Source organism: Oryctolagus cuniculus, chromosome 19 (assembly GCF_051225735.1).
Source record: "Oryctolagus cuniculus isolate XC-2025 breed Fujian yellow rabbit chromosome 19, ASM5122573v1, whole genome shotgun sequence".
In the NCBI taxonomy this organism is placed as follows: domain Eukaryota; kingdom Metazoa; phylum Chordata; class Mammalia; order Lagomorpha; family Leporidae; genus Oryctolagus; species Oryctolagus cuniculus.
Genome location: NC_142885.1, coordinates 46,416,088 through 46,528,072, shown reverse-complemented (window position 1 = coordinate 46,528,072; position 111,985 = coordinate 46,416,088). Strand labels below are relative to the sequence as shown.

The 111,985-nt window shown below is 49.4% G+C and overlaps 1 protein-coding gene, 2 long non-coding RNA genes and 1 pseudogene across 6 annotated transcripts; 1 reads left to right on the top strand and 3 right to left on the bottom strand.

Moving 5' to 3' along the window:
• Positions 1-26,349: 26,349 nt before the first annotated feature.
• Positions 26,350-49,175, bottom strand: LOC149120551 (exportin-6-like). Its single transcript, XM_089320822.1, is given in 12 exon segments — positions 26,350-28,441; positions 28,444-28,606; positions 28,693-28,791; positions 30,818-30,979; positions 32,449-32,620; positions 32,760-32,874; positions 33,899-34,054; positions 38,377-38,566; positions 39,676-39,822; positions 40,549-40,749; positions 48,242-48,399; positions 49,157-49,175. Coding segments are annotated over 12 exon segments (1,653 nt in total). The 3' UTR covers positions 26,350-28,370.
• A 4,476-nt stretch (positions 49,176-53,651) lies between these two features.
• Positions 53,652-55,443, bottom strand: LOC138846920 (kelch-like protein 26 pseudogene; annotated as a pseudogene).
• Positions 55,444-57,902: 2,459 nt separating this feature from the next.
• Positions 57,903-75,369, bottom strand: LOC149120550 (uncharacterized). Of its 2 annotated transcripts, none has more exons than XR_016226177.1 (4): positions 75,230-75,369; positions 74,585-74,680; positions 62,667-63,398; positions 57,903-59,833 (listed from the first exon to the last, which is right to left on the bottom strand). It is a non-coding gene; the product is annotated as an uncharacterized LOC149120550 (long non-coding RNA). The 2 variants fall into 2 exon arrangements; XR_016226178.1 differs by having other exon boundaries at positions 74,655-74,680.
• Positions 75,370-75,439: 70 nt separating this feature from the next.
• Positions 75,440-90,061, top strand: LOC149120549 (uncharacterized). Of its 3 annotated transcripts, none has more exons than XR_016226174.1 (4): positions 75,440-75,578; positions 77,269-77,403; positions 80,771-80,834; positions 89,783-90,059. It is a non-coding gene; the product is annotated as an uncharacterized LOC149120549 (long non-coding RNA). The 3 variants fall into 3 exon arrangements; XR_016226175.1 differs by lacking the exon at positions 89,783-90,059 and adding an exon at positions 80,919-82,652; XR_016226176.1 differs by lacking the exon at positions 80,771-80,834 and having other exon boundaries at positions 89,783-90,061.
• Positions 90,062-111,985: the final 21,924 nt, after the last annotated feature.

The window sequence follows — 111,985 nt, the reverse complement described above, 5'->3', positions numbered from 1 at the left end:
GCAGCAGCTTAACCCGCTGCACCACAGCACCAGCCCCAGAAAAATACCTTTGAAAGTCCTAATGTGGACCCAGCAGGTGCTCCTAACACAGAGCCCACCTGGTATGTTATCAGGATCTTCCCAAGCACCAGGAATCTCCTGGGTGGGGCATGCATGGGTCCTCAGATTCCTGAAATGTAACAGTGTACCTTAGGGGACTGGCAGGATAGCTCAGATTTTCTGCAGAAAAGCAGAGAAAGAAAGAAAAACGTGGGGTGATGAGCTGGCAGCCTCTGCCTCCCAGGGTGTGCACAAGAAGGGAAGGGGTCACCCCATCACCCCCTGCCTCCCTGGGCCTCATAAGAAGAAACCTCCCCCTTAGAGGGAAGAACTGCACACCAAGAGCAATGGCAGGAACCACAGCCAGCATTCGTCCCACAAATGTTCACTGAGCACCTACTATGTGCCTGGATTCTAAGCACTGGGGAGCCAGCGGCAAATAACACAGACAAAAATCCCCCCCTGCCTCCCTGGGCAACACAACAAAACAAGTGATGTGGAGGGAAGGCCATGGGGCTAAGTGCTGGACAAAAAAAAAAAAAAAAAAAAAAAAAAAGGCAGGAAACCTGGGTGGGGGTGGGGAGGTGTTTGACTCAGGTGGTCCGAGAGAGCTAAACACAGATGAAAAGAAATGGCAGGAGACGGGTTTGGGTGCATCTAGGGGAAACAGCCAGTGCCAAGGCCCTGAGGTCAGCATGTGCCTGGTGTGCTCCTGGAGCCCAGTGTGGCAGAAGTGTGGGGACCAAGGGAGCAGCAGGTGAGGAGTTCAGTGGGGTGACGTGGCCAGGGAAGGCTGAAGAATTCCCTAGTAGGATCTTGGCTATCATGCTGAGTGCCAGGAGGGTCACGGGGGAACGGCATTTAGCCTGGTGACTACGATGCCCTGGGTACCACCACAGCGTGCCTGGGCTCAGTTCCCAGCGCCAGCTCCCGACTCCAGCTTCCCGCTAATGCAGAGCCCGGGAGGCAGCAGCGATGGCTCAAGTAGTAGGGCCTCTGAACACACACAGAAAACCTGGCTGAAGCTCCCAACTCCCAGCTCCGACCCAGCCCAGCCCCAACTGCCGTGGGCATCTCGGGAGTAACTCAGCCTCTTTCCTAATAAATGAAAAATGATTTTAAAAAGGATAGGTCCTGGCCAGCGCTGCGGCTCACTAGGCTAATCCTCCACCTTGCGGCGCCGGCACACCAGGTTCTAGTCCCGGTCGGGGCGCCGGATTCTGCCCCGGTTGCCCCTCTTCCAGGCCAGCTCTCTGCTGTGGCCAGGGAGTGCAGTGGAGGATGGCCCAAGTGCTTGGGCCCTGCACCCCATGGGAGACCAGGATAAGTACCTGGCTCCTGCCATTGGATCAGCGTGGTGCGCCGACCGCAGCACACCGGCCACGGTGGCCATTGGAGGGTGAACCAACGGCAAAGGAAGACCTTTCTCTCTGTCTCTCTCTCTCTCACTGTCCATTCTGCCTGTCAAAAAAAAAAAAAAGGATAGGTCCTGACAATGACTGGGCTGGGGCGGGGCAGGGAGAGCAGAGGCAGAGGGGCCACGGCCGGTGCCCCAGAGAGATGTGGGTGGCCGCAGGTGGCTCCCAAGAGTGGGGGGTGAGGTGCACGGACACAGCCAGGGGCCTCGGCACTCCCGGCACTGTCTCCCTGCATCCTCACACCCTGAGCAGGTGCTGGCTGCCTCATCCCCAGCTACAGAGCAGCAAACTGAGGTTGTGTCGGGAGCCACATGGCCACCAGGAGGCAGATCCCCCACCAAGGACATCCATCTGCCCATCTTCCAAGACAGAGAGCGGTTCCAACCAGCAGCCAAACGCACCTTTCCCACTGCTCTGCCGGGCACGCTGGCTCCCAGTCTTGGGTCCACAGAAGCTATCTGGCCTGGCTGCCCACACCCACCCGCTGCCATCTCTCTGCAACTCCACCTCCCTCAGTCCGCCAGGCCTCAGCTCTGCTAACCCCCAGCACACTGGCCTATGCCCACAGCCAGATCCTCACGAGCACCTAAAGCAGAAGAGAAAGCCAGCGTGTGCCCATGGCCAGGGTAAGTCTGCATGGGCCGAGGCCACGCCCCCCGCTGTTCCTGCAAGGACCCAGGGTTCCCACTCGGGTGGAAAGAGAAAAGATCTCTTTGTGCCCGGGCTGGTGAAAGTGCGTCTGTTTAGAGCAGACTGCAAAGGGGGGGTGATCAGACTTGGCTGCGGCTGCCCCCAGGGGAGGAGAGAGGTTTTGGGGAAGCACAGAGGGGAAGCACCCAGAGCAGTTGCTGCTTCCCCGAGAGGTGAGGCTATCTGGGTGACGTTTGCAGGGACAGGGGAGGAGGGGGGCGCTTTGCTCGGTGTTTGGCGGAGTGGTTGGGGGGAGAGGGGAGCAAGTCTGCCCTTGATGTTCGGGATCAGGGGAGGGAGCAGAGGGCAGGATTTTGCTCAGGAGTTCTGGGGGGAGTATTTTTTTCCTCTTGGAGGAAAAAAAAATAAAACAAAATGATTACAGAACCCAGAAGAAAGGTTGTCATGGCAACAAAAGTTTGCGGCCAGGTACTTGCCGATGTCGTTTTCAGGACCACAGCCGTGGGGGAGGAGAAGGTGAGAGGGGAAATGGGGTATCAGCAGCACAGCCCCGCCCCCCCACACTAGTTCACACCTGCCCAGCCCCGCCCCCCCACGTTGGTTCACACCTGCCCAGCCCCGCCCCCCCAGCACCTGCTCACACACCCCTGGCCCCACCCCCATGCTGGTTCACACCTGCCCAGCCCCGCCCACACCTGCCCCTTTCTCACTGACAAGCAGCTGATAACTATCGCCCAAGTTCCCAGGAAGGAGAGCAGTGATTTTCTTCAAGAGCTGATCTCTCACCAACACTGGCCAAGAGAAAACTCTGGATTTGTTTTACTTACTTAACAAACCCACAATTCATGTTCCTACTTAACACAGGGCTGGGGGTGAGGGTCTTCTCCTTTCTCCAGCCTTCCCCTCCCCCACCGCACCCTTGTCGCCCCCCCCATCCCTTCCCTCCCATGTCTTTCCATACCCTCATGCACACACAGCCCAACACTCCTTACAAAACCATTCTGGCCAAAACCTCTCTGAGCCTGATATGCGCTCCCCCCTAGAAAAGTCCCCCCACCCGAAGTGCCTGTCTCAAATGCGGTGGCCAGGATGTAACAAGACTTGACATAGAGGCAGGCAGGAAATTGTTACAGGGCCTGGGAAGCCCTGTTCCATGAAAGCCAGCACTGTGTTTAAGTGTTCCTCAATCAGTAAGGTCCTCCTCTTAAATAAATAAATAAATAAATATCCCAGGTCAAGCCTTAGTGTACTGCAAGGAAACACTCATAAACACTGGGGTCATGACCCTCAGGGAGCGGTCACGAGACACCCGGAAGGACGGGGAGGCTCAGCCGAGGCACCCCCATAGGGCTGCGAGCAGGTGTGCGTGGGGGCTCTGTGCAAAGGACGTGCCTGCGCGTCGCAGACAGGGGTGTCCTGGGAGCAGGGTCTCCTGAACCCTGGAAACATCACCGTGAACTTGCAGGATAGGCTGTGGAGACCACCACCCCGAAGGATGTCCATGTCTGTCCCAGCCAGGTGTTAACCAGGCTTCTGCGTGGGAGGTGAGGGTCGGGCGGATTTGGGCCAAGACGCCTTCTGGGGGCTCTTTAAGTATGTGTGCTTATTATTGCACTCCAAATTCAAACTGTCGGCCCCGGGTGCACACCAGCAGCGAGTTGGATGTGGAGAAGCCAGTCAGGGGCAGGGCGCCACTCAAATGCCCCCGCCTCTGACTCACGGCAGGCCTGGCTCAGACGGACACTCGGAAAACTTTGTCCCAGGGATCGCCCCCCCCCCAGGTGAGAGAGAGAGAGATCGAGCGAGCAGGCAACACCCCGGGACACCCCCGCCGCATTGTCTCAAGGCCACACCCCAGCACAGATCCTGCAAATACTCAATGAAGACCTATTACGCGCGAGACACTCTCCAGAGATGGGAAATGAAGCCATCAACCAGAACCACCCAGGCCAGCTCTCACCAAGTGACATTGGGGAGGGCGGAGGAAGGCAAAGTCAGGTGTGGGGGAGAGGCAGGTGGTGCCCAGTGTGATGAGGGAGAGACAGGCAGTGCAGAGACCCAAAGACCAAAAGGCCCTGCCTGCCAAGGCGCGTTTGCAGGGGGGCGCCAGGCCTCACAGTCTTGTCCACAGCCTCCTGTGAGGTCAGAAGGTGGGTGGGAGGGTCCCGCTGGGGCTGAGGAGGAGCCGGCCAGGCAAAGAGGTGAGCCAGGGTTTCGGTGGCTTCATTTTACACCTCTGCCCCTTCCCCGACGCGCGCGTGCGCACACACACGTCCTTTAAACCAGTTAGGCTACTGGTTCACGCAGGGCAAAGCAGGGACCAGCGTCCACTCCCCCCTCTCCCCTGGAGTGCCCACGGAGCAGCCAGCACATGCCAAGAGCCATGCATGCACGCTCCCCCGTTAACCTTGGGCAAAGGGGCTAATGCACTCACAAGGGGGTCCCACAGCCGGCCCCTGAGCAACAACATCCCCACCGCCCTGGTCCTGCGGGCCAGCACCACATGCTGTCTCTCTGGCCCCAGCAGCCGTCAGAGGCGGCTGTCCCCTGGGCCTCGCCACCAACCTGGGGGACAGCGACTCCAGCCGCGGCTATCGGCAGAGGGCAGAGGAAGGGGCAGCGAGCCCCTCTTCTGAGCCCCTGAGCTGCCCCACAGCCCCGCGTGCGCGAAGCCAAGCCTCCCGGACTCGGAGTTCCCCGCACGCCCCTTCCCCGCCGAGGGGCCAGGACGCCAAGGCAGGAGAGACCCCCCGCGGGACTCCCCCACTCCACCCCCGGCTGCCGCGTCCTGAGCTTCCCCAGCTCCGTCTGGGAGGTTTCTGCGGGCTGGCTTTGAGGGGCTGAGGAGCCCCCGGGGCTCGGGGCTCCCCGCCCCCCACCCCCACCAAGGCGCGACAGGGCAGGTGCTCCTGGACACCGAGCGCCCCACGGAAAGGACGAGGAGCTGGCGGGCGCCGGGCTGAGTACGGGCGCGGCCAGGAGCGCGCGCGCTCCGATCCGCCGCTGAGGTGGGCACCGGGAGCCGCGCCCCCTGAGGCTCGCCCGCGTCCCCACAGCCGCCCGGGGGTTCGTCTTGGGGTGGGGGCGGCGGGACGTCCCGCACGCCCCGCGTCGCGGTCTCGGACCTTCCCCTCGCGCGCCCCCGCCCGCCGCCGGCGTCCCCAACCCCGCGAGCACCGACCCCAGTCGCGGCATCGGCGGCGGCGGCGCGGGGGGCCCCTGCCCTGCCGGGAGCTGAGGGAGCCGCCGGGGCCGCGCAGCCCGGGAGCCGGAGCCCGAGAGCCCAGCCCGCCGCGGCGGCGCCGCCGCTCACTCACCGCGTCCGCCGAGCTGCTCCTCGCACGAGTACCAGATGCCGGTGTGGAAATTCCTCAGGAGAAAGCGGTCGTCGCCCGTCTCCCAGCTGTAGAGCGCGCCGCCCGGGGGACCGGGGCCGGGGCCGGCGGCGGGGGCGGCCGTGGCGTTGGCCGTGGCGTTGGCGCCCGAGTTGGGGCAGTTGGCGCTCCCGCCCTGGCCGCAGCCGGGCTTGGGCACTCGCTGCGTGCCCTGGCACCAGTGCGTCGTGAGGAAGGCGGTGGTGGCGAAGAGCAGCGCCAGCAGGTTCAGGGCCACGGCCAGGAGCGCTCGGCCGCGGCGGCTCGTCTTCATGCCGCCCGCGCCGCCGGGACCGCGCCGCCGGGCAGCTCCGAGCGCGAAGTTGGCAGCTGGCGCCCCGCGTCAGCGGCCGCTGCCCGCCGCGCCGCGGGGCTCGGGCGCCTGCGATCGGCGGCGGCGGCGGCGGCGGCGGACGCGGCGCGGGCCCATGCCCTCCCCCGCCAGCCCACCCCGGGCGGGGGCGCGGCGGACGCGGGGGGTGCGGCGGGCTCTGGGGGCGCCGGGACGGGAGGAGGGTGGCGGGGAGGAGGGAGGCGGGCGCGGCGCACGAGGAGCGGCTCCGGCGCGCCCGGAGCCAGGAGCGCGAGTGCACCTCGGCGAGGAGCCTCTGGCGCCTGGCAGCGGCCGCAGCGCAGGGACGCGCGCCCCTCCGTGGGGAGACACCTGCAGGCGGCCCGCGACACTGTTCCGGCGCCCGCCCGCCCGGGAAAGAGAGGGCGCCCCTCGCCGGGCGCGGGCGGGGGACTGGCAGAGGAGGGGACGCCCCCGACAGGGACCCCCGCACCAGAGCGCGGAGTCGGAGGAGCTCAGGGTATCCCAGGCTAACTGGGAAGGGGCGCGCCCCAGGCGGGGAGGAGGCGGCGCACACCAGAAACACGGGCAGATCCTGCTGAGGCTCCCCAGCCGACGAGGGGCGTGGGCCAGCAGCACCCTCCCCGTACAAGGGGCGCAGTCAGGGTCCCCAGAAAGTTCCCCAGGGGGTGTGAACCACAGGGCTTCCCCCACGGGCAGGAGCTGGGAGGCCGGCCCGAAAGGGACTGGGGCTGCAGAAGGGGCTCTAGGAGGATGGCATAGTTGTGGTTTGGAAGAGGTACCCACCCCCAGCTTCTAGGAAGAGCTCCCCCTCCCAAGGTCGAACAGCCCGCCTGTCAGCTCCCGGTCAGAGCTTGGAACAGCAGCAAGGTGCCCCATACCCGGTGCTAGGCGTTGGGAGTAACAGCCAGAACTTCTCCCTGCAGGCTGTGCCCCACCCCCTCAACCCCCACAGCACGACCCAAGGGGTCCCGTTCCTCACCAGTACGAGGGCTGGCCACCTGGAATCATCAAGGCAGCCACAGGAGCAGAGTTCTCTAGCACGCTGACCTAGGCTTGAGCAGCTGTGTGGCTTTGAACAAGTCACTTGCCCTCTCTGAGCCTGAGTTTCCATGTCCAATAGCTGGGCAGGAATTTACTTCACAGGGACATCACCTTGGTCTATTCTGGTGAGATCACGTCTATCAACAGCGTTTTGTACACAGTAGGCACTCAATAAATGCCTGCCCCCATCAGTAACGTCTGAACCAACTCAGATGTGAGGAACCTTGGGTTGGCCCCCTGTGGGCACCCTCGCCCCTGCTTCTGCTCTCAGGCGAACGAGCCGGGTTCCCTGAATGCGCCTCCCACCACACAGCCCACGGGGCTCAGATGCCCAGGGCGTGCAACCATTAATTGCATGCTGATTGCAAGAGCTCATTTGAATTCTGCCCAGGCTGAGAATTGCTCCAGCAATCCCTGGCTTGCCGAGTGGCGGGCCTCGCAGGCTTCAAGGTTATGGATTAGGAGTTGCCTTACTGCCGTGGGTGGGTTTGTGTGTGCAGTCGGCGGCGGCTGCTGTGTAGCCAGAAGGCAGGTGAGGGTAGGGCGCCATGGGCCCTGTGCTTGTGGGAGGAGCCAGCATGAAGGATAGTGTGGGTCCCCCACCCCTGCTTCTCAGAGTCCTTTTGGGGGATCCCGGGATAAAGAATCCCCAGGTGTTCTGAGTGAGGGCCTCCATGCAGTCACGGTGATGGTGAGAGAACTGGCTGTCAGGTAAGATGCATTTTGACTAAGCTGCTACAAGGAAGGAAGGCAGCACTTTGAAAGATCAGCCCTGCGGGTTAAGCCGCTGCCTGCAGTGCTGGCATCCCATATGGGTGCAGGTTCGAGTCCCGGCTGCTCCACTTCTGATCCAGCTCCCTGATAATGCACTTGGGAAAGCAGCAGAAGACGGCATGAGTGTTTGGGCCCCTGCACCCATGTGGGAGAGACCTGGAAGAAGCTCCTGGCTCCTGGCTTTTCTGGCTTTGGCCTGGCCCAGCCCCAGCCATTGCAGCCATTTGGTGAGTGAACCATCCATGGATGGAACATCGCTCTCTCTCCCTCTCTCTAATTCCGACTTTCAAAAAAATAAATCAATCTTAAAACACACACACACACAGAGTCCCTCTGCTGTGTGTTTGTGGGCTGAAGTCCATGGCTGGTGTGCATGTGGGCAGGGCGCTGTGAGCCACAGGCTGGGCATCTGAAGCCACGTGGTCCCAGGGGCCACGTGTCTCAGGGACCAGTCTCTTAAGGAATATCCCAGGGGAGTTCCGAGGGGGCCGACATTTCCACCTACAATACACCCATCCGCTCACTGAGCTCTCGTCTGCAGGCAGCAGGAGCCAGCGAGGGGCATTAGGCAGGGAGGGACAGAGCAGGAGAGCTCCCTGAGAAGGTGACCTTGACAGAGACTTGAAGCAAGGGAAGGAGCTGGCCCTGGGGACTACCACCAGGGAAAGCGAGTTCCCAGCACAGGTTCAGCCCATGCAAAGGCCCTGGGGTAGGAGCCTGGGATAACAGACAAGTCTGGAGGAAGAATGACGGGCGAGAGGCATCGGGCACTGCCTGAGCGAGGCAGAAGCCTGAGGGTGGTGGGCAGACAAACCAGAGTAGAAGCAGAGCTAGCGAGTGACGCAGGGTCTCACCAGACTCCAATGGCTGTGGAGCATCTGCACTGGTTTTCAAGGCAGATCCAGTAGGATTTGTTAAAGGACACAGCATGGGGCGTGAGAGAAAGGGGAGTCCCCACCAGGATGGGGTTGCGGTTGGCTGATCTGAGGGTGTGGGGAGATCAGAACTCTGCAAGACTGTGTGCTGGACCTGCTGCGGGAGCTGCAGTAGGAGGAGCTGCTCTGGGTGCAGACGACAAGAGCGCACGCTGTGCGTCTACACATCCTGAAGTGAATCAGAACTCATGTGCACGTCTACACATCCTGAAGTGAATCAGGACTCACCTGCAAGCTGCTTGGAGAAGCTGCACAGTTGGAATGACCTTGGCTGCAGACAGAGGTTGGTGCAGGCTAGCATTTGTTTAGGAGGCCAGAAATTGGAGCCCAAAGCCTTGGATCCTTCCTCTTTAGCCCAAGCCATGGGCCAGGGCCTCCCAGCGGCCTCCTGTCTGCCTGCTGCAGCCCCCGTCAGCTGCACCTGCTGCAGGGAAACCTGCCACAGCATGCCGCCGCTTCGCCTGCCACTGCTCCCGGTGCCCACATGCCTGGGGACGCCCTCCAGGTCAGAGACACTGGCTTGGGCTCCCATCTCCAGCCCCGCTGTGCACCAGTCATCTCAGCCATGATGCGTGGCTTTGGCCCGCCCTCCCCCTCGCTCAACTGGGTGTCCTTTCTGGGTGCTTGGGAACAGGCCCTGGGGTCAGTTCCACTGGCAGCCTGCAGGCCAGATTCAGCCCCGGGAGCCTATTTGGTTTGGCCTGGGTTGGAGGCAGCATCCACAAGCCTGTTCCATTTTCGCACGCAGCCAACATCCAAGAATCATGAGATGTCACATCAAAACCTAGACTTCCTGCCAACCCGGGGCCTGTGTTGTTCCTGGGAATCTTGGGCAAATGTCCTTGTATGGGGGCAAAGGGAACGCAGGCCCACTGAGCACTGACCACAACTGCCAGGCCCCTGGGGGTATTTGAACTTGAGAACCTGGAATGAAGGCCCCCAAACATTTTTCGGTAAAACCTATCTAGGATGCAAATGGGATGTGTGTGACTCGGGGGAGGCCAACTTGGCGGGGCCACGAGGGGGGCTTCAGGGGGCTGCTCACACATGCGTGTGCTGGTCACACACGTGTGTTTGGTTCATGAGAACTCCTGAAGTCATACAGTTGGAAATTGTGCACATATACATATATATTCAACCAAAACTCCCAGGAAATCAATTGCCGCTCTGAGTCACCCAGTTAACACTTTTTGGGGAATGTGAACACACTTTGAAGGGTCACATTGCAGATGCATTTCCCTAGCGGCTTTTCTTCCCAGTCGGAGCCACGAAGACATTGGCCAGTTTCCGGGTTGCCTATGTCACTTTCTGTTTCTGGAACTGTCAAAATAGGGCTCGGGAAAGCAGAGTGTAGCAAGAGATTGGCAGAGGAATGGGCACTGGAGCAACGGCTAAGACTCCTGCATTGGAGTTCCTGGATTTCAGCCCCACTTCGGAGTCCAGCTTCCTGCCAGTGCACACCCCGGGGGCAGCAGGTGACAGCTGGAGCTGGGTTGAGGGCCAAGATTGTGGCCTCGGCCTGACCCAGCTCCGGCTGTTGCCGGCATTGTGGAGTGAGCCAGCAGACGGCTGATATCTCTCTAACAGGCTGCCTCTCTGCTTCTCTGTCTTGAAGACACAGAGGCCCTCTAAAAAGGGAGTGATAAACCATGTTCCAGTGATCAGGGAGCCTGGCTAAATGCTCACTCCCAGGAAATCTCAGGCTGGGAGTGCTGCTAGGGGGCCAGGGCTCCCCAGGGAGGGAGGAGCCCGGAGCTCTGTGCAATCAAAGGCATCCCAGGGGGCAGATTCTCCCGGGGAGAAGCAGGCGGTCTCATTAGAACGTGCTCAGCCGGAACTCCCCAGCCTGTTCTTTGAAACTGTCTGAGCTGCAGGGGCGCCTTAGGAAGTAGTTCTGGGCCCCTACCCCCCGTGGCTCCACTCTGCGCCATGCGCTGGGTGAGCGAGACAGGCCAGGTCCGCGGCGTCCTGGCGCTGTCTACAGGGGGAGCAGCTCATCAATTCTGTGATTGCAGAAGGCGATATATGCAGTGGGGGTGGGGGGGACTATCCAGACCCGGAGGAGCCAGAACATTGGGGACAGGGATGAAGACGCGCCCAGGGATGTGCACACCCCATCACTGGAGTTCGTGGGTTTGAATCCCAGCTCTGCTCCAGATTTCAGCTGCTGGGAAGCAGCAGGTGACGGTGCAAGTACCTGAGTCTGTGCCACCCGCGGGAGACCTGGATGGAGTTCCCAAGTCCAGGCTTCAGCCTGGCCCCGCCCCAGCTACCGCGGACATTTGGGAAGTGGAAGAGCTCCCTGTGCCTCTGTGTGGGTGTGAGTGTGGGTGTGCGCGCGCGCCTTTCAAATAAATAAATGTAAATCTTTAAAAAAAAAAAACAACAACACAGTGGGAAGTTCCAAATTTCAATCTTGGCTCCGCCACACGGGGGCTCCGCGTCTTTGGAGGTCCCTTAACCTCTCTGTCAGCCTCAGTCTTCCCATCTGTAAAATAGAAGTGGGCGGGGGCAATCAGCATGTGGGGACTGCCCTCACCAGGGGCGGGCTGCCACACATCCTCTCGCTTCTCCTGCCCCTCTCTCGGGATGCGTGGGTCCATCTTACAGATCAGGAAACTGAGGCTGCCCGGAGGCCTTCCAGCAAAGGGAAGTGCCTGGGGTTCCGGGGACTGAGGGAGGCTCTTACTCCAGGGCCCAGGAGCTTTGATTCTGCCCTCAGAGATGGGAATCCAGCCAGGGCTCTGGAGCAGGAGCATGGCGCGTCCAGGGCTGCATATCTGGAAGGCAGCAGGTGTGTGTGTTGGGGGGAGGCGAGGGTGATGTCTGGGAGAGGGGCTAGGAAGCTCAGGACGACCCTGCGGACCACGCCAGGGACCGAGGCCAGCTCTGCGCGAGGAGAAACCTCAGCCTCGCCACCCAGCCTCGTTCACAGGGAACCGGGCCGAGCCCCGCCGGGCAGGCGCTCCAGTCTCTCCGCGGCAAAGCGGCGGCTCGCGCGTGCACCCTGACCCCAGGTGCGCGCAGGAGGGAAACGGCGGCAGGTCCGGCTGGGGTGGAGCTGCTGGCAGCCACGAGGAGAGCCAGAGCCGCAGCTGCCGCCACGCCGTGCCTGGTCAGAGGGCGGCACGTGAGCCCTTCTGGAAGTCTTGGCGGACCTCCAGTGGAGAAGCTGAAGAGCCGGAAGTAGCAGGGCAGGGGCCGGAGCCCCCGCACTCCCCGAGCCTCCTGGACCTCGCATCGCCAGGGCTCAGCTCGGAGCCCCGCAGGCTGCAGTCCCTGGGCTGTTCTCGGCCCTCGTGGTTTTGGGCCAGGAAGGCTGGACAGAAAACAGACATCTGCAGGTCTCTGACCGGACCACCCCTCTTTGAGCTTCCGTTTCTGGTTCTTGGCAAAGCTTTGGTTTGCTTCCCTCTGCTGCCCCCTAGGGGCCAAGAGCGGGGTCGCCTGCATTGTCAACCGGACAGCGGAGAAAACCTGCTGTCTCGCCGCCCGCCCACCCAGCACCAAGAAGCCGAAACTGCCGAGGACCCTGGAGTTAATTAAGTGATGAAAAGGTTCCCAAATTGCATAGAGATGACAAAGATACAATAAACGGTATATAAAGTATATGTAAAACCTAGGAATGGGGGCAGGCCTATGATGCAGTGGTTAAGATGCCCCTGGGGACACCCACATCCCATATCACAGCGCCTGGGTGCAGGACCCAGCACCACTCCAGTTCCAATTCCCTGCCAGTGAGCATCCTGGGAGGTCCCTGCCACCCAGGTGAGAGACCTGGCCCCTGCTGTTGCCAGCACTTGGTGGGTGAACCAGCAGACCGAAGATCTCTATTTCTCTACCTTCCAAATAAAAAAAAAGTAATTTTTCAAAAAGTTGTATAAGAGAACATAAAGATTAAATAAGCACTTCTTTAAAGTGCTTTTTTTTCTCTCATTGACTCAGTACAACACGGAGTTCCTGGATTTCATTTAAACAGTCTTATTTGTTTCTGGACAGCACTGCAATCGGGTGGGCTTGTTCACATCCTGAGAAGTGTGGGCTACCGCTTCGCATTGTGGCAACACCGTGGTCTCCTCTGTCATTTCCAGGCTTGGTCTGCACAGGTGATAGGACTGAAAACCGTGCTGCACTTTCTAAATACTCTGTTTATTTTTTAAAAAATATTTATTTGCATATCCACTTGGAAGTCAAAGTGACAGAGAGAGAGAGAGAGAGAGGTTCTGTCCACAGGTTCACTCCCCCAGATGGCCACACCCGCCAGCGCTGGGACAGACCAAATCCAGGAGCCAGGAGCTCCACCCGGGCCTCCCATGTGGGCTGCAGCGCCTCAGCCATCTCTCACTGCCCTCCCAGGCACATCAGCAGGAAGCTGAGTTGAAGCCAGGGCAGCTGGGATGCAGTTCCACTATGAGGTGCAGGCATCCCAGAAGGCGGCTTAGCCCAATGCACCCCAACCCCCGCTCCTAGTACTCACATTTTAATCCCACTCACCAAATAAGAGCTATGCTGGTAATATTTGCTTCACGTACAATCAACCTTCCCCTGCTGTCCATGGTAGGTGGTCTAGCAAGTAAATCAAGAGATCAGCATTGTGTATTTTTAACAAATGGACTTAAAACTCCCTGGAAGTTTTTTTGGGGGGAAGATTTTTTAAATGGCTAAAATTTTCTATTTCCTGGTTCTTAAAGTGCACAGATTTGGAGAATTTTCTAAAGGAAACACATTTTCATTGCTTTTTGGCAAAAGAAAGCTCGTAACAATGGAAACATTTCCAAACATCTGCTTTCAAACGCTCTCTCCAAAACGTGAGCTCCTCAAGAAGCACTTGCATTCCGGTTCCTCGTGTGAAAATCACCTTCCTCTCACAGGGGCAGGTGCGGAGCTGCATCGGACCAAGACAGAACACTGGCAGGTGTGTACCATGCCACAAGAGGACGGCAAGGCTGGGCACTTGTCTTCTTCACAGGGAAAACCCAGAGATCCATCTCAAGGCTCAGGGGCATGTGAGCCACCCCCTGGGTCTCCTCACCACCTAACAAGGCAGCCTCGAAGCACTCCACCACTGAAACAGCTGCGGTAGCTGATTTCATACAGAGAACAGCTTTATTCAGCTCTCAGTTGGGGAGCTTCGAACCCAAGACTGGCTGGCCCCGTTGGTAGACATGGATAAGAACAATGGAAGCGATGGTGGAGCATGGGAGGCAGCGGGAACACATGGCAAGCCAGGCAGGAGAGAGTGGCTGTGCCCAAACTCAGGCTTTCACGACCTTCCCAGGACCACCTTCTGAGGGTACACCCCAGTGACCCAAGGACCCCCCACTAGGCACCCTCCTAAAGCTCCCCCCCATAGCATGGGCCTTTGGGAGACATTCAACATTCAATCTCATATCCAAACTGTGGCAAGAATCTTGTATGAAAAGGTCTTTTTCTTTTCAGATTCATTTTATTTATTTGAAAGGCAGAGTTACATAGAGGAGGGAGAGACATAGAGAGAGAGTTATCTTCCATCCACTGGTTCGCTCCCCAAATGCCCACAACCACCCAGGGCAAAGCCAGGGACCAGGAGCTTCTTCCTGGTCTCCGATGTGGGTGCAGGGGCCCAAGCACTTGGGCCATCTTCTACTGCTTTCCCAGGCCACAGCAGAGAGCTGGATCAGAAGTGGAGCCACCGGGACTTGAACTGGTGCCCATATGGGATGCTGGCACTGCAGGTGGCAGCTGTACCCACCATGCCACAGCACCAGCATAACAGTCTAAGTCCTGAACACAATAAAATGACTGGCTCTGTGTCAGGCGCCCTCGAAAGCAGGTTCACAGGTGACAACTCATTATATCCACAAAGAGCCCCCGGGGAGCTCCACAAAGACTCCCAGCAGGAGTCAGTGCTCTGAGTTAGTCTGGTTCTCATTACAGCAATAAAGGACTTGAAGGGGCTGCTGGGCCGAGAAGAGGGGCTTATTCTGCTACACTTCTGGAAGTTCACCTGCCTGGCCCTGGTGGGTGTGCTTGCAACAGAGAAAGATCCCGTCTCCAGACAGGGAGCTTATGAGTGATTCAGGGTCAGGCTGCCTCTTAGCAAAACTCACCCTTGCAAGAGCTCAGGGATCCCACAATCCCTTGCAAGGGAAGCTCCCCCATGACCTAACCCTCCCACTAAACCCCACCTCTTAAAGGCTCCACCACCACTGAGTGGACGCCAGGCTTTGACAGACGAGGAAACTGAGGCACAGGCGTGGCAGAAGGGGTTGGGGGGCACCTGGAAAGCATTTTTAGGACATCGCTGCTGTGACAGTGACGGATGACCCTGCCAAAGAGGAGACTGCAGGCAGGGCAGATGGGAGGATCCCAGCCTGGGAGCCAGAGCCTCTGCCCACCCAGGAGACTCCAGAAGTGTCTAGAAGTTTCTGTGGTTGTGGGACAGGCCACTGGGGAGGAGTGAGGCCTGGAGCTCAGCAGGAACAGGGGAATTCTTGCGTTCCCTGAGCACAGCCCAGGCTTAGGGTCCAGATGTCCAATACAGAACCTGCAGTCTTGCCCACACAGGCCTTCTGACCCAGAGCAGATGTCCACACACACACACGTCTGCCCAGCACATGTTGGTTTAAGAGGAAGTGGACACGTGGAACATCCGCATGGTGCCATGTGGTACGTGTCACACACTCGCCCTCAGTTCCTCCTATCAGGCACGTGCCCTGATCTCCCCATTCCACAGATGGAAAACTGAGGCCGAAGGGGAAGAGACCTGTCCAAGACAAGTGGTGCACTAGGGTTCACCCCAGGAGCGTGACTCCAGCTCCAGCGGCCCAGGGTGCCTGGACCTGACAGCCATCACCTCCAGATGGCGCCTGCCCAGCACTGTGTATTCAGAGTTCTTGACCAGAAGAGAACTTCATTAAGTACGGAGCAGGAGCCCTGGCATCAGGTGAAGTGGAGACACAGGGACAGGAGTGGGCTGTCACCATTCCACCTGCCTACAGAGCAGAGCGAGCCAGGCGCCCTGCTGAGTGCAACCGGGGGCAGGGCTGGCGCCCCCTGGTGGACGGAGGGTGTGGTGGATGTTATCCAATGCCCTGACCAGTACCACCACCACCACCACCACCCCCCACCAGGAGGCGATCTAGGTAGGAGCTTGGCCGGGGTGTGCAGGAGCAGCAGATCTGGCAGTGCATCCTTGGGAACATACTAAATCTTGGAGCTCAGCATGCCTTGGGGGCTGCTTGCCTTCGTCACCTCCCTCTATGGGGCCATAATCAGTACGAAGTCTCATTCTTTTCTCCTTCCAGCTCCAAGCCCTCTCCCTGGAATGCCCATGGGGTGCCCCCCAAGAAGCCAGGTGGGGATGACCGGTGGCCCCCAGCAGGCAGGGGCTGTAGCCCGGAGTCTCTCACGAGGTACAGGCTGCAAGACTCACTGCCGGCTGTTGACATCCGATCCCTGCCACAGAGCCCACGGGGACCACAGGGCCCTCTCCCCAGGCTGTGTGGGCAGCCTCACCGGGTGGCTCTCCGAGGCTAAGGGACTGTACAGAAAGCATGGTGGGTGTGGCAGAGTCTTTGTGATCCAGCCTTGATGTCACAAACTGCCATTCCTGATATTCTAGGGCTTGGGAAAGGACACTGGTGTGGTGGGTAAGGTCCAGCCTGCTTGGGGCACCCAGTCCCGTATCTCAGAGCCTGGCTGTGATCCTGTTCTGCCTCCCATTCCTCACCCTGTGAGGCAGCAGCTGGTGGCTCAAGTGGCTGGGTCCCTGCCACCCATGTGGAAGACCTGCATTGGGTTCTGGGTTCTGGGTGCTTGGCTTCAGTCTGTTGTGGGATATTTGGGAAAGAAACCAGCAGCTGGAAGATTTCTCACGTCTCTCTGTTCCTCTCAGTCACTCTGCTTTTCAAATCTAACAAAATGCGTGATTCTTAAAAATAAATAACGAACCAGTCTAGTTCTTTGAACAACAGCCTCTGTGGTTCACAGAGTTGAGTTTTCTCTGCATGGGAGGGACTGATGCCGAGGGGTGGCAGCAGGAGGCGGCACTGCTGGGCGCCAGGTGGCAGGCTGCTCGTCGCACCTGGCCTACGACTGGCTCCGGGCTTCTCTGCACAGCACCTCTGGCAGGCTGTCTTTATTGCACAAGAGCCCCCTCCCCACTCCCTGCAGCTCTGTCTCTCAAATAATTTTTTAAAAATATTTATTTTATTGATTTGAAAGGCAGAGAGAGAGAGATGAATCTTTTGTCTGCTGGTTCACTCTCCAATTGGCTGCAATGGCCGGAACTGCGTCGGTCCGAAGCAGGAGCCAGGAGCTTTTTCTGGGTCTCTCATGTGAGTGCAGGGGCCCAAGCACTCAGGACATCGTCCGCTGCTTTCCCAAGTGCATTATCAGGGAGCTGGATTAGAAGTGGAGCAGCCGGGTCTGGAACTGGAGCCCATATGTGTTGCCGGCACTGCAGGTGGCAGCCTAACTTCCTACAGCACAAGGCCAACCCCTAGGCTTCCCGTCTGAGCATAAAGGTACTGTGTAGCAGAACTCTGCACGAATGCAAGATAGTATAAAGAATTCTTCAGTTGTCTGCAATTTCACAATGATTTTAAATTCATTCCCGTGGGTAATCTGATGTCTCAATGCAAAATTGTATGCACATTTTATACAATTTTCATTGCACTATACACCCAGTTCTGTGTCTGGTTTTTACACTTGGACTCATAGCACAACCACCGTTCGACATCATCAGATGTCAGTAACAACAGGAACCATTAATTAACCATCTGGGAATGGTCCAGGCCCTTTATCAAGCTCCCTACATACTTCATTTAAGTCTCATGGAAGTCCTGCAAGTGTGTGCTGCTAGGGTACCAATTTCACAGGTGAAGAAACTGAGGCCTGGGGTCTCATAGGGAAGAAGAGACACAGTCAAGACCCAACCTGGGGCCAGCACTGTGGCGCAGCAGGTAAAGCCGCTGCCTGCAGTGCCGGCATCCCATATGGGTGCCTGTTCAAGTCCCGGCTGCTCCACTTCCAATGCAGCTCTCTGCTGTGGCCTGGGAAAGCAGTAGAAGATGGTCCCAGTCCTTGGGTCCCTGCAACTGTGTGGGAGACCCGGAAGAAGCTCCTGGCTCCTGGCTTCAGATCAGCTCAGCTCCAGCCATTGCAGCCATTTGGGAAGTGAACCGGTGGATGGAAGACCTCTCCCTCTCTCCCTCTCTCCCCCCCTCTCTCTCTCTTCTCCTCCCCTCTCCCCCTCTCCTCTCTCTAACTCTTTCAAGTAAATAAATAAAATCTTAAAAAAAAAAAAAAAGATGCAGTGTGGTGGCTTCTGTTGGGTCGGAATGGCCGCAGCATGGATCTCTTGAAGCTGACACTGGAGGTCTCTTGAGCAATCTGGTTTCATCCAGTTTTTCAGCAGACACAGCTGGAAAGCCCAGCGCTCACACGGGCTCCAGCGTCTATAATAATGTCACAGATGCATCCCTGCAATATGCTTGTCCCTCGGGGAGGGCGGTCGTTAGCAGGGGTGGGAGGCGAGCTGGCTTTAAGGATGGCTTGTTCCAGCAGCCCACAGACATCAAGGGCTTGCTTCCCTACCAACCTGCTGGCTGATTTCTCAGGCTAGCTTCGTTTCTCTGTCTCTTGTTCCTCCAACCACCCATGGAAGTCCCATGTGCAACAAAATGGCTGCCTTGGTTCCAGACCTCACACCCTTACCCCACAGCATCTTTATCAGGCAGCAGAGAAGTTTCTCTTTCTTGGAAGCCCCAGCAAATGGTTCTTGACCTCACTCCAGGCAGGGGGAGAACATGATGTACTGATTGGCTTATACCAGTCAAGACCCACCCCTCCAAGCTGTCATGGGGTCAGTCCCCTTCAACAGTCCCGGCTGAGACTGTGACGGAGGTGGCTGTGACAGCAGTCTCGCTGCAGGACAAGCTGCCAAGACTCCACAGCTGAGTCTCGAGGCTGTGTGAGCTGCACTCCACGCGCAGCCTGTTATGAAAATGAAGCCCCTGAGGCTGGGGGACTTGCACACAAGAGGTTCTGGAGCTCCCAGACTTGGAGGCTGAAAAGCCCCACAGCATGGCCTGGCTCTTCCCAGGGTGCCCCTGGCTGAGCCGCCTCATGGCAGCTGGCACCACAGACACGGGAGGTTGGGACGCCAGATGCCGTGGGGAGCTGGGAACAGGGGCAAGGGGCAGGCTCGTGGGGAGCTGGGAACGGGGGCAGAGGGCAGGCTCCTGGGGAGCTGGGAACTGGGGCAGGGGGCAGACTCGCACTTCCATCACAAGGGCCCACTCCCTTCCAAGTGGCAGCCCCTTAATGACCCAATGACTTCCCTCTGAGCCACACCTCTTAAAGGGCCACCACCTCCCAATACCTCCACACCAAGGGCCCAAGGAAACTGTGTCTCAGCCTGAGCAGCCGTCCACTCCCTCTCTTCTGGGATGGGTCCTGGGTTGCCACCTCTCAGATGGCATGGCCAGGGTTACAGGGGCAATGGCGATCTTGGCCTTGGGCTGCGAGGCCTCAGCACTCGTCTGGCTGAGCCTCTGTTTTGCACGGTCCCTCCGCCTCTCCTGGGTGCTCAGACTGGGCCCCTGCACCTTGTTTTATTGGGCAAAGCCACTCAGCTTGGTGTGAAGGGGAGCTGGGAGGGGTGCCTGAGGGTGACCCTGTGGCAACCTCCTAGAGGTGCTCGGGGAGATCTGGGTGGCCCAGGTGACAAGTGACCACCACAAGGGGGTGGAGGGAGGCAGCGGCACCCGGGCCTTCCTGGAGTGGGGGTGGGGGCCCCTTCTGCAAAGCCCAGTGGGCAGTGATCTGAGGACAGCGTGTGAATGTTCTGGGCCCAATCCCAGAAATGACGTTTGAGAGCAGGGCGGGAGGAGCCGGGGAGCTGGGATTACCTGTCCCTACTGCGCTAAATTGAGCCATGAAACTTTGATTACAGGGATACGGTCTGTCAGCGCCAAGAGACAAGGCCAGTCTGGACAGGCTCATTAAGAGCACACGCTGCTGATGGGATGAGGGAGTGAGGCTGGAGGCAGAGGGCACCAGCGGGAGGGGCTGCCAATCCCAAGGGCACACAAAATGCCTTCCAGGGCTTCCCTTCCCCTGGGCCCAGGTTCCTCTGCAAACAGGAGTGACAGCCGCTCCCACATGGTGGGGGGCGGGAGGAGTGGTCCACGCCACTTCTCCACCCACCAAGCAGAGTGCAGTGTAGCCTTGTCCCCTCTGTTGCCTTCCTGCCCCCATGAGCAAAGGTGAGGTGACAGAGACCCCTCAGCTCTCCTGGCTGGAGGTCCAGGGTTGTCTGCCGGCTGGCCAGGCCGGGTCAGAGGGGGTGAGCAGAGGCGCAGGCTGGTGGAGTCGTACTGCTTAGGGCTGGGTGGGAGCTGGTGTGGATGGGAGGGAGCCCTGGGGTTGGTGGGAGCAGCTGGGTTAGAACCACAACCAGAACACTGCCACTGCACTCCCAGAGGGGGCAGCATCGTCATCAATGAGTTCCAGAGAGAGGAGGCGAGACAGAGAGAGAGGGGAGAGGGAGAATCCGTGAGGACGGCCCTCACAGACCTACAGCCCAGCACGTGTTCCAGTGCATGTGCGCGCGCACACACACACACACACACACACCTGCACCGTGTCTCCCCGGTGGCCAAGAACACAGCTCAGAACCCAGGTCTACTGTGGCTCCTGGGAGTCTAGTTTGCAAGGGGCTGGTCCCAGGCTTGGGGCTGCTTGACCCAGGGCCTCTGACTGCTGCCTCACGTGTCCCCTCTACCCTGCAACAAGCGCCACGGACCTCGGATGCCACCCCTGCCAGTCCCGTCCCCCACCCTCCCCATGGAGAACGCTGTCTGTGCTTGTAAGTGATTGAGAAAAGTCAGAATCAGACTTGGAGGTGGTGGTGTAGGCATTGTGCCCAGCAGTGAAGTCGCCTACATCCGCTACAATCCCGGCTCCCATTCCTGACTCCAGCTCTCTGCTAGTGCAGACCCTGGGAGGCAGTGGTGATGGCCGTCCCTGGGCCCCTGCACCTGCATGGGACACCTGGATGAAGCTCCTGGCTCCTGGCTTTGGCCTGGCCCAGCTCCAACCATTGCAGCCATTTGGGGAGTGAAGCAGTGGATGAAAGATCTCTCTCTCTCTCGAATAAATTAATACATCTTTAAGAAGCAGGGGCCCACGTTGTGGCACAGTAGGTTAAGCCACTGCTTACAGTGCCAGTTCAAGTCCCAGCTGTTCTGCTTTCCATTCAACTCCCTGCTCATGTGCCTGGGAAGCTTGGACAAACCCAAATCCTCGTCCCCTGCCACCCACGTGGTGGGAAACCCGGAAGGAGCTCCTGGCTTCTGCCTGGCCCAGCCCTGGCTGTTGCAGCCATCTGGGGAGTGGACCAGCAGCAGATGGAAGAGCTGTGTGTGTGTGTGTGTGTGTGTGTGTGTGTGTGTGTCTTTCTCTCTCCTCTATCACTCTGCTTTTCAAATAAATAAATCTTTGAAAGAAAGAAACGCAGCACTCGACCTCTGCCCCAGGGCAACACCAGCGAGTGTTTTGCTCCCTGTTCACCCCGTGAGCCCAGTTCCTACACAGAACCCCTAAACTCCTTGGAAGTCCCCAAGTGACAAAAGCATCTCTTGTTCCACAAGGAGAACTCCCGTTCAGGCTCGGGAGGGGTCTGGTTGCCAGGGGAGCCAGCCCCCACCCCCGGGGAAGAGCAGGCCTGAGGGTTAAGTTCATCACCAGGGGCAAAGCCGGCATCAGCCATGCCCACCTGAGGACGCTTCTAGAAAAACCCAGAAGACGAAGGCCAGCAGAGCGGCGCCCCGGGCCCTTCGCCCCTGTCCTCTGTGGTAGCCCAAGCCCCGCCCGGCCCTGGTCCTGGCCCTCAAACTCATCAAATCCCAGGGGGAGTTTGCACGAGGACTGTGAGTGCCTTGGACAGCAAGACAGCACCAATCCTCACGGAGACTGAGGCACCACAGCGCTGGGCCCCAGATATTTTTGGCCTTATTATTTGATAAGGAAATGTAGGTAAGTGGGCACAGGAGTGGGCACACAGAGGGGATCTCTCCACAGGACCCCCAACGGCTCCATCCAGGGCTTTCTGGAGATGGAGAGGAAGCCAGAGGGAGATGAGTGGCCTGGGCTGAACGAACAAGCTCACAGCCGCAGCAGGCTCCATGTTCAAGGTCCAGTATCCCAGAAAACAGACCTGCGCTGCCAGGAGCCCCGGCGGGTGCGCACAGCCCTGGCCAGGCGACCACCGCCACAGGCACCCTCTGCGCCCCCTGCCCGGGGCTTTAGGCTGTCTGAGTTTGGGGCAGCCACAGGACCAGCTGAGACCTCTTCAGAGCACTGGCCCTGGCGGCCTAGGCTGTGCTGGGGAGCGGGGGTGGGCTGGGGCAATGCTGTTTGTTTTTTTGTTATTGACTAAAAATTTACATTGCACATGTACAATGTAAATAACATCCAGGGCCCCGCACTCTCCCGATCCCAGCCATATAGGCCTCATGTTCTCCGGCCCGTGCGGCTGGCTCCTGCCCCGGGCCTTTGCACTGCTGCGGGAGGAGCGGTCGTGCGGAGGTGGGCGCCCGTCCCTGTCCCCGTGTCCCCTATCCCTTTCCCGATACACAACCGGAAACAGCCATCGATGGTTGGTTTGGCCTGCCTCGCTGGGGACCAGGCCCGGCGTCCGCACCGCCGAGGCCTGCAGGACAGAGTCGAGACTCACCGTGTGACGACGGCAGGATGAGGAAGGAGGACAGGGCAGGCAGCGAGCCCATGAGGGCCATGCGCCGCCCGCTGCACCAGCCCGGCTGAGGGGATCAGCACCACGCCGCGAGGCCGCGGGGACAGAGCACACAGGGTGACGTCACAGAGAGCGCTGGAGTGCATGGGCTGATGTCACATAGAGCGACAGAGCACGTGGGCGGGCAGCACACACAGCGTCCTGTGCAATGCCGGAGTGCTCACAGCCTCAGGCAGGTCGCCTGCTACGCGTGAAGTTCCAGTTCCCCGTCTGTAAGGTGGGGGTGACCTTGCAGACAGCGCAGAGGCCGAAGCTGGACATCCGGGCTAACCAGTCCCCCGGCAGTCCCCTACGGGGCGTGGAGGGGGGATAGGGCTCCTGACCGAAGACAGAGGCCCGGGGGCAGGCGCCGCTTAGGGGGTTGCGACCCGCACCAGGGTCCCTGGGACCCATGCCCTCCTGTGCTTCCCACCGAACGTCCGGCTAACACGCAGTCTGGGAGGCGACACTTGACCTGGTGGCTCAAGTGCTGGGTCCCCTCAGCCACAGGGGAGCCCGGGGGGAGCTCCTAGCTCCTGGCTTTGGCTGCGACAGGCATCTGGGGACTGGACCAGTGGATGGAATCTGGCTAATTTTTCGTGTGCCCCTAAGTCCAATCAGAATCCATTTTGCCAGTCACCCTGTCGTCACACTCGTGGGCTCGTGGACACGCACGCGTAGGCTGTCGTGCAGAACCCGACACCAGCTCAGGCCTCCTCTTGCTCCCTGCCTTGCCCTTGACCCAGGACGTGACCTCCCCCCCAGCCCAGCCCCGCCTGTGCCACCCTCGAGCAAACGTCCGAGCCTAGGTGTGCGCAGACCCTGCCAGGGACGGAGCCCTGCTGCGCACAAGGAAGCCAGCCCCCACCCCCACCCCGCCCCGGGAGGGACCCAGGTCCCGGGCTCGTGGGTCCCGTTCCTGCAGCAGCCAGGAAGGTGCGGCTCAGCCCAGGCTAGGCGGGGAGATGGGCAGAGTGGCCGCCCCGCCCCTGGCTGGGACCAAGACCATGTGTGACCAGGGTCCTGTCTGGCAGGCAGTGACAGATGTCCTGCGTCCCTGACTCAAAGCGTGAGGTTTATGAGTGACGCGGGCACACGGTGGCCAAAGCAGACCAGCGCTGGGTCTCAGTTGTGGCTGTGTGGCCTTGGGCCAGCCACGCCCCCTCTCTGAGCCCCCATGTCCTCCTGGCATTTGTGCTGGGCGGCATAGATAATTCCGGGAACAGGCCCAGAGCTTCCGCCGGGCTCCGGCCACTGCCCCGGGTGGCTCAGGCTCACCAGGACGATTAACATGCTGCGCACACGCAATCCAGAATGGGAAGTGCCGCTCCCCGCGCACCCTTCCAGGCTGACAGCAAGGTCACTGCGACTCCCCAGCCTCCACGTGGCCGCCCGCGGAGTTTGCCTCTGCAGTGGGGACAGCACCCTCCTGGAGCGGGGTGGGGGCTGATGAGGACATGCGTCTGTCTCCAGTTCCCCCCACCATTGTCCGCAGGGCTCTCAGAAGCTCAGGGCCGGCCCCTGCCATGCCCACACCACCACCGAAGGCCAGGTGTTTGGAGATAAATGCACAGGCAGGCAGGCTATCCCGGAGATGGTACGGACTGGGGGAGGAGGGGAGGGAGTGCCAGGTCACATCAGGCCTGTGGTGGCCCAGGCAGGTGAGCGGCCAGCAAGGACACGGCGTCCTGCTTGGATGCTGCATAAGCCACCACGGCGCACTCAGCCTTTCGGGGGGCCCTGCTCCAGATCAAGCCTTCTGCAGGGTGCTGGAGACACAGACTGGGCCCTGCAGGCTCTCAACGTCGGGACCGGGCAGTGGCTTCCTTTGAGAGGAGTCCAAGGGGTCAAACCAGTGCCTGGGCCCGCCTTCCAAAGAGGAAGGGTTGCCGCCCCTCCCACCGCGCAGTGAGCCTGGCTGCCTCGGGTGGGACTACAGGACCTGGTCTGTTTGCACCTGCTGTGCCAGCACTGTCACTGACAAGCTCTCTCATTGCTGAACATGTCCTGGTTGGGGGTTCAGCTGTGGTAATCCCCCTCCCCATGATCTCATGCAGGCTTCCCGGGGCCCAAGTGCTTGGGCTCCTGCCACCCACGTGGGAGACCAGGATGGATCTCCTGCCTGCTGCCTGGCCCAACCTGGCCCATTGTGGCCATTTGGGGAGGGAACCAGCACCTCTCTCTCTCCCTGACTTCCAAATAAATAAAGCTTAAAAAAAAAGTCATGTTCTCGTAGGCAGTTGTCACCACATAGTGGATAAAAAGGAGGCTACAAAAAAGCAGGAGCTCAATTTAAAAACAAAATGGGGGGAGCAAAATGATCTCACACTCCAATCTGCACACGTGCAGGGAAATGTGGGAAACGACACATCAGCACTGGTTTTCTGTGGGCACACAGGGTTGATGACTACTTTAGAGAGTTTTCTGGGGCTGCTGCTGTGGCATAGCGGGTAAAGCTGCCACCTGCAGTGCCAGCATCCCATATGGGCACCGGTTCAAATCCCGGCTGCTCCACTTCCCATCTAGCTCTCTGCTATGGCCTGGGAAAGCAGTAGAAGATGGCCCAGTTGCTTGTGCCTCTGAACCCACATGGGAGACCCAGAAGAAGCTCCTGGTTACAGATCAGTGCAGCTCCAGCCATTGCAGCCAGTTGGGGAGTGAACCAGCAGAAGACCTTTCTCTCTGTCTCTCCCTCTCTGTCTGTAGCTCTGCCTCTCAAACAAATAAATAAAAATTTAAAAAAGGAACCTCTAGCCCTCCACCGCCATGAGGCTAGTGGTCAAGAAAGACCCCAGAAAAGATGGTATTATACAGAGGCATCATCAGTTCCCGCGGCCAGCAGCTGTGCCAGTGATAGATGTGGGCCACAAAACCTCCGTGGAGACAGACAGCCCCCTCACCCTCCAAGGCGGCAGGGGGAGCAGTGCCCCTTGTTCAGTAGCCCCCACCTGAGACTGCTCAAAAGGCTCACTGTTGTCAATCTCTGTCCCCTCTATCACCACCCGATTCCCGTGCTCGCCCAGGACCCGAGAACAAATCCAAGTCCAGGCACATGTCCTAAGGCCTGCTCTGGGCCAGGCCCCAGAGCACTGAGGGCAAGAAACAGTTCAGAGGCCTTTGTGACCTCCCCACCGCCCGGCCCTGGGTCACCCAGCCTCTGCTTGCACACAGCCAAGCAATGGGAGTCCCTCCACCCCACACAGAAGCAAAGGCCTCCCCAAGTCCTGCTGGAGTTTCCTGCCCATGGGTGGGGTTCACAGGCAGCCACTGGGCCAGACCATGCCCTTAGCCCTCATCCCCAGCAGGTGTAGGAATGCATGAGAGCCCCTGCACCTCCCTCCCTCCTGAACCGTGGAGCGAGCTCTGACCTGGATCAAGTGGCTGTGGCACACTCACATGTGTGCACGTGCACACGCACACACACCCCTCTGCTGCTCACACCTGCCCAGCACCCCCACAGCGATAGAAGCCATCAGCCCACACTCTCTCCCTGCCTACAATGACTCCTCCTCTTTCTCAGGAACCACACCCCCAACTCCTCCAGGGAGCCCCGCCCATCACACCTACCACAGGAAGTGCTGCAAACTCTAGGATGGGTACCTACCATGCACGTGGACAGCTGGGCAAGGCTCTGGCGCTGAGACCTGTCAGGGAGCTCTCCACCCCTGCCCTCACTCGCCCTCCCGCCATCCCCACTCCACCCTCTACCCCTGGGTGCTCCATCAAGAGGCCTCCCCTCCCGCCCCCGCAGAACCCTCAGCTCTGGCCGGGCATCCTGGGAAGGGAAGGAGCGGGCCTGGATGCCAGTGCTACCTCCCCCATGGGCCGGCTGTCCAGGCTGCCACTCCTGCCCTCACTAGAACTGGGGTCCTGGTCTGCCCATGGCTCCGAGTGGCCCGCCATGGAGGCCTCAAGCCTCGCCACCCTGCTCCCCGGCAGGATGCTGGCCAGGCAGAGGCCCGAGTGGAAAGAAGCTCTGCACCAGGGTTTATAACAACATAAGCCTTTTATTGCTCATTAAGCCTCTTGGTCTCTTAGTATCACAATGGAATGCTGAGAAAACAAGAACAAAAACACGAGTCTGTGAATCTCCGACAAAGAGCCGAGATTTCAAGGCAATCAGGGGAGGGGCTGGCAGAGGAGTCCCACAGCAGGGCCCATGGCGTCTCTCCCGGGCTGAGGGGTGGAATGGTGAGAAAGCGGCACTGTCCTCGGCTGTCCTTGGCAGTTCTGCTCCTGACTGCTAAGTGCACCCTCTGCACGGACCCCCAGGGGATCCCAGTGCCTCCCGGGCACCCGCCACGTGACCCTCCGCCTCTTCCAAGCACACTGCAAGCCCATCTTCCCAGCAAGACTGGGTGAAGGCAGGAGCTTGTGGACCCAGACTCCAGGCAGCGGCTTCAAACTCACAGTGAATTCACGAACAGAAGGGGCAATGCCTTTTTATCTGAGAGGAAGGGAGCGAGCTTCCATTCACTGGTTTACTCCCCAAAAGGCCACAATGGCTGGAGTTGGGCTCACCCAAAACCAGGAACTGGGAGCTCCTTCCGGGTCTGCCACACGGGTGCAGGGACCCAAGACTTGGGCCATCTTCTTCTGCTTTCCAAGACCATATCAGAGAGCTGAATCGGAAGTGGAGCAGCCGGGACTAGAACCAGCACCATGGGGGTTGCTTTTTAAACAGCAAATCAGAAGTTCCAGAGTGGAACCTGAGTGTGCTTCCCTATTTTTTCATACACACCCAAGTGCTTCCGATGTGTAAGTAGAAGCAGAAGCCAAGTTTTAAAATCAACAAGTTGACTGAAATTCATGTCGTTAGAAACTGATAATACAGAATCCAGCCTCTGATGAAAGGGAGGCGGGGCAGGGTTGTGGCACGGCAGGTTAAGCCACAGCTTGCAATGCTGGCCTCCCATATGGGAACACTGATTTGAGTCCCGGCTGCTCCATTTCTGACCCAGCTCCCTGCTAATGCACGTGGGGATGCAGCAGAAGGTGGCCTAACACTTGGGTCCCTGCGGAGACCCAGATGGAGTTCCTGGTTCCTGGCTTTCGCCTGCCTCAGACTTGGCTGTTGTGGCCATCTAGAAAGTGAACCAGCAAACAGAATATCCCTCTGTTACTCACCTTTTAAATAAATTAAATAAATTGATAATCTTTAAAAAATATACAAGGAAGGAAAAATACCCAAGTAGCTGAAGTGAACTTCCAGAAGCTCAGGAGAGGACCAGACAAACCCAAGTAAAAGCCGATCCAAGACAAAAGTAAGTAGGATGTGAGAAGAAACCGCCCTGCTGCACATCACAAAGCAGAGAGTCGTTACGGCTGCTCCCCTGGAGCAGCTGCGGCTCTCCACGCTGACGCGCAGGCACGAACATGCCATCAGGACCTCCCCTGACCTGACCCAGGATCAGGCAGATAAAGAGGAACATTGCTTATTTCACAAGGGAAGCTCCCCGAGCAGCCTGCTGGGCCCAGAGACTGGGGCACCTGCGGCAGGAGGAGGAGGCAGCGCCCAGGAAGGAGGCCACAGCAGATGCCGGGCACCGTGCAGCGGCACAGCACGCATCACCAGCGATGCTTGCTGTCAGGTGGAGACGGCCCAGGTGCGTGCTGTGAGGGCCACTCCCAGGACTGGTGGCCGCAGGTCAGCCCCAGCTCTAACCCCGGCCCCCCGGGCACAGCTGCCGGGCACCAATCTTCTCCACCTGTCTGCAAGTTTGGGCAAGAGTACCCGGCGCGGCTTCTACCACACCAGTGCTGGCTCGGAGGAGCACCTCCCCATGAGGAGACGAGGGCAGGGCGACGGCACAGGTCAGGACAAAGGAGCTGAGTGCTAGGCCCAGGAGGTGGGCACACGTGGCTGAGACGACAATGCAGAAGCCGAGACTGGGGAAGAGCGTGTGCCCCTCCACCGAAAGGCAGCCCAGCCCCGGGGCATCCACTGGACAAACTGTGGCCAACCTCCAGAATGTGCACAACCAGGCCCGGGCCCTGATGAGCCCCCGCCCCTGGCCCACATTGGCCCTACTCTCAGCCCTCTCACCTCACCGGATCCATCTTGAAACTCTGCCCCAACACGTTTTTCTGGTTGGCATCCACACCGTCACAGTCAGGAACTCTGGCAGGAAGGCTGCAAAGAAGCCGTCGAAGTCCACAGAGGCCATGTTGTAAATGGCGATGCCGAGCTCCTCCTGCAGGAGGTCATGGGACTTGTGAACGAGGACCTGGAGCAGCACGTTCACGAACTGGAACAGCATAGTGGTCTGGAAGGTCTTCTGTGGGCAGAGAGAGACCAGTGAGTGGGGGCCACGGCAGGTCCCAGTGCCCGACCCGAGGCTGAAGAAGGAGACACAGCATTTACCTTGTGGTACAGCTTCTGCTTGGCGTTGAGTGTCTCCAAGTAGAAGAGATTTTGCTTCAAAAGGTGGATGTCAGGCTGGAGAAAGGACTGTCCAAAAGCCTCGGAAATAAGCCCACCATTTTATAAGTAGCATTTAAACCCCTCAGACTGGGGCCGGCACTGTGATGTAGTGGGTAAAGCCGCCACCTGCAGTTCCAGCATCCCATATGGGTGCCGGTTCAAATCCCGGCTGCTCCACTTCCGATCCAGGTCTCTGCTATGGCCTAGGAAAGCAGCAGAAGATGGCCCAAGTCCCTGGGCCCATGCATGCACATGGGAGACATGGAAGTAGCTCCTGGCTCCTGCCTGCAGATCAGTGCAGCTCCAGCCATTGTGGCCAATTGGGGAGGGAACCAGTGGATGAAGACCTCTCTCTCTCTCTCTGCCTTTGCTTCTAAGTCTGCCTTTCAAATAAATACATAAATCTTAAGCCCCTCAGACCAAGTCTTTCCAGGCCCTCGACCCTAAGCACAAGCCTGCCCTTATGTGGAGGGCCACGGCGAGCGCACCTGCTGCCCCAGGCCTCCCGACCTTCGGTCAGACCTGAGGAGTGCTCCTCACAAGGCTCAGCCTGAGTCTTCCCCACTGGGTCCTGCTTCTTCTTTCTACCTCATCTCACCCCCCCCTACAAAGCTCTGAGTCCCTGTCTTTGGGAACCTGCTGCTTTCACATGGGGTGAAAGATCTGAAATCCATCTTTGGTGTTATCTGTACCAGCCATGTGTTTTTTCCCATGGCTGAGTTAGTACATGACACGGATGTGCCCGTTTGTACATCCATTCACCAGCAGATGGGCATCTGCACTTTCCCAGTTTGGGGCAATCAGGAAACAAGCCTTTATAAACACCTGTGTTCAGGTTGTATTAATGTTTGTCTGTGTTCATCTCGGGTAAAATACTCAGAAGTAGAACTGCCCACCAAACCATAGCTACACATAAGCAACTGCCAAACTGTGACGCTATGAGCAGCCCTGAGCCAGGGAAGTGCTGGAGAGGTAGGGGGTGGGGAACAAGTACCTGGCTATTCCAACCCAAGCTCTCCAGGCAGGAATTCCCACATGTGTGTTGTATGTGTGTGTGTGCACACTGTACATGCATGCCCACACGCATGGTGTGTGTTGGCTGAAGGGAGGAGGGGTAGGAATTCCTCTGGCTTCCCCATGAGGAAAAGCACAGTGAAAAAACAAAGACAAGCCCCCCTCCAAGCCCCCATTAGTCTGGGTCTCAGAATACAGAAGCCTGGGCCCCGGCAGGGTAAACTGCTCCCTGCGACACCAGCAATCCATATGAGCACCTGTTTGAGTCCCGGCTGCTCCACTTCCAACCCAGCTCCCTGCTAATGCACCTGGGAAGGCAGGGGACGATGGCCCAAGTGCTTGGGCTCCTGCACCCATGTGAGAAACCCAGATGGAGTTTCTGGCTCCTGGCTTTGGCCTGGCCCAGCCCCAACCATTACAGCCATTTGGGGTGCAAACCAGTGGATGGCAGACCACACCCTTTCTGTCTCCTTCTAACTGCCTTTCAGATGAACAAATAAATCTTTAAAATCAGTCTTCAGAAAAACAATACAAAAGCCTGACAGCTGAGTGCAAAAGGTAGGGAGCATCTGACAGCAGCTCCCAGAAGCCCAGTGTTGCCCACAGGGGCCACCACTGCCAGGAGCACGGGACCCACACAGCTCACTTTTCTACCAGACAGAACCATCACCACTGCTCGCTCCCAGGGCAGCACCTCTGCTGATGGCCGCTCCCCACCCCCTCAGTGTGAGTTAGTGCCGGGGGTGGGTGCAGGGGGGCAGGAGACAGGCAGTAAGGAAGTGACACTTGTCAAACACCTGTAAGCACCAAACACTTTGTAAATGTGATCTTATTTAGCCCCCCACCCCCACCCCAAGCAGGCAGGATCAGCCCTGTTTACAGAAGAGAGAGAGGCTCCCTACATAGTGAGAAGCTGGGCTGGGCTTCAAAGACAGGACATGCTGCAATGGCCAGGTGGGAGGAGGTGGGACCATGCGCCAGGAAGTCAGCCAAGGAACAGGCGGGCCAATGGACCATGGTGGGGCACGCCTGTTCTCGGCCCTTCCCTCACCTGCATGATGGCACTGAACTGGGGCTCGTTCTCCCTCTGCTCCTAGGCTAGCCCCCGCTGCACGCTGGTCAGCACAGTGGACTTGAAGAAGTACCTCCAGTTGTGATGGAGGGTCCGGAAAAGGAGCTCAAATAACTTGGCCTTCACATCCGCGGCGGGCCGCTGTGGAGACACACACATGGACGCTCAGCCCTTCCCTTCCTGCAGCCTTGGCCCTGTGACAGAGGCCAGAGAGATGCCTGCTGCCAGCAAGCAGGGCACCAGCTTCCCACACACACTCTGTGCAGAAAACCAAAGCCCACAGTGTCACCGTGCACATCAGGATCACTCGGCAGAGATGGCCCACGCTGGAGACAGACACCCCCGTCAGGGCTGAGGGGCCCTTTTTCTGAAGGAAGCATTCAACTCTACACACCAGACAAAAAGGCAGCTGAGTGAGGGGCCAATTAGGACCACAGATTCTCTGTTCTGAAAAATGCCAATATGACCGTCCCATCTTGGTTGTGTCGTTCACTTTCCTAGGGCAAAAACTCAATTCCAGCTAATGTGCTGGTGTTAGGCAACCTCTCAGGCTAACGAAAAACAAGATGTCTTAAAAGCAGCTAGGAAAGCGAAGTTTACAGAGCATTCAGGAACCACCAAGAAGCCGTCAGGAGGACCTCCTGGGGGAGCCGCACACCGCGCTGCTCGCTCTCTGGACCCGGCTCGCTCTTCCTGGCCTCAAAGATTCTGAGCGCAGCAGGAGAGGGGGAGGCAGCTCAGCAGGGTTTCCCAGCTTAGCCCCAAACCTCCAAATCAGTGGGCAACAGGCACTTCACATTATTCCAGAGGTCTTTGTAGAACTCTAAGTTATAAAGCCCAGATATATTAAAATGAAACCAACACCAGAGGCCACAGGCTTCCGTGGCAGGAAGCCATACAGGGCTCCCGTGTGCTTCCTGAGGCGAAGCAAACATTGTGGCCGCTACGGGGCTGGTCTGCCCTAAACTCGTGCAGCCACTGAAACTCCGATGTCTCCGTGTGAATGGTGGATGGACTGAGAGAGGAGATTCGAGCTAACTGTGGCACCTGAGAGTGGCTATCACACACCTGATTACTAAGTACACCCTCTGCACTATAACCCCCGAACCATGGCCTCAATAAGCCTTTCCTTTCCCAAAGACACTCCTCTAAGGCATCTCAAAGTAACAAGAAGCAGACTAACACAACAACTGAACTTACTTTGTTCTTAGAACAGACAGTTGGAAATGTTAACTCACAACTGAAGTTCCATCTGTAGGACCATGGCAGGTACCACACCGAGGGACTGAGGGCACAGAGCTCGCCCGTGACACGGAAGCTGCCTCACACCCTACAGGCTGTGAACACTCTTATGAGGGAAGCATACTTGGTGATATGTGTTGACCGATCTTACCGACCTAACCTGTGATGGTCAACCTGGCACACGCACACCACACCGCTCTAATGGATTTAATCAATACAGAGAGACTGTACAAAGCTAAATGCCATCTTTCTTGGAAAAACTACTTCACAAGAATATTAAAATGACTTGAAAACACAACGCCTTTTCCTATTTCAATACTCCCCAATCTCGAGACGGGAGTGGCACACAGCACCGCCGGCCCTCCTACCTCCGCGATGATGGGGTACACCTGCCCCATGCACAGGGCAATGATGCTGGGGAGGAAGGGCTTGAACACCTGGCCAGGCTCCTGCACCACCACCTGCAGGATCTTCAGGAACTTCTCCACCACGCGGCAGCCGGTGCTGCCCTTGTGCAGGATGCTCTCCGCCAGCTGCTCTCTGCAGACAAGAGGACGGCACACAGTCACCAAAGCCATGCTTCCCTGCCAACCAGCAGGTGACAAAATGCAGCCGATGGCCCCAGGCCCCACTGCTTCTCCCTAGAACCCAAAATCCTCAGGCAGCGGCCGGTAGTTACCTGGTAAACATGTTGAGGAAAGTCTGTATGATCTGCTCAGTGAAAGGCACGCCCATCTGGACTCGAAGGCCTCGAAACAGGGTGAGGAAGAAGCTCAGCATCTCATCAGTCACATCTAAGGGAAAGAGCAAGGCAGGAGGTCACAGCGAGGCTCCGAGGGGTACACAGCCCACGCTCAGTGGACTCTTCCACAATCTACACTCTCTCTTCAAGGCTTCCTGCACCACCAGAGCCAGTGACAGAAAGCAGGAATGATAAAGCACATGCAGAGAACAAGGCTCTGGTGCATGGGACCTCTGCTCCCCGGGTCCCCACAGGAAACAAACATCAAGCCGAAGCCCTCACAGGCCGGCCTCCAGCACAATGGATCACTCTGTGTGCACGCTGACCACTGTCCAGTGGGATCAACGCCTGGGGCTTCAGCCACTTCTCTCCATGACCACAGCCCCTGCGCCTGGGCCAGGGGGCAAGTGGCTCAAAGTGGATAATGAGGGTATACACCAGCTGCACAGCTCTGCTCCATTAAATGGATTAACTGCAGAAAACACTGGATACATGTAGTGCAATTCCAATCCCACATCTCAAACTGCACAGAATGAGCTTGTAAGCGGCCATCAGTGAGTGTGTGCTGACAGTGAAGCCCCTGGTCCCCTCCTGGGAGCCCGACAAGACCACGGTAAGTGCTCTCATGATGCTGGCCAATGGCCCCAGGGCAGGAGTGAGCCTCTGTCGGTGACCGTGACCAGGTAGGACAGGCCACACGATCTCAGTCAAACTGCCCCACTGAAGAGCTGAGCAGCTCTAAGCTGAAGACATTCTCTCGCTGCTGTCGTGGAAGGTCCTGTGACTCCCATGTCCGCTCACGTTCCAGAGTGGCCAAGGCAGACTCAAAAAAGCCAACCAGGCCAGGGGCCTCAGCGACTCTGAGCCACACGACAGTACTGCCAAGGCCACACTGACGGCTCTGCTCCCTTCCCCAAGGGGTCCAGCTGCGCCTATGCACACCACGGTGCCCACCCTGAGCACAGCTCCCCCTCCCTTAATCACTGAGCAGCTGCCGTGAGTGCTACCCCCTCTGACCAACTGCTCTGGCTCTTGGGAGTGCCATCCACCAGTGAGGCCTCTGGGCCAGCTCCTACCTGACTGATGGATAAAAGCTGGAAAGAGGGCCCGGGAGACCTGAACGGATTCCTGCAGCGAGTGGTGGCAGATCTGGAGGAACTTGGTGGACTCCCCAGAGATATTCTCCACGATGTCTTCTAAGACACTAAGTGTCTGGTGGATGATCACTTTGGCTGCAAATTGAGATCAGGGTGCCGATTATGATGCGGTTGAGGAAAGCAGGATGCGAGGGAGCATGGGGGAGGGGAGGGAACTTGCAGAGGCATCCAGAAGACGACCAGGAAGTCCGGCCAAGGGAGCAGGGCCTCTGCAGGCCAGGGTGCCAGGGTTTCTCTCTGTAGCCTGCTCTCTAGGTACTGGTTTATCTTACTTCTCTCTCTGATGCCAGGACTCCAGCTGCCCACCTGCTTGCTCAGGTTTTTGCCCCTACCCCCCAGCAACAAGTCCACAGGAAAAAATAAATAAAACAAAATGATCCCAGGTCAGGTGCTTGAGATTCAATCGCAACTCCACACTGCCAAATGGGCCAGTGAGCGAATCACCACAGGCAAGAATGGACACGTGCAGTCAGCCTGCTCCTCCAGTGTGCTCATGCACACAGACGGCTTGTCCAGTCCTCAGCCTAGCAGCCTGCGGCCTGATGACACGGATCATCCTGAGTGACACAATCTGACATTGCCCCAGTGCATGAGTGCACTTTCTGAAACCATGCAGCATGCAGGGAACACTGAAGCAGTGGCAGCAATGGGCAGCGAGAAACACCTGGCTGTGAGCCACACGCAGTCCCCAGACAGCTCCATACGCTGGGCTGGATGCCTGGCACTCCCACCTTTGCCGGGGTGCAGCTCAGACATGAAGTTGGGACAAGGTAAACAATGTGCCTGGCGAGGAGAAGACCCAGGACAGGGAAGCTGTCACTGCTCCGAGCACATGTGGAGTGGAGCTTCCCACCAGCCTCCCCAGGGGACCCCATGGCTCAGCCTGAGCCTGGTGCACCTAACCTCGCAACCTCCAGAGGCTGACCCAAAGCCGGCTGAGAGCCTGCTTCCGCCTGGCAGCACGCTCTGAATGTCCCTACACCCCACAGCCCAGCCACCTCTGTGGGGGTTGACGCAGCTGCAGGGAGTGGGGAGCAGAAAGTCATGCTCAGGAGGTAAGAGATTTGGGTCTGGCCCCCAGCTCTGCTCGATCCTGAGTGCCAGTTTCCTCCTCTGAAAACGTGGACAGCACCACCTCACCTGGAAGGCCGAAGATGGACAAAGACAGCGGCCCACAGTAAGCCTGGGCCAGCACGCTGGCCAGCGGCACTGGGCAGTGAACACTGCTAACTGAGGAGCCACCCACAACAACTCCAAGCATGTGAACTCTTCCCACTCCAGGAAACCACAGTTCCAGGGGGAGAGACCTCTGCCCCCGAAGACAATTCAAACAAAAACAAACATTTATTTAGAAATCTCAGAAAGCACTGCGGGTCTGTGTAAGAGGAGTGTGGGAAGTGAACTGGGCTCCACCTCCACAGGACAGGCAAGGGAGCCCCTCAGACCCAGCAGTGAGCCCTGGGCCCGCCACTTTCTCTAGGAGCCTAGGCAACTTCCACTTGCCAGGCCACAGCAAGACAGCGCCTCTCTGATGGTCAGATTTACAGACACTGCCGAAGCAGGTACACTGACCACTGTCAATCATGTGGCAAGTACATGTCACTGCACCGGAAACTGCTCCAAACAATCAGAACAGACCATGGAACGTGCAGAAAGAAACACGCCTAGACTCTCCAAACATTCCATGGTCATGAAAGCGAAGAGATGAGGGTGCTTTCCTACATGAAAGGAGACTAGAGATGCGACCCTGGAATACAGCCTTGGTTTTTCAAAAGCAAAAAAAAAAAAAAGTATTTTGGTAATAACTACTGGAGAAAATTTTAATGTGGTGTATATGTTAAATGCCATTACTTCAACACCGTCCCACATCTAGACTGCATTGATGGTGTTTGCTTACAGTGCAGACAGCACCTCGTTCTGTAGAAAGGCAACACTTTCACCACGGAAGTGGTGACGTCTGTCCTTCTCTAAAAAGGTGTGTGTTGGTGGGAAGAAAGCACCACCGTGGCAAAACAACACCTGGTAAAAGCTGGGTGAAAGATACACAGAACACCCAGACTGAACAGATGAAGCCATTCACCTTACTTTTCCAACTATTACATAGGTGTGAAGCTACTTCTAATTATAAAGCTGGGACAGGAAAAAGGATAAGATACATCTCACAGGATCACAGGGAAGACCAAATGAAATAATGTACACAAAGTTTTCAACCCATTCAACAAATGTTAACCATGCTCTTAGCTACATTCTCCCAGCAAACCATCACTGTCACTCAGCTGACATGACACTTTCCAACCCTCTGAAATGGTCTTAAGGCTTGCTCTGGACAATAAGCTGTAAGAACCACTGCTCCTGGTGTAGGCACACATTGAAATGGGCCCTTCACCAAGCTGGATCCTTAAGCCCCAAGTTTAATGTATAGAAATGTTTTCTTGTGGCCAGCACTATGGCACAGCATGTAAAGCCATCGCCTGTAGTGCTGGCATCCTATATGGGCGCCAGTTCAACTCCTGGCTGCTCCACTTCCAATGTTGCTCTCTGCTGTGGCCTGGGAAAGCAGTAAAAGATGGCCCAAATCCTTGGGCCCCTGCACACATGAGGGAGACCCTGAAGAAGCTCCTGGCTCCTGTCTTCGGTTCAGCGCGGCTCCAGCATTGCAGCCAATTGGGGAGTGAACCAGTGGATAGAAGACCTCTCTCTCTGTCTCTGTCCCCCCACCCCCCCCACGTGTAACTCTGACTTTCAAGTAAATAAATGAATCTTTAAAAAAAAGAAATGTTTTCTTGCACTAAAGCCACTAAGCTGTTGGGTTGCTTGTGACCACAGAGCTCACCCTAGCCTATGCTGACTGAAATAATTACCAAGCACGGTAAAGTGAGAAAAGGAGAGCCTTCAGCTTCGTAAAGCATGACTCCACAACAGCTGCACAGGTAATGCCCACACTGTTTAATCTTCCTATACCTTAGTTTCCTCGCGAACAAACTAAGACAATTAACAGTCCCTAACTCATAAACTGATGGGAGAATTCAAAGAATTACTCAGTTTTTGAAAAAAACTAGAAAGCAGGATCACAGAGCAGAGTCTGAAGTCGGGTGCTGGCACAGCCAGAGATTGGATGTGGATGCAAATCTGCCATGGGGGACCGGTCCCAGGACCCCCTAGAGCCATGTGTGGATGCTTGGGTCCCTTACACAGAATGGTGCAGTGCCTGCAGAGCACCCAGGCCCATTCCCTACCCACAGGCCCCAGGGAAGCATCTCCAGATTACTTAACACCTAACGATGCTAAGTCGTTTTAGGGAAGCATGACAAGAAACAACCCTGTACATGTTCAGTCCAAATGCAGCATTCTTCCCAAATATTTTCAACCTGTACCTGGATGAACCCTGGCATGTGGAAGCCATGGACAGAGACCTGAGTGCCCAGAGTGTTTACCTCAGTAGGTAAGCTAGGGGCAGGCGCTGTACAGTAGTGGGTGCAGGCAGCTTGGGAAACCCGCACTCCACGTCACAGTGCCTGGATTCAAATCCCGCCTCTGTGCCCAATTCCAGCTTCCTGCAAACGTACAACCTGGGAGGCAGCAGAGGTGGCTCAAGTACTTGGGTCTCTACCAACATGTGGGAGACTCAGACTGACCTGGCTCCCAGCTTTGGGATGGCACAGCCCTGGCTATTGCAGGCACCAGGGGAGTGAACCAGCAGAGGAGAGGTGTCTCATCTTTGTTTCTCTCTCTCTTTCCCCCTCTCCCTCTCTCTCTGCCTTTCAAATAAAAAGAATGTAATTTTTAAAAACATAGGTAAGCTACTATTATCCAACTATAAGCATATAACATAAGATACATTTAAAAATAAAAAAGAAAGAATAACAAGGCATAGTTATAATGGTTATTTTCTAAAATATTAAAATTGACAAATTCAGGAATGTTCCTTTTCCTTCTTTATACTATTCTAATATTTTTGTACAATGAGCACATATTAATCTTCCTGATTATAAAAGTAATGTTCTTAAAAATATAGAGTATTCTTTATTATATCTACTAATTCATGAAGCATTCTACAAATGACATCATCTAAAAATATTTCAACCTTTTCTTACTGTGAAAACAAACTGTATTTTTGCAAACATGTTTTACTATCTGCTATTTCAGGAAGACTTTCCAGAAAACCTGACACCACATACTTGAACAAGAGTTCTGGTTCTTTTTCCCCCCCTCTTTAATATAAACAATCAAACTTCAGGTGCTGTGTGTAAAGATCCCAGGCGCTTTCAAAACCTCTGAATTATTTGGAAAAAGATCAGAGTCAATCTTGAAAGACAGTAATTCTTTTTCCCAGTGTGTAGAGGTGAATTGCTTTGTTTGTTTTTACAAGTATCAGAAATGGGTCAACAGTCACTTACTGTCATCCAGTGGCACCTTTCTCTGTGGAGTGACGTCACTGGGTTTCAGGTCGCGATAGTCCCGGGAGAGCGCGGAGATGAGGCTGGGGTGGTTGATGGAGCACACAGGCCACTGCTGCTCATTCTCTGGAAGGTTCAGCCACGGAAGCAGTAAGATGTTAGAGAGGGGCCGGCGCCGCGGCTCACTAGGCTAATCCTCCGCCTTGCGGCGCCGGCACACCGGGTTCTAGTCCTGGTCGGGGCGCCGGATTCTGTCCCGGTTGCCCCTCTTCCAGGCCAGCTCTCTGCTGTGGCCAGGGAGTGCAGTGGAGGATGGCCCAAGTGCTTGGGCCCTGCACCCCATGGGAGACCAGGATAAGTACCTGGCTCCTGCCATCGGATCAGCACATTGCGCCAGCCGCGGCGGCCATTGGAGGGTGAACCAACGGCAAAAAGGAAGACCTTTTTCTCTGTCTCTCTCTCTCATTGTCCACTCCACCTGTCAAAAAAAAAAAAAAAAAGATGTTAGAGAGGGCTCGGCACACCAACACCCATGCCTAAAAGAGACCCCAAAGGCATCCATCGGAGGTCAAAGAGCAACAGCAAGCCCGGCCGCCGGTGACCACTGCACACTCTGCGCCCAGAGCCCCAGCCGGGGACTCCGGCAGCTCTGTGGTCCAACTCTAAGGCAAGCCGGTGAGGACAGAGAAATGCAGCAGTAAGACCAAGTCTGGGACTAGCGCACCCCAGTGCCAGTCCTGGCCCTCTTCCTTCCCGTCTCCTCTGGCACTGGAAGCTCTACAGGGGAGCAGCCCCTCAGCGGCTGGTTGCCCACACTCTCAGAAGCTGCTGAGAGCAGAGCCGGCTGGCATCTCTCCCCACCCACAGAGCCGCAGTGCAAGGAAAGCAAAGCACTCCCACCCCGGCGCTCCCCTCCTATTCCACTCCTCTCTGTTCATTCGAACCTGAACCTCCTAGAAGGGGTCTAAGACACTGCCTGAAGCTTTTCAAAAACCACACACAGGAACAACAAACAAAACCTAGACTGGTTTGGACCAAAAAACCATAGAGAACCCTCAGACCACAGAGCAAATTACCAGGTGTCGAGGCAGCGAAAGCCGTCTGCCTGTCAAGGGCGCCTTCTCACCCACTACAGGCCTGCACCCTGACTACACTGGAAAGGGCGCTGCGAGGATCGCTGAGGACCACCTGCCAGTGCCGCCCAGGTAAGAACTCTGTGGACACAAGCTGCCCGCTGAGTGCAAAGAGGCCACACTCTTCTTCCTCTGCTTTCCTGCAGCTGGGGAGACCAGACCTCACCTTATCGACCAGCCGCTGGGCAGAGGCATCGGTGATTCTGTTGAACACTTTCTGCACTGCAGGGATGCTGATCAGAAAGACAGGCCGCACAGTGGTGGCCAGTGAGACCAGTAGGTGGCACGCAGACAGCAGCAACTTGTCCTGGACCTGGAAAGGGAAGAGGGCGTGTCAGCTCAGCCCCACCCTTGGGAGACAGGGACTGGCAGAACTACACGGAGGCAGCCATGAGCTGAACCTGGCTCCCAGCTGCCAATCATTTCACCCAGGCCAGACTCTGTGACGATTCCTGGGATGACTTCAGGCCTGAAGCTTCTGCCCCGAGCCAGGGTCCCTTCCTCCAGCTCCTTCACCGTCTCTGCGACTCTGAACTCTGTCACCCTAAGCTCTCTTGGTCTGTAACTCTACTTCTCAAATAAATAAATAAATCTTTATAAAAAAAAAGATTCTTAAACTTGAACTTCCATCATGCCATATGTTCTATCTGGTTGGACGATAACTGAGGCGCAGGCTGTCTGACTTCTGTGATCCGTGCACTAAGACAGACATTAAGAAGACTCACTGTTCATCAGAGACAATAAACAGGTCTGTAACAAAGAGAAGAGCTGTCTCAGAGTTTCCAACCCACCTACAATGGAATTACTCCCTTGCAGTTACAGCAGTGAGGCCACTGGGGGGCACTCTGAGACGATGTAATATACTGTTCCTGCTGTCTGGCTCCAGATCCCTGCCTCCAACACTGCTACTCTGGGGGCTGCATCTGGTCTTTCTCCGACTTTCCTCTTCTCTTCCCTGGCTGGCATTCCCCTAAGAAGAGCCTCCCTTCCCCGCATTTTCTGCTAACCCACTATGGATGCACGGATTCTTTTCACTGACCACGGTGTAACCCACTATTATCCTGCTAAACCCTTCCAAGCGTTCTTTTCTCATGGCTGGGCATTTCCTCCCTTCCTGACTCAACACATTCCCAGGAACTCCTGCTGCAGACTGGGCGCCTTTCTCCTTCCAGGGGAGCCTGTGAGTCAAGTCCGAGGCCAGGCCCGGGGCAGCACTGTTGCAGACTGCCACGCCGCGGAGCTGGGACACAGGCGACACCACTGTAAAACCAAACTCAGCACCAACAACTACATGGCAAATCCACATTAGGCACCTCCTGCTAGGATGAGAGACACCAGCAACTATCTAGTAACAATGTTTAACTTCATCTAACACAGTGGACACTGGACAAACCCAGGCTACAGAATGCTCCTTAAAAACAATTTTGTAGGTCTGACTCTCTACAAGGTCAGTCATTAGTCTTCTCTCCTACATGTGCACACACATGCACAGATGGGAAACTGCTCAAGGTTACCGGCGACATGCTTCATGTGTGCTTCATTAGTAAAGTTTGGATTAAAAAAGATAGGAAGATATTCCTGGTAACACTGGGGAAAACTGAGCTCAGACTATACTCCATACAGTACATAATATTATGGCATCCGTTACATTTTTTTGAATGTTGATTATGGTATAATGGTCACATAGGAGAATTATATTATTCCTAGGGTATATGCACATACACTCGAGGATTTATGGACAAGGTGATATGTCTACAATTCTTTTTTTTTCTTTTAAAGCTATCTTTGTGGGACTGGTGCTGTGGCACAGCAGGTTAAGCTGCCATCTGCAGTGCTAGTATCCCATGAGCACTGGTCCCAGCTGCTCCACTTCCATTCCAGCTCACTGCTAATGCCCCTGGGGAATCAGTGAAAGATGGCCCAAGTACTTGGACCCTTGCACCCACATGGGAGACCCAAAAGAAGCTCCTAGCTTCTGGCTTCAGCCTGCCCCAGCCCTGGCTGTTACAGCCATTTGGGGAATGAACCAGAGAATAGAAGAGTGGGCTGCTCTGAAGGCAGGAGCCTGGAATTTCTTCTGGGTCTCCCATGTGGGTGCAGGGGCCCAAAGACTTGGGCCATCTTCAATGGTTTTCCCAGGCCATAGCAGAGAGCTGGATCAGAAGCGGAGCAGCCAGGACTCAAACCAGCACCCATATAGGATGCTGGCACTGCAAAGTGACAGCTTTACTCATTATGCCACAGCATCAGCCCCAGAATAAAATAAATCTTAAAAAAATTAGGGCAATAAAAATATTTTTGTACTGTATTTCAATAAAATGCTTAAAGATACATACATATCTTCTGTTAAAATGTTGGCCTTTAGTCCTTAGGTCCAGCCAAGTTTCCGAGGTGGCACAGAGATGGTCTCCATTACTTATGGCAGGCCCTTTCAGGCACACCTCCAGAGCCCATGTGAACATGAAGCATTTCTGGGGAAGCCCCCAGTAACCACAGGACGGGAACTCGTCCAGGAGAACCAGCCTTAAGACCAGAGGGTTGGACCCTCCAGCCCTACCTCTCCAGCAGGCCTACATATGCAGCTTCTACACAAACCCAAAGACCTTGTTTCAGCAAACTTCCGGATAACCCTTCCCCCAAAACCACACAGCCCTATTTTATCTCATTACAATCAACCAGATGCCCCTGCAGGTGGGCTCAGTGACATTCCCAGAATGTCTTGGAAATTCAATGAATCTGTATGACTTCCCTGAACGAGAAAATGTGTGAGGACTATGCCTTATGTGGAAGCCTGGTTTTCAGTCATGAAACAACCTTGCTCTGTCTTGCACAGCCCAAGAAACCCATTTCTACTTAAATGAGTGCCTTCTGGGGCCAGTGCTGTGGCATAGAGGGTAAAGCCGCCTCCTGCAGTGCCAGCATCCCATATGGGTGGCCGGTTCAAGTCCCGGCTGCTCCACTTCTGAACCAGTTCTCTGCTGTGGCCTGGGAAAGCAATGGAGGATGGCCCAAGTCCTTGGGCCCCTGCACTCATGTGGGAGACCCAGAGGAAGCTCCTGGCTTTGGATCAGCCCACCTCTGGCCATTGCATCCATTTGGGGAGTGAACCAGTGGGTAGAAGACCTCTCTTTCTCCCTCTTTGCCTCTGTCTCTCTGTAACTCTGCCTTTCAAGTAAATAAGTCTTTTAAATAAATAAATAAATAAATAGTCATTGCCTTCACACTTCCATTGGCAAACACAGGAGACAAGAACCCATGGGTATTTCTCCCAACTGCAGAGGATCCTGGGGGAGTGGGGAGGAAGACCCCTTCTTTCACACCTTGCCCTTTCCACCTGCTGCCTGCTGGTACCCTCTGTAACAACCTTTATAAGACAGCAGTAAACACAAGTAAGTGCTTCCCTGAGTTCTGTGAGCCTCTCTAGCAAACTAATTGACCCTGAGGAGGGGGCTGTGGGAACCCCAATTTATAACCAGCTGGTTAGACACTCAGATAACCTGGGATTTGTGACTGGTGGAGAAGCATGGGAGGGCAGTCATGCCAACGGATCCCTTAATTTATGGAACCTGAAGAACAGAACTGAGAGAACACCAGCTGGTGTCCACTACAGAATTAACTGCTTGCCTGCTAGACACACACACACACACACACACACCTGTGAGTGTGAAACTGTCTTTTCCACATACCACAGTTTCAGTCTCTTGCCTGAGACTCACAGCACACAGGTGTTTCCACACCATTCCCCATGCACTGATCCTGCTTCGGTTCCCACCACACCACTTGCTTACCACCTCCCAGCCGCAGGCCCTGTCTCAGCTTGGACAGTCTCTGCTCCCACAAGCTCTGCTCTATACAATCTACCCCAGCTCTCTTCTGCCTGACAAATCCCAGTCACCTTTGCCCAAGACACAGAGCACAACCATCGTTCTCTGTCTGGGAGTGTTCCCCTTCACAGCAGCCGCTACTGTCCCTGTGAAAGAGGGTAGGTATGGTCTCTCCGGAGAACGGGCAAACATCCAACTTTATACTTACATGGCAATGAGGTCTGGTTTCAATACTGGTGGCACGGCAGTTTCAGTGTTGCACTATTTGATCTGAGGTCCATACAGAGTGACTTTGACCAACCTGTTGGCAAAGAAATAGGCAAGACAAATATTCAGCTTATGGCCTGTAGCAGACAAAGTGGACAAGATACCAACAGAAAGGTCCCAAGGACAGCTTTTCCCTCATACAAAAAGGAATCAAGATCAGACCTCAATTATATCCTGAAAATAATCTGAGATGTGTATGAAGACTGACAGACAAGGACACTTACACTAAGCACTACTTATAGAAATTTCCAAAACAATATAAATATCCAGAGAATGCAATTAATATATGTAATAAAATGATGCTTGAATATTTAATGACAAATATAGAGGTCTTAGAAACATGAAAATGCTGTAACAAAATATACACAGAGCATATTCTAACTTAGGTTTTTTTAAAAGATTTATTTATTTGAAAGTCAGAGTTACAGAGAGAAAAGAGAGGCGGCAGGGGGGTCTTCCACCCGCTGGTTCACAGCCTAACTGGCCACAACAGTCAGAGCCGCACCAATCCAAAGCCAGGAGCCAGAAGCTTCCTCCAGGTCTCCCACGTGGGTGCAGGGACCCAAGGGCTTGGGCCATTTTCTACTGCTTTCCCAGGCCATAGCAGAGAACTGGTTTGGAAGTGGAGCAGCCTGGTCTCTAACTGGCACTCATATGGGATGCCAGCACTGCAGGCAGAGGCTTTACCCACTACACCAATGCACCAGCCCCCTAACTTTGTTTTTTAAGGGTCTTCTCCTAACAGAAGAAAGACTGGAAGAATTTTCACCGGAACAGGCTCATTGGTGCCATTTGCTCTGGGGATGGGATGGAAGAGGTAGATGATGGATTACCTTTTTCCTCTACTGCCCTTTATTTCCAAATCATCTACAATGAACACAAAACAAGAATAAAAAAAATGTTTTTAAAAAGCAGATATGCTCTTTGGATGGTTTATCTAAATAGGCTGACATGGATCTTTCTATAAATACATATAATGATAAAACCATCTTAGCTTTCATTTAAAGATCATTTTTAAAAGGAAATGTTTCAAGTAGACAGATACATAAGAAAGAAAATGTGCACTGCAGAATATGAGAATACTTCAGTTAAGTATGTGGATAAATGGAATTAAAAGTATGAGTTTGTTTTGGCACAGAAAGTTTTTTTCAACATACATGGGAAATGCATATGATGAAAACAACTATGCAAGGAATTCAAAGTTGCTTTTGCACCAAAATAAACTCATACTTTTCATTTAACTTTCCATGAAGTTTTTGAAGTATCCTTGTTTGGTGCTGGGTATTTCTTGTATAATACTTTGAACTTTTCTGAAGATTTGAGAACTCTGGAGTGGGTGCTGTGGCACAGCAGGTTAAGATGCCGCTTGAGGGGCTGGTTCCATGGTGCAGTAGGTTAATCCTCCGCCCGTAGTGCTGGCATCCCATATGGGCACCAGTTCCAGTCCTGGCTGCTCCTCTTCCAATCCAGCTCTCTGCTGTGGCCTGAGAAAGCAGAAGATGGCCCAAGTGCTTGGGCCCCTGCACCCACATGGGAGTCTGGGAAGAAGCACCTGGCTCCTGGCTTCAGATCAGCGCAGCTCTGGCCATTGTGGCCACCTGGGGAGTGAGCCAATGGAAGGAAGACCTTTCTCTCTGTCTCTCCCTCTAATTGTCTGTAACTGTACATCTCAAACAAATACGGAAAAAGCTTCAAAAAAAAAAAAGATGCCACTTGAGACTCTGCATTGTGTATCAGAGTGCCTCTTCAAGTTCCAGCTATTCCACTTTCAATCTGGCTTCCTATTAATGCAACCCAAAGGCAGCAGGTGGTGGTTCAAGTGCTTGGGCCCCTGCCACCCATGTGGGGCATGTGGATGGAGTTCCTGGCTCCTGGCTTCAGCCTGGAATACTGTACACATTTGGGGAGTGGACCAATAGATGAAAGATTTGTCTGTGTGTGTGTCCCTTTCTCCCTGTCACTCTAACCTTCAACTAAATAAATAAAAACCTTAAAAAGAAAATGTTTATGATCAAACTTTAGAAGAGGGAGAAACAAATGTTTCTAGAATAAACTGAAGTGTTTTTAAGTCCAATTCTCTTAGGATCAAGTTGTTGAGCTGACTGGTTGCCAAAAAATACAGTACAATATAACCAGCACTGTTCAGGAAACTGGAAGAGCCCCTCTTGCTGGAGACAGACATCTCTTTCCTAAGTAAAGGGGGAAAAAACCCAAGACCTGGCTACATTATCTCTGTGCTTCCCCTATGGAAACCTGGGAATGTAGCCACCAACTTGGGAACTTGCTAGAGGCAAACTGCCCAATCCTCCCCTCCGGCTGACTGTGCAGGTACAAAGAGAGAACTGGAAGTTGGCACCTCTGAAAAGCGACCACACTCTGAAAAATGCTCCTCTCTGAAAGGAGAAAGCAGGATTTTACTCCAAATAGAAATATTACAGGTTGGGGCCAGCATGGTAGCACAGCAGGTTAAGCTCCACCTGCAACACTCGCATCCCATGTGACCACAGGTTCAAGTCCCAGCTGCTCCACTTATGATCCAGCTCCCCGCTAATGTACCTGAGAAAGCAGCAGTGCCTGGCCCCTGTCATCTATGTGGAAGACTCAAATAGGCTTCCAGGCTCCTGGCTTTGGCCTGGCCCAACCCCAGCTGTTGCAGCCACTTGAGGAGTGAACCAGCAATGGAAGATCTCTCTTCCTCTCTGCCACTCTGCCTTTCAAATAAATATATACATCTTTGGAGAAAAAACAAGAAAAACCACAGATTGTTTGGGGTTGGAGAGCTGTCAGAAAGGACACTTGCAATCAACAAAGCGAGAGTTAATAAAAGCCAAGGTTCATGTGAAGTTCTAGGAAACCATGGTGCTAACTAGGGTTACACAAATGTGCATTTGGTGTAACTCTTCAAAGCCTGTTTGACTGTTGAAATCCTTACTTAATGTATACTAAGCTGATCTTCTGTATATTAAGATAATCAAAAATGAATCTTGATGTGAATGGAAGGGGAGAGGGAGTGGGAAAGGGGAGGGTAGTGGGTGGGAGGGACGGTATGTGGGGGAAGCCATTGTAATCCATAAATCGTACTTTGGAAATTTATATTCATTAAATAAAAGTTAAAAAAAAAGCCTGTTTGACATTAAAGACAGATTTCTAAATGTCTTTTAGTACCTCTATGGTAAACAGTCTTTTTTTTTTTTTTTAACAGATAGAGTTAGACAGTGAGAGAGAGGGAGAGAAAGAGAGAGGTCTTCCTTCCATTGGTTCACCCCCTAAATGGCCTCTACAGCCAGAGCTGCTCCGATCCGAAACCGGGAGCCAGGTGCTTCCTCCTGGTCTCCCATGTGGGTGGAGGCACTCAAGCACTTGGGCCATCCTCCACTGCCCTCGCGAGCCACAGCAGAGAGCTGGACTGAAAGAGGAGCAACCAGGGCTAGAACCTGGCGCCCATATGGGATGCCAGTGCCACAGGTGGAGGATTAAACAAGTGAGCCATGGCGCCAACCCCTGGTAAAGCACTCTTAATATTAGGTCTGCCTCACAGACAGCGCAGACCCTGCTGATCACGTGGGCTATGGAGAAGGCGCAGCTCCTGACACTTCATTCAAATAAGGTCAAACAGCAAGTGTCTCCCGTCAAATAACTCTAGGGGCTGGCACTGTGGCACTGGCCTGAAGCACTGGCATCCCATGTGGGTTTGAGACCCAGCTGCTCCACTTCCGATCCAGCTCTGCTATGGCCTGCACCTACACGGGAGACCTCGAAGAAGCTCCTGGCTTCAGATCGTCACAGCTCCGGCCATTGCAGCCAACTGGGGAGTGAACCAGTGGATGGAAGACCTTTCTCTCTGTGTAACTCTGACTTTCAAATGTATAAACAAATATTTTTTAACATGGGAGACCAGGATAAGCACCTGGCTCCTGCCTTCGGATCAGCATGGTGCGCCAGCCGCGGCGGTCATTGGAGGGTGAACCAACGGCAAAGGAAGACCTTTCTCTCTGTCTCTCTCTCTCACTGTCCACTCTGCCTGTCAAAAAAAAAAAAAGATAACTCTGGCTCTCTCCTACATCACCTCACTGTATACATGAGGTGAAGATGACTGACAGTAAACATGGGTAATGGGCCTATCCCCGGGGGACACCAGCGCCTCTGCGCCCCATGCAGGAAGAGGAGGAAAGCAGACTCTGGATGTAGCTTGGGAAGTGTGCAGCATTCGGACTCAGGAAGCTGCCTACCATCCCGGTGCGCCCTCTTGTGAATTATGGGACCTGAGCAGGGTCTTTGCCATCTCTGAATCATAACCTGTTCAACGATAAAATGGAGCTATCTGTATCTCAAAGAATATGAAGGTAATTAAAGTTTTTTGAAATTTTGTGCAGTTTTTCATAACATGCACTTTCCATGAACTCTTTGAATACCCCTGTATGCATGCATTTCAAAAATTTTTATACCAAAACATATTTTTTATTCCATTTTCCTGGAACTTTTTAAGCACCTTGTAGGATGAAATGAGATAAAATGTGCAAAGCCACTTTTGAGAACAGTTTCTGACTGTACGCTGCTTTTCCTGTTACTGTGAAAGGGGCACACACAAGGTGCCCCAGAGCTGAAGAAGGAATGGCCCCTTCCCACAGCTTGCCAGCCTACCTGTCCACGACTGTGAGGACGTCCTTGAAACTCGCGGCAAACATCCCCGATAAAGTACTTGGCCAGGCGGCCTGCAGCCTGCAGCAGGGAGCTCAAGTCTCTGAGGGAGCAGTGCAGCCACTGACAGTCGTTCTCCGCCGTGATGTTCAGCCTGTGTCCTGGAACACAGCAGCCCACAGGTGTTCACGGGAAGAACAAGCTTCTGTTACACAAGACAACAGCCTGCGGCAGCAAGACCAACTGCAAAAACAAAGCAAGCCACTAAGTACTTCCCAGGTCCAATGCCACCCCCTGGCTGCTCTAGTGGCTGGACAGGGACAGATAGCTGGCTGTGGTAATGGGGACCAGGGGTCTCATCTGGTTCCTCTTCATCCAGGAAGGTACAGACCTGGGGAGGACCAGGGATCTTGCCCAACATGAGTCTTATCTCTGGGGCTAAAGCTAAATCTATGACTCCAAACCTGCTGCCATCTGCACATGGCCCTGTCTCAGATGGAAATCTGTGGGCCCACAGGCAGGATAGGCCTGGCTAAGAAAACAGGGGTACAGTCATCACCCCAACCAGGAGGACCTTATGTAGTACAGTATGTACTTAAGGGCACAGAAGCTGGGTGCAGAAGACCCGATTCTCTGCCACTTTCTGGCTCAGTGCCTCATCAAACTCTTCTCAGTTTCCTCATCTTTAAAATGGGGATGTGGGGGTAGGGGTGCTATCTACTATTCCAAGGGCAGGAATGCATTTAAGAGCCTGTAAACTAGGTTTGGATGACTACAGACACCACAAAGCTGGTGGAATCGAAGGCCCCCAGCTTCATTCCTCATCAATGTAACTTCTGAGCAAGGGAGAGGCTTAGAGGAAGGCTAAGGGCATCCTTGTTCGGTCACTTCCTTGCACAGTGCGCTCCCTCTCCTCACCAGTGTCCACAGTGAGCATGACCAGGCCAGGGGAGCCCTCCTGAAACCTGCTGCCCAGGGCATCTGCAGCCTCTTGGCTCCCTCAGTGTGCTTCCCACCTGCTCTCCACCACCGCTTCTGTCTTCACCCTGTTAGGAAGCCAGAACCAGCCACCCTCCTTTGGGGCTCCTCCACCACCTTCCCAGAGCCCAGACAGAGCACACAGTTCCCTTCAGCAAGCAGCCAGAGCCCAGAGGCTCTCCCCTGCTAAGAGCCGGGGGCCCAGACTCCCCAGTATCAACCCTGTGGGACGTGGCCTCCTCCCTCTATTCCATCAGCAGGGCCCACAGAACGTCCCATGCCTCACATCTCTTCCCCTGCATGAACTGTCTTCTCTGCCTTGACTGCACATCATTTCACTCTCTGCCCCACCAGGGCCGGCTACGTCTTACGTATGCTTCATGCTCAGCAGGCACCATCTGTTCCAGAGGCCTCCTACCCCCTCCTGCATTCTTCATGACACCCCACGCCCATAAGGAGGTAAGCTAATGACTCCTGAGTCCCCAGCAGTACTGGCGATGCCCAGCGGCCAGCACAGCCCTGGTACAGACCAAGTGGACCACAGATGACTCAGGTGACCTAGAGCAGGGTGGGTCTCAGGGCTTCACTTGCTCGTGCTGTCCTTGTGAGCATCCACTCCCACCATTCCGTTCCCAACTGTAAGGGCTGTCAGAATGCACACAGCACCCTGGGACTGGCACTGTTTGTAACTGTCAGGAATGAGAGCTGGCAGATGAGGAAGCAACTTAATGCTGCCTCAGATCCTACATTAACTTGCAAGTGACAGGGCTGGCAATAGGGGCTGGGATAGCCCCCACAGAGACAGGAGCCTGGAAAGGGGGATACTCTGGCCAGGGCACCGTTACAAGGGATCACATTTCAAAAAGCAGGCAAACAAAAACAAGGGGGCAATACAAGGAAGGAACTAACAAGAAGAGACACAAAGGCCAGCTTTGACCTGCTCCAAATCACCTGCTCTCTCCTTCTCCAATGAACACATACAGGAGCGCCTCAGTCCAGGAGGCCAGCCTCTCAGCCCACAAGCAGCCCTACACAGGCGGGGGGGCCAGCCCTCCACAGGATGAGCCAAGAGGGAGTTTTGGCCATGCTTGTCATATGAGAGGGTCACTGCCTTTGTGGACCACAGAATGACACAGCCCTAATCCCTCAGTTGGGAAAAATACCACAATCACACACCTACTGAATAACACACATGCCCACATGCTCACACACACACACACACACACACACACACACGGGAGGCAGATCCATGCCCACATCTCCAGGCTGACCCTGCTTTGGACATAAGCAAGTTCTTGGAGTTCTAGAAAGAGGAAGCACTCCATGTCCCACGGTTTGAGCCTGTGCCTCCATTCCTCTAGCCCTCCTATCTCCCACTCCCTAAAGACCCAAGGCAAATCACTCGCCCAGAGATGGCCCACCCAGACCAGATCCCCCCAGTGCCTCCACACATGGGCTCTGAGCAGATGCAGATGGCTTCTCACGTAATAGGCAACTCACTTATTTCTGTTCATTTATTCTTCCCTCTTTGGCTTCCTACTAAGAAATGTTCTCAGGGGATAGGAGGTACGAGGGAAGGGGGCAGCAGCAGGGAGAATGGAGGAAGGGCAGCTCTTCCAGGGCACGGGGGCCCCAGTGTTCTCTCCTCATCTGAGACTGTCTTTCTCAGTAAACTTGGCTTTGAACTTCACTTTGAAGATCCCAGAGTGGGAGAGAGGAGAGACAGTGATGGTAGGAAAGAGTGAGGGTGCTGTCCTGCAGCCTTTCCTTCAGAACCACCCCAGGGTTCCAATGCAGAGCCATTCTTCATCCCACCTGGCCCGTGGTGTTGATATGCTCATCCTTGACCTACACTGACCCAGCCCCCGCTGTGTGCATGACCCTGAGTGGCCATCACTGATGCCCCACTCAGTATGCATCCGCACCTGCACTGTGTACAGCAGAGCCTCTCATGAGACTCAGTAGAGTCCAGGTCACAGAAGTCACTGTGATGCAGAGGGGATACACAGCCAGGCCCTCAGACCCCCAGACTCTCTCCTGCACTGGGATGTGTGCAGGATCCCAGCACTGCTACCCCAAGACAAATCACAGAGCACAGTCCACGGTCCGGCCTACAGGACCCCTCCCAGTGGCCTGGCAAGGGGAGGAGGCCTCATCAGCATTGGGTGGGCCATCATTCCGGCCATCTGTCATGCCACAGGAGAAAAACCATGCCTTTGGGCTGTGCTCCCCATGTTCCTGCCATCACCCAAGGCCAGCAGCAGCAGCAGGAGCATGGGCGGCCTGCTGGAGGTTGTTTGAGCCTGTCCCTGCCCAGCCTCCCCCTCAGCAGCCTACATCAGCCCAACTCCCACACAGCCACCGCTCTTGGATCAGGTGGGACTTTGTGCTCGTTCGCAGCAGGCTAACTGGAGAGGTCTGGGGTCTCCTTCCCTGTGGCATCCCCAAGGACTCTGACATGTCCTGGGCAAATCCCCGCCACACTCAGTGCCCTACAGTCCCCTCCATGGCCTCTCCCCTGGCTTGCTCCCTGGCCACTCTGTCCACTCACGTTGTATGCTGTGCTCCTCCTGGGATGGGAAACAAAGCAAGGATAACTTATTTTGTACCTGTGTTCTGAAGATAGAACATTCTATGTATCCATGACGTGCTTACTCCTGCAGTGCAATGTCCTTACTCATGATAATACAGCACACTTAATCCTTTGGTTAAAAAAAAAAGGCAGCCCTACACAGGCCACCAGGAGGGGGAGCCAGCCCTCCACAGGATGAGAGCCAGGAGGGAGTTTTGGCCATGCTTGTCATGTGAGAGGGTCACTGCCTTTGTGGACCACAGAATGACACAGCCCTAATCCCTCAGTTGGGAAAAATACCAGGATCACACACCTTCTGAATGTCCATGGGACTTCCAGAGTTACAGCTAGGCAACTGACTCCTGGGGTCGATTTCTACAACCTGGTGCTTTACTGCAACCAAACAGGGCTCTGTGGGAAACAAGTCCTCAGGGAGAAAATCCCCCCCGGTATAGGGGTAGGACAGGCCCCCAGGGAGATGAGGTCCGCTTTTCTTTCAGCAAACAATGTGGGAAGGCTGCTGACTCAGCAGCAGGAGCCCCTCGCTCTCACTAGAGGCAGCCATCTTCACCTGCGACGCCCTCTCCCACCAGCCTCCACCGGCACCACTAGCTCTCAACTTACTCATTGTACTTCAGACCTTGAGCCCAGGACCCTCAGCAGTATCTAAACATGTTTTTAAATATTTTTAAGCATATAAGGGAGGCATTCTATGCTTCTCTTAAAAGTAAAACCAAAGCACCTCCCCAAATCAAGTCTCCATTTGAGAATGGTCCTTAACAGTTATCAAAAAGCTTAAAAATTTCCCTGAGCTAGCTTCCCCCTTCCGCCTATCCCAGCACTTCCCTCTACCACTTGCCCATTCTTCAGTCTCGACTGCATGCTAGGTAGCTCAGTGCCTCCAGAGGGAGCCATCCACCTTGGCATAACTTGGCAAATGGGGCAAACCTGCTGCCTCACTGTCTCCCTCCCACTCCTTGAGGGCATAATGCAAAGCAAGCCAAAGTTGGCTGAGCCATGACACCCACGGGGTGAAGGCAGGGGTGACATTCTTCCAAAGCTCCTCCTGACTCACCTGCAGCCCTGGGTTCCTTTCTTTTTTTTTTCTTTCACCATAGCATTTTTATTAAATAAACGGGAAGTGCTCGGTGGCGCCGTCCGCTGAGGCCAGAAGTTAATTCGCTACACGGCCAGTGGGGTCAAGAGGCGCGGCATCCATCGTCCACGAGCCACGAGAGTACAAAACCCGTTCGGAAGATGGCGGCTGCTGGCCTCTTAAAAAGGAAAAAAAAAAAAAAGGAGAACATCACAAAAAAGCCAAGGTTCCAAGGCTCAGACCTCAGACAAAGGGGGCTGCAGCTGTCCCCGGCGGGGTGGGGGCCGGGACAGGGAGGTCAGCCAGGGAACTGCGGTGCGGGTCGCCCTCCCAGCAAGGAAGGCCCAGCAGGGCTGCCGGGGCCCCTGCCGCGGGGTGCACGCAGGGATTCATGCTGGTTGGCTGGGGTGGGGGGGCTGCATCCTAGGGATCCGGGCTCAGCTTCAGCACGCTCAGGTGCGAGCCGGGGTGGAGGCGGGGAGAGGAGCGAGGCCAAGCCGCGCAAAGCCACCACCAGGCACCGCGTGCCCGCCCTCCAGCCGGGGCCCCGCAGGGCAGGCAGGGGGAAAATCCTCCCTTCGGGAAGGGAGGAGGAAGGCCAGAGAGAACCCTGCCTAGGAGGGACCCCACCCCCACCCCGAGCCAGCAGGGGAGGCGGAGCTCTCATTGCGCATGCGCTGGCCAAGCTGCCCGCCTGAGGCACCCTCTGAGGGGCCAGGCAGGTGGGCGTCCAGAGGGGGTGGGTGAGGGAGGTCCGGACCTGGGGGCTACCTCCTGGCGCCGGTCCGCGGCAGCAGCACCAGGGCACAGGCGATCCCTGCTAAGGACTCTGGGAAGTGAAGGTCGCGCTCCCACTCGTCCGTGTCGGTGTTGTAGACCTGCACGATGCCCGTGATGTTGTTCAGGTGCCAGTTGTAGCCGCCCACGATGAAGATCTTGCGCTCCAGCAGGCAGCAGCCGGCCTCTGACTGGCCGGCGCGCATGGGGCTCACGCTGGCCCACTGGTCCGTCTCGGGCACGTAGTACTGGATGGCCAGCTCGTTGAAGCAGCAGTCCACGTGGACCATGCGGCAGCCCAGGGCGTAGATGAGGCCGCCGGCGCCCACCGTGGTGTGCAGCACGCGCGGCTCGCTCATGCGCGCCTTGAACTCTCACTGGTCGGCCACGGGGTCGTAGCAGTGCGACGCCTTCTTGTCCTCCATCGAGACGCTGTAGCCGCCCGAGATGTAGAGGCGGCCCCCGGCGGCAGCGGCGCCTGCGTGGCCCCAGGTGCGGCGCTTGAGCGAGCACGCGTAGTCCCACTCGTTGGGCGCGGGCAGTACCTCCCGACCCAGGCCAGGCTGCCGGCGCAGTTGCGGCCGCCCGTGGCGTACACCATGCCGCATAGCAGGTTCAGCTGGAACCGGATGCGGCTCTCCTGCATGGCCTGCAGGCGCAGCCAGCAGTTGCGCTGCAGCTCGTAGCGGTAGCAGGCGTCCACGGTGCCCTCGCCGCTGCAGTACTGCAGGTGCTGGCCGCCGGCCACATACACGAAGTTGTCGAGCACGACCACACACGTGTGGCTGCAGGCCAGCTCTATCCCTTTGAGATCGCGGAAGTGGCGTGCACCGGGCTCCGCCAGCTGATACACCTTGCCGCTGACAGCGCTGTCGCTGCAGGTGTAGGGCGTGCTGCCGAAGGCTACGAGCGAGGGCACATCGGAGGGCACGGCCATGCGCGGCGACTGCATCTCGTGCTGCAGGAAGGGCAGCACCTGGTAGTTGAGGGCCTCGAGCAGGTAGTGGTGGCACAGCGCGTCCTCTACCATGGTGTCCAGAGTTTGCACGCTGTCCACCAGCTCCGCCGCCTGCATGAGCGGGAAGCGGATGTGGCGCAGCATGTGGCTGGCGCGCGGGGTTGTGCTGCAGCCAGCGCACGGCATTGCGGAACAGGTCGACCTCGTTACAGAAGACCAGGCTCTCGAGCGGTAGGTGCAGGAAGTCGTCCTGCCGCGCGATCTGCAGGAAGTGGCGGAACGTGAAGGCGTCCACAGACTCGCACAGTGACGCCAGGCTGAAGGCCGTGGCCATCTGGCCGATGTGCAGGCACGTCTCCACGCTCATGACCACCTTGAGGAACTCCTTGCACAGCTCCACCACGGGCAGCATCTGCAGGAACACGGCGGCGCCCAGCACGTCCTGCACACAGTCCAGGTCCAACGTCACTTTGGTGCTGTAGGCAAAGTTGATGATGTGGCGCAGGCCGCGGGCCAACACACCCTTAAGCTCGATGACGTCCTGGCTCACCTCCCGCATGCCGCCCGTGAACATGGCCCTGAAGTAGTCGCTGCAGGCCATCAGCACCACCTTGTGCGCGTGGAAAGCCTCTCTGTTGACGGTGAGGGCCACGTCCAGCAGCTGGCCCTGCGCGTGAAGGGCGGCCAGGCCCTGCAGGAGGCTGCTGCTGTGGCCTGGCGCCGAGAAGCTGCACTTAGGGGCCCTGTTCTTGTCGGCCATGCTGCGGGGAGAGCAGAGCGGGGCTCGCGACTGCCCTGGACCGTGCGAGCCGGCCACGCGTGGGGCTCCCTGGGCGGGAAGTGTCCAGAACAGGCAAGTCTAGGGAGCGAGGGGCTGCCAGGGGGCGGGGCTCCTTTGGGGGTTGGGGGGTGAGAGTATTCTGGAACCAGAGGTGACAGTGGCCGGACACCATGACGTACAGAATACCACTCCACAGTACACTTTAAACATCGTCAGATCTATGTTAAGTGAATTGCATCTTAGAACCCTCCGCCAGGTCCCCCAGACACACCAGGCCCTCCCTTGGCCCCACCCCCACCCCTCAGCACCACTGCTGCTTCGTCTGTCAGCTCTGATAGAGAAATCAAAGAATGAGGAGCTGAGGAGGCCTGCAGGCCGCCCAGGGCCCCGGAACGCAGGAGGAGGGGCCCCAGCCCCTGCCCCGCTGGCCCCCTGCACCCCGGCACTTGCTCTCCCTCTGCCCTGGTCCAGCGCCTGCCCACAGACCTGGGCCAGGAACGCGGGAAAGCCCCAAAGCCACACGGGCTGTTACAGCGCTGATGGTGCACAGGGCACACAGTAGGTCTTCACCCTACTTAGCTGCACTCACACTGGCTGCCACCCTGGAGGCTAATGGGAATGCATGGGCACAGGGGTGGTAGGGCAGGGCGTGGCCTTACCTATGCCAGGGTCCCGGAGGTGGGGCGTGGAGTGCAGGCCGCAGCCCGGGCCGGGTGGGGAGCCCCAGAGGAGGTCGTCTGGGCTGGTGCCATGCGTGTCGGAGGCCGGGGAGGGTGGGCACACAGCCCTCCTGGAGGTCAAGGAGCAGAGGAAAGAAAGGGGTCCCAGCAGATGCCGAGACCCCCCCCCCTCCAGGAGCCAGGAGCTTCCTCCAGGTCTCCCACACGGGTGCAGGGACCCAAGCACTTGGGCCATCCTCTACTGCCCTCCCGGGCCACAGCAGAGAGCTGGATTGGAAGTGGAGCAGCTGGGACAGGAACTGGAGCCCATATGGGATGCCGGCACTGCAGGCCAGGGTGTTAACCCGCTGAGCCACAGGGCGGCCCCTTGGCCCTGTCTCACAAACGCCTCACCTCCTCACCAGCACAAAGCTGCGTCCGGAACACTCTGGGAGGCAGCAGCGACACTCAAGCACCTGGGCCCCGGATGGAGCTCCCGGCTCCCGGCCTCCGCCTGGCCCAGCCCTGGCTGCTGCGGGCATCTGGAGAGTGACCTGGCAGAAGGGAGCTCACTCCTCTCCTCTGCCTTTAAATAAACTAAAAATGAGATGAACTCCTTTGAAAAATATACAGGAACTCCCAGCGGGGCACAGACATGACCCCTGCGCCCTCCTGGGGCAGAAAGGACAGGAGTGGGGGCCCCAGGGCATGTTCGGCCCGGGACAGCCTGGTGCGATCCTCCAGCCCAGCCCAGACACACAGGGCCGGTGGGAGTCCAGGGCCACTCCAGCCACCAGGTCTCAGCTGCAGAACTGGGGCAGGGCAGGGCGGGACCGGGCCCCTGGGTGAGGACCGAGTGCACTGTGCACAGAAAGCCCAGCCTCGACCCCGTGCCCCTGGCCATGACAGTCGGGGCCCGAGAGCTGAGCTGCTCCAAGTAGGGTCAGGATGCCCTGGGCCCCAGCAATGCCCCCGGCGCCCCTACAGCCGCTTTCCTATCTTAAGGTGTGCCAGCTAACATTCCCATTCATGAAACCTGCAGCTGGTTCTTTCCCAAATCAAATCCTGCACCCCCGTCCACTGCAGCCTAGAGCTCTAACCATTACCACCAGAAAATCATACTAGGAACCGACGAAAGTTGAGGAGGTGGGCCAGTGTCCCACTGTCAAGTTGTTCAGATCTACCTGCATTTTCCATTTGGCCAATAGAAACAGATTCCACCCCCTACCCCCCAAAAATCACAGATCATCTGCCGAGTAGAAGCTTCAGATGCGAATATTGCAACACAGAGAGCTTTAGAGGGATAAAATGTCAAGGCCGCACAAAAGTTTTATCTCCCATCCATAAAGCAAACCATCCTGAAGCTGCCTGGATGTGCCCTGAGCCACATCCAAAGAATAGCTCCTTGGCAAACCATTCTTGAGAAAAAAGAAAAATCTTAATGTTAAACATAATTTAGTCTTCTCTTTTTTTTGGGTGGGGGGGTTAAGGGTGAGGAAGGGAGAGGTATGAAAACTAACATTTGAAGTATTCTACTCTGAAAGAACCAAAAAAATCATAAACCATCCAGGTCTCCCCCATGGATGACAGGCTGTCCCATGGGGGACAGGGTGACAGGGTATCTTCAAGCCATCACCCGCTGCCTCCCAGGGAACACATTAGCAGACATTGGGTGCACAGACAAGACTCAGACCCAGGCACTTCAATGTGGGCTGCAAGTATCCCAAGAGGTGACTTGAATGCTGTGCCAAAGCCCAGCCCAGTAAGAGGGTTTCTTAACCAACAGCAGGTAAGGCAGAGAGGAAAGGATGCCCTGCTGAGGGTAGAGAGGTGCACCATGGTGTGCCACAGCCATACGATGCACTCTGTCTTGGGCTACCGAGGAAGTGGAAGTAGAGGAAATACTAAACAGCACATGGGCCTTCTGAATTTGAATGTTCTAACGAAAGATGGGGGACTTCCTGCTAGGCTGGGGAACATCCCTGTAGGCTTTGCTGCTGGCCAAAATGTATACCCAATTGTCACGAAAGATCACAGCAGCAGAAGAGGGCAAGAACTGTGATTTGGCTGCCATCCACACGGTTCCACCATGAGTTCAAGGCTGGGGTAGAATATAAATGCAGGCTAAAGGAGGGGCTGTAACCCACTGGGGGAAAGATGGCTTTGTTTCTGTTGAGAGGCAATGAGCCTGACGAATATAGCGTGGAGGCTGTCTGGGGGGGGAGGGGGCGGGCAAACGGCCATGGGAACCAGGGAACAAACTGTCCTCAGTTTCAATGTTTTAATAGCTTTCGCATTGGAAACTTGGCTTCTGAGCCACCACGGGACAGGGCAATGCTTCATCATGCATCAGAAAGCTCATTTTCCAACAGGAAGTAAGTATTCCTCTGGCCTGCAAAGTGTTCGCCACTGGAGTGTGCAGCAAGGATCCATGCTGAGGGTGAGATTTATAATTGACCTGGAGGAGTGAGCACTCTGTGAAACTGCCGGCTAATGGGCTCCAATGATGGCAGGTATGTGCCATTTGGTTTAGGGGAAGATAAATGAGATGATCGTTCTAGGAGGAGAACCTCTGAGTCATCAGTCACTTCCCAGGAAAAGGACTGAAGACTCACTGCAGATTTTCTTCTCACGACGGACTCTACATGATGCTCAACAGCCCATTATAACAGCCCACAAGCAGCCCAGGGGCCCTCTTTTCTTTAATAGATCAAGAATATATTTAGGGCCCTGAATACAATCTAATTTGAATAGTGGCCCTGAGGGAGATACTACCTGGGCACAATTATGTCCAGAAATGGATTCTAGAAACATAGGCAGCATTTGTGCATGGTCAAATGATTTTCATGAGTGCGGCCAGTGTACTTTAAAGGCATGTTTCTTTTGAAAGTGCCTTTTACAAAACACTGTGTATGCTGTCCTGACCCCTCTACAAAACCAGAGCCTACACTTGGGACATGTTGAGTCCCATCACCCTCAAACATCATCTTGGGAGTAGCATTAACCAGCTATGTGACCCATGAGAAATGAACGTCTCTGAAGAGCAATTTCCTCTTCTCTGAAACAGAAGTATCTACTAAGTACACCTAACACCTCACAAGGCAGCTGAGAGACTTCAACAACCTAAGTAAGTAACACAGCACCTGGCACTTAAAGAGTCATCAATGAAAAACTAAAACACGCTAATCCCGCACTCCGCATGGCGAGGCCTGGAACCTGCAGCCAAAGCCTTCCCAGCCAGCCCCAGTCAGGGCCTCCCCTGCCACTCACAACAGGAGAGCCAGAGAGCACTGCTGCCCAGGGCATACCACACTCAGCCCGCTTGGAGGCAGCTCCCAAGTCCCCTGATTCTAGCACCCAGGCCAGCCAGAGTACAGCAAAGTCCAAAGTCACCTTCTTCCATACTTGTTGACTCAAAGGACCTAAGGAAATACCCCAGGATATTAAAAGTCTTACCTCTTTGCTCCAAATGAGCTTCCATCCCAAACTCTGCTAGGAAACACTGTTATAACCTGTTTCACCTGTCCACAGCTGAGTGTGGGTTTTTAGTTTTCCCTGTCTAGAAGTGGGGGGAGATTTTGTGCAGGGATGAGGGTGGAGCTGCAGTGGACAAATCACAGTCTGACAGCACAGGTGGCAGGAACTACTATCAGTCCAGTTTTCTTTTTTAGTTTTATGAAATTAGAAAATAAAATCTAGTTTACCTGACCCTGAAGTAACTATAAATTGCTGTAATCCCAAATAGACTTCTAAATTGTCGTGAAGAACTGGGAACTGAAAACAGAAAAAAATTTTTTTTAAATACTCATAAATCCAAGTTTTAAGAGCATTCTAATATTAAAACATCACAAGTACTTATGGGAGACAGGAGCAATTTTCCTGTAACTTTCTATTCAGCCAGGAGCAGCATGCTCCCCTTAGGTGCCCCTGCCCCAACAATTTCTTAACAAGATTTACTTATTTGAAAAGCAGAGCGACTGGTGCGGGGGGTAGGGGGTTGGATAAACAGTGCTTCCTTCTGCAGGTTGAATCCCCAAATGGCTACACCTGCTAGGACTGGGCCAGGCCAAATCCAGGACCCTGGAACTCCACACATCTCCCACATGGGTGGCAGAGGCCCAAGCACTTGGGCTGTCCTCCTCTGCTTTCCCAGGTGCACTAGCAGGGAGCTGGATCACAAGTGGAGCAGCCAGGACTCAAACTCGTGCTCTAGTATGGGATGCTGGCACCCCAAGCAGTACTTCACCAGCTGCACCACAAAACCAGCCCCATTTTCTACAATTAAAACCACCAATTAACATATAGAATAAAAAACAACAATATATCAGTTCAACACTTTTTTATTCAAAAAGGCAGAGAAACAGAGATCTGTATCATCTGCTGCTTTACTCTCCTAAAATGATGAACTAGGCAAAACCCAGGGCCCAGAAATTCCATACAGGTCTCCCAGGTGGATGGGCAGGGGTCAAGCAGTTGGGCTACAATCTGCAACCTCCCAGGGTGTGCACTAGCAGGAAGCTGGGATGGAAAGCAGAGCTGGGACTTGAACCCAGGCACTCTGATCTGGGTGAACCAAGCAGCAGTTTAACCACTGTAACAAACACCTGGCTCTTTTTCTTTTCTTTTCTTTTTCTCTCCTCTCTTCTCCTCTCCTCTCCTCTCCTCTCCTCTCCTCTCCTCTCCCCTCCCCTCCCCTCCCCTCCCCTCCTCTCCTTTTTTTCCTCCCTCCCTTCCTCCCTTCCTTCCTTTTTTAAGCAAAGGATGTTGGGTATTGACTATAACATTCCCACCAGGGGACATCAGGCCCCCAAATGACCTATACCTTCTAAGACTCTGAGACAAGACCATATCTATCTACAAATAAATCCAAGACCCCATGCTTGAAAGAAATCTGAGACATGACTTATTAAAGTGCATGGCAAAGTGAAAAAAATGGGCTAAAGCATTTGGAAGTCCATTTGCTCATATAGCAGATAGGACTGTGTAAGCTCAATCTTTCTAAGGCCGCTACACTCACCACACTAAGATTAAAAAAAAAAAAAATGACAGGCCCCTACTGAGGGCAGATGGCACAGTAAAATGACATTCCACTATTCAGAACCCAAGACACACCTAGATTGTTCAGCACCAAAGCTGACCCCCAAAAGCAATCTCGCCTTTGAGGAAGAAATGAATTAAATAAAATCTCTCCCAATAATAAGCACCATTTAGAGAATGACAGATGATTCCAGCACATAAATACAGGAAGAGAAAGCCAGCAACTTGCCAAGAGAGAGCTCTGAAGAGGTGAGCGTTGTAGCAATCTAACTTTTCTTTTTTGACAGGCAGAGTTAGACAGTGAGAGAGACAGAGAGAAAGGTCTTCCTTCTGTTGGTTCACCCCCAAATGGCCACCACAGCCGGCGCTCTGTGTCAATCTGAAGCCAGGAGCCAGATGCTTCCTCCTGGTCTCCCATGTGGATGCAAGGCCCAAGCACTTGGGCCATCCCCCACTGCCCTCCCAGGCCACAGCAGAGAGCTGGCCTGGAAAAGGAGCAACTGGGACAGAACCGGTGCCCCAACCGGGACTAGAACCTGGAGTGCCGGCGTTGCAGGTAGAGGATTAGCCTATTGAGCCGCGATGCCGGCTGCAATCTAACTTTTATAAATAACATCTCTTTTGCATGTCTGGCCACCTCTGACCTATTGAGGAAGGTGTTAGGCATTAAGGCATTGCAAAAATTCCTGTTACAGCAAGACTAAATAGAGCTCCCAAAAGTTGACTTATTGTGTATAGATGTTAGTATTTGTTAAGTTTGAGAGTCAATTATGGTAATTATTTTTCTCTGTCCAAAAAAAAATATAGATACTACATAGACACAGAGTGAGGGAGAGGGTGAGGGAGGTATACAGGTGAGTGCAACAGCCATGCCACATGAGCAAGCGAATAACCAGACTCTCCATTCTGCTTCCAAGGTGAGTTACCAGTGTGGAAAAGGCATGCGTGGGAAGGAGCTCCATCACTTTGGCCACCACCTCCAAGCTCTGGCGCAAGTACCACTGCCACTCTGTCTGCTGCTGCGGGGACACACAAAGTCATCAGCTTTCCCAAAGAGGCAGAACCTAGTCACTTTCCCTGCCAATCTCTCTGCTGCCTCAAGTCCACTCTCCCACATCACATTCTGAAGGAATGTAAACTGACAGAACCAGGTTATTTGGTACCATAAAAAAACAAGCCTGTAGTGCCAGCACCCCATATGGGGGCCGGTTCAAGTCCTGGCTGCTCCACTTCCTATCCAGCTCTCTGCTGTGGCCTGGGAAAGCAGCAGCAGAAGGCCCAAGTCCTTGAGCCCCTGCACTTGCATGTGAGACCCGGAAGAAGCTCCTGGTTCCTGGCTTCGGATCAGTGCAGCTACAACCGTTGTGGCCAATTAGGGAGTGAATAAGTGGATGGAAGACCTCTCTCTCTGCCTCTCATTCTCTCTCTGTGTAACTCTGACTTTCAAGTAAAATAAATAAATCTTTAAAAAAAAGAAATCAATCAAAAGACTAAACACTGTTCTACTGTATGAATCCAATTATACAGACACGTAAGAAAAGGCAAATCTCTTAAGAAAAGTTTAAATCACCAGTTGTCTGTGTTGGTGGAGAATGAGGAATCTCATAAAATATCTTTTCATCAATGCAAATATGCTGACTTTATTCTGTGGTGATCACATAACTCTCCAAAGCATGTAATAAACATTAAAACACGTGACATTTACAGCTGGGCAGATACTCCTGGGTACACCATTTCTGAGAGGAGCCTGAAAACTGCAAATTTATTGTGGATGAGTATAGTTATTTTTAAATTTGATTACTCTTTATTGTCCTTGCATATATTCTTCCTTTGTAACTCTACTGTGTTTTTGTGGAACATTAAGCCTTTAAGTATACGATAAATTAAAAATATGTATCTTCAAAATAAAATATCAAATTTAAGAAAAAAATTCATTACTTTTTAAGATTTTTGGAGTGTATGTTAAGAATTGTGTACATCAGCCAGCGCCGCAGCTCAATAGGCTAAGCCTCCACCTGTGGTGCTGGCACACCGGCTTTAGTCCTGATTGGGGTGCCGGATTCTGTCCCGGTTGCTCCTCTTGCAGTCCAGCTCTCTGCTGTGGCCAGGGAGTGCAGTGGAGGATGGCCCAAGTCCTTGGGCCCTGCACCCGCATGGGAGACCAGGAGAAGCACTTGGCTCCTGGCTTCAGATCAGCACAGTGCGCTGCCAGTAGCGCGCCAGCCGCAGCGGCCATTTGGGGGTGACCCAACAGAAAAGGAAGGCCTTTCTCTCTGTCTCTCTGTCTCACTGTCCACTCTGCCTGTCAAAACAAAAAAAAAGAATTGTGTACACATCAACATGTCTGTGTATTGATTCTCTACACCAGTAAAATCTCAATTTTTAAAAAACAGTCTATCACTTGGTTTCACATTTTTGTATTGCTCTAATTCCATTTTTCTTAACTGAAGGGAACAATCTAAAATAAATTTTCACCACCAACTTAAAATAAACCACGGTAGCCTTTCCACTCGGCTTGGTAAGACCAATTACTTCCAGATTATGTTTGTCTCGATATTAATGAAATGTTTCTAAATAGTGCAATATTAGTTGTGATATTAAACATTTTAACACCCCTTAACTTTATACACCAAATAAAATGTTGATATTTTCATTTTTATTAGCATCTGTAATATTTATGGGCTTCAGCGTGACATTTCAATACACATATACAAATTGAACTGATCAAATACACATTTATCTTGTGACTCTATTTTATGGTTGGAACCCTGAGCTCCTTTCTTCCATTTTCTCATAAAATACATAATGGATTACTGTGAACAATAGTCACCCAATCATATTGTGTGACACCAGGGAATCTAATTGATCTAACTGATAGGGCACCAATTGTCCATAATATTTTCCCATAGTTTCAAAGAGTTTTATGTCTCTCAAAGGTGAAATATATATATAGAAAGAGAGACTGAGCTGAGTGGAAGGGGGAGAGAACCAGAGCCACAAAGAGATACCCAAACACCCAGTAGTCCATTCCTCACATACCAACAACACCTAGGGCTGACCTGAGCCAGGAAGAAGCTGGATTCAATACTGGTCTCCAATGTGGTAGCAGGAAACCAACTACTTAAGCCATCAGCTTCTGCTGCTGCTGTATCAAATATTATAATTGCAAGATTGGAAAAATAACCCAAGTGTCTGTTGACAGATGCTTAAGAAACATGTGATTAACACACAGTGGCACCCTTTCCAAATCTTAAAAAGAAATGAAATCCTGATATTAATTACAACATGGAACCAAAAGTGTGGAACTGGAAGATATTTCACTGGGTGAAATAAGACACAAAACAAGAACTACTACACAAACACACTTAGATGCGGAATGCATTGAAGTCAAACAAACTGGACTGAGGAGAGAAGGACGGTGTTTGTCGTGGGCTGGGAGCAAGGAAATGAGGAGATGTTAGTCAAACAATACATATCTACTGTTATGAGATAAAATTTAGAACATCTAATATATACAGTACAGAAACCACAGTTGACATACTATATTGTATACGTGGGATCTGCTAAGAACGGTGGTCTTTTAAAAACACCAGGAAAGTGATAGATTAATTAGCTTTATTATGCTTATCCTTTTATAGTGTATTATAAGTGCAAGGAGACTCCAAAAAGTTTGTGTAGAAATGCAATGAAGGTAATGTGAAATTTCAGTGAATTTTTAAGTAACTTCATATCAAAACACACACTGCGATATAATAATAAACAATTTATGTTAGTTATACTGCAATAAGCCTGGAAAATAAAACAAGCATAGATATCCCTCTTTGGAGATGATATGAGTCTTTATTTAGTGGATCCAAAGAACTCTTCTAAGAGACTATTGGAACTCATAGAAGAGTTTGGAAAAGTAGCAGGATATAAAATCAATGCACAAAAATCAACAGCCTTTGTATACACAGGCAATGCCACAGCTGAGAAAGAACTGCTAAGATCAATCCCATTCACAATAGTTACAAAAATAATCAAATACCTTGGAATAAACTTAACCAAGGACGTTAAGGATCTCTATGATGAGAATTACAAAACCTTAAAGAAAGAAATAGAAGAGGATACCAAAAAATGGAAAAAATCTTCCATGCTCATGGATTGGAAGAATCAATATCATCAAAATGTCTATTCTCCCAAAAGCAGTTTATAGATTCAATGCGATACCAATCAAAATACTAAAGACATTCTTCTTAGATGTGGAAAAAATGATGCTGAAATTCATATGGAGACACAGGAGACCTCGAATAGCTAAAGCAATCTTGTACAACAACAACAACAAAAAGATGGAGGCATCACAATACCAGATTTCAGGACATACTACAGGGCAGTTGTAATCAAAACAGCATGGTACTGGTACAGAAACAGATGGATAGACCAATGGAACAGAATTGAAACACCAGAAATCAACCCAAACATCTACAGCCAACTTATATTTGATCAAGGTTCCAAAAGCAATCCCTGGAGTAAGGACAGTCTATTAAATAAATAGGAAAATTGGATTTCCATGTGAAGAAGCATGAAGCAAGACCCCTACCTTTCACCTTACACAAAAATCCTATCCTTAAAATATAAATCAAAATTAAAGAAATTAGGTTTATGTTTTGGGGACCTGAGTGTTTTCATGGGAAGAAATAATTTTTTTTATTTATTTTTTTGACAGGCAGAGTGGACAGTGAGAGAGAGAGACAGAGAGAAAGGTCTTCCTTTGCCGTTGGTTCACCCTCCAATGGCCGCCGTGGCCGGCGTGCTGCGGCCGGCGCACCGCACTGATCTGATGGCAGGAGCCAGGAGCCAGGTGCTTTTCCTGGTCTCCCATGGGGTGCACGGCCCAAGCACCTGGGCCATCCTCCAATGCACTCCCTGGCCACAGCAGAGAGCTGGCCTGGAAGAGGGGCAACCGGGACAGAATCCGGCGCCCCAACCGGGACTAGAACCCGGAGTGCCGGCGCCGCTAGGCGGAGGATTAGCCTAGTGAGCCTCGGCGCCGGCGGGAAGAAATAATTTTTTAAAAATTCATAAACTTGGCCGGCACTGCAGCGCAAAGGCTAATCCTCCACCTGCGGCGCCAGCACACCAGGTTCTAGTCCAGGTCGGGGCGCTGGATTCTGTCCCGGTTGCCCCTCTTCCAGTCCAGCTCTAAACTATGGCCCGGGAATGCAGTGGAGGATGGCCCAAGTCCTTGGGCCCTGCACCTGCATGGGAGACCAGGAGAAGCACCTGGCTCCCGTCTTCAGATCAGATAGGTGCACCGGCCACAGTGGCCACTGGAGGAAAAAGGAAGACCTTTCTCTCTCTCTCTCACTGTCCACTCTGCCTGTCAAAAATAATAAAAATTTTAAAAAATTCATAAACTTTACTAACCTAAAATTTCAAAAGTTTTGTATCCCGAAAGTTTAGACAGTGGGGCCGGCGCCGTGGCTCACTAGGTTAATCCTCCGCCTTGTGGCACCGGCACACTGGGTTCTAGTCCCGGTTGGGGCGCCGGATTCTGTCCTGGTTGCCCCTCTTCCAGGCCAGCTCTCTGCTGTGGCCAGGGAGTGCAGTGGAGGATGGCCCAACTGCTTGGGCCCTGCATCTCACGGGAGACCAGGATAAGTACCTGTCTCCTGCCATCGGATCAGCACGGTGCGCCGGCTGCAGTACGCTGGCCGCGGCGGTCATTGGAGGGTGAACCAACGGCAAAGGAAGACCTTTCTCTCTGTCTCTCTCTCTCACTGTCCACTCTGCCTGTCAAAAAAAAAATTAGACAGTGGGAAGCCTATTTAGAGAATATGTAAGACAATATCCAAGAAACAAATTACATGGTTACCCTGCCCTGATCAAACTCACTGCTCAGAAATAGAAAATGAAAGGATGTGCATTTGACGGAAACCAGGAAATGAAAATGGAAATGAGAATTATAAACTAGTACATGCTATACTGCCATCACCATGCATACACTCCATTGTGCATATACATAGTATATTGTAGGTAAGTGCAGAATTCGCCCATTTACACTATGGAACTGAAAATGCAGGGCCTGCTTCATGAGTATGTGACCAGTACAGTTGTTCCTGTTCTAAACTCAGGAGAGCAGCCTCATGGTTGAGGATTAACACCCTGTTTGCTGTTGACATTCTTAGCAAATTAACTAGAATTTGTGTCTTTTAAGTAAAGTCAAACAGGATGGTGGGGTAAGTGCTTGGAACCAAGGCTCAGGCATAGTGGGATCTTGCACAGTTTCACTGGGACAGGCTATGGCCACTGTGCTCAGTATCCTGGTCCAGAAAAGCCTTCCCTTTCCCAAGCTTGTCTGGTGACCACTGTGGCCCTTGGCTCAAAACGATAGCTGGGTGTGAGCACACGTTTGGAGAATACATGTTGGGTGGACACCATGGAAGTTTCTCACCTAAGCTCAATCTGAATTCCTAGGGTTTCCATATTTAAATGCTTAAAAAGTTTTAAACAAGCCACATGCCATACTACACTTTCATCAGTGGACAGATCAACCAAAGAAACAACAGAGCTAATCTACATTACTGACTAACCAAATGGACCTAAATGATGCTGACAGAACATGTCATCTCAAAGCTGCAGAACCCACATTTTTTTTATCAGCGCATGGTCTAGGATAGACCAAACCATAGGCCACAAAACAATCTCATAAATCAGAGATGAAAATTGAGATGTTACAATGGACACCTTGTAGCTGTCAGGAATTCATATGCCAACAAATTGGAAGAATCTAGAAAAATGGATAAAGTTCTGGACACTTAAAATTTACCAAATTTGAGTCATAAATATATAGAAAACTTAAATGACCCAATAACCAAGACAGAGATTCAATCAGTAATAATGACCCTCCCAACAAACAAAGCCAACAAAGAAAAGATGACTGCACTGCTGAATTCTACCAAAAAGAACTAATCCCCATATTTCTTTAACTACTTCAAATAACTGCAATAGAGGGAATCCTCTCAAACTTCTTCTATGAGGTCAGCATCACATTAATTCCAAAACCAGAAAATGATACAACAAAGAACCACAGACCAATATCCCTGATGAACACAGATACAAAAATCCTCAGCAAAATCCTAGCTAACTGAATCCAAGAACACATCCAAAAGAGCATTCACCCCGACCAAATGGGATTTATCCCTGCTATGCAGGGATCACTCAACATATGCAAATAATGAAATGTAATATATCACATTAACAAATTGAAGAATAAAAACCATATGATTATCACAATAGATGCAAAGCAAGCATTTGATAAAATACAGCATCCTTTCATGATTAAAAATACGAAAGCAAATTGGATATACAAAAAATATAATTCAGCACAATTGAGGCAATATAAGACAAACCCACATTCAGCATCATATTGAATGGGGAAAAGCTGGAAGCATTTCCAATAAGATTCAATATAGTCTGGAAGCTTTAGCCAGAAACATTAGGCAAAAAAAAAAAAAGAAAGAAATCAAAGGGATACAAATTAGAAAGGGGGAAATCAAATTATTCCTGCAGATGATATGATCCTATATATAGGAGAACCAAAAAAACAGCAAAATTATTTGAATTCATAAGAGAGTTTGGCAAAGTTGCAGGATACAAAACCAACACACAAAAAGCAATAACTTTCGTATACACAAAAAATCCCATGGCTGAGAAAGAACTTGTAAGATCAGTCCCTTTGACAATAACTATAAAAATGTTTAAATAGCTTGGGATAACCAAGAATGTGAAATATCTCTACATAAAAATTGTGGAACATCAAAGAAAGATATAGAAGACCACACCCCCAAACGGAAATATCTTTATGTTCATGGATTGGAAGAATTACTATAAGCAAAATGTCTATCCTGCCCTAAACAATTTAGAATCAATGTGATTCCAATCAAAATACCAAAGACATTCTTCTTAGATCTGGAATAAATGGCCCTAAAATCCATATGGAATCACAAAGACTGCAAATTGCTAAAGCAATACTAAACAACAACAACAACAAAATAAACCTGAAGGCATCAGAACACCATTTTCAGTACATATTACATGATACAATCAAAACAGCCTGGTACTTGCACAAGAATAGATATCTAGACCAATGGAACAGATTAGAGTCCCCAGAAGTTTTTATCCATAACATCTACAACCAATAACCTTTGACAAATGAGCAAAATAACTATCTGAAGAAAGGACAGTATCTTCAACAAATGATTCTAGAAAAAGTGGATTGCTGAATGCAGAAGTATGAAACCAAACCCATCATACCATACACCTGATACAAACATCTACTCACAATGGATCAGAGATCTAAAACTAAGACTGGAAATCATCAAATTATTAGAGGGATAAATAAGGGAGACTGTAAGACATTGGCCGAGCCAAAAACATCTTGGAAAAGACCTCAGAAACACAGGCAATAAAGGCAAAAAAGGACAAATGGCTTTACATCAAGCTAAGAAGTTTCTGCACTGCAATGGAAATACTCAACAAAGTAAAGAGTTAACCTACAGAATGGGAGACAATATTTGCAAACTATACACCTGATAAAGGATTAATATTGAGGATAAAGAGCTCAAGAAAACCAACAATAAGACAAGCAATCCAGTTAAGAATGGGCTAAGGATATGAACAGGCATGTTTCAAAGAATGAGATACAAATGGCCAATAGACAGAGGAAAAAATGCTCAAGATCACTGACCATGAGGGAAATACAAATAAAAAACCACAATGAGGTTTCACCTCACCCCAATCAGAATTGCTCTCATAAAAATATAAAAAAAATGCTGGTAAGGATGTAGGGGGAAAGGCACCCTAATATACTGTTGGTGGGAATGTAAAGTAGTACAATCATCATGGAAGACAGTATGGAGATTCCTCAGAAATCTGAAAACAGACCTACCATATGACCCAGCCATCCCACTCCTGGGAAGTAACCCAAAAGAAATGAAATCAGCATATGAAAGATGCTGTAACCCGATGTTTATTGCAGCTCAACTAACAATAGGTAAGATAGGAAATCAACTCAAATATCCAACAACTGATGACTAGATATTGTGGTGTATATGCATGATAAAATACTACTTAGCCATAAAAAAGAATGTAATCCAGTCTTTCACAATAAAATGGATGCAACTGCAGACCATTATGCTTACTGAAATTAGCCAGTCACGAAATGACAAATATGTTTTCCCTGATTTGTGGTAACTAACATAATCCAAAGGAACATGATGTATATGAGCAAAACTGGCATTTTGAGATTTGGTTATTGTTTATAGCCCTTGTCTATACTCTAGAGGAATAGTTTTTCTACTTACTACTTGTTGAATTCTTCATAATCACAAGCTTAACCCTCCACTAAATAAAGTAAATTTAAAGTATTCATTGTAAAAATTAAAAGAATAAAAGGAGGGAGGAGCAGGGTGGGAGTGAGGGAGAGAGGAAGGGTGTAGTGGGAAGTATCATTATGTTCTTATAAGTGTGTATATGAAGTATATGAAATTTGTTCCCTTGATATAAATAAAATTTTTTAAATGCAACATTATACAGAGAGAGAATGGGGAGGGAAAGGGAGAAATATCTCTTCCATCTGCTGTTTCACCCTCAAAATAGCCTCACTAACCAGGGATGGGCCAGGCTGAAGCCAGGAGCCTGGAATTCCATTTGGGACTCCCATGTGGGTGTAAGTGGTCCAAGTGCTTGTGCCATCCTCTGCTGTCTTCAGTGTGCATGTGCAGGGGGCTGGATTGCAAGTAGAGCAATTAGGACTTGAACTGGCACTCATATGGGATGCCAGCATGGGCAGCAGCTTAACCTGCTCTGTCTCAATGCCAGTCCTGCAAAATTAAAATAAGCAAACAGAAGAAAGCAACAAGGTACAAACAAAAGACTCATGAGAATAAAATAATAATGATGCAAATAACATAAATAATAGTAAAGAACAGTAATAACACAAAGCACTGTCCCATAAAATTCCTCAGAGTTCCACTGCAGTCTCACGGGGTCACACTGCTGTTAACCCCATGGCCCCATTGGGGACACTGAGGCATGGAGAATAAATTAGTCACTCAGTACAGGGCACAGTCTGGAGTCAACCCAGAACCTTCAGCTGCACCTTCCAGCTCCACTATGAAACACAGGAAAATGGGGCCCACAGCAGGGTTCTCTGCTTGGAGAATCCAGAAAGCAGGCACATCCATACAGCATATGTGTGTACCCGCAGCAACTGGTGCTAACTGTGCAGAAGGTGCAAGGGACTTTTACTCCACATACTTCTGGGCCATTTGCAGCCATCGCAATGAGGCCACAGCCATTTGTTATTTAAGCCACTAAAAAATCAGGAAGACATATTATTACAAATAGTTCCAAAAGCATTTTCTAAAGAGCTACTAGGAATAATAAATTATTTTAGCAACACCATGGTGGGTAGAAGGGTAATGTAAAAATATCAATTACAGGGGCAGCACTATGGCCCATCAGGTAAAGCCGCCACCTGCAGTGCTGGCATCCAACATGGGCACCCACTCAAGTCCTGGATGCTCCACTTCCGATCCTATTCTCTGCTATGGCTTGGGAAAGTAGTGGAAGATGGCCCAAGTCCTTGGGCCTCTGTACCTCCCTGTAACACCCAGAAGAAACTCCTGGTTCCTGGTTTCTGATTGGCTCAGCTGTGGCCACTGCAGCCATCTGGGGAGTGAACCTGGAAGACCTCTGGAAGACCTCTATTTGTCTCTGTCTCTTTCCCTCTGCCTCTACCTCTAGCTCTGACTTTCAAATAAATAAAATATCTAAAAAAACAATTACTTATTAGAAAATCAAGTGTGTACTACCATCAGTGAACAGACCTCTAGCTCTGCCTTTCAAATAAATAAAGTATCTATAAAAACCAATTACTTATTAGGAAATCAATTGTATACTACCATCAATGCACAGGTAGATACTGATATAAAAATTAAAATAGCATAAAAAATGAAAACTTATAACTCTATGAATAAAATAGAAAATATGTTGGCTGAAGATTAAAATGCTGATGAAGGAAACTAAAGAAGATCTAAGTAAATACACTGTGTATAGGATTGGAAGGTTGAATATTATTGATACCGTTTCTTGTAAAATGGTTCCATAGGTTTAAGATAATCTAAATAAGAGTTTTTTTTTTGAGAAAAACAAACAAAGAAACCTGACTGTAATCAGGAAAACCCAAGACAATTGACTATCATGTCCACCATGAAAAACAAGGAACTGGGTGAAACCACAATACTGCGTCTCAAGACTTACAATAAAATTATGATAACCAAGATGGTTTGGGATTCATGAAAGAATAGACGATACACATTTCAATGGAGTACGATTGTGAGTTCAAAAATAAACCTCATGCCAAAATACATAAACAACAATTGTTAAAACTACAAAGAGAAATAAACAAATGCACTATTACACTCACAGATGTCAAGACATCTCTTTCATTAGCAGATCAGCAGTTAGACAATCAGTAAGGATGTAACTGAACAGAAAAGCACCTAAATCAACCATGTGCCAAATGGATCCTTAGAGGATGCTCCGTTCACAGCAACAGAACACGACACACTTCTCAGACCCACACAGCACATCCACTCTGACCACGTTCATGGGTGCACAGCAGACCTCAACTCCTAAGAGGCGCCACACAATGTAAGCTCTCAGATCACAATGCAACTACCTAAAAAGTCAGTATGAAAAAGCTGGAAAATAACAAAAAACTGGAGAACAATCAACAAACCTCAAAGTAACACGTTTATAGATCTCAAATAAAAAATATTTCAAACTAAATTGAAACTGTATCCTGCCAATTCATATTAATAGATGCCTATTTTAGAAAAGAAGAACCAAGATCAATGAACTACGCTTTCACCCTAGAAGTCAGAGGAAGAATAGCAACTTAACCATTTAAAGCCAGGTGAAGAAAATAAACCATGAAAGTTAGAAGTACTAGTCAATGGAACTGAAAAAAGTACAACTGCAGACAAAGAGCAACAAAACTAAAATTTGGTTCTTTGAAAACATCAACAATATTCGTGAACTCCTTATCAGGACCAACCAAGAAAAAAAAGGTGCAAATTACTATATTATTAATGAAACGGTGACACCACGACCCCATGATCAAGCTAATGTAAAGGAATAGTATGAACAACTAACTCTGTGACCAAAAATTTCATAAGATAATTATGTGAATTCCTTGAAACGTAGAATATGCCAAAATTCACATAAAGAGAAACAAAAAACTTGAATGCTTCCATAATTACTAAATGTTATCATTTATAATAACTATAGAAACGTAAGTATAAAGTACAATGAAAATTATTAAATATATATTAGTGATTAAATTCACGTATCCTGTTTTTGCTCAGCTAAAAAGAAACAGTGGACAGAAAAGTACTTACAGGGACCTGCCTTGTGCCATGGCAGGTTGTGACACTGCCTGCAACAATGTCATTCCATAGAGTTGCCAACTGGATTCCTGCCTGTTACACTTTTTTTTTTTTTAAGATTTCTTTATTCATTTAAAAAGTAGAATTACAGAGAGGCAGATGGAGACAGAGACAGAGAAAAGTCTTCCACCGGCAGGTTCACTCCCTAGATGGACGCAACAGCCGGAGCTAAGCTGATTTGAAACAAGGAGCCAGGAGCTTCCTCCAGGACTCCCACACAGGTGCAGGGGTCCAAGGACTTGGGCCACTTTCTACTGCTTTGCCAGGCCCCAGCAGAAAGCTGGAACGGAAGTGGAGCAGCTGGGACTGGAACCAACACCCATATGGGATGCCAGTACTGGAGGCAGCAGTTTCATCGGCTCTGCGCCCCCACACCCTTTGTTCGACTTATGATCCAGCTGTCTGCTAACATGCCAGGGAAAGTAGAGGAAGTGGCCCACGAGCTTGGGCCCCTGAACCCACACTGGAGTACTGGATAAAGTCCCTAGCTTCTGCTTTGGCCTGGCGCAGCTCTGACCATTATAGCCACCTGTGGAGTGAACCCATACATTGAAGATCTCTCCCGCACCGCCTCATCTATAACTCTGCCTTTCAAACAAATCTTTTATTTATTTATTTATTTATTGACAGGCAGAGTGGACAGTGAGAGAGAGAGACAGAGAGAAAGGTCTTCCTTTTTTGCCTTGGTTCACCCTCCAATGGCCGCCACGGCCGGCGCGCTGTGCCCGGCGCACCGCGCTGATCCGATGGCAGGAGCTAGGTGCTTCTCCTGGTCTCCCATGGGGTGCAGGGCCCAAGCACCTGGGCCATCCTCCACTGCACTCCCTGGCCACAGCAGAGAGCTGGCCTGGAAGAGGGGCAACCGGGACAGAATCCGGCGCCCCGACCGGGACTAGAACCCGGTGTGCCGGCGCCACAAGGCCGAGGATTAGCCTAGTGAGCCGCAGCGCCGGCCCTCAAACAAATCTTTAAACAGAAGAAAAAAAACTAGTACTTAGTATGAGGTGTCAGAAGCCTGGGGCAAGCTAGAACAGAGCACAGAGCGATTCTTGGGTTCCTCTTACGTTTCTTTCTCCTCCGTGTGTGCAGACTGTGAAAAGTCAGATTACATGCATATTAATTCAAGCGCCCCATGCCCCTGTGTTCCTGCACACAGGTTACACTCCCGAACAACCTGGATAAGGGAGGCCGTCACGGCCTCTTCTCACTGAAGAGGCCAAGGCTACTTCCGGCCAAGGATAGAAAACCCCCAAAAACGGAACCGGGGCTGCGGGAAAAGTTCCTCTCCCAACCTCCCGACCCCCCCACCCCGCCGCTGCTCCAGGGACTGCTGTCACTCTCCCCTCCCTTTCCTCTCCCCCACGCGCGTTTCTTCCCCTCCCTTCCTCGCCTCCCCACCTTCCTGCCCCCTTTTCATTCTCCCCCTTGGCCCCCTCTCTCCTCCTCCGTCCCCGCGACCCCTCACACACACACACACACACCCTCCCCGCTTTGTGCACCCGGGCCCCGCCTACCCCGTGACAGGAAGGCCACTGCTCCTTAGGAACAGAAATTGAGTCCCGAGGTGTAGACTTCCAGAAGCGGCCGAAGAAGAGGACCGAGCCCAGAAATTAACAGAATCCCAAGGAAATGAACCCACCGCTTCGGGCCGCAGCCCCTCCTGATCCGGGCCTGACCCTGGGGGCGCTGGGTCTCCCCAGGCGTGGCGTGCAGCGTCGCTCAGAACGGCTCCTCAGGGCTCGTGCAGGCCCCGGGCAGGAGAGAACGCGGCGCCGACTCCCACCTGAGCACCACTGGGCAGAAGGGGCCGCGCGTGCGGTTGCACTTCCGGGTCACAGCTCCGGCGCAGGCGCACTCCTCATGCGAAGCCGCCATGGCGCCGCGTGACGCATATGCACGGTTCCTTGTCCAGTGTCCGATGCCACAGGGCCGCTTCCAGTCCCACTGCTCCAGGCTTTGACCCAGGGACGCAGCCACTGTTGGCCCAGGTACTCTGGACCCTTCCCCCTTATGTTGCGGGCATCCTGACTGGAGCTCCTGCTTCCTGGCTTCTGCCTGGCTCAGGCTAGCCATTGAAGCCTTTTGGGGAGAGAAGCAATGCAGGGGGCATCGCGAGCTCTCTCTCTCTCTCTCTGAGTGATTGTCCATCTTGGGGTTCATCCCCGAGGTGGCTACAAAGGCCGGGGCTGGGCCAGGCTGAAGCGGAAGCCAGGGACTTTATTCAATACTCCATTGTGGGTTCAGGGGCCTAAGTCCTTGGGCTGCCTCCCTCTGCTTTCCCAGGCATAGGCTTCACACTGGCCCAATCCTGACTGTGGCAGGAATTCCGAAGGCAAAGCATGCTTGCAAGATTTCTTTGTCTGTCTTTGTTTCTTTGTCTTTCAAATAAACAAATAAATTAAAAACAATAAATCTGTCAGAAAATATTTTAAAGAAAAAGGAAAAGTGAGTGGGATTGAGACAGGTGAATGTTTAAATGTGCTCTTCATTTCATAATCTTGCTTTCTCAGGTCCTAGAAAAGTTACTCATTAGTATCCAGGAATTTCTTAATAGTAAAGATCAGCAGTTTTCTTGGAAATTGCAGATGCTTGTCTTTTCATAAATCATACCTCAATAAGGAATGCCAGCTGGGGTTCAAGACCAACTGGACACTTGCTGTTTTTTTTTTTTTAACATGTTTGTTTTCACACTCTTGGAAGGCAGAGTGACAGAAAAGATGAGAACAAGACAGAAAAAAATCAGAGAGAGAAGAAGAGAGGGAGAAAAAGAAACTTCAGTTCAGTGATTCACTCTCCAAAGGCCCACAATAGCCAGAATTGGGCCAAAGTACAGTCAGGAGCTCAGAAAATCCACTTGGGTGCTCTGTATGGACCCCAGAAGTCAAGGCACCTGGGCCATTAGCACTAGACTCCTAGGATTAATTAGTGGGAATCTGGATTAGAAGCAGAGCTGGAGCTTGACCCCAGGTAGTCCAACATGGGGTGCAAGCATCCCGAACACCTGGTTAATTTGCTGTATCACTTTGTCTGCTCCAGACACTTGTTATTTTCAACCTTTAGGTAGGTACTAGATAACTGTACTGTGTGAATTTATTTTAACAATAACACACTGAATATGAACCAACCTTGTTCTAGATTTCTCTTCTTGGTGTCTTGAAGCTTCTTTTTGATTTTTAAAAATGAGAAACTAATTCATAAAATATATAGATAGCATCCAATTCCTTTTACCACTTCTTTCATGTACCTGTTTTAAATCCGTCATACTGCAGAGGAATAGATTAAGGTTATTCCAGCAAATATTATTTCCAGATATTTTTATAGTCTCATTATATTTTCAAAATAATTCCTATACAAATGACATGTTATAATTTTAGCTCCATGGCTTAATAAAAGTATTATGTGTAATGAATAAAAATAAACTAAAATATGTTGGACCCAAAACATGACATGTGAAGCTTACAAAATGTCTCAGTAATGAGTTCTACAAAATTTTATAAGAAGAGCACGTGGTCAGATGATATTTGAAACAGTTCTAGATTGCTGCTGTTGTCTAAATGTATCTGCCTCCTCTGACACTTGTTGAAATTTAATCCCCATTATGAGATATTAAGAAGTGGGACCAAGGTGGGACTTTCTCATGACTGGGTTAACCTATGCATGTGAATGTTGGGTTAACAGATTATCTTGAGAACAGACCAGCAACAGAAGCTCCGTAGTGACTGGTGCCCTCCACCTGCAAGATGATGTCTTCACCAGCAAGAAAGCCATCACCAGGTGTGGCCTCTCAAACCTGGACCACCGTCACAAGCCAGGGTAAGTCTTTTTTCTGTGTACTTTGCCCAATCTGTTGTATTGTGTTGTTAGTGACAGAAAACGCACTAAGACAAATGCCAATTCTGTTAATTTCATTCCCAATTTCCATATTATAAATCTGTGTTATTTTCTTATGTGGGCTGATGAGATATGAGTCTGGCATTGTCCAAGTGTATGGGGGTGGTTTTATGAACCCAAATTCCAAATTTATAATTTATGATTGAAAAACCAAATTCCAGGCTGGTCTTGTTGGGCACTGGGTAAAGGCCACCACCTATGAGATCCCATGTAAGTGTTAGCTATTCCACTTCTGATCTAGCTCTTACTAATGGCCTGGAAATATCAGTGGAAGATGTCCCAAGTATTTGGTCCCTTTACCCAAGTGGGAGGCCTAAATGAAATTCATGGCTACTGGCTTTGGCCTGGCCCAGACCTGTCCATTGTGAGCATCTGGGGAGTGAATCAGCAGATGAGACTCTCTCTCTCTCTCTCTCTCAGTCCAATTTTCAAAATAAATAAATCTTTAAAAAAGGAGAAACAGAATTCCACCTCCAACAGGAAAATAAAATACAATAAAACATAACATGCAGGAGATAATATCTGAAAAAAAAGAATATCAGATACAATGGGTCAGCACCTGATACCTACTACTGCTACTATCATTCTGTAAGGAAGAGAGAGAATGGAATGAAACAGAAATAATACAAGTTAATGGCATGAACCTGAGTTTTTCTTACTCATCTATGCCAAATATGAACTTGGGACTCTAGGATCTTAAAATAAGTTTCAGAAATGACATGCAGTCATTGCTTGTGTAAAAATTCTAGGCACTGTTCCCTTGGTACTTTGAACATAATACCTCTCACCACAATTTACATTATGAATAACTGGGGAGGGAGAAGTGATTGTGTGGATAGTTAGGAAAAGATTTGGTTTAGTGTAGGCAAAAAAAGCAAGGTAAGCAAAGTGAGCATTTGAATCTGTCCCACAACCAAGAAGATGCCTGTAACACAACTTCAGCTACCAATCTATGACATGGAAGGGGGCTTTTTCTGGGTCAATGAGAGAGGCCATGGTTGAAAAATGACAATTGGAAAATAGAACAACTCCATAGATGTAAATATGGAAAAGAATAAATTAATTTCTTTGACATTAGATGAAATATTACTTGTGATAATTCTGCTGATTTTCTGAGGTGAAAATCAATCTATAAATAAAGCAAATATATCAATGGCCTACAAACAGAAATAATTACTCCTGATAGAGGCTTTTTCAATATAATTTAGTAGCAGACTAAATATCTAGATATAGGAAGTTCCTACATATCTTCTTTGTAAAGTCATCATTGAAATGGTCAATATTTTAGAGTCACATGTCTTTTATTTAATTATCTTTAGATAATAATTGTTTTGGAAAAATATTGTTATCAATTTCAAACTGCTTAAGACGAAAGTTTGGATGACCACTTACAGCTGGAACAAAATCTCTCTTTTTAAGGAAAAATCACTTTCTCAATCCTTGAAGACCAAAATGTTTTCTTTTTCATTAGTATTTCAGTGTGCATGTCAGTAATTATCTTTTCCAAACATATCAGATTCAACTTTGTCTTTAGAGTTGCTTACTCACATATTTCACATTTTTACTTGGATTTTCCAAAAAAGAAATCCTGACTCCTAAACCTTAATTGTGGTGAAGTCTGAGAGCTGTTATTTTTATGTTTAACTGTGCACAGGCTCATGGAATACATGAAATAAAGCAGGCTCTCACATGCAGTGTGCTGGACAGGTCTCCAGATGGCTTTGGGTTGACACCAGTTCTTCATTTCTCACTTTAGCTTTGAAGAATAACCATGAATTTTGCTGAGAAAAAAAGGAGATGGGGTGGAAATTGGGACCATAGCTGCCTGCTACTGTCCCAGTTCCCTTACAAACAGGTTGTCCTTCAACACTTCAAGTGCATACTCACGTGGCCCTGGGGTTCTGGAGCTCTCAAGTGGGAAATACGCAGTGGAGGTCCTGTCATTCCTAGACAGCTGTCCTGAACCTCACTGGCCGGGCTTGCTCTCTGCCCTAGGCATCTGTTGTCCCTTGCTGTTTATCCATGAGTACTACACCTGCTTTATGCAACTTGTGTGCATGAGATTTCTGTGCCAAAAGGCTCAGACACTGGTAACCAAGGCACAGTGAACCTGTTTCACACAAAGTCTGTTTTTTTTTTCTTGAAAGAAAGATGTACATAGGGAAGCATAGCCCTGGAAAGCCTGATCATCTATGTGAACCCTGAGTGATCAGAAACATGAATTTCCCATTCTAACAGTCCACTCTCTAGCCCTTCAGGCTTGTCAAGTGGAGGTGTGCTTAACAACTTTACTAGATTCATCTAAGCACATGACATTGAACACAGGTAACTTGAAAGAATATGCCTAAAACATGCAACTTACTTTGTGCCCGTGGACAGCACACAGCAAGTCAGTTGTCCACAATCACTGTTTACATGTCTCTTAAATGGATACTTTTAAGTTTGGAGAATTCTGGTTTAATTTAATTTATTTGAAAGGCGAAGAGACAGATGGGGTGAGGCAGTGGAGAGAGAGCTCTCATTATCTAGTTTACTCCCAGTGCTGGCAAAGGTCTGGAGGAGTCAGGACAAAAGCCAGAGACAAGAACTAAATCCAGGTCTACCACACAGAAGAAAGGAACCCAACTACTTGAGCTGTTACCTGGAGCTACCAGGGTTCTGCTTTGGTAAATGGCTGGAATCAGCTATCAAATCCTAACTGGCAGATACGGAACTCTGGCACATTAAACTGGCATTTCAATCCATGAGAACAAATGCCCACTCCAGGGAGGTTATTGTGAAGGAATCTGGGATAGGATTTCATTTTTACTTTACATTATTTTGTTTAATAGCTTTTGACTATGACATTAATTTTGAAATTAAATCAAAGTAAACAAGAAAATGGAACAGTGTTTCTTTGAGCTATTCATGCTATATTCCTTAAAACTAGGAAGAGACAATTATTTTACAATTCTTCATACATAAGTTAATGACTTCAATTTATGTAAGTTCACCATTTATACTCAAACCAGAAATTATATGGTTATACTATATAACAAGCAGCCAGTATAGAAGGTTCACATTCACATTTGCTGACTTGATTATTATTTTTTTAAATTAATTTGAGTGGTAGATAAAGAGAGAGAATAAAAAACAGGAACAGACAGCAGAAAATTCACTTGTTTACTCCCCAAATTCTGGCAATGGCCAAGACTGGCCTAGGCACAAGCTCAGAGTTGAGAACTCTGTCCAGTTTTCCCTCATGAGTGGCCTGAATCCAGTCACTTGAACCATTGCCATTGACTTGCAGGTCTGTATTATCAGGAAGTTGGAATCAGGAGCTGGAGTTGGAAATTGAACCTGGGTACTCCAATGTAAGTCATGGGGATTTTAACCATAAGGCCAAGGGTTACTCAGTTTTACAAACTTTCTCCCTAACATCTCCAAAGTTTTCTTAGGATTAGTCCATAACATGTGTGGGGAGCAACTCGGACTAGACTAAGTTACTGGAATTAAGACTTATTCTATGCATCTGCTCTCCCACAATATGGCGCTGGGAGAGGAAGAAACAGCTTCTACACAGCTGCCTCCAGTTCAGCCAATAAACTGTAGGACTTGCTCCTGATTGGAGGAGAGCAGCTTACTCGGCGTGTGGGCAGCCGAGTTGGGATTGGCGGAGGAGGACTATAAAGGAGGAGAGAGACGGCATGCACGAGGAACATCTAAGGGGAACATCTGAGAACACCCGTGCAGCCCCCGAGAAAGCCGGCCGGCGGTGTGCCGCTCCCCCGCGGAAGTGGGGAATGTGGCAGGGGGAACCGCCCTTCCACGGAGGTGGAAGGGTCGGTAGCCAACCCGGGAAGAACCAGCAGTAAACCCGGGAAGGGCCGAGCAGACAAAAGAACAGCACAGGGTCCTGTGTCGTTCCTCCACGAAGACGGGGAGCGACAAACATGTACAACTTCTACCTCTCTAACGGACTCCATTTACATTTTTGCAGTTCACCAAAGTTTTTAGTTTGTATCCAAACTTTCTTGGTTTACATTGCAATGTGGTTTACTGAATTTATACAGTGGTAGATCCAGCATTGTAACTGAGGTATACATGTTCATCATTCCAAATGTTCCCTGTCACTTTACAATTAGTCCTACCACCTATTCCCATCACTAATCAAATCAGGGCTGGGCAATCACTGTCTAGGTTTAGTTTCTGTATTTTTCCTCTTCCAGTAAGTCATGTGGCTACACACTGCATAAGCGTTTATGTCCACACTGAGTTGACTGTTATGGATATTTGGGTCTGTTGTTGCATATGCCAGTGATTTGTTGTTTTATTTGAGTTATTACTCAAAGTATGCATAGGCCACAATATCTCTTAGTCCAAATCCAATTTGTTGAGTATTTGGGCTGTTTTAAAGTTGAGGGTTCCTGTGAATGAAGCTTGTAAGTATGTCACCAGCCATCTGTGCACTTATGTCTTCTCATCTCCTGAGTTAATAACCAGAAGTAGTATCTCAGTGTCTTTAGGTATGTATAAATTAATAAGACACTGAAAAGGCTTTTTCCATAATGACTGCATTGCTTGGCATTCCAGCCAGCAATTTGTGATATTTCTAAAAGTTCTGAATCCATGAGATCATATTAATCTTTCTGTTTTTTAAAAATAATAGCTATTCTGGTAGTATGTCATGATACCTTATTGTGATTTTTAAAAATTTATTTATTTATCTGAAAGTCAGAGTTACACAGAGAGAGAAAGTGAGGCAAAGAGAGATGGTGAGGAGAAGTCTTCCATCCAGTGGTTCACTCCCCAATTGGCTGCAATGGCCAGAGTTGCACCAGTCTGAAGCCAGGAGCCAGGAGCTTCCTCTGGGTCTCTCATGGGGCACAGGGTCCCAATGACTTGGCCATCTCCCATTGCTTTCCCAGACCATAGCAGAGAGCTGGTTTGGAAATGGAGCAGCTATATGGGATACTGGCACTGCAGGTGGTGGCTACACCTGCTATGCCAAAACTGGCCCCCTTATTGTAATTTTAATTAAGATGTTCAACAGGTATTTATATTCTTAGTTGTAAATCTTCTCTTTGATGAGTTACCTATTCACATGAGTTATCTAATTTTTAATTGGATGATCTCTATGTTATAAATGTTTTCCATTTATTCCAGATAAAAGATCATTACCAAAAGTGTAATTGGGAATTACATTTTCCATAATTCTATGACACACCTCTCTTAATCATGTTTCAAGATGAACAAAAGTATTGAATTTTGATAATTTCATTTATTAGTGTGTGTTTCATTATTGCTTCATTGTTCATGTTTTTTCTGTCATATTGAAAAATAAACCATCCTCTAACCCAATTGTAAAATTATTTTTCTTTCTTATTACTTCCTAAGGAAACTTTATAGTGTTTTGTTTTACATTTAGATCTGTCATCCATTTAATATTGGATATTATGTACAGTCAAGATATGAGGTGAGGTTACTTTTATGTTAATTTTAATTGAACTAGCACGATTTGTTGAGAAGACTTCAATTCATTTCTTTTGAAGAATTGGTACTTTTAACTTTGTAAAAATTAGCTGAATATGTATTGTGAGTCTACATCTGAAGTCTATTAATTAGTTTCTATTAAAGTAGTTTTATTAATCCACATGTCTATTTTTTGGCAGTTCTATACTAACTTGATTATTTTAGTTTTAAAAGTTTATTAAGGGGCTGGCACTGTGGCGCAGCAGGTGCACACCCTGAAGCACCGGCATCCCATATGGGCGCTGGTTCGAGTCCTGGTTGCTGTTCTTCCAATCCAGTTCTCTGGCATGGCCTGGGAAACAGTAGAAGAGGGTCCAAGTGCTTGGGCCCCTGCACCCATGTAGGAGACCCAGAAGAAGCTCCTGGCTCCAGGTTTTGTATCAGCACAGCTCTGGCCATTCTGGCCATCTGGGGAGTGAACCATCAGATGGAAGCACTCTCTCTGCCTCTCCTCTCTCTGTATAACTCTGACTTTCGAATAAATAAATAAATCTTTAAAAAATTTATTAAAAGATGGTAGGCTAATGTAGAATCTCTATATAAATATATACAACCTCAAATCAGGTTAACAGTGTCTTCAAAAACTGTGTTTTTGGGGCCAGAGATTTGGCATACTGGGTTAAGCCTCAGCCTAAAATGCTAGCATCCCATATGGGCACTGGTTCAAGTCCCATGTGCTCCACTTCCTGTCCAGCTCACTGCTAAGGAATCTGGGAAAGCAGTAGAAGATGGCTCGATTACTAGGGCCCTGGAATCCACATGGGAGACCCTGAAGAAGCTCCTGGCTTAGGCCTAGCCCAGTCCCAGCCATTGCACTATTTTGGGAGTGAACCAGCAGATGGAAGACTCTCTGTTTCTCTCTCTCTCTCTCTTTCTCTTTCTATCTCTCCTTCTCTCTGTATCTCTGCTTTTTGAATAAACAATTTTTTTTAAAAAATCTGCTGTTTTGATTGTGATTGCACTGAATATAGATATTTATTGAGAAAATTACTTCTTTAACAATATACATTTTCAGCCCATAAGCCCAACACCAGTGTTTGTCTATCTGGGTATACTTTAATTAGTTTCATCAGTGTTTTGTAATTAGATACATATGATTATTTCAGATATTTTCTGTGGTTTCACAACTAAGTTTTTCAGTGCTATTATCAATGTTATTTTTTCTATAACTTTTCAATTGTTATTGCCAATATTTGGATATACACTGGATATTTATATTGATCTTTTATCCTAAAAGCTGAATCAATTGACTTATTAATATTTATTGTTGCTTTTTCTTTGAGTTTATTTTTCTACCATTATTTAACTGACTAAATTTTTCAGTAGAATGATGAATAGAAATGGTAAAAATGAACATCATTGCTTTTTTTTTTTGAGATGTTAGTGGAGAAGAGTTTGATCTTCCATTAGTAAGTGAATATAAACAGGCTTCTCTAGATCACCTTCATCAAATTGCAAACATTTCCTTCCATTCCTAGTTTAGTGAAAGTTTTTATAATGTCCATGTATTAAATTTTGTCCAGCTTTTGCCTGTATCTGTTGAGATAATCATTTTTTACATCTGTTGATAAGGTGGTTCACATCAATCAATTTTTAAATGTTGAATCAAGTTTTCTTTCTTGGAACAAATCCCATATTATCAAAATTATTTTTTCAATACACTGATGGATTTCATCTACTAATATTGATAAAGAATTTATGTTCATATTTGTGAGAGATATCAGAGATATCTTTTTTTCATCTTCTCTTGTAATGACTCTGTCAAATATTGATATCAAGCTAATGATGACCTCATAAAATGAGCTGGACACTTTTCTGGTAGGTTTGTCAAGAATTAGTATTTTTTTAAGATATCCTGTAGAATCCACTTGCTCTAGTTGGCCTGGGAGTCTCTTTGTGGGAAATATTTAATCATAAATTCAATTATTTAGTATATACAATACTGTTAATTCTTCTTAGATGAGCTTTGCTATTTCACATTCTTTTTTTTTTCATTTTTATCTAATTTGGTGAATTCATGGAGGTCAAATTAGTCATAATACACTTCCTTCAGTACCTGTAAGATCTTTTGTGAAATCCTTTTCATTGATATTTGAAATTTGTTATTTTTCTTTCATATGTATATTTAAAAAGTAGCTGGGTTTGGTCAATACACATATTAAATCTATTCATTTTTAAAAGAAAACATTCATTGGTTTTTCTTAATTTTTTTCTATTTTTAACTTTGTTGACTGATTTATTTTGATTGTTTTCTATCTTCTATTTACCTTTAGATTTAATTTGGTCCTCATTTTCCATTTTCTTAATGGGGAAGTTTACATTATTGCTTTGAGACCGCTGTTTCTTTATTTTTATTTGAAAAACAGACTTTACAGGGAAAGAAAGAGAGAGAGAGAGAGAGAATCTTCCATCTGCTGGTTCACTCCCCAAATGGCCACCACAGCTGGGCAGATCTGTAGCCAGGAGTCAGGAGCTTCTTCTGGGTCTCCCATATGGGTGCAGGGGCCTGAGCACTTGGGCCATCCTTCTCTGGTTTTCCAGGCACATCAGCAGGGAGCTGGATTGGAAGTGGAGCATCCAGGACTCTAACCACCACCTATATGGGATAAAGGTGTCTCAAGTGTCTACTTTACCCACTATGCCGCAATGCCAGCCCCAATTCTTTCTTTTTTAATGTAAGCATTAATGGTATAAACTTCTGTGCTTATACTGCTGAGACTTTTTTAAAAGAGATACATATTTTGTCAGAATTTTTAAAAAACGTTTATTTGTTTGAAATAAATAGAGTTGGAGAGAGAGAAAGAGAGAAGAGGAGAGGAAAGAGAAGAGAGGAGAAGAGAGAATAAAGAAAGATGTTCCATTCACTGGTTCACTCCCCAAATAGCAGTAATGCTCAGGGTTGGGGCAGGTTGAAAGTAGGATTCTGAAACTCCATCCAGGTCTCTGGTGTAGGTACTAGGAGTCCAACAGGTTGGGCCATTTTCCATTGCTTTCCAACATGCATTAGTAAGGAGTTAGGTCAGAAAGGGAACAGCTGGAACTAGAATCAGTATTCGTATTGGATGCCTGGAGTTGCTGGCTTAACTGGATTTATGCCCCAACACAAGCCCCTACTCTAGGATTTTATATGTCACACTCGCTTAATACCAATTCTCTATGGATATACTAAATTGATCTTCTGTATATAAAGATAAGTTAAAATGAATCTTGATGAAGAATGGGATGGGAGAGGGAGTGGGAGATGGGATGGTTGTGGGTGGGAGGGTGGTTATGGGGGGAAAAAGTGGCTATAATCTAAAAGTTGTACTTTGAAAATTTATATTTATTAAATAAAAGTTAAAAAAAGAAAACAAGGACAAATGTTTTAATAATAAAGGTGAAAGTAACCAGAAAAAAACTAAGGAATTAAACAAGATGAGTGGTTTTTAAATCAGTGTTTTGTTGAATTAGCAAACTTAATATTTTCATTCACTCAATATTCTCATTTATCACCTCCATGGTTGAGCCAAAGTGTCTTCATAAATATCTTAATCAACATCTTTAATACTGATATTGGCGCTTATTCTCATTGTCTATTTTCTGCTGCTAAAAACACAGTAACACAGATTGAATAAATTCTCAAAAGAAAAAGTTTATTCTGGCTGACATTTGTAGCCCAAAAATAGGGACCCAGTTGGGGACCACTTTACTGCTGGCAGAGTCCTGAGGCAGTGTAGGGCATCACCTAGGCAAAGGCAGGGGCATGGGAGAAACTCAGAAACGTCTCATCCAGAACTGTCGCTCCCCCTCTTCGTGGAGGAGCAACACTGAACCCTGCGCTGTTCTTTCGTCTGCTCGGCCCTCCCCGGGTTTGCTGCTGGTTCTTCCCGGGTTGGCTACTATCCCTTCCACCTCCGTGGAAGGGCAGTTCCCCCTGGCCGCATTCCCCACTTCCGCAGGGGAGCGGCACACCGCCGGCCGGTTCTCTCGGGGGCTGCACGGGTTCCCTTAGATGTTCCCCATAGATGTTCCTGGTGCATGCCGTCTCTCTCCTCCTTTATAGTCCTTCTCTGCCAATCCCAACTCGGCTGCCCACACGCCGAGTACGCTGCTCTCCAATCAGGAGCAAGTCCTACAGTTAATTGGTTGAACTGGAGGCAGCTGTGCGGAAGCTGTTTACTTCTCTCCCAGCGCCATATTGTGGGAGAGCAGATGCATAGAATAAGTCCTAATTCGAGTAACAGTCTAGTCCGGATTGCTCCCCACAGATCCCCCTTTCTTTTTATTTTTTAGCGTTGATACGCGCCTGTCTTCGGTGTCCCGTGGCACACACTCTGCTCTACTTGCTAGAGTTGTCACAGGCTCTTACAAGTCCTATCAGGCAAACCGAATCCGGGTCCTCTCTTCGCCATGTTGTGAGGAGGTTTTTAGGCGCTGATGCGTGCCTGTGTTCGGTGCCCTGCAGCGCATGCTCTGCTCTGCCTGCAGGGGACTTACAAGACCTATCAGGCAAACCGAATCCAAGCCTTCTCATTGCCTTATTGTGGGGGAGACTTATTAGTGTTGGTTCGTGCCTATCTTCGGTGACCTGCAGCTCATACTCTGGTCGAGCTTTGCTGGCGCTTACCGCCTTAAATCAGGCAGACCGAATCCAAGCTTAATATTATTGTATTGTGGGGAAGCCTTACTGATGTTAATTCGTGCCTGTCTTCGGTGACCTGCGGCGCATAAGCTGCTAGCTGCCCGCAGGTGCTCATCGCCTCACTTGATTAGGCAGACCGAATCCAAGCCTTCTAATTGGCATGTTGAGGGGAGGCCTTATTTTTCTCTATTTCTCTATCTCCGGGCATTCCTACCTCTCCCATTTCACTTCTATCTTCCAGCATTCCCATTTCTCTTTTACTTCACTTCCAAACTTCTGTTTTCTCTTATCCCCGCGGCTTCCCGGCGCCTCGCCCTGCCGGCAGCTTCACGGCTCCGCGCAGCTTCCCGGCGCCTCGCCCCGCCAGCGGGCTCCGCCCCGAGGCTGCTTCTCCGCGCCTCGCCGGCTCTGAGCCGCTTCAGCCCGCGCCTCATCTGCGCGGCTTCCCGGCTTTGCGCGGCTTGGCTCCGCGCTCCGCGGTCTCCACGCCCTTCGCGTCCGCACCACGGCCTACGCCAGCCCCGTTCCCTATCTATTCACGCCCCGTGCTCTCTGCACGCGGCGGCTTCCGCGAGTAACACAGCGTAGCTTGCGTCTCCACCACTAGCATTCAATCCAAGTTCCCCGGGCTAGCCTGGCGAATTCAACCCAGCGTACGTCTCCGCCCCACGATTTGGCTTCCCGTCCTTTGCTCCCCGGGCTAATCAGACGGATCCCAATCTGGCTTACGTCTCAGCTTCTGGTTTCAACTTTTCGCCCCCTATTCCCGGGCTAACTTGAGAACCCCAAAGTGGCTTTCGTTTCCGCCTTGGCCTGCCCCCCGCGGCTTCAATTTCCCTAACAGTTTTCTCTACCCGGTATGTTTCCCCAAACTTTCCTCCAACGATACTCCTCCCTCATTTCTCCTGGCCTCTCCCCACAGTCCGCATCCGAGTCTGTTTGTTCTAGCTTTCACTTTCGCTTTCGACCTTAGAGATTTCTCCCAGCTTCCCCCCGTAGTCCGTAGTCCGTATCTGAGTCTATGCCTAGGCTTTCAATAGCTTCTTCCGGCACCCTTTTCGTCCGGCTTTTCCCTAGGCTGTTTGCTAGTCTCTCCCTCCGATATTTTCCCTAGGCTGTTTGCTAGTTTCTCTCTCCGATATTTTCCCAATTCTTCCCGTTTCTTCCCTCCTAAGTTTGCTATCCGTTCTAGGTTTCCTATCCGTCCTAGGTTTTCTATCCGAGTCAGGTTTCCTATCCGAGTCACGGCACCATTATGTCGCTCCCCCTCTTCGTGGAGGAGCAACACTGAACCCTGCGCTGTTCTTTCGTCTGCTCGGCCCTCCCCGGGTTTGCTGCTGGTTCTTCCCGGGTTGGCTACTATCCCTTCCACCTCCGTGGAAGGGCAGTTCCCCCTGGCCGCATTCCCCACTTCCGCAGGGGAGCGGCACACTGCCGGCCGGTTCTCTCGGGGGCTGCACAGGTGTTCCCCTTAGGTGTTCCCCATAGATGTTCCTGGTGCATGCCGTCTCTCTCCTCCTTTATAGTCCTTCTCTGCCAATCCCAACTCGGCTGCCCACACGCCGAGTACGCTGCTCTCCAATCAGGAGCAAGTCCTACAGTTAATTGGTTGAACTGGAGGCAGCTGTGCGGAAGCTGTTTACTTCTCTCCCAGCGCCATATTGTGGGAGAGCAGATGCATAGAATAAGTCCTAATTCGAGTAACAGTCTAGTCCGGATTGCTCCCCACAAGAACTTCTAGAAAAATAATACTCTGATTCAAAGTATGAGAAAAATACTCTCATAAGGATATTAGAAAAAATACCCTTGAGAAAATCAAACACATTAATCCTTGATTGGATGCATGCATTAATCCATTCATGGGGGCAGAGCTCTAATCACCTATTACAGGTTCCACTTTTGTTCTTGTAATATCTGGTAATGGAGATTACATTTCAAGATCAGTTTCAGAGGAGAGAAACCACATTCAAATCATAGCAATGAGAAATTCTGATTCTTCACTAGACTAGTATCTCTGGAGAACAGAAATCTACTTAAACTTGACTTTTCTCCCTAGCTGGAACAACATATAGTTCATAGTAGATCTATGGTAGAACCATGATACACACACACACACACATAAATATAAATGTAAAATTGACCTAAGGTGATATCCAACATCTCTTTCAGATCTAAAGACCTAAGGATATATGTTACTGATTGATACTGCAAATGCAGATGGCGATTTTGTTCTCTGAAAACTGATGCCTGGCTTGTAATGAGCAATGGAACAGTAATCTACTGCATGGAGGAAAAGTAGAAAAAATAACTAAAAAGCCAGAGAGATGCATTTTATATTGAAGAACTTGGGACATTCAATTTTTTTAATTCTCCAAAAACCGCTTGTCTGTACTTTTTTCAGAGTCTCTTCAGGTAAAATTGATAAAATCTGGGTCTTTTGACATTCTAAAATGTAGAAATTAAAGAATTAGAAATTTTAATGAAATTTGGGCACCTTAGACACCATCAACCTTGTAAGGGTTAACAAATAGTGTCATGTTATTTGAAAATTTTCCCTGAAAATAAACATTTCATTCTAAATTTTCAAGACTATATTAATACTATAATCCCTTTCCTAATAGGCAGTGAGAAGGAATACTATTTAAGCATGGTACAAGTATATTACATGGAATACATGTGGCAGAAAAAGTTTTATCCAAAAAGCACAGCATAGTTCAGTCTCTTTGCACTGCAAGTAGCCAATCTCAACAATCACTGTTCCAGAGGAAAAGTAAAATGAATTTAGTTTTGCTTCAAGTTATTTGCATCTGAGGGGACAAACCCTGTGCACACCCATAACATTTTGTCTTTGAACCAGTAACTAAAATGTGAGAAGTTGTTAAGGCACCTTGTAAAAGTTGAGAGGTCAGTGAAGGGTTTGAACCTGAATAACACAGCACTCTTTTAACCTTTTAGTTCAAAACAAACAGACACACCATAAGCTCACTGACAGAAAAGCTGTTTTATTCCTCTGCTGTAGATAATCCACATGGCCTGTTTTGTTCACCTTTCTCCTCTTATAGAAATAGTGCACTTCCCAGGCAGTCAAAGCCAAAATCAACTATTGGGATTGCATCAAATTGAGAAGTTTCTGTACTGCAAAAGAAACAGTCAGGAGAGTGAAGAGACAACCGACAGAATGGGAAAAAATATTTGCAAACTATGCAACAGATAAAGGGTTAATAACCAGAATCTACAAAGAGATCAAGAAACTCCACAAAAACCAAATGAACAACCCACTTAAGAGATGGGCCAAGGACCTCAATAGACATTTTTCAAAAGAGGAAATCCAAATGGCCAACAGGCACATGAAAAAATGTTCAAGGTCATTAGCAATCAGGGAAATGCAAATCAAAACCACAATGAGGTTTCACCTCACCCCGGTTAGAATGGCTCACATGCAGAAATCTACCAACAACAGATGCTGGCGAGGATGTGGGGAAAAAGGGACACTAACCCACTGTAGGTGGGAATGCAAACTGGTCAAGCCACTATGGAAGTCAGTCTGGAGATTCCTCAGAAACCTGAAGATAACCCTACCGTTCGACCCAGCCATCCCACTCCTTGGAATTTACCCAAAGGAATTTAAATTGGCAAAAAAAAAGCGGTCTGCACCCTAATGTTTATTGCAGCTCAATTCACAATAGCTAAGACCTGGAACCAACCTAAATGCCCATCAATGGTAGACTGGATAAAGAAATTATGGGATATGTACTCTTTAGAATACTATACCGCAGTAAGAAACAATGAAATCCAGTCATTTGCAACAAAATGGAGGAATCTGGAACACATCATGCTGAGTGAAATAAGCCAGTCCCAAAGGGACAAATACCATATGTTCTCCCTGATCGGTGACAACTGACTGAACACCAAAAAGGAAACCTCCTGAAGTGAAATGGACACTATGGGAAATGGTGTCTTGATCAGCATAGCCCTGACTGTTAATGAACAACTTAATACATTATCCCTCTTAGTAGTTTTTTTGTCTGTTCTACTTAATATGACTGGTTTAATTCTGTAATTAATACACAGTTATTCTTAAGTGTTAAAAATTAACTGAAATGTGATCCCTGTTAAACATAAGAGTGGGAATAAGAGAGGGAAGAGATGTATAATTTGGGACATGCTCAAGCTGACTTGCCCCAAATGGTAGAGTTAAAAACATACCAGGGGATTCCAATTCAATCCCATCAAGGTGGCATGTACCAATGCCATCTCACTATTCCAAGTGATCAATTTCAGTTCACAATTGATCATAATGAAAGGACTAAGAGTCAAAGGGAGCACATAAACAAGTCTAGTACCTGCTAACACTAACCGATGAAATAAATAAAGGGGAGAGTGATCCAACATGGGAAGTGAGATACTCAGCAGACTCATAGAATGGCAGATGTCCTAAATAGCACTCTGGCCTCAGAATCAGCCCTGAAGGCATTCGGATCTGGCGGAAAAGCCCATGAGAGTATTTCAGGCATGGAAAGCCAAGACACTCTGGCAAAAGATCTCTGCGGGTGAGATCCCAGTGGAAAGAACAGGTCTTCAAAGAAGGAGGTACCTTTCTCTGAAGGGAGGAGAGAACCTCCACTTTGACTATGACCTTGTCTAAACAAGATAAGAATCGGAGAACTCAGAGGGCTTCCATAGCCTTGGAAACTCATGACTGGAGCATAGGGAGACTACTGATGCCATAGACAGGAGTGTCAATTGGTAAAGTCAACAACAGGAGTCACTGTGCACTTACTCCTCATGTAGGATCTCTGTCCTTAATGTGCTGTGTATTGAAATTTAATGCTATAACGAGTACTCAAACAATATATTTCACTTTGTGTTTCTATGGGGGTGCAAACTGTTGAAATCTTTACTTAATGTATACTAAACTGATCCTCTGTAAAAAAAAAAAAAGAAAGAAATTATCAACTCCCAACTTGACTCTCACTGGGATTAAACATGACAATAGGTCTGATCTGATTTCATCATCATTTAAAAAAAATCATCTATTATTTTTCACTTTATGTTTCTGTGTGGGAGCAAACTGTTGAAATCCTTACTTAATGTATACTAAGCTGATCTTCTGTATATTAAGATAATCGAAAATGAATCTTGATGTGAATGGAAGGGAGAGGGAGTGGGAAAGTGGAGGGTAGTGGATGGGAGGGACGGTATGTGGGGGAAGCCATTGTAATCCATAAATCGTACTTTGGAAATTTATATTCATTAAATAAAAGTTTAAAAAAATTAATCTGAGACTTTTTATAATACATCATTTCAAATATTAACATTTTGCTTAAAATGTACTCCATCATTTATATTATAATTAAAATTGTGCATAAAAACTAAAATATTCCTACCTTTCAAAATGCATTAAAATGCTTGCCATGAACAAAAAAATGCTGACTCTGGCATTCTGACATATTAATATAATATTAGTAATATTAAAAATAATGTGGGTTAATTTTAATCACTTAGAATATATGGTTCTCATTTGTTATCACTAGTTTGAAAAACAATGTTCCTGTTGCTAAGTATTCCCACTGAGTGAATAATAAAACTTTACAGGATGATAATTATTAGAGTTCATAAATCTATTTTCTCAAAATATCGAGCAGGCTTAGTCAGCTTTATATAGAAGTATGATCTTCAACTAGTTTCAAAATGTTATTTAAAATTTCAATTCTAAAAGACATTTTTTAAACACACATCACAGTGAGGTTGAATTAATATACTCACCAATGTACTTAGCTTGCATTTTTACTGGTTTGTTCCTAATAGTCATGATAAGCTGGGGACTATTTTCATTTATTCTAATGTATAACCAATAACTATCAATCTGCCCATTAAGTTCATTCCAAGACATGGGCTATCTTTCTAACAATATATTAGTTAAATATTGTTAGAATGGCAATTTATTTTATAATTTTGTTTTAATGAATTTTGATTACTGATAATGGATTATCTTAGTGACAAAATTAAGTCAGAGTTACTCAATCAAATCTAAAATTGTCATTGATATATATGTCTGTGAAATAAAAATATATAAAAAGTCTATTTTTGCATTCCCCACTCACCTATTCTCTTTAATTTCAAAGTGATGTATTTTATCTATTTATTTGAAAGATAGAATGATAGAGTTATCCAGGCAGAGAGATCTTTCATCCTCTGGTTCACTCCCCAGTGCCAGCAACATCCAGGACTTGGTCAGCCCTAAACTAGAAGCCAGGAACTCCACCTGAGTTTCCTTTGGCAAGAGGCTGGATCAGAAGCAGAGTCAGGTCTCAAATCCAGGCACTTTGATATGGAATGTGGGTGTCCCAATGGTATCTTTAACCACTGTGCCAATATGCACACCCTGACTCATTCTTACTAACAGATATTGTTAAGTGCTTTCTTTTTGTTATGGCTAATTTTATATCTAAAGTAATACATTATAATTTCCTTTCTTAATTTCAAAGAGGTAAACATCATCTGTTGTTTGTTCATTATGGAAAAGAATTTCTCTTAATTATACACTGGCATTGTCTTTTAATGTATTTGTCACTCTATTTGCTCCATAGATCAAGCTTCTAAATTGAAAAAAAAAATCTGAAATTTTATTCTCTCTCTTTTCAAACATACACATGGTTTTGATTCTATTCTTTGGATTTTTCTTTTTGGTCTCCTAAGTCAATATAAAAACTTAGGTACGAAACACAAAGATGTTATAAATCCTTAATATACTCATTACCAATTATCTATGGAATCACTTTCTATGTGAAAAATAGGTACTTTTATTGTTCACATTAATATGACTGTAATGATTTGCTTCTAGGGTGAGACAAGAAATTCACAAGGATTAGATTTTCATCTTTAAGAATTTAACAGATCCAACCTGTGTATCCAAAATACTTCTCTGTGTTTATTAATGAAATTTTACTAATATCTATGCTTAGTTTCTGAATACACTGTGCCATTGTGAAATTACTATTTATTAAAGCAATCTAGTATGGAACGTATACACTAAACTCTTTCTCATTAGGCCAGTTGCATTCCATTTTATTCCATGTCTACTGTACCTAAAACAAAAGTTGAGCAAAAAAGGACTTTAACTTTGTTGACAAATGATTACAGAGATTTTTCATTACTTGGATTCATGTTCTACTTTCTTAATCTGTTGGTAAGCTAACTTGATATTAAGAATTTAGAATTCCTGGGCCGGCGTCGTGGCTCACTAGGCTAATCCTCCACCTTGCAGCGCCGGCACACCGGGTTCTAGTCCCAGTCGGGGCACCGGATTCTGTCCCGGTTGCCCCTCTTCCAGGCCAGCTCTCTGCTGTGGCCAGGGAGTGCAGTGGAGGATGGCCCAAGTGCTTGGGCCCTGCACCCCATGGGAGACCAGGATAAGTACCTGGCTCCTGCCATCGGATCAGCACAGTGCGCTGGCCGCAGCGGCCATTGGACGGTGAACCAACCAATGGCAAAGGAAGACCTTTCTCTCTGTCTCTCTCTCTCACTGTCCACTATGCCTGTCAAAAAAAAAAAAAAGAATTTAGAATTCCTTTTCATTGAATCACAAACACATTTTGGCATGTTTCTAAGTTGTATTATTAGGTTTTAACTGCTTTGAATATTTAGAGGTTGTCCTGTTTTTTCATATTTGGTTTTCATCAGATATGTCACATGCTCAGATGGCCTCTGCTGCCAGGTGGATCCTGTACATTTCTTCATTCTGTTTATGAAATCAATTTCATATCAGCTGAATCCTGCTCTTTCTGGTGGTCCTAGGCCATTGGATTTTCTTTCACGTCAACTACCTTTGGATAGTCAGTCACAAACAGAAAGAGCTTTGTGATACTGTATCTCCTAGAGATCCTGATAGCTAAGGAAGCAGTGAGCTAAGGATGAGATGTGTGGGGGTGGGGGTTACTGAACATGCAAAGGGCAACCCCCATCTCCTAAGAGTTCAGTCAACTTGTTCAATCCCAAAGTCATTGCAGACAACAGGGAGCAGTGTACACCACACACTACATGCTACACACTGCATAGTATGTGCACATGCACACTGCATGGTGCACAGTCATCTCTGGGGGTTGAGAGAAGTGGGTGCAGGGACCCACCCCTACACAACTGGTGATGGGAGAGGGGGTGCTTCAGAAGAGCTCACATGATCTTTGGCTGGGGCTGGGTGGCAGTGAGGATGGGGCAACAGAATTGTACCATTACCTGCCTTGGGGTGCTCTTCAGCATCTGTCTGCTGAGTGTCCAGTGGGCTGACATCCCTAGTGGGCCTGGGGCTTCTGTGGGCCAACTACACAGTCATCACTGGGCAAATCCAAGAGGCTACTGCTCACTACTCCATGGCAGTTTCTAATTTCCCTGAGTTTGAGGCATTTTCAGTTGTAGCAAGTTTTTGACCCCAAAGGGCAGGGATAGGGGCCTTTGAGAAACTGTCTTGAGCTGCAGAAGCTTAGAGCTTTGGAGAAGGAAGGGTGGAAGTCAGCCTGGACAGATGTCCAGGGAGCTGGGATCTGCATGGCTGTGTGCACTACCCTGACAGCCTCAGGAAGGGCTAAACAACCAAAGATGCAAGGGAAAGGGAAACAGGAAAACCCACCAGCAAGGCCCAGGGAAGGGCCGTGTATTGCAGCCTGGTATTGCAGAGGGGCCTGGGGCTGGTGATGGGCAGCAGGTCTGTGTGGCACTTCAGGAGACCAAGAGGAGGCTCGGGCACAGGAAAGTACACATAAGGGTCAACTCCTAGCCACTGCATGAGTTCAGAGCCAGGTTTCAGGCCTTACCTTGATCTGTTTTGTGCTGCCTTAATAATATACTTGAGGCTGAGCACCTTATGAAGGAAAAGTTTATTTGGTTCATAATTCTGGTGACTACCATGTCCACAGAGCATGGCATCAGGTGAAGGCCCCCTGGCCATGTAAGAACAAGGAAGCAAGAGTGGAGACAGTGGCCATCTGGGTTTTTTTAAATATACTTTTATTTTTAATGGACATAGTAACTTTCATATTTATGAAAATACAGTATTATTTTATAACATGCCTAAAAAGTGTAGTGATCAGATCAGGATAATGGGCATGTGTATTGCACAGGCAATTGCACACATGCACAGGTTATTGGCATATTTTATACCTGTATCATTTTTTGTGTTGAGAACATTGAAAATTGTTTTAATAGCTATTTGGAAATACTCAGCTGTGGTCATCCACAGTTACCTTGTTGTGCTGTTGAACACTGGAAGTTATTCCCTCTATTCAGATGCACCCCTGTACTCACTAACCCTCACCTCTGCTTCCCTCCCACCCTGCACCCTCTCCAGGCTCTGATAACCACATATCTGTGATCAACTTTTCCACTTCCACATATAGTGACAACTGTGGTATTTGTCTTTCTCTGTGACAGGCTTATTTCATTGAACACATTGCCTGAAAGTTCCATCAGGTTACAGCAAAAGATAGAATTTCATTACCTTTTAACTTTCCTTTGCATGTGTATATCACATGTGGTCTATCCATTCTCCAGCTGATGAGCACCTGATTCTACATCGTGGTTACTGTGAATAGTACAACACTAAACATGGTGCACACGTCTCTTCAACATACTTCCAGCTCATAGATACACACCCAGTAGTAGGATAGCTGGAGCATATAGCAGTTCCATTTCTGGGTTTCTCAGGATTGGCCACATTATTTTCCAAAATAGTGACAGTCATTTCCATTCCTACGAAGAGATCCCCTTTCCCCACACCCTCATCAGCATTTGTTATTTTTATCTTTTTGATCAAACTGTTCTAACTGGAATGAGATGTTGATTTTGATTTGCAGTTCTCTGATGATTAGTGACATATCTTTTTCCATATTCTTGTAGGTTGTTTGTGAATCCTGATTTCAGAATATCTGTACAGGTTATTTCCCCATTTTATAATCAGATAATTTTTTGTATTTAGATTCTTGAGTTTCTTCTTCATTATGGATATTCATAAATATTCATTCTCAAAAACAAAGTTCTCTAAGGTGCACTTCTGTTTTTCAGTCATTTTAGAAGAGTCATCTTGGGGCTTCCAGCTCTCTCATTCCCTCTGTTCAGTCACTTGGGTCTGTGACCTAGGCTCCAGGTCTTTATCACTTCAGGGCCTCTTAGTGGCTCCAGTCTTGAAGAGGTTTTACCTATAGGTTCTGCATTAACATCCCAAGAGGAACTTTCCTAAACCACAAACTTCACTGTATCATTCCCTAGCCCCTCAATTTATTGAAGCCTTAAAGCACACATAGAGAGATGCCGGCAGCAGAGGGATGCTGGTATTGCAGAGTGCAGCTTAACCCAGTGCACCTCAACATGAGACCCAGGATGAGGGACTTTCTGCAGGGACTTTGGAGGGGTCCATTCACTTCTTCCACATGTGAGGACACTTCAAAAAGGGGCCATCTTTTTCCTAATGTTTGGATGTTGAACTCAGTCATACTGGTGTATTTAAAGGGGTACAATGCTCCCTTTCAACTCTTACACATATGGTAAATAGCAGCCTTCCCTTTCATTATCAATTTTTTGAAGAGGGCACCAACATAGAAGCAGAAAGTGAGCCCTTTCAAGTTACTGGATCTGCTGGTCCTCAATTTTACTCTCCCCAGCCTTGAGAACAGTGTGAAAATTTTCAAATACCCAAGACAAGGTCTTGTTACAATAGCAAAAAAGCACTGACATCTCTGGGAATGTCTTGCTTTTCTCCCTACAATTTGAAGCATAGCTTTGCGGGCTACAGCTACAGATTCCTCAGTTTGTGCTTGCCTTTTTTTTTTTTTTTTTTTTTTTTTTGCCTTCTGCACTGCACCACATCAGCCCACTGCCTTGTGGTCCTCCAGGGATTCCAATGAGCAATCTGTGCATGAACATAGGGGAAATGATGGAAGACACCTCCCTCTCAGCTCTACAGATATGAACAATACACCCGAGCTGTCATGGGCAACAGAACATTTTGTGGTGGTGTCATGATGCCAGGAAAGTGATCCCATCATGTTGAGACCTATCACTCAGGTGTTAAAGAGGAAGGAAAGGCTATTTGGGGTGTAGACTTTAGGAGGCAATTGGAACATTCTACATGTGCTAATTTTGCAAAAAATAAATATAAATTTCTATCACTAACCTAAGCAAAGATCTTTAGGGGGTACTTCCTCTTTAATCAAATGACAGATACTTCTGGAAACTGCTGTGGAGTATCACCAACTGTGATTGGTCCATTTCTTGCTCTGACGTTGGAAGGCACATTGTGATGTCATTCCAACTGCCAGTTTGAATCCCTGGCTGGGTGAAGGATTTTGTCCGTTTTTTCCAGGAAGTAGTTGGATGCTGACAGGCGAGACTTGGACAAAGCTGCGTGTTTTTCCATATTTTGTTGTTTTTGCTCTTTTGTCTATTTCTTGTTAGTGTGTTGTTTATTTTGTTCTTTTATTGTTCTGTTCTTTTTGTCCTCTCCTTTCCCCCACAATCTTTTACTTCATATCTGTGCATTTTTATTTTATTTAAATATCTCCTCATTTCTCTATTGATTTCTCTTGTCATTTCTTCTATTTATTTTCCATTTTCATTTTCTAATTCTTTAATTTTTGTGTATCTCACCTTCTTTTTCTCATCTGTAATCACTTTCTTTACATAGGAGTATTAGTATTGTAAGTTTAGTTATAAGAGTTGGTGTTTTACTTTCTGTTACAGTTTTCCATGTTTCTGTTTTGTCACTTTTGATTATTTTGTTTGAATCACTGATTAGTATAGTGTGATTCATATATAGTGCTTGTTCAAAATATTAGCATAGTGAATAGAATTAATCTTAATAATTAGTGTACTTCATATACTGTTGTTTTTGTTATGCCCAGATAAGTAGATCCCCAAAAAGCCATCAGCCACCTGATCACGTTGAAATCCGAAAGCAAGATTTTTATTAAAAAGGTACAAGCCGTGACAAGGACCTCATCCAACCCATCGGTGCAGCGAGGAAGGAGGAAAGGCCCAGGTCTTTGGGGACACTTTTAAAGGGGAGATACATCAGAAAGGGCTTAAGGTACGGGGCCTTTGTGATTGGGCAGGGTGGGGGGTCTCCATTTGGCTTGGGTTCAGGAAGTTACCCATTTGGTAGTCTCTACTGAGCTGCCCTTGGTCTGCTAAGGCCTAGCTGTCCTTGCTAAGCTTTGATACCTCTGGAATGCCTGAATGCCTGCTTGTACAAGGACTCGGGTCTGCTATGGGAAACGGAGGCTGCTTTATATTGTTTCAAAATAGAGTCACTTTGGCTCTTCAGTTTTGTCTGTTCTTTTTAGTGCTGTTTCTTTTATTCTTTTTTTAAATTTTGTTTTCCCTCTTTTCTTCCCCATTCCCTACAAATTTTTGCTGTTTATCTGTGTGTATTTTATTCAAAAATTTCATTTGTTTTTTGATTTTTCTTGTTGTGTTCATAATATCACATAGTGAATTAGAATTGGTCTTATTGATTAGTACAGTGAAGTTCATATACAGTTATTTTTTGTCTACTTGTTTGTTAAGAGCTTTATTTTTTATTTTTTATTGTTAGTTTTCCTCCCCCCGCTCAATTTTTTCTTTTTATCTCTGTGTATTTAATTTAAATATCTTTTTCTGTTTTTCTTGTTATATTAGTAATATAATATAGTGAATAGAATTAGTTTGTAGTATAGTAAATGTAGGGTTACCTGTTAATGGACTTACTCATTTGTTTCTGTCATTTTATTTATTTATTTGTTTATTTATTATCATGTTTATTTCATTCATTTGTTTTTGTTTTGTCACTTTTGATTATTTTGTTTGAATTAATGATTAATATAGTGTAACTCATATATAGTGTTTGTTCAAAATATTATCAGAGTGAATAGAATTAATAATTAGTGTGGTTCATATCCTGTTGTTTTGTCTGTTCCTTTTAGTGCTGTTTATTTTGGTTTTTTTTGTTTGTTTTTCCTCTTTTCTCCCCCACAAATTTTTGCCTTTTTTATTGGTATTTTATTTTAAAATCTCATTTATTTTTTATTTCTCTTGTCATTTCTTCTATTTATTTTCTGTTTCCATTTTCTAATTGTTTCATTCTTGTGTATCTCACCTTTTTAATTTTTTTCTCATCTGTAATCACTTTCTTGACATAGAAGGATTAGTACTGTAAGTTTAGTTATAAGAGTTGGTGTTTTACTTTTTGTTATGGTTTTCCATGTTTTTGTTTTGTCACTTGATTATGTTGTTTGATCACTGAGTAGTATATTGTAATTCATATATACTGTCTGCTCAAAATATTAGCATAGTGAATAGAATTAATCTTAATAATTACTGTAGTTCATATACTGTTTTTTCTCTGTTCTTTTCAGTGCTGTATATTTTGTTCTGGTTTTTGTTTTGTTTTCCTCTTTTCTCCCCCTCAAATTTTTGTTTTATCTGTGTGTATTTTATTTAAAAATCTCATTTGTTTTTTGATTTCTCTTGTTGTGTTCATAATATCACATAGTGAATTAGAATTGGTCTTATTGATTAGTACAGTGAAGTTCATATACAGTTTTTTTGTCTATTTGTTCTTTAAGAGCTTTATTTTTTTATTTTTCATTGTTAGTTTTCCTCCCCAACTCAATTTTTTTCTTTTTATCTCTGTGTATTTAATTTAAATATCTTTTCTTTTTCTCTTTTTCTTGTTATATTAGTAATATGCGTATAGTGAATAGAATTAGTCTGTAGTATAGTAAATGTAGTGTTACCTGTTAGTAGTATTAACATATTGACTTATTCATTTGTTTCTTTCTCGTTGGATTGTCAGGTCACCGTAGGTGCTGTAGGAGACTAGCTAGTGTTACTCCCAGTACACTAGACACAAAGATACCCCCACAATGAGTGGTGACAGATCCTCACACACAGAGGAGGAGGTGTTCCGGGGATATGAGGTCCTCAGAACCCTTGGCAAGGGCAGCTTTGGCAAGGTGAAGCTGGCCCGCCATATGGAGAGTGGGACCATGTTGGCTGTGAAGATCATTGCCAGAGAGCATGGGGATTCCTCCGAGGTCCCACAGGCAAGGGTAGAAGCAGAGATTATGAATTCTCTGCATCACCCTCACATTGTCAAGCTAATGCAGGTAGACTACACTGCAGAAAAGGCCTACCTGTTCATGGAATATATTAGCGTGGGGGACCTTGGAAAGTTAGTGGCAGTGCGTGGCCACCTGCAGGAACAAGAGGCGTGTTGGTACTTCAGTCAGGCCCTAGAAGCTGTTGAGTACTGCCATAAGCAGCACATTGTCCACAGAGATATAAAATTAGAAAATCTCCTTGTGGACAGAAACATGTGCATTAAACTAATTGATTTTGGCCTAAGCCAAAAGCTGACTGAAGGCCAACAACTCAATTCATTGTGTGGCAGCCTTGTATACTGCGCCCCAGAAGAATTCTTAGGTAAGGAATTTGATGGGTACAAGGCTGACGTGTGGAGCCTGGGCGTGCTCCTATACACCATGGTGAAAGGGTGGCTGCCCTTTGAAGGTGAGAGCTTTACCTGCCTGAAGGAAGCCATCCTGGCTGGCTCTTACCTAGTCCCCTCCTCTATAAGTGGGGAACTGGAGCAGCTGCTGGACTGGCTGATGACCTATGACCCTGCTGAGAGGCCCACGGTGGCAGATGCTATGGGCCACAAGTGGCTCAGCATGGAGCAGAAAGGGCCCAAACTGAGTGAAGACACAGCCGCACAGTCTCTCAGTTCAACCGAGGACGAGGACCTCAGTGACAGTGTGGAGAGCCTGAGCTCTCAGGAGGGCCTCAGAGAACAGGACGGCCCCCTGTGGGGAAAAGCCCAGCTACAGGCTGACCTCAGAGGAGGAGGAAGCGAAATGCACATGGGGCTCCCAGGTCCTTCGCATGTTACTGAAGGTCCAAAACACCTCTCAGGCCTTCTCTTCCAGCTGGGCTGTGAGGAGGAGGATGGCTGCTTGTCCCCTGCTCTGAGCTGGGGGAAATCCCAGGAGGGCTTCCGTGGAGCAGCAAGACCTGAGCTCACTGAAGTGGAGCTTCTAGCATCTCCGGAGGATGCTGAGGCCCAAAACTACCTGGTGGATCTGGGCTTTCAGCTGAGCCATAAAGCAGCCTCCCTGACACCCAGTCTCCAAGCCAGTGCCATGTCCCCAGTGCTGCCCGAAGGTGACCAGTCGTCAGGGCTAAATGCCTGCCACGGAGCCCGCAGGATGGACGGTTCCCCACCTGGCATGATGATGATCCACACTCCATGCCCAGTCCTCAGGTACAACAGCCCCATGTCCTCTGTGTCCACTCTCAACACCAGCAGCAGTGAGGCCCACAGGTCAGATAGTCCCCACCCTGTAATAAGGAGGAGGACCTACATTCCTGGGCCAGTCCTCAGCTACAACAGCTCCTTGTCCTCCATAGCCACTATCAGCGTCACCAGCAGTGAGGCTGAGAAGACAGATGGTCCCCATCCTGGGATAAGGTCAAAGACCTACATTCCTTGGCCAGTCCTCAGGTACAACAGCACCGTGTCCTCCATATCCACTCTCAGCTCCAGCAGCAGTGAGGACCACTTGGCAGACAGGAGCTGTTCCCAGGGAGTGGCAGAGAACGAGAGCCTCCCAGAAAACCAACAGGACAAGGAGGCAGGGACCTCACCTGCTAAAGCTGACAAGAGCAAGGGCCGCCGGGGGGTCTGCAGGAGGATGGTGAACTGTCTTCTGCGGGTGTGTTGTATCCTGCCAGACCCAGAGGAAGACCTCTGAATTCAGAGGAGAAAGGTGGCCCCGTAGCTTCATTCACTGGAAATGCCCAAGAGGAAGTTATGATCCCTGTCTGGGAGGAGGGATTGTGGGGAGGCAGTAAGAAATAACAGGCAGGGAGTGAAGGCAATGGGTCTCATAGGAGGAACTAGGACCAGGCATCAGACCAGAGCACACCACAAGGTCCTGTGTCTCATGTGCTTAGCAGCTGAGCAGGTGAGCATAACCTCATTTCAGTGGTCAGGTCAGTGACATTTCTCGGTTGTCACATAGTTCAAGTAGTCAGCAGAATAACAATTTTATTGGTTAGCATCCATGACCATTTGCTAGGCACCAGAAAAACAGACACCTGATATTGAAATGCTGTAGTGAATGTATCCACATATAAGGACTTACTATAGAAGCTCCTTTATAAGAGGCATAACATACTGGGGCACAGTGCCAGCCTCAGGGGCCTTTATCTGGATTCTGAGGACAGAGCCACACTGTGTGCATTCAGCAGAACTTACAGAACCTTATGCATAAACATCTTCCTGATTCTATAAAAAGTAGAAAAAAGGAACAAAGAGACCAGGCCCTGAGACTTCCAAGAGCTGTACAAACCTTGCCTTCCCGTCTACAAGGTGTGCAGCACTGGGCAAGTAACTCCCATATTCTGAGTCCTGGTTACCACTAAAAAAGTTTGGGAGGAGGCTCTGAAAAGTCCTTGTGACACAGTTAGTCTCTGGATGTTTGGGATGGAGTTTCTGGGATGACAAATCCAGCCATGTGCTTGCTCAGGGAAACCCTGCTTGGATGCATCCATCCCCAGGTACGTGTGGAAGATAAGCCTGCCTTCTAGCATGAATGTACTGGACTCTCAGGTTATACTCAAATAGTCTCCCATCCTGTTTTGGGATGTGTGCAGGGGCCACTGGCTGCTTGGGGGATGACTGGCAGCTGCTGGCCCCAGTGGCCCACTTAGGTATGTGATGTCGAGGGTCACTGTCAAGTCCAGCCTAGTATTGGCAGCTATAGTCAAATTGAGTAACTTTGGTCTGAATTGATAGATATTGGGGTGGATGGATTCTTTTACCTTTTAAATTATGCTAATAATACAAAACACAAATGTTACTATTTTAACCCTTTTAAAGTATACAGTAGTGGGATGAAGAGCATTCACAGGGTTGTGTGCACATCACCACCACACCTCTCCTCCACATGAAACACTCCCCATCCCCCTCCCTAGCCTCTGGCACCCCCAGGTCTACTCCTGTCTCAATGAATGGGACAACTCTATCTCAACTATTATGCAGTATTTGCTCTCTCTTTAAAAATTTCATTGTATTTGTTCTTTGAGAGGCAGAGAGACAGGCAGAGCTCCCATCAGCTGGTTCACTCCTTGCAGGCCTGTAATGGCAAGTACTGGACTGGGCTGAAGCCAGGAGCTGGGAACTCAATTCAGGCCTCTCATGTGCATGGAATGAAGCCAATCACATGAGCCATCAGCTGCTACTTCCCTGTCTGCAACAGCAGAAAGTTGGAGTCAGGAGCCAGAGCTGAGAGTGAAACCCAGTAACTCTGACAGGGTACGCAGGCATCTTAACTGCCTGCCCTTGGTGTTTGTCTTTCTGTGGCTGGCTTGTATTATCCAGTCCTCAAGATTCATGCCTGCAGTAGCAAGTGTCAGAATATCCTGCCTTTGAAAGGCTGAATAATACTCCGTGGTTCAGTTGGACCACATTGTTTTCCCACACTGACTTTCTTTTGATGGTCTCATGGGTTGTTTGCATATTGGGGTAATGTGGATAATGCTACTGTGAACATAGGTACAAATTACTCCTTGAGCCCCTGTCTTCAATTCTTTCATTATATATGTGCTTACATATTTGAAAGACACAGTGACTGAAAGAGATCTCTGCCTCACTCCCCAGATGGCCACAACAGTGAAGGCAGGCCAGGATAAAGCCAGGAGCCCTGCACTCCATCTAGGTCTCTCACATAGTTGACAGAGGCCCAAGAACTGGAGCCATAATCTGTTGCCTTCCCATGAGTATTAGCAGGAAGCTGAATTGAAAGCAAATTAGCCAAGACTGGAACCAGCCACTCTAGTATGGGATGTGGACCTCCCAAGTGGCAGTTTAATTGGCTGCACCACAACACCCACCCTGTTTCCAATTCTTGGAGTCATATACCTAGATATATATACACCCAGATGTATACATACCTAGATGGACTACTTGATAATTCCATGTTTAAAAATTTGGGTGGCAGTTCTCTTTTGTGGTGTAGCAGGTTAAGCCACCACTTGGAACACCCACACTCCATATTAGAGTCAGTTCATGTTCCAGCTGCTCTACTTCCAATCCAGCTCCCCGCTAATGCATCTGGGAAAGACATGAAGGTTGTCTCAAGTACTTAGGCCCCTGCCACCTACATGGGAAACCCAGAAGAAGTTCCTGCCTCTGACTTGGCCCAGCTTGTTTGTTCTGGTCATTTGGGAGGTAAAGCAGTAGATGGAGGAGTCTCTCTCTGTCTCTGTCTCTCTCCTCCCACTCCCTGCCACAGACTTTGCCTTTCAAATCAATAAATCTTTTTTTGGTTATAAGGAAATAGATTTATATTTTTAATTTAAAAAAATATTTATTAATTTGAAAGGCAAATTTACAGAGGCAGAAGCAGAGAGTGAAAGAGACAGAGTGGGAGAGAGAGAGAGAGAGAGAGAGAGGTATCTTCCATCTTCTGCTTCACTCCCCAAATGCTCACACCAGCCATGGCTGGGCCAGGCTGAAGCCCAGAACTTGGAGCTCCATCCTGGTCTCCCAAGGGAGTGGAAAGAACTCAAGTATTTGAGCCATCACCTGATGCCTTCCAGGGCACACATGAGCAGGAAGATGGAATGGGGACCTTAACTTAGTCTAGAGTCCAGGCACTTGGATACGGATGCAGACCTCCCAAGTAGTGTCATCTCTGCAAGAAACCGATGTCTAGTGGGGCACTGTTCCTCACGCCAGGAGGAAAAGCTCCTGGGTTGTAAAAATAACACAGCCTATGCCTGAAGACCAGCTGCTAGAGTTTGTAAGCCCTGAAGCTTCTGTGCCCTGAACATTCTCTGGGGCTAGGACCTGCTCGGCCCATTTGCCTGCCACAATGTTTAATTATTTGCTGAACTGCATCCCATACCTTTCTGTTTTATATTTGTTAGGAGCACATCCCAGATCCTACAAACTCAAGGGTAGGGGGTTGAAAAAATGATGGGACAAAGCATGTAGCCAGGTTCAGACCATGGAGCTGGAAGTCACTGAGCCCCTGCCCCATGCAGTTCTAGCCTAGTTGTCCACCAAACAACTCTTCCTGGGACACATCTCCTTTCCCTGTGATCTGAGGGTGAGCGGCCAAGTGAGTAGCCACTTTCCTTCCAACCTCATACACCAGCAACACTGGGAAAAGCAAGCTCTTCAGCTGGAGACCAGGACAGAAGGAGGTACTACCTCTCCTGTTCCCCTCCCCCAGCTGTTTATGCTGCTGGCCACTCCCCACTATGCCCATGCATATGTGTTCTTTCACCTTTTTAATAAACTTCATCGTTCTGGGCAGTGTATATGTGCCTGTACTTAGAATCCCTCTCTAAAAGAAGGCATAGACCTGGAATACACAGCCCCACTTACTCCACTTCTTATGGGTGAGCCAGCCAGGTGTCTGAGAAAGCCCAACAGGGAACTGAAAAAGCAACAGTGGTAAGTAAAATTCAATTCTTCTCTGCCTCAGCTGTACTAAGCTTTTACCTTCTTGTGAAAATTCAAAAGTGTCTCCCTCAGTCTCACTGCTCTTGATCTCAGGCATCTGTTAAGATGCAGTTGGGGGCACTTTTTCCTAAGTTAGTAGCTGTAGAGGATGAAAGGCGACTATGAAATGTGTTCATAAGAAGGATCTGGACAGAGAAATGGGAAGAGAGTCAGCCAGCGTGTGGCCATGTGCCCAAAACCTGTGTTTCTAGCTTGCAGTGTTTTTAAAATTCGTTCTCACTGCTGAAAAACCTAGAACTCAGCATTTAGTTTCTACTGGATGCAATACACCTGGCTGAAAAGTTCTGTCTTAATATTTTGAATCATGGTGTTTTCCTTATTAAGATGGGCAGTTGGGCCAAGCAACTCACCTTTCGCTAGCAAACTTCTCTTCATCTGACTGGAGTGGTCCTCGAAACAGCTGTGCAGTGTATCTATGTCAAACCCCCTGTCAGTAGGTGGTACTTCCTAACATGGCAGGAGTTCCTCATCAGGAGCTGAGGGAGGGACTTTGCCCAACCATGGAAGCCTGAGGTGTGGCTTCAGTTTTTCAGTGGAAGATGGAAATGGGCCCCACTTGACCATGGTGGACCCCATAGCTAGTGCAAGCCATGTACCTAGTCAGCAGCACTACAATTTATCTTAGCTTTATGCTGGTTTCTGCCACCCTGGAATACACAGCCAGGTATGGGTTTCAATGCTACCTGAGGTCACAAGCTCTAGATATGCTGGTCCTAGCCCCAGAGAATGTTCAGGGCACAGAAGCTTCAGGGCTTACAAACTCTAGCAGCTGGTCTTCAGGCATAGGCTGTGTTATTTTTACAACCCAGGAGCTTTTCCTCCTGGCGTGAGGAACAGTGCCCCACTAGACATCGGTTTCTTGCAGAGATGACATCCATAAGCTCATGTTGGGTGCTGGGAAAATGCCCCAATTATACATGCATTTGCTCCCGAGTGGGTTGGCACCTTTGTGAAAGCAGCAGCACTCTTCAAATGGCCAGATTATGTAAGGCATGTTCATTCAGACAATTTAATAGGGACATTGAGCAATGAAGATGCCCTTAGATATAAATCAACCCACAGGGAGCCCTGGAGGCAGGCTGCTTAAAACCAAAAACCTCAAATTGGGGTATAAAAACTTTGTAATGTATCCAATATGACTAGTACAAGGGATCTGAAACACATGTATGAGCATAACAGGGTTTGTGGAGAGCCATATCACTTTTGTCTTTTCAGGTTCTACAGAAACTTCAGCTGTATATGATCCCTCATTCATCCCTGTGGACTCACTCCTAAGGGTACAGTTTCAAAAACCTCTAGAAAATGGAGATACCAAGTGGTTTACTGATGGCAGTAGTTACATGAAGTACAGAGTTAAAAGGCAGTTTATGCCATGGTGGGTCTTACTCAGGTGATAGAATCTCAGAAATTGCCAACTAGCACTTGATCACAAAAGGCCAAGCTCACTGCTTTAACTATAGCCTTGCAATGAGGAAGAGCTAATGAGTTAATATGTACGGGCTCCAGTTTGTTTTCCTTGAGTTCCATGCACATGGAGCAATTTGGAAAGGAAGAGCCCTCCTGACTGCAAAGAACTCTCCCATTAAATAAGGAGAAGAGATGTTGGCTCTCCTTCAGGAGCACTGGAGTCTTTAGAAAGTGGTTGTCATCCACTGCAGGGCACACAAGAAGACAGATAGCCATGCTATTCAGGGAAATGTGCTAGCAGATAAGGCAGCAAAAATTGCTGCTGCAGAGCAGGTTCTAGAAATAGCTTTAGTACCTGAGCTTTTTGGTGACTAAATATCCTCAATACAGGAGCCCTGTCATACAATGTTCTCCTCAACCAGGCTACATGGAGGATGCCGGTGTTCACTCATAAGTCCATGTGCTGAATGGAGGATTATTAATATACAACTCTCACTGTTTTGGAAGAGGAGGTTTAATGCCAGGAGTTCCTTGGGTATTTGGAGGGTAAAGGCTGCATACTGCCATAAAGACAATACCTCAGCATGTGGTGACTGCTTTAGGTTTTTCTTATCTCCATGCCCCTTGGAGACCTTAGTCATCAAATAAACTAAAAAAGCTAATCATATTCTTAAGATACTCCTGGCTAAGCTTTGCCAAGAGACCTCAGAAACATGGCTTAAATTCTTACCTATTGCCCTCAGGTTGAAAGTGGCACCTAAGGCGGCCTGACTAAAATGCTATATAAAAAGGTCTTCTTCACCTCTGACACTCTCTTTGACTCAGGGATACAGGATCAGATAAAAGTTTATTATTAATCTTTTTCCTATACAAGAGGCTAATGGACTGTGGTAATAAAATTCTCACAGTGCCAGGTCCCAAAAGTCACGAACAGCCTGTCCCCAGGAGACCAAGGCTTAAGAGACACTTGGAGCAAAGACTCTTCCTCTGATGAGTTGCAGCCTAAATGAAAGGGATCCTACCAGGTGCTACTCAGCACTCCTACTGAAGTCAAATTCAGGGCATCCCAAGCTGGGTACCTTTGTCAAAGATCTCAGTTCTACCTCTTTAGTCTTCACAGGTGCACACAGAGAACAAGTCTGCTCGCTCTTGTGAATGCATTGAAGATCTCGAATACATCTTCAAAGGGCAAAAGGGTGAGTAAAATCTTTGCTTTTATCATATTGAACCTGCTACACTTAATGGTACACATGTTTTACCTATCTTTTATTCTCTCAGGAGGCTGCTTTTGTGAGGAAAACTCCATAGTTCTTGTAGTATGATAGCAGTAGGTCCTGCTAGGCCATAGAGAACCATTTAAAAATCTGTTTATTGTGTGGGCCAAACTAGAGCCTACACTTCAGGCTGGATTTAATGGCAATTGCTTGAGTCCATGGGTGCTCTAAGACAGTCATAGACAACTAGCTGGCCATAAAATGCATACTGGCAAAGTTAGGAGCATGTGCAGTGATTAATGGAATCTGCGGCATCTACTCTAACAGTTGTATATTCACTGAAAAGGATGCTACCAGTCTTTATGCCTATGCTAGATGGTTTTATAATCTGGGCAAAGACAATCTATCAATGCCCATGTTTTGGGAAACAGTGGAATATATTCCTCCTATCTTGAAGGGGATTCAACTTGAAATTTATCTTTTTTCCAATTATGCTCATCCTGATTGACAAACTTTTCTGTTTCCAAATTTGACAGCTTCTCAAAATGATGATGACCATGTGAGGCAACAGCGATTGGCCGTGACAGATGAACATTTTCCAGCTCATGAGATGGATCGATTAGATAAGAAGAGGTTTCTGAACCCTGGATAGGTAGGGACAACGCCCCTGGCCAGCAGGAAGTAGCTACAGAAGACGGATCATCATCCTTCAGCACCCCCTTAAGATTAAGGGTCGGAAATCTCTGCGGGGGGGGATGAGATGGGATAAGGCAGGTAGCTAGCTTAGGGCCACAGAGCTGGAAGTCCCAAGTCGCAAGCCCTCACCCCATGTAATTCTATCCTACTTGTCCAATAAACTGCCCCTTACTGGGCATGTTTCCTTCTGGGTGGGGCACGTGCCATGTGAATAGCCACCACACTTCTACCTCAAAAGCAGCCAGCACTGGAAGAAGTGTGTCCTGCTCTTGGGAGACGGATGCTGAGGTGCTCTCTCCACTCCTCTCCCATCCGTTTTCTCCTTCTGGCCCACTCCCCACCCATGCTCACATTTCCTTGCTTTATCATCCCTTAAATAAATGTTATTGTTTCGTGTACTGTACATGTTTCTGTGTTTCAAATGCTTCTCTCAGTAGAAGGCAGGGATCTGGAATAAAATAAGACCCCACTTCAGGGTTAAGGTTCTATTTGCAACAGAAGGATCCCATATCAGAGGGCCAGTTCAAGTCCTGGCTACTCCACTTCCTATGCAGTTCCCTATTTAAGCACACTCTGGGAAGGTAGCAGGTGATGGCCAAAGAGCTTGGGCCCCTACCATGTGGGCAAGACAGATGGAATTCTGGGATCTTAGCTCCATCTTGGCCAAGCTTTAGCCATTGTGTCTATTTGGGGAGTGAACCAGTGAATGGAAAATGTGTTTGTGTGTTCGTGTTTGTGTGTGTGTGTGTGTGTGTGTGTGTGAGAGAGAGAGAGAGAGAGAGAGAGAGAGAGAGAGAGAGAGAGAGAAAGAGAGAAAGAGAGAGTGGCTCTGCCTTTCATATAAAGAAGAACAAACATTTTTAGAAAACAGATTGTACCAGGAGGTGGGGATCAACAGTGGCTATCTAAGAGCCTGTCTATACAATTCAGGCCATGAATGAACCTAGAATGTTCTGTGTGGCACCTGAAATATGTAAACCATACAAGCAGGAACAAACTCTATGAACAAGGTGCCATCCAATAGGTTTTCTACCTAATTTAGTGGGGGGAGTGAGGCTCAGTGGTGAAGTGAGTTGACATCAGTAAGATGCTGTTACCAGTGGAGCAAAATTGAGAATATGGGCCCATCTCACTCTAAATGCAGGCTTTTTCCTTCACACTTCTTTTCTCTGATTCTCATTAGAGTGGTGTAAGAGACACACTTTGGGATGGGCATTTGGCTTAGAGATTAAGATGCTGCTTGGGACATGCATGTCCCATATTGGAGTCCTTGGTTTGAATCCTGGCTCTGCCTCCAATCCGAGGTTCCTGCTAGTGCACACCCCGGCAAGTAGTAGATGATGCTCAACAACCTGGGAAACACAGATGGAGTTCCAGCCTCCTGGGTGTTGCCTGCCATGGTCTGGCTGTTACAGGCATTGGAGATTGAACCAGCAGTTGGAAGATATCTATGTCTCTCTTTCTTACAATAATAATAATAATAATAAATGAGTA